Source organism: Lutra lutra, chromosome 4 (assembly GCF_902655055.1).
Source record: "Lutra lutra chromosome 4, mLutLut1.2, whole genome shotgun sequence".
Classification (NCBI taxonomy): Eukaryota; Metazoa; Chordata; class Mammalia; order Carnivora; family Mustelidae; genus Lutra; species Lutra lutra.
Genome location: NC_062281.1, coordinates 46,593,504 through 46,737,682, shown reverse-complemented (window position 1 = coordinate 46,737,682; position 144,179 = coordinate 46,593,504). Strand labels below are relative to the sequence as shown.

General features: G+C 37.1%; 3 protein-coding genes across 8 annotated transcripts; 1 reads left to right on the top strand and 2 right to left on the bottom strand.

Moving 5' to 3' along the window:
• Window positions 1-8,882: 8,882 nt before the first annotated feature.
• NBN (nibrin) lies at window positions 8,883-59,283 on the bottom strand. Of its 3 annotated transcripts, XM_047726611.1 has the most exons (16): window positions 59,128-59,283; window positions 56,993-57,123; window positions 55,479-55,627; window positions 54,874-55,033; window positions 52,434-52,537; window positions 42,006-42,123; window positions 40,820-41,013; window positions 37,062-37,159; window positions 34,090-34,213; window positions 32,231-32,506; window positions 30,051-30,492; window positions 23,710-23,781; window positions 22,376-22,531; window positions 19,261-19,374; window positions 10,334-10,383; window positions 8,883-9,070 (listed from the first exon to the last, which is right to left on the bottom strand). In XM_047726611.1, exons 1-16 carry the CDS (start codon window positions 59,162-59,164, stop codon window positions 9,040-9,042), a joined length of 2,256 nt encoding a protein of 751 aa, XP_047582567.1. In that variant the 5' UTR covers window positions 59,165-59,283; the 3' UTR covers window positions 8,883-9,039. The 3 variants fall into 3 exon arrangements, with proteins under 3 accessions (XP_047582567.1, XP_047582568.1, XP_047582569.1); XM_047726612.1 differs by lacking the exon at window positions 56,993-57,123 and having other exon boundaries at window positions 59,128-59,274; XM_047726613.1 differs by lacking the exons at window positions 54,874-55,033; window positions 55,479-55,627; window positions 56,993-57,123; window positions 59,128-59,283 and adding an exon at window positions 54,202-54,252.
• A 14,210-nt stretch (window positions 59,284-73,493) lies between these two features.
• On the top strand, window positions 73,494-114,678 carry DECR1 (2,4-dienoyl-CoA reductase 1). 4 transcript variants are annotated; one of them, XM_047726240.1, is made up of 10 exons: window positions 73,494-73,621; window positions 89,218-89,420; window positions 91,995-92,052; window positions 92,179-92,265; window positions 93,233-93,380; window positions 108,227-108,326; window positions 110,608-110,680; window positions 112,872-113,018; window positions 113,519-113,581; window positions 113,681-114,678. In XM_047726240.1, the coding sequence occupies exons 1-10, from the start codon at window positions 73,571-73,573 to the stop codon at window positions 113,738-113,740; spliced, it is 990 nt and encodes a 329-aa protein (XP_047582196.1). In that variant the 5' UTR covers window positions 73,494-73,570; the 3' UTR covers window positions 113,741-114,678. The 4 variants fall into 4 exon arrangements, with proteins under 4 accessions (XP_047582196.1, XP_047582199.1, XP_047582198.1 ...); XM_047726243.1 differs by having other exon boundaries at window positions 73,584-73,720; XM_047726242.1 differs by lacking the exon at window positions 73,494-73,621 and adding an exon at window positions 74,460-74,479.
• Window positions 114,679-120,760: 6,082 nt separating this feature from the next.
• On the bottom strand, window positions 120,761-142,814 carry CALB1 (calbindin 1). Its single transcript, XM_047728530.1, has 11 exons — window positions 142,489-142,814; window positions 141,865-141,941; window positions 137,853-137,927; window positions 129,071-129,154; window positions 128,903-128,959; window positions 125,902-125,979; window positions 123,493-123,548; window positions 123,119-123,158; window positions 122,937-122,990; window positions 122,018-122,089; window positions 120,761-121,681 (listed from the first exon to the last, which is right to left on the bottom strand). Exons 1-11 carry the CDS (start codon window positions 142,565-142,567, stop codon window positions 121,568-121,570), a joined length of 786 nt encoding a protein of 261 aa, XP_047584486.1. The 5' UTR covers window positions 142,568-142,814; the 3' UTR covers window positions 120,761-121,567.
• Between the last annotated feature and the right edge of the window lie 1,365 nt (window positions 142,815-144,179).

The following is a 144,179-nucleotide window of genomic DNA, read 5'->3' as shown; positions in this document are numbered from 1 at the left end:
AAAAAAATCCTCAACAAAATATTAGCAAATCAAACTCAACAATACATTAAAAAAAGATCATATACCGGGGCACCTGGGTGGCTCAGTGGGTTAACGCCTCTGTCTTCAGCTCAGGTCATGATCCCAGAGTCCTGGGATCGAGCCCCGCATCAGGCTCTCTGCTCAGCGGGAAGCCTGCTTCCCTTCCTCTCTCTGCCTGCCTCTCTGCCTACTTGTGATCTCTGTCTGTCAAATAAATAAATTAAAATCTTAAAAAAAAAAAATCATATACCATGACCAGGGACCCAAGGATGATTCAACATTTGCAAATAACTCAATGTGACACCCAACTTTAAGAAAATGAAGGTTAAAAATTATACAGTCATCTGAATAGATGCAGAAAACCCATCTGACAAAAGCTGTCATCCATTCATGATAAAAACTCTCAACAAAGTAGGGACATAAGGAACGTACTTCCACATAATAAAGGCCATTCATGACAAGCCCACAGCTAATATCCCACTCAATGGTAACAGGCTGAAAGCTTTCCATCTAAGATCAGGAACAAGATAAGGGTGTCCATTCTTACCACTCTTATACAACATATTAGAAGTCCTAGCTAAAGCAGTCAGGCAAGAAAAAGGAATAAAATATCAGCAGGTGCATGAGTGGCTCAGGTCATGATCCTAGGGTCCAGGGATGAAGCTGTACACTAGGCTTCCTAATCAGTGGGAAGTCTGCTGCTCCCTCTGCCCCTTCCCTTGCTCATATTCTCTCTCTCAAATAAATAAAATCTTAAAAAAAAAAAGCATCAGAATTGGAAAGGAAGAAGTAAAATTGTCTCTATTTGTAGACAACATAATTTTATAAAAAAATACTAAAGACTCAACCAAAAACTGGTTACAAATAATCAATGAATTTGGTAAAACTATAGGATACAAAACAAAATTAACTTATAAAAATCAGTAGCATTTCTACACAGTAGCACCAAATTTTCTGAAAAATAAAGAAGTAGATCCCATTTGAAATGGCACCAAAACCAAAATACCTAGGAACAAATTTAAGGAGGTAAAAGAGCTCTACTCTGAAAACTACAAAACACCAATGACAGAAATAGAAGATACAAATAGAAGAGTATCCTTTGTTTACGGACTAGAAGAATTAATATTGTTAAAATGTCAATACTATTAAAAGGCATCTACAGATTCAATGTAATCCCTATCAAGATTCCAATGGCATCTTTTAGAGAAACAGAAAAAGAATTTCTAAAATTTGTATGGAACCACGAAAGACCTAAAATAGCCCAAAAAATCCTGAGAAAGAACAAGGCAGTAGGAACCCCATTTCCTTATTTCAAGCTTTACTATAAAGCTATAGTCTGGGGGGCGCCTGGGTGGCTCAGTGGGTTAAGCCTTTGCCTTCGGCTCAGGTCATGATCTCAGGGTCCTGGGATCGTGCCCCGCATCGGGCTCTCTGCTTAGCAGGGAGCCCGTTTCCCACTCTCTCTTTCTCTCTGCCTGCCTCTCTGCCTACTTGTGATCTCTGTCTGTCGAATAAATAAATAAAATCTTAAAAAATAACAACAACAACAATAAAGCTATAGTCTGGATCTAGGAGGGGCAAGATGGTGGAGAAGTAGGAGACCCTGTTTCAACCAGTCCCCTAAAGTGAGCTAATTATCTACCAGAACACTCTGAACACCTATGAAATCAGCCTGAGATGTAAGGTTATACACTCCTGGATCTCTACGAGGGTGGAAGACATCAGTGGAGAGGGTGCACCTTGCCTGGATTATGGTTGATATTTCAGCTATACATCCGCTCAACTACCTCTTACCAAAATGACTAGGGGAACACCAGAGAAAAAATTCAGAGACTGTGCCCTCTGCCACAGAACTACTAGATATGGACATAAAGAGTATGTTGGAAAGGGAATTCAGGGTTACAATTATCCAGGCAATGGCCAGGCTGGAGAAGACCATTAGTGACAACATAGAATCTCTAAGGGCAGAAGTGAGAGCAGACCTGGCAGAAGTTAAATATGCTATCAGTGAGATCCAATCTAATCTAAAAACTCTAACAGCTAGGGTAACCAAGGCAGAAGACAGAATTAGTGACCTAGAAGAGAAACTGATAGAAAAGAAGGATCAGGAAGAGGCCTGGAACAAACAGCTTAGAAGCCATGAAAACAGAATTAGGAAATGAAACGTTCCAAAGTCAGAATTATTTGGATCCCTGAGGGAATGGAGAAAGAGAGAAGATATAGTTAAACAAAATCTGGGTGAAAATTTTCCTACTCTGGGAAATGGAACAAGTGTTCGTGTCCTAGGGGCAGAAAGGACACCCCCTAAGATCGAGTCTAGAAAGACATCCAAACACTTAATTGTGAAATTCACGAATCATAATTTCAGACAGGAGGTCCTAAGGGCAGCTACGGGGAAGAGATTCCTTATGTAGAGAGGAAGGACCGTCAGAATAATGTCAGACCTGTCCACAGACACCTGGCAAGCCAGAAAGGGTTGGCAAGACATACTCAGGGCACTAAATGAGAAGAACATGCAGCCAAGAATACTTTATCCAGCAAGGCTGACATTCAAAATAGATGGAGAGCTTCCAAGACTGGCAAGGTTTAAAAGGGTATGTGACCACCAAAGCAGCACTACAAGAAATATTAAGGGGGGGGGGGGTTTCTATAAAGGAAGAAAGAACCCAAGAGTGACATAGAAAAGAAATTTGCAGAGACAATCTATAGAAACAAGGACTTCATAAGCAACATGTCAATAAAAACTTACCTTTCAATAATCACTCTCAATGTGTATGGCCTAAATGCTCCCATAAAACGGCAAAGGGTTGCAGACTGGATAAAACGTCAGGACCCATCCATATGCTATCTACAAGAGACATATCTGGAACCTAAAGATACATCCAGACTGAAAGAGAAGGGATGGAGAAGCATCTTTCATGCCAACGGGCCTCAAAAGAAAGTTGAGGTAGTGATTCTCATATCAGATAAATTAGATTTTAAGCTAAAGACTGTAGTCAGAGAAATAGAAGGACACTACATCATTCTTAAAGGCTCTATCCAACAAGAAGATCTAACAATTTTAAGTATTTATGCCCCAAATATGGGAGAAGCCAACTACATAAGCCAACTGTTAATCAAAATAGTCATGCTGATATGAATACATTAATAGTAGGGGAGCTTAACATGCCACTCTCAGTAATAGCTCATCCAAGCAGAAAATCAATAAAGAAACAAGAGCTTTGAATGACACACTGGACCAGATGGACCTCACAGATACATACAGAACATTTCACCCTAAAACAACAGAATACTCATTCTTCTTGAGTGCACATGGAACTTTCTCCAGTATAGAACACATACTGAGTCACAAATCAGGGCTCAACCGATACCAAAAGACTGAGATTATTCCCTGTATATTCTCAGACCACAATGCTTTGAAACTGGAACTCAAACACAAGAAAAGTTTGGAAGGAATTCAAACAGTTGGAAGCTAAAGACCATCCTGCTCAAGAATGTCTGGATCAACCAGGAAATCAAAGAAGAACTTAAATAATTCATGGAAAACAATGAGAATGAAAACACATCAGTCCAAAACCTATGGGATATGGCAAAGGCGGTCCTAAGGGGGAAATACATAGCCATTCAAATCTCACTCAAAAAAACTGAAAAATCCTGAATACACCAACTCTCTTTACACCTTAAATAACTGGAAAATCAACAACAAATTAAGACAACTCCACGCACAAGAAGGGAAATAACCAAGATTAGAGCAGAGATCAATGAGTTAGAAACTAGAGATACAGTAGAACACATCAACAAAACTAGAAGCTGGTTCTTTGAAAGAATCAATAAGAACCAAACTAATCCAAAAGAAAAGAGAGAGGACCCAAATTAATAAAATTATGAATGAAAGGGGAGAGATCACTACTAATACCAAGGAAATAGAAATAATCATCAGAAATTATTATCAACAGTTATATGCCATTAAGTTAAGCAACCTAGAAGAAATGGAAGCATTCCTGGAAACCTACAAACTTCCAAGACTGAAACAGGAAGAAACTGACAACCTGAATAGACCAATGTCTAGTAACGAGATTGAAGAAGTGATCAAAAACCTCCCAAAAAAACAAGAGCCCAGGACCTGATGGATTCCCTTGGGAATTCCACCAAACATTCAAAGAAATAATACCTATTTCTCCTGAAGCTGTTTTTCAAAAAACAGAAACAGAAGGAAAACTTCCCAACTCTTTCTATGAAGCCAGCAGTACCCTGATCCCCAAACCAGGCAAAGACCCCATCAAAAAGGAGAATTTCAGACCAAGATCCCTGATTAACATGGATGCCAAGATTCTCAACAAGATCCTAGCTAATAGGATCCAACAGTACATTAAAAAGGTTATCCACCATGACCAGGTGGGATTTATCCCTGGGATGCAAGGGTGGTTCCACATTCACAAATCAATCAATGTGATAGAACAAATCAGTAAGAGAGAAGAACCACGTGGTCCTCTCAATTGATCGAGAAAAAGCATTTGACAAAATACGGCATCCTTTCCTGATTAAAATTCTTCAAAGTATATGAATAGAGGGAACATTCTTCAACTTTGTTTAAGATCGATCTATGAAAAACTCACAGTGAATAGCATTCTCAATGGGGAAAGGCTGACAGCCTTCCCGTTGAGATCAGGAACACAAGGATGACCACTCTTGCCACTGTTGTTCAACATAGTACTAGAAGTCTTAGCAACAGCAATCAGACAAACAACAACAACAACAGCAACAACAACAAAAGATATTCAAATTGGCAAATAAGTCAAACTCACTCTCTCCACAGATGACATGATACTTTATGTGGAAAACCCAAAAGATTCCACCCCCAATTTACTATAACTCATACAGAAATTCAGTAATGTGGCAGGATACAAAAACCAATGCACAGAAATCAGTTTTCTTGTACTCTAACAATGAAACTGTAGAAAGAGAAATTAGAGAATCGTTTCCATTTACAATAGCACCAAAAGCCATAAGATACCTTGGGATAAACCTAATCAAAGAGATAAAGGACCCATACTCTAGAAACTATAGAACCTTCATGAAACAAATTAAAGAAGACACAAAATGATGGAAAAACATTCATACTCGTGGATTGGAAGAATAAATATTGTTAAAGTGTCTACGCTGCCCAGAGCAATCTACACTTTTAATGTCATCCTGATCAAAACACCAGTGGCATTTTTCAAAGTGCTGGAACCAACAATCCTAAGATTTGTATGGAACCAGAAAAGACCCCGAATTGCTAAGGAAATGTTGAAAAAGAAAAACAAAACTGGGGCATCACACTGCCTGATTTCAAGCTTTATTACAAAGCTGTGGTCACCAAGACAGCATGGTACTGGCACAAAAACAGACACATAGACCAATGGAATAGAGTAGAGAGCCTAGATATGGACCCTAAACTCTATGGTCAAATAATCTTCAACAAATCAGGAAAAAATATCCAGTGGAAAAAAGATGGTCTCTTCAATAAATGGTGCTAGGAAAATTGGACAGCTATGTGTAGAAGAACGAAGCTCAACCATTCTCTTACACCATAACAAAGATAAACTCTAAATGCATGAAAGACCTCAATGTGAGACAGGAATCCCATCAAAAAATCCTAGAGGAGAACATAGACAGTAATCTCTTCGTCATTAGCCACAGCAACTTCTTTCAAGACATGTCTCCAAAGGCAAAGAACAAAAGCGAAAATGAACTTTTGGGACTGACTTCATCAAGATCAAAAGCTTCTGCACAGCAAACAGTCAAAAAAAAACAAAGAGGCAATCCACGGAATGGGAGAAGATATTCGCAAATGACGCTACAGACAAAGGGCTGATATCCAAGATCTCCTCAAACTCAACACTCAAAAAACAGATAATCACGTCAAAAATGCCAGACAATTCTCCAAAGAAGACATACAAATGGCTAACAAACACATGGAAAAATAGTTCATCATCATTAGCCATCAGGGAGATTCAAATCAAAACCACATTGAGATACCACCTTACACCAGTCAGAATGGCCAAAATTAACAAGAAACAACAAGAGTTGGAGAGGATGTGGAGAAAGGGGAACCCTCTTACACTGTTGGTGAGAATGCAAGTTGGTGCAGCCACTCTGGAAAACAGTGTGGAGATTCCTAACGAAATTAAAAATAGAGCTACCCTATAATCCTGCAATTGTACTACTGAGTTATTTACCCCAAAGATACAGATGTAGTGAACAGAAGGGCCATATGTACCCCAATGTTCACAGCAGCAATGGCCAAAATCGCCAAACTGTGGAAAAAGCCAAGATGCCCTTCAACAGACGAATGGATAAGGAGATATGGTCCATATATACAATGGAGTATTACTGAGCCATCAGAAAGAAAGGATGAATAACCAACTTTTCCATCAACACGGATGGGACTGGAGGAGATTAGGCTGAGTGAAATAAGCAGAGAAAGTCAATTATCATATAGTTTCACTTACTTGTGAAGCATAAGGAATAACATGGAGGACATTAGAAGAAGGAAAGGAAAAGTGAATTGAGGGAAATGGGAGGGGGAGAGGAACGAGAGACTGTAGACCCCTGAGAAACAAATTGAAGGTTTTGGAAGGAAAGGGGTGGGAGCTTGATGATGGGTATTAAGGAGGGCATGTATTGCATGGGACACTGGGTGTGGTGCATAAACAATGAACTTGGAACACTGAAAAAATAAAAAGCAAGCAAGCAAGCAAGCAAGCAAGCAAGCAAGCAAGCTATAGTCCGCAGAACTGGTACTGGCATAAAAACAAGTACACCAAGACAGATACAGAATTGAGAGTCCCAAAATAAAACCAAGTGTATATCGCCAGCCAGTAATTACCAAAGATACTCAATGGAGGAGTCTCTTCAATAAAATGTGTTGGAATAATCGGATATTCACATGTGAAAAAATAAAGCTGGAGCCATTAAGAAAACTCTGAATGACCCAAGCAGTGTTGAGAAAGAACAAAGCTGGAGGCATCATACTTCTTGATTTCACACAGCTATATTAATCCAAACTATTTGGTACTGGCATAAAAAGACACCTAGAGGAACTGAACAGATAAAGAGCCCAGAAATAAAGTCACGTTTATGGTCAATTAATTTTTGACAAAGGATACATGAGTACACAACAGGGAAAAGATAGTCTCTTCATAAATGGTTGCAGGAAAACTGAACAGCCACATGCAGAAGAATGAAACTGGACCACTATCTTGTCCCATACACACACAGAAAAACAACTAAAAATGGATTAAAGACTTAAATGTAAGACCTAAAACTATGAAATTTTTAGAAGAAAACATAGGAGATAAGCTTCTTGACATCAGTCATGACAATGATTTTTTTTTTTTAATTTGGTACCAAAAGCAAAATCAACGAAATAAAAAATAAACAAGTGGAACTACATCAAACTAAAAAGCTTCCATACGTCAAAGGCAGCAATCAACCAAACAAAAAGACAACCTATGGAATGGGAGAAAATATATGCATATTAAATATATCTGATAAAGGGTTAATATTCAAAATATATAAAGAACTCCTATAATTCAACAGCAAAAAAAATAAATAAATAAACCTAATTTTAAAAAAAGGGCAGAGAGGGGCGCCTGGGTGGCTCAGTGGGTTGAGCTGCTGCCTTTGGCTCGGGTCATGATCTCAGGGTCCTGGGATCGAGTCCCACATCGGGCTCTCTGCTCAGCAGGGAGCCTGCTTCCCTCTCTCTCTCTGCCTGCCTCTCTGCCTACTTGTGATCTCTCTCTGTCAAATAAATAAATAAAATCTTAAAAAATAAATAAATAAATAAAAAATAAAAAAAATTTTAAAAGGGCAGAGGAGCTGAAGAGACCTTTTCCCCAAAGATACAAATGGCCAACAAGCACGTGAAAAGGTGTTCAACATCAATAATCTTCTGTGAGGATCTAGCAACAATACATATTAAATTACAATATAAGTCTTCATGCTAGCCTATCTCTAACAACCTAAAATGCTTAGCTCATTAGGGTGGCAGAACCCACATGAGACCATGAATATTTCATGTATAGATTTGAGTACAAAAAGCTTGTTCTACTTCCAGAACTTAATGCATCAGTCCTTAAGAGTTGATAAAAAGTCTACTATAATTCTCATGTACAGGCAAGTTGTCTACATTACAAAATTTGAAAAAAGACATTTTTTTCTTACCATCTTCCTTTAACAAAAACAACAATCTTAATTTCTATTTTTCAGATAGGAAAACCAGAACTAGTTCAAGAGATACACACCCAGCTCAGTAAGACCACCAAATAAGTCTTCCCATTCTAGTAAAATCCAACCACAAGCTTGATGAAGTCTTCCATACTGTCTTTTCTAGTACTAGAATTGATGGGTGACATCTACACCCCTGAAATCCATTTCACTTGGGTTACTTCAGCGTAAGGAAGACTATGGTATAATGCGGGAAAAAATGTATGCTCTGATATGTGTATGATCTTCCAATCGATTCGGCAAAAAGGAGCAAGGTGCAGAATACTGCGTATGTTATGCTATCATTTTTGTAGGAGATTACTGGAAAATAATATGCATACAAATTTTAAGAGGCAGCAAAAATCTCTATAAAGACTCATAAGAAATGAGTATCATGGATTTTACCAGAGGAGGGGAACCACACAGCTAGACCAGTGTTAGAAGGGAGATTTTTTCATTTCTTATCCTTCTAAACTTTTAGAATTTTGAACTGTGACTGTATTAAATATTCAGTAAATAAAAAGCCACATTTAGAAATGAAAAAATTACCATAAAAGAGGAGATGACAAAGACTGAAAACTCAATAATACTGTCACATACAAAAGAAATGGAGTTTTGTGCATTTTATTCAACAAATTTAGGTCATAAAACCTTTGTAATTTAAATCCCCTCTATAGACTTAATGAATGTATCCCAGAGGAAACTTGATGTAAATACTTGATCGGAAATATTTCTCTGTGAGCAGCTCCTTTATGAAATCCTTAATTATCGTCTCTTTTTTACATTAGGATTGTATCTGCAAAGAAAGAAAGAAAGGGCTTTTAAAACATAGTCACACCTTGGCAAACACAATGAGAATGCCAATTTTATCCTTAGGATCCAGTATTAAGCACTGACATTTTTACTTTCATTTACCGTTTTGATTTTGGTTTGGTGAATATTTGGTAAAAATAAAATATCAGCAATAGAAAAAGTCCAGTAAAAGCATCAAAATAATTAATAAAAATGGTTTCAAAATACATGTTTACACCTATCCCAATATAGATTCAAACTCCTTCCACTCCCAACTACAGTATAACATTTGCATAAGATGATCCTAAAATAGACATATTACTTTATAAAATTTTCTCATATAATTAACAAATTTAACTAGCAACCAGATATTCTTAAATACTTATGAAAAATGAGCACCATTTGTCAACATTTTCACCAATGATATACTGTCAATAATGAAATTAAAGAATCAAACTGGCAGCAAAACAGATTAAAAAAGACAGTACTTCTTGGTTCTGCCTTTACATAAACTTGGGAAAATGTTATTCTCTCCTAATCAATACCTACTATAAGTAGATAAATTAATTTTATTTTATACTATTTGTATTTGAGAGCTAATTATTGTAAGGTTTGGGGCCTGCAGGAATGTTGGATATGTGTTAAATCAGAATTAAATTGTAACCGCCCAGTATAACTCCTCTAAACCTCCCACAAAAACCTGGTTTGAAACTCTAATCCAGCCTCTTCTTTTTACTCTTGTGCCAACTAAAACTGAGCAAATGCTTCGGTATTTTATTTGTCTTAACTCAAAACCCATTCATTCATAATTTAACGCAGAACTGGAAATCTCACAAATGTATCAGCTAAATTCACCAGTCCCAAACCTCGAAGATACACGCAGCACACCCCACTGAGAGGTACTCAAGTCGTAAAAAAACAAAACAACAACAAAACAACAGCATTAAAAATAAAATATTCTTTAGGTGAAGAGACTAAGTGTCTATTTTTTTTTAAGATTTTATTTTATTTATTTGAGGGAAAGAGAGAGCTCATATGTGTCACAGGAGGCACAGAGGGAGAAGGACACGCAGCAGACTCCACATTCAGTGCAGAGCCTGATGCAGGGCTCGATCCCACAACCCTGAGATCATGTCCTGAGCTGAAATCAAGAGTCAGCTGCTTAACCAACTGAGCCACCCAGGCATCCTGCTGTGTCTATTTCTAAAGAAAGAAGACATGAATATTTAATCTCTAAGCATAAAAGAAGGATGAAATTAAACTTTACCTGAAGAGATCATCAGCAAGAGACTCTTCTTTCGCATGCTGATTTTGCACCTGTCAAAATTTACATAATTTCAAACACGAGTTCAATGATGAATGTATGGTTAATCAACTGCTATCCTGGGTGGTCAGTCATCTTGGAGATTTCCACATCCAGGAATTCACCAGGTCTATGAGTTCTTGCCTCTACGGTATTCCCATCCTTCACCAAATCCTCTCCATTTTCACTTCATGCCAAGACTACTGCAAAAGTCCTCTAATTAAACACTTTCTTCAGCCAATCCCCTTTCCATCAAAGGTAATCAATATATGTATAAACCGCCAGCTTGTTGAGTTTTTAAATATATTTTCCAGAAGAACGCTTTTACTAAATGAAGTATCATTGTTTTGAGGGAAGGGGCTGAGAGGGCAAATTCTACTACCCCACTTTCAACTACAGCAGCTCTACAGGTGAAGTTGTTCTCTTCTCCAAGGTCCCAAGTCAGGGCTCTGAAGGTGCTGCTTAACGACTGCCCTAACAAAGTAATTTTAAACACAAACCAAACTCTTAATGCATGTCTGAGTGTTAGGACGAGAAAAACTCTATGCTGGGTGCATCCTTCTAAAGTCTAGATCCTATCATGCCATTTAAAACCCTTCAATGATTTTTTTTAACCTACCAAAGAAAACAAAGTCTTCAGTTTGACCTCTAACATGGCAAAGGCTCTTCATAACCTGGCTCCATTCCACCACCTTCTCAATCACTTCTCATGCCCCTCTCCATGAATACTGGATGCCAGTTAAAACTGAATCACCAACCCATCAACCAACCAACCACACACACCTCTTAACAAATACCATTTTCCTCTGCTTGTGTTCACGTTTTTCCCTCTGCCCAGAAAATTACCTTTTTCTCCTTTTCCCATTTTTTTTTTTAAAGATTTTATTTATTTGACAGAGATCACAAGTAGGCAAAGAGGCAGGCAGAGAGAGAGAGAGAGGGAAGCAGGCTCTCCGCTGAGCAGAAAGCCCAACGCGGGGCTCGATCTCAGGACCCTGAGATCATGACCTGAGCTGAAGGCAGAGGCTTTAACCCACTGAGCCACCCAGGCGCCCCTCCTTTTCCCATTTCTGACAATCTTTCAGTGCACCTTCATTTCAATAATAATTTGTGCCTACTATGTGTCCAGCAACATGTTCTTCACCTCTTTACCAATGGTTTTTCAATCCTCTTCATTTAAAAATATAAAAACAGCATCTGCTATGAAGAACTCCCATAAAACTTCAGCTATACAACTCATAGATACATATCGATTTCCCTGTTATAATTCTGTATCTTTGCTAAAAGACCATTAAGTTCCTTGAATGTACATACTATTTATTTTTACTGTTAATAGCTTACATTTGTCTATTTCCAGATATTATCTTAAAACTTCTTCTAAATATATCTCATTTAATCTTCATGTAACTTCATTATTACTATTAGACTATTATGCCAGTTTTAACCACCAAGGAAGCAAAAACTTATGTTAAGTAACTTGCAAAAGATCAAAAGGTTGTCATACAGAAGAACTGGGATTTGACCTGGTCTGAGTAAGAAGACCCCCACCAGGTCTTAACACCTGGTCTTAACCAGGCTATTACAAGGACTTTGAGTCTTTGGAAAGGGCTGAGAAGAACGACTTGCAGGGATTAGTACAGAATGATTTTCTACTCATATGGTGAAGTATCAAAATGACATTTTATCTTTCTACACTGTCTAATAGGTATAGCAGAACATAAATGGGAAGACAATGATTTTCAAAAAGCAGCTGTCAAAAAAGCAGCTGGTATTATTATCGTAATTACTTTGAAATGCTTCCCAGCAGGGGATGCTAATTTTAAAGTTATAATACAGTAAAGAAAAACCAGTAAGGAAAAGTCAGCTTTATTTTATGTGTCTTAGTAAAAAATACTAAGTAAAATAGTTTTAAGAAATAGAAATCCTCATTTTACTGGCATTTTTTAAGGGTTGGGGAGAATTACATATCCAGTCTTTCAAAATTCAAATCAGGTTGGATACTGTCTCAAAGAATTGTGTTTAATGCACAAAATGAAAATACCCTAAATTGAAGAAAACTTCAGGAATGGATTTGGGGATTATCAAAATGAAGACTGGTCTGCAACAGACGTAAAGAAAGAAAAACTGAAAAAGAATGAAAGGCAAAAAAACCTTAAGAGTAGCTGGCATAAGCCTAGGGAAACAGGACATCAAGGCAATAGCAAACTTATATACAGACACTGTGTGCATGAGAAAGTCAACTCTATTTTTTTTTTTTAAGATTTTTACTTATTTATTTGAGACAGACAGAGATCATAAGTAGGCAGAGAGACAGGCAGAGAGAAAGGGGGAAACAGGCTCCCCGCTGAGCAGAGAGCCTGATGTGGGGCTTGATCCCAGGACCCTGAGATCATGACCTGAGCTAAAGGCAGAGGCTTAAACCACTGAGCCACCCAGATGCCTCAGGTCAACTCTATTATCTTAAAGAGTAAATCCTACCTAGTGCACCTAAAATTGCTCTAGCAAAAAGAGAGATTTGGTGGAATAAATCTAGAACCCAGGCTCTCAACTAATTTAATCAAATAAACAAAAGACAGAAAAAAGTCATTAGCGACGCTTGTCATTCTCTCAACTCCTCTCTAGCCAAAAACAAACAAAACCTTACAGCCATGATAATCAAGAAGCCACCTACTCGAGAAAAGTAGCCTGCAGAGAACCAAAAGATTGCTGCAACACTTTCCAAACACTGCCCCAGCCCATTAAACAAACTAAAACCAAACGTGAGAATGCTTAGTAATATTACAAATTTGGAGAAAAGTATCCTGAGCAGAAAAGAGAAAGCATGCTGGTGGACTGCTGGAAAGGGACAAATACACAGGGAAGTGAGTGGGACTGACACTGACCAAAGGCACAGGCTGCGTGCAGCCTTGACAAATGAGGTAAACAACTTAAAATGGCAGGTTGTTGTCTTCTGGGATAAGATACACCCCCGGTACACATTTCATACCAGTTCCAGGAAGGAGCAGCACGCAGCTCCAGCTGAGCCCTTCCTTTCCTGCATTCAAGGTCTAGGGACAACAGAAATTAAATGGGATATGCATATTGCCTCTGATTCAGCACACTGCCATACTAATGATATGGAGCCACCAAGACAATTCTGTTCTCTACCAGAACACGAAGAGCCTGGGTAGTAGTAATTTTGACTACAGTCACTTTCGCCTCACAAACTGCCTTTATTTTTTTTTAATTTTTTATTTAAATTCAACTTAGTTAACATAGTGTATTACTAGTTTCAGAGGTAGAATTTAGAGATTCATCAGTTGCATATAACACCCAGTGCTCATTACATCAAGTGCCCTCCTTAATGCCCGTCATCCAATTACCCCAGTCCCCCCGCCCTCCCCTGTAGCAAGCCTCAGTTTGTGTCCTATAATTAAGAGTCTCTTCTGGTTTCCCTCTCTCTCTGATTCATCTTATTTTATTTTTCCTTCCCTTCCCCTACGTTCATCAGTTTTGTTTCTTAAATTCTACATATGAGTGAAATCATATGGTATGTGTCTTTCTCTGACTGACTTATGTTGCTTAGCATAACACACTCTAGCTCCATCCATGTCATTGCAAATGGCAAGATTTCATTCTTTAATGGCTGAGTAATATTTCATTGTGTATATATACCACATCTTTATCCATTCATCTGGTTTTTAAAAATTTAAATTCAATTAGCCAACATATAGTTCACTAATTTATCAATTGTACAAGTCGTCTTTAGATTGTAATCCCTGCACAAAATAGCATACGATGATTCACAAGCAAACGGTACCTGGACATGGTATTTTACTCTAAACAGCTTCAAGATGAAAGAAAACTGCAAACTATTTCACATACCAGAGGGGGGAAAGAAAAGGCAGCAACTGGAATAGAACACGCAAGACAGATGAAAAACCTAGTCCATAAGAAATAATAACCGAAGGACAGGGGCGCCTGGGTGGCTCAGTGGGTTAAGCCGCTGCCTTCGGCTCAGGTCATGATCCCGGGTCCTGGGTTCAAGCCCCACATCGGGCTGTCTGCTCAGTGGGGAGCCTGCTTCCTCCTCTCTCTCTGCCTGCCTCTCTGCCTACTTGTGATTTCTCTCTGTCAAATAAAAAAAAAAAAATTGTATAAAAAAAAATAATAATAACCGAAGGACAAAAAAATGAAGTTACTGAGGACATGAAAGCAATAAAATAAAAACCAAAAAGTCAGATGACAAAAACCACAATTGACAATGAAAAGGGAACAAATGCTAAGTACACAAACTGAGACTTATAACACCACTTCAGAATCAAATTAGAAATACCTAATAGTGACTGTTTCCACTGTTATAAATGCAGTTTACAAGTAGCATCTTATTTAATCCTCATAAAACTTCTGTGAAATAGAGGTATTATTATTATTATTATTATTCCCATTCTACAGGCATTCTACAAGGAAGAAATACAAGCATAAGAAAGTAATTTGTCCAAGATCACATAGCTGATGAGGTAACAGAACAGACACAAATGAAATCTGAATTTCTGACATAGTGAAAGAGCTCAGGAAAACCACAGTGAATGCAGAAGAAATGGATGTGGAAGGCAAAGGTGATCTAATAAAAGGACAGTTACATCTTAAATGTAGAGAACTGAACAAACATAAAAATGCTTTCAAAGATGTACTGAAGAGTTCCTTGAAATAAAAAGACCTGCATCTGCAAATCGAAATAACATACTGCATTCCAGGAAAAATGAATGGAAAGTTGATCAACACTGAGACATACTCTCAACGTTACTGACTTGCAAGCCTAAGAAGGAACTGGGCAGGCATGCAAGGGAGAAAAGAAAGGACTGCCATAAGATGGTGGCATGTGGAAGGAGGGGGAACAGGGAAGGGAGGAAGTACAAATATTCTATTTACAGCAGGGAGCCAAAAAATTTATCTAAAATCAAAGTAGGCAGTTTGAAACAAATACTGACTCTAACCTGACAGTGGTTTTTGTTTTGGTCTTATTTATCACCGCTTGGTCTTAGAGGGATCTCAGGAAATAAAATACCATGAAAATAAGAAACATGTCCAAAAATTCAGCAATGCTTTCAGCTTTACTTCCTTCTATCAATCTCTCTCCCTCTCTTCCTACTCTGTCCCGGGCTATTACTCCTCTTCAATAAAGAGAAATCTGGAATAATTCCCTTCATGTTTAAATGGGTAATTTCTGGACTTCAGGATTTTAACTTCATCATTCTTTCATGTAGTACCATAATTCTTTGAAATGCACATTTTAAATAGGGCCATTTAGTCTTCCAAAAAAAAAAAAAAGAGGAGGAAAGGATGTGACTTCCATTCTTTCATTTTTTGACACTAAGTATCGTGTGTGACCTTAACAACCCTACTTTTTTTGGTGCCCTTCCTAATAATTTTTTGATTAAAAAGCATTTTTAAACACAAATTGCTGAAGACTACATTAACCCACAATGAGGCAAAGTAAAAGCCCTGAGAAGTGAACAAGTACCACGGCCAGCTTTTGCCTTGCCCTCTGGATTTCTGCAAAGCATAAAAAAACTGGGTTCTGCTTTGATGTCTGTACGGGGGATGAAAATATGAAAGAAAATCAAAGATGGGGAAATCTAAGAAAAGACCCCAGCATTAAAGAGAGAATGAGGAATAAACTGTACAACACAAAAAGAAGGCAGACACTTGCCTGCCTCAACCCCAACACAGGGTGAAGGAAAAATTAAAAAACTCAAGTTTATAGTCACCAGCTGGCCTTCACTCAGGCTTCTGGTCCAAATACATATTAACTACCTAGGTGATCCAAAAAAAAAAAAAAAAATCACAAGTGGAGGCTAAAGTGGTCTCGTATTGGTAGAACAAGACAGGCAGACACAAAAGTATTTTTTCTAGAGGAAAGAAACTTAAACTTAGGACTCAATGAATTCCCACAGATCAAATTCCAAGGGAAATGAGCAGTTCACATTCAACTATGACAGAACATATGCTTGGAAACAAGACTCCGTAAGAGGGGCGCCTGGGTGGCTCAGTGGGTTAAAGCCTCTGCCTTCGGCTCAGGTCATGGTCCCAGTGTCCTGGGATCGAGCCCCACATCGGGCTCTCTGCTCAGCAGGGAACCTGCCTCCTCCTCTCTCTCTGCCTGCCTCTCTGCCTACTTGTGGTCTCTATCTGTCAAATAAATAAATAAAATCTTTAAAAAAAAAAAAAAAAAAAAAAGACTCCGTAAGAGAAGAGTAGCAGAAACTTATCAACACTTTAGGCAAAGAATACAGGAGGAGCTTAAAAATATCAGGGAACAGTAAGACCTAGAGATGAATGAAACAGACAACCAGAACTGAAAAAATACAATAGGATGAATGAAAACTCAGTGGATGGGTGGGAATACCAACCAGAAAGAACAGAAAGGAAAAGTACCAAACTAGAAGATAATCTGGAAAAGTTACCAAAGAATACAATCCAGAGAAAAAAAGGGATAAAATGTATAGAAAATAAGATAGAGAAGAAAGTGAAATTTGACTTCTGTCAAACCAGAGTTCAAGAAAGAGGTAAGACCCCTAACTGCCCATTACTGAACAGTTCTACTTCCAATAGCCTGCTGAGAGGACCTATCTAAAGCCCACCTCTGGGTTCTAGGAGCACTGGATAATCACACAACACAAAGGCTAAGAAGAAAACTTACTAATCTTGGACAAGACCTTGGTTATCTCTCAATTCAACTGTCATATTAAATCTTAACTTTCATGCAGTAACTTCCTCTACAGAAAAAAGGTGACACTTTACTGAATTTTATTAAATTCTCCAGTTAAAAGTAAGTAAGGGGTAGAAAGAATTATGAATCAGGTAGATGGCTGTTTTGCATAATAATGACTAAGACTCAAAACACCCAAGAAGAAAGTAAAAAAAGAGAAGCATATTTGTATAATCTTCCCTGGGAATTTTCATTACAGAGTAGATGAATATATTTAGCTGATATATGTAAGTAATGTATTCTTAAAAATCACATTCTAACATGGAGAGCTATAAAGCAGTTCGTATCTTCCCAGAACAATGTTATAACTGAGATCTGGTTTCCTGAGACTTAGGCAACATATTACTTATAGATATGATTAAAGACATGCCATAAAGCAAGTAAACAAAATTATAAAACTCTAAAGCAATCTCAAGTGTCAAAATTATGTTGCCGGTCCTAGTCTAGGATTTAAATCAACATGAACTGATTATGTAAGTATCCTACTATAAAAGTACACAGAAAAGCACACTCTGACATAATACATACTTGATCAGAAATCTGTTTATATGTTTGATATATAAATATAAATGAAATGATAAAATGACTAGAATTTGCTTTAAAATACTCCAGAAAGAAAAAAAGTGGGAAAGGAGAACAGAAAGCAAGATGTGCAAATGCTAATATTTGTTGAAGCTGTGTTTTGGGTTTGTTTCACTACTCTATTTTGTGTATGTTTGGAAAGTTTTCATAATAAAAAGGTTAAGAATTTGAATTAAATAGAAATAGTTACTACTTAATAATTTAGCAACATTATTTAATAATTTCTCTTACTTTCTTAAAACTTAGAAAGACTCTGGGGAAAAATGAGATAGATCAGTAACTGCCCATGGGAGGAGGCATTATGGCAAGTTTCCCACAGCAAGCAGTTGTCAATAGTGTAACTGACTTCAGACTCCACCCCCCCGTTTGAGATGGTGTGCTCATGAATCATTAAACCAAAGTGTAAAAGTATACCACAGAGAATGAAGTCAAACTCTAGCCTTATAACACCTATGGAAATTAACTCAAAATCAATTCAAGATCTAAATATAAGAGCTAAAACTATAAAACTCTTAGAAGAAAAAAGGAAAAACTTTCTGACACTGGCTCTGGCAATGATATTTTGGGTAGGATGCCAAAAGCACTGGTATCAACAACAAAACTGATAAACTGAACTACACCAAAATTTAAAGTTTCTGTGCATCTGTAAAATACACAAACAACAGAGTGACAGGCAACCCAGAAAAAGAGAGAAAACATCTGCAAATTATACATCTGATACGGGACTATTATCCAGACTACATAAATAACACCTCTAATTCAACAACAAAAAATAAACAATCTGAATAATAATGGGAAGAAATTTTTGAATGGGTATGTCTCCAAAAAAGATACACAAATGGCCAACAAGTGTATGAGAAGATGCATGACCTCACTAATCATTAGGAAAGTGCAAATCAAAACCACAATAAAGTTCACACCAGTTAGATGCCCCTATTACAAACAACAGAATAACAAGTGCTGGAGAGCATATGGAGAAGTTGGAACCCTTGCGCACTATTAGTGTGAATGTAAAATGGTGCAGTTACTTTGGATAACAGTATGTCAGTTGTTTAAAAAATTAAACATAGGAAAAAAAAAGATGCAAGAGAACAGGAGAAAGGTAATAACTCAATAAAATAATGACTGAGAAATTCTCAGGACCACTGAAAGATAATTTCCAGATCTGGAAAGCCCAGTACATTCATATACTATGTAACTGATATTATTTGCAATAACCCCCATATGTCTGTACAAACATCTTTTGATTGTTATCCTTTAGCTTTCTTTTACATTTTTGTAGGTTGTCTCTTTTCTCCCCTTTATATTAGGATACAAACTTAATTCATTTTTTTAAACAAATTTAAAAGCCTCTTTAATAACTTTAATAAGCTTAAAAGCCTCTTAAGCGTTACAGAAAGGTACAAATTAATCTTAATTCTCTGTAACTTAGGATTCTTCCTGAATGAATGACCTTAGGTCAATTATCTTAAAATCTGGTTTTAAGGATTTGCTCTAAGGAAACCATGAGGGACAAAATGTAAACCAAGCAAATTACCAGCCCTCAGTACCTACTAACCTCCATCTCCTGCCTTAACCATTCTTCTAATTCAGTATTCTTCCGAGAATGATGAGCTATTAGATCTGATCCTCCAATGATGTGTGGAAGTTTTCCTGCTCCAAGAAATGTGACCTGTTATATAGTAAAAATAGTAAGGTTAAATGCATTAACAAATTAAGACCATCTCATTTTTTTTAAAAAGAGAGAATGTGAACATGGGGGCTGGGGCGCAGAGGGAGAGGAAGAGAGAGAATCTTAAGCAGACTTGCCACGAAGGCAGAATCCGACATGAGGTTCAATCTCATGACCCTGAGATTATGGCCTGAGCTGAAATCAAGAGTCAGATGCCTAACCAACTGAGCCAACCAGGTACCCTCAAAACCATCATTTTCTTAAAAAGCTTAATAAAAAAGCACAATATAAATCATGTATTACATAAGTGCCAAAGATGTTTATTCCCACAAATGGAAGTGAGAGAGTAGTAACTATGCTAGGCCCATGTTTCTGCCCTATTTATTTTTGGCTGTTGCTATACCCAGATTTAGATGTCACTGTACCAAGAATTTATTTGAGATTTTTAATTGGGAGTTTTTATTAAAAAATGGCCTTACCTCATCAGTTAGCAGTTAAAGCAACTTAAGGTAAATATAGAGACTGTAAAGTATCATATTTTGTTCTAAAGATTTCAAAGTTTAAGTCTTGTCTAGTACTCATGAAAATTTATGTCCTCAAAACTTTCTAATTTATAGATCTCTAACAATATTGGAGATAGCAATAGTTTATGTTTTTAATTAAAATTTTAATGGGTTAGGGCGCCTGGGTGGCTCAGTGGGTTAAGCTGCTGCCTTTAGCTCAGGTCATGATCCCAGGGTCCTGGGATCGAGTCCCGCATCGGGCTCTCTGCTCAGCAGGGAGCCTGCTTCCCTTCCTCTCTCTCTGCCTGCCTCTCTGCCTACTTGTGATCTCTGTCAAATAAATAAATAAAATCTTAAAAAAAAAAAATTTTAATGGGTTATAGGGGCGCCTGGGTGGCTCAGTCATTGGGCGTCTGCCTTTGGCTCAGGTCATGGTCCCAGGGCCCTGGACTGAGGCCCGCATCGGCCTCCCTGCTCAGCAGGAAGCCTGTTCTCCTCCTTCCACTCCCCGCTGCTTGTGTTCCCTCTCTCGCTGTGTTTCCCTCTGTCAAACAAATAAATCTTTTTAAAAAATAAATAAATAATAAAATTTTAATGGCTTATAAATAAAGAGGTGCTAAAAATATTGTGAAAATGCAAATCAAGCCACTGTTAATATTGTATTTAGGAAATAATAAACCCTTAACATCTATGGGACATACATTTAAAATGTCAATATATGAAGTGGAAAGGGAATTTTAAGACTTTTAAATTAATTTATGAGAGAGAGAGAGAGAGGAGAGAGAGAGAGAGAGTGAGCACGCACGAGCAGGGGGAGGGGCAGAGGGAGACGCAGACTCCCTGCTCAGGGATGTGAGCCAATTACCCTCGTAATCATGACCTCAAAATCATGACCCTAGCTGAAAGCAGACACTTAACACACTGAACCACCCAGGTGCCCTGGAAAGGGAATTTTAAAATAGTTTTCATCGTTGAATACAATTTTAAAAGCACAAATAGAGCCATGTCATTAGATCTGGGCATATAAAGAAAAACACAAATTCTTTAATTAGAGCCAATTTAGTTAAATCATTCTGCCACATAAATTTTGGTTTTAATTTCTTTTACAGTCTCAAATAAAATTCCTTAATCAAAGATATTAATATTTTTAAGAATTTTAAATTTTTTCAAGTTACTTTCCAGAAGTTTGTATAACTCTATGCTCCTTCACCATGCCTGGGTCAACATGAGTATTACCACTTTATCTTTGGTAACTTCATTAATAACAAAAAATACTATGTCTTTTGAATTTTGATTTAACAATGAGACTCAGTAACATGATCCTCAACATGAAGTAACCATATGGTTAAGAATGACCCTGTGGTATTCATGAGCCACACCTTTCAGATGGAAAAGAGAAAGTGGGTGCCATCTAAGTGGGAGATATCTCCATCTTTCACTCCAAGTACAAGAGATGGGGTTTAGAACCTTTTACACATTGTCACAGTATGCAAAAAATTAACTGATAAATGTTAATAGTAACTCACATTAGAGAGAAAAACTACAACACCTCACAGTATAGCAAGAATCATACAGATTATACTCTAGTGAAAAGCAGTCTACCACAGAAATCACCTTGGACAAAATTACTGTATTCTGATTAAATGCTTAAGCAAAAGGCAGCAGTCAGTAATAAAAATGGGATAAGAAGCAAATATTCCAGAAAAGACAACAAAAGAATACAGAGTAGATCAGAAATATTCTTTCAACCATACTGATAAATTAAACATCTTCCCAGTTCCTAGAGAAGAACAAACTCAGGTCTGATGATAATACTCAGGGTACATATTTATATTTTTTATATATACATGTAATAGTAAAATGCCTACTTTTCATTATTTAATGTGCTCAGCTATTTTCAACAAATCTCTTATCTTCATAAAGCCTTGAGTTAAGGAACTCCTTCAGGTAGACATAGATGATTATTAGAAATAGAAGACCCTATCAGTATAACCCAAAGCCTGATGTTTAAGGTGGTGAAGGCCAGGTAAACAGCACCCTTTAAGGAATTGTCTTTTTTTTTTTTCTTTTTTAAAGATTTTATTTATTTATTTGCCAGAGAGAGAGAAATCACAAGTAGGCAGAAGAGCAGGCAGAGCGGGAGGGAGAAGCAGGCTCCCTGCTGAGCAGAGAGCCCAATGCAGGGCTAGATCCCAGAACGCTGGGATCATGACCTGAGCTGAAGGCAGAGGCTTTAACCCACTGAGCCACCCAGGTGTCCCAGGAATTCAGTCTTAATGAAGTTTGCTTCCAAGTATTCATTATATATTCATCATACATTTACTCACATATTCACTACTTGTCAATTCATGCCCTTCCTAGAGTAATTTTAACTGTTTTAAGCAGAAGAAATAAGAGTTTTCAATATGAACTGCTTTTACTATTTAGCATCAGTGGTATTTCTAAAAACATTTCAAACACTGCCCTCTTGTGATATTTTAGTTAAAGGAATACCATACCTTTTTGAATTTCTTGAAATTCTTCAGTTGACCATAATCATTATTTACACTGGATGCATTTCTGGAGGGAGAGTTACTAACCACCAGTGATCTAAATTCAGTTAATAACACCTTCCTTGGAAGCATATCACTGTCATCCTGAAGTTCATCTTTGATCTTAAATAGGGTTAAGATGGATACATAAGCAGAAAAAAATAAGGAAAAAGAAAATTACTTGTCATTTGTGAGGCTACAAACAAAAGTTCAAATACATGAAAAAAATAGTAAAAAGGGTTTATTTCTGGCACCTGAATTTTGTATTTGGAATCAAATCATATCTATGCCAAATAAGAAAATTACTCAAATACTAACTTTAGAAACATTTATAACTTCTTGCTAGACAGACTAAAAGCATATAGCATTTTAATTTAGTAGTTTATTCTAATACATATCATCTCAATATATAATTTATCTTCTTGCATATATTTTCTTAGCAAAAAATCTCAGTATTCTTTACTTTTCATTAAAACCATAAACTAACATTATTACAACAATCTATTTTTTAAGTTCTCATCCAATATATTTAACTTTCTTGGATTTTCAGTAATTTGTGTTTTATTATTTTTGACACCTCCAAAAAATTATTAATTCTGGATACACTACATCATTAACCGAAAGCCACTTTTTAATCAGATTAATAGTTATTAAATCAGCCTCAAGATTCCTTCTTGTTGCTGGGTAAGTTTCTTTATGTCATTCACTACTAACTGGTTAGTTACATATCAACATTGCTACAGCTGCTCAAAGCTGACCATCTTAGTTTTTTAAACTCTTTTACTATATATTAAATGGCAAGTGGCAACAGGACTAAAATGAAGATGGAAACAAAGGAAAAAAGTGAAAAGTCAAAAGACAGGGTTCATCTACCAGTGAAAACGTAATTAGGAACTCTTAGTTAGTTAACAACAACCTAATGCTTTTGTATTGTGTTTTATCCGTTCCAAATATTTTACACTCATTACTCTATTTGATATAAACAGCTACTCTGCTGGAACAATGTCAACTTGATTTCATAAAGACTTGAGGTTCAGAAATGTGAAAGTGACTTGTTCAGGATCACACATCTATGCAGTGGAAGGCAGGAAATTACACTTAGGCTTTTTTCCATACTTTTTGTTATATCATGGTTTTTTTTTTTATTATATCATGGGTTTGATTTACCCATTTCCAGAGGAGGCATAATTATGAAACAGATAAAGATTACAGACAGGGAAATAATCCCAAGAATGTAAACTGACAGAAATTGATGAGATGTTAGTTAAGTCAAATCTTTATAAAAATTAAAATTTCCTCACAGATAGTTCTTCTTTAGTTGACCATAGTGAATCTTTCTTGAGTTCACTTTTCTTCCCAATTTCATTTTCTTGCTAAAGAAATAAAAAGACTTTGTTCATAGAAATTATGAAATGGTACCTTTAAAGATATTTATGTTCTTGACCCCGTTAATTGATTTTCAAGTATCTTTCCTAGAGAAGCTATGAGATGAGAATAGAAATATACAGAGAAAAAGACATTGTAGTATGCGATACAAAAATAAAGATTTGGAAACAACCTAAGTTCACGTACGTAATTTTACAATATGAGAAATAATCATAAGCGAATATAAAATAGTACAGAATAGCATTAACAGTTGATTCTAAGTTTGCAAAATAAGATTTAAAAAAGAAAATACCAAAATATTAATTATGGTTATCCACAGACTGTAGGATTATCAACAAATTGTTAAGTTGTCTTCTATATTTCTACACAATTATGTATTACTATATTTTTTAAGATTTTATTTGACAGAGAGAGAGAGATCACAAGTAGGCAGAAAGATAGGCAGAGAGACAGGCAGAGAGAGATGGGGAAGCAAGATCCCTGCTGGGCAGAGAACCTGATGCAGGGCTTGATCCCAGGATGCTTAGATCATGACCTGAGCCAAAGGCAGAGAGGCTCAATCCACTGAGCCACCCAGGCACCCCAATGTATTACTTCTATAGTCCAAAATAAAAAATTGTTAAAAGATTCTACCTAAACTTATGTTCAGTATTTAATTTTGAATCACCCTTAATCCAGGAAAAAGGAAACAGGGTTACTTTAATTGCTCAAGATATTTTTCTGGGTAAAATGGAAACTGCTTTGTATATAGTCATACTATCCCTCACATTCATATATCCAGACCAGGTTCCAGGTGAAAGCATAGTACATAGATAGCTTTCTGATACTTTCAGTAAAAAATACAATCCCTAGGGATACAGTAGGTAAGCTTATTGTTTTACATCAAATTTTCAATGATTCAGTAAGAAAAACTGTAGTAAGAAAATTAGAAAGAAAAGGGCAGAAAAATAAATGTAAATACTTTGTGTTTGCCTAGGGACTAAAGAGAATGAATGTTTTCCTTTTTCAACAGTAAGATTAGGAGAAGAATAAATGAAACAAGATGGGAGTGGGAGGGAGACAAACCATAAGTGACTCTTAATTTCACAAAACAAACTGAGGATTGCTCGGGGGAGGGGGGTTGGGAGAGGGAGGTAGGGTTATGGACATTGGGGAGGGTATGTGCTATGGTGAGTGCTGTGAAGTGCCTAAACCTGGCGATTCACAGACCTGTACCCCTGGGAATAAAAATATGTTATATGTTGGGGCTGCCTGGGTGGCTCAGTGGGTTAAGCCTCTGCCTTCAGCTCAGGTCCTGGTCTCAGGGTTCTGGGATCGAGTCCCACATCGGGCTCTCTGCTAGGCAGGGAGCCTGCTTCCTCCTCTCTCTCTCTCTCTCTGCTTGTGATCTCTCTCTCTGTCAAATAAATAAAATCTAAAAAAAAAAAAAAAATGTTATATGTTTATAAAAAAAAAAATTTATAGTCCAAGCCTATCATGTGCTCTTTCACTACTTTCATATACATCATCCTACAATCAGAACAGTTTACTCCCCACACCTTGTCCCCAACCTGCCCTACTCCCTCGAACTTGCTCATCCTCTTGAGCAAGTTATTTCCTATCTCAGAGAATCATAACCTACCAGGCCCTCAGACTCTAAACCTGGGAATTATCCTTATACTCTTCCCTCTCTCTTTATTTCTCATGCTGAGCAATCACCAAGTCCTGGAGATTCTACCTTTTAAAGGCCTATCTTACTTACCCTCTCAGACTGCCTTTCATGTCAGCATGCCCACTGCGTAGAGTAACTGAATATATGACGCTCTGAGAAAGCTGACAAAAGGAACAGCCAAAAGAGCAGAGCAGTCCTTTGTTTTCATCCCAGTTCAAAACCCAGCTAAGTAACATTGCCAAGTTACTGAATACCTCCTACTGTCAGTTTCTTTCTTTTTTTTTTTCACTGTCAGTTTCTTAACCGGTTCAATACATACAGTACTGCTGTTTCACTGCAGGGCTGCTGTAAAGAGAATGATGGTATCCAGTTAAGTGGTAGGTATTACTACTAGGCTTTGGAAGATGCTATAGTTAAGAGAGAGGAGGAAACCTTAGAATAGAAGGGTGTAGAATGAGGTGAAGAAAAGATGCTCTGTGGACAGTGGGTGCATTTAAGAAGAGGAATATAAACAAAGATGATGAGTCAGGTTTACATTTTATGGAGACTAGGAAATTTTAAGGCCAAGATTCAGGCACAGGGGTCATATTTTTTAGAAATCTATATATATATTATTTATAACATTTAATTTATATGTATAATTATATTATATACAGATATATATCATTTTTAATATATTTAATATATATATATGGATTTATATATACCTAGCAGGAGTATCTAGCAAAGAACTTTCAATTTCAGCTTACAGGGGTGCCTGGGTGGCACAGTAGGTTAAGTGTCTGATTCTTGGTTTCAGCTCAGGTCATGATGTCAGGGTTCTGAGATCAAGCCTCATGATGAGCTCCATGCTCAGAGCAGGGAGTCTGCTTGTGATTCTCTCCCTCTTCCTCTGCCCTCTAGCCCCCACTCTCTCTAAAATAAATAAATCTTTAAAAAAAAAGAAAAAATTTACAGATGTGCTAAAATCTATATTAAATCCCAAAATAGAAAAAGAGTAGTTCTACCATCAACATATTTTAGAAATTACTTTTCTGAAATATATGTAAGGAATCCAATGTTAAAGGTAAGTATCACATTTTTGCCTTAAAATTGCAAAAAGCTTTTTAAATAAAAGGACTGAGAATTTTTTTCTGATCACTTACAAAGCTAGAAAAATTAAGTACAATTTCTTTAATTCATGAACATCTAGAAGGACTTTCCAACAAAATGATAAAAATGAATTAGAAATAATCTCCCAGGGATGCCTGGGTGGCTCAGTGGGTTAAGCTGCTGCCTTTGGCTCAGGTCATGATCCCAGGGTCCTGGGATCGAGTCCCGCACTGGGTTCCTTGCTCAGCAGGGAGCCTGCCTCTCTTTCCACCTCTGCCTGCCTCTCTGCCTGCTTGTGGGCTTGCTCTCTCTCTCTTTCTGACAAATAAATAAATAAATAAATAAAATCTTTAAAAATAATAATAATAATAATCTCCCATTGTTTGAGTAAGATTGATGAACTGCAACAAGGTCAATTTCCTGGCTGTGATACTGTACTGTGCTTACATAAGATGTTATAATTAGGGCAAACAAAATGAAAGGTATATTGGATCTCGCTATATAATTTCTCACAACTGCATGTGAATCAACAATTATCTCAAAATACAAAGGTGTCGAAAATTATCTTACACTGAAAGCAAAAATACTTTTGTAACAGGTTCTTACTAAAAATGTACGGTGCTAGAACAGTGATTTAACTTTTAGCATACCCAAAGTGTATCACAATCAAATCACTATTCACTCTCCAGTCTTCTGCAACACTATTTTTATTCAGAATGTTTTAATTCTAAAATTGTAAAATAAGGACAAAGGAAATTTATGCTTCAGAACCAGAGACCAAAATAAAATGGCTGTATTCCCTGATATCATTACAAAGCATGTAAACCTTGGCTATTATGAAAGGTCTTTTTAAAGATTTTATTTATTTATTTGACAGACAGAGATCACAAGTAGGCAGAGAGGCAGGCAGAGAGAGAGATTGGAGGATGCAGGCTCCCCACCGAGCAGAGAGCCCAATGCGGGGCTCAATCCCAGGATCCTGGGATCACGACCCGAGCCGAAGGCAGAGGCTTTAACCCACTGAGCCACCCAGGTGCCCCTGAAAGGTCTTTTTAGATGACAAAAGACTGTTTAATGGTTTCTGTATCACTGGTGTATAACACTCACTTCCTGGCTCTTCCACTCTGGGATCTAATGCCCAGTTGCTTGGGTGACCATGAGCCCTGGGAAAATGTATAATCAATGTAGAGTATTCAGGAAGATTAATCAGCAGTCATACAGGAGGTATCAAAAAGTTCTGTTATTAAAGTCACAATCATTTCCAGACAGAGCTGTAGCCACTGTGCACAGGGGACCAATCTGGGATAGAACTTAAAAAAAAAAAAAAAAAAAAGGCTATTAAAAGTTAAAGCAGGTAGGGGCGCCGGGGTGGCTCAGTGGGTTAAGCCTCTGCCTTCGGCTCAGGTCATGATCCCAGGGTCCTGGGATCGAGCCCCGCGTCGGGCTCTCTGCTCAGCAGGCAGCCTGCTTCCTCCTCTCTCTCTCTGCCTGCCTCTTTGCCTGCTTGTGATCTCTGTCTGTCAAATAAATAAATAAAATCTTTAAAAAAAAAAAAAAGTTAAAGCAGGTAGTAGGACAAGAAAACTAGAGAAAGAAAAGAAGAACATGTCAGAAAAAACTAGAATTAAGTACAGGGAGAAGAACACGGCAGGGAAATGCATTTCCAAAGGTGTAAGCAAAATAATATAAATAGAGTCTAACTCTCTGAAGATTAAATGCTTGTAACATTAAGTGGTCTCAACACAGATTCTGGAATAGTCTGGACCTAAAATAACACCGTCAAGTTGTAATACAAGCAGAGTAAACACAACTTTAAAAAGAGATAAATAAATTTATTAAATTTATTAAATAAATAAATAAATAAATTTACTAAACATAGGAAATCAACCCTTGGATTTCACTAAATCTCACATTAACTTCCACTATAGTAGAAACCACTAAACTTATAGGATAGTAACTTGTAAGATATATAAACCCACTTAACTCCGTTTACCTCTTCTGTAAAGTGCCAGCTAATCTTTGATAATAAAGAATACTTCTTTCTCTGAAGTTCTCAATTGACTGAAAGATATCTCAGTATCCGATCTTTCTTACTTATCTAATGCTTAGCTTGCTACAGACAGCAATGTGCCAAGCCTGAAACATTTCCCATACTCTCTTGTAGACTGAGGGTTAGGAATGGGGAGCGGTGCAGGCCAGGACTAAATTCTGGCCAACGAGCGAAGTTATAAAGTGGGGTTTCTGACAGAGCTCCTTACAAAGTGAGGAGGAACTCAGTGGAAAGGTCTTTACCCTGTCCCCTCTCCACCGTTTTCCTCCCTGTAAAGCTGACAGGATGGCTAGCAATGTAACCTTGTAGAGAGAAAAAGAGATGCCTAAGAAACTTATACCACAGAACTTCCAAGCAGCTTTGGTTACCTACTTCCGGACTTCTTTTATAGGAACAAAATAATCCTATCTTCTTTAAGCCACTGATTTTAGAATTTTTAAAGACAGCAAAACGAATTATTAACCCAGAAAATGAAGAAACTTTTTCTGGGAAAAAAAACTGGATGTATTACATCAGGATCTTCTGGGGTTTTGGTCTAGGTATCTCTATTTTTAGATAAGCTCACCAGCTGATTCTGACACAGGTGGTCCACAAAAGGGCACTTAGGATTCACTCAAAAGAAATAATGAGGATTCTCTCCTTCACACAAAGATGCCAATATTTTGGCTAAACAGGACATATACTTTGTTTTTTCAACAGTAGTTATAGATTTATAGTGCTTGATACATACTCAATTCTCAACAAATACCTACTGAATCACTGTACTTTCCAATCACTTAATCCTTATCCTTCTACTTAGTCCTATCCTTATGCAGTAGCCATTTATAGGAGGGGATGACCACAACCATGAATGAGAGGGAAGCTAACGGACCTATATGAAAGATCGGAATATTACCTTTTAACTTCATGTGGTCAGTGCTCTCACCTAATGACCTAACTATTCTACAGAGAGTAGGCAACTTACTTACACATAAAATAGAAAATAATCTGAAATGGTAAGACAAATTATCAACATTCAGGAAAACAGGATACTATATATCAAAATGAAAATAAAAATTCCAGTGATATTATACCTATTTCATGCTAAAAATTTATTTGGTAGTTTGTTTTCCTAATTTTCTTCATTTTTCTGTGTTTGTTTTCCTCTATTAAGGCATCTCCTATACTTACCATCAAGGCCAAAGGTCTGATATAGTAGTACAATAATAGTACAGCCTGGAAATCTATTAAAACAATCCTGAATAATAATAAGCATGAATTTATTTTTTGTTGCTTATTATATACTCTAGAAGAAACACTGTATTTTTAACATTTACCTTATCAACCAACAAATTCTTATACTTAATACTGGATATTGAAGATACTAATTTTTTCCTCAAGGAAATAGAATGAATGCTTATACAGTCACAAATTTCTTTTTAACATTCTATTTGTAGTACTTCTCATTAAAAAATGTTACTTACAGATATTCTGTTATTTTCTGATACTGCTTCATTAAAAGTGCCATTTGTTTCTATATCCAATCTTGGCTTTTTTCTAATATTGACAACTTCCTCTTGTTTTTCAACTTTCACTCCAATTTCTAACTCTGATTTTGTGTTCTTGAATAACTGATCTAACACTTCATCTTCTATGGCTAAATCATCAATTTCTTTTCTTTTTTCTGATCTTAGTTTTTCTGTAGAAAGAGATTTATTGGCAAAATTTTTCACAGTGGATTTTAAATCTCCTTCTGTAAGTAAATTATCTGGTTTCTTTTCCATAGGCTTATTCTGAGATAGATGCTGCTCCTTATTTTTCCATACTGAGGGTGCAGAAGGTTGTGTTTGTTCTAAAAGAGAACAAGACATTTCTATTCTTGCTGATTTGGGTGAAGAAATTTCTTGATTTTCTTCATCTCTTTCCCTTAGATTTAAAAAAGGAGAGAAGAAAGCAAAAACAGAAAACACAGCTAAGTAATTTTTTGGTTTGACAATATTCACGCCCCACTGAATTCACAACATTCTTAATTTAATTCATTAGTATCACTGGAAATTAAAAAATGGGACATCTGAAAAAAAAGCAATCTGTAGGGACACTAATGTTTTTGTAGGACTGTCAAACCAATGGCTAAACAATAAGGAGAGGTCTATCTTCTCTGCCAAGAGAGCAGTAGCTGGTAAATCAATGCAGAGGAAAAGGTAGAAAGATATAAAAATACAAAGCACTTGTTGCCAGGAAACAATAGCTTACTTTACAATGTAGGGAACTTGTAGGCAGGGAAAAACTACCTTGGGAATAAAACCTGATGGATTAATGAGAGCTAGATTCAAGATAGTAAGTCAGAGGGGCTAAATCCAGAATACAGCACAGACTATGTATTGCAAGTAATATATGAATATATGACTAAGAATTTTCTGTACAATATTGTTTCATTCATTAAGTACTGAAAAAGTACTTTACTCATTTAAATTGTACTAAGGTCCAAAGAGAACATCTCTGCTTCCAAGAAGTTAACCAAATTCATGTTAAAATGGAATAGTCAAGGTGGTATTTTAATAATACTAATCTACTATCAGTGTGCTGGACAGACTGATTAAGAAGATTCTGTAATAATTCAGGTGGTCAGAATGAGTCAGAGGTCTGGCAAAACAAACAGATGAAAAGGGAAGAATTTATAAAACAATGAAAATAAGAATCACAGTGCTGTTTTGGGGAGGTAAAAGAGAAAGAGTCCAAGATTTTGACAAAATGAACTCCTAACAAAAATAATACGTATTCAATGACAGAGGGGAAAAGGGTTAGGACTATTATCTGGGAAAACAGCAGAAAATTCCTGTAAAAAAGTAGAAGTGACATTTAAGAGGTAAGTTAGGACCAAATATATTGATCATCTGTAATAAAGTCATGAAACTCTAAAGGTACAGTATACAGCATATAAAAAGTAGTGGTAGAAAAAGGGAAAGTCCCCAGAGGGGGCAAAGGGGAAAGTGAGAGAGGCAAAACAACCAGAAGAGGCCCACACTACAAAAACTGAGAAGACACATACAGAGAAGAAAGGTTTGAAAGAACTGAACAGCACCGAAAGGCCACTAGAATTGTCAACTATGTCAATGGCTACTTCAAGGACATCATGTCAAGGCGAAATATTTCTGGTTAAGAAATATTTCATACAGAAATGGAAGCAGTAACAATAATCTTCTTTTCTGAGAAGTTTAACAATGATTGTGAAGAACGAGAGGCAATAGCTAGAGTTAAGAACCAAGTCAAGAGAAGGTTTTAAAAAATAAAAGTGAGATCGAGCTTCTGAATAGAGAAGGACCTAGAGTAATTAAAAGTGCTAGAAAAAGAGAGAAAAATTGAGGGAGCATGGTCCTAGAGGAAGTGAGAGAAGTTCAAAGAACTGAGGTGTGGGAAAGCTCTTCTTCAAAAGGAGTACAGCAAAGTGAAACAACAGAGAAGCTTAAGGTAACACAGGAAAAAAGGGATGAGGGAGATTCTATCCATAATGACCTTGGTGAAGAAGGAGATACGGATGTTTCTGAGAGGGAATGAGGTCAAAGGGTCTGTTTTCTACAGAAAGCGTATCCAAGGAGAACACAGACTAAATGTCATTCTATTAATATTTTTCAGAGACACAGAGAGGTTTTATTTTAAAATATACCTTTTTTTGGTAGAAGGCTGAAAGTAGTTTTTGATGGAGTTGGTCTGCAGCCGCTGAAAAGGTTGTTCTCTACTTTTATTGACACCTGAGAATTTAGTTGGTGAAAGCTGACAAGTTGGGATTTTCATCCTTTCCAGAGTATCTGATACTGCATTATTATCATCAGAGCTTATTTTGGGGGGTTCCTTCATAGTGGATGTTTCTTGTGAAGGCATTCTGAATTTCTGTTCCACTCTGGAGATTTTGATTTCTTTAGGTCTTTCACTAAAATCCATACTGTAACAAAAGAAGAATGCAATGTAAAAAATCAGATTAATAGCAATTTTTATCAAGAAAAAAAGTCTTCTGAATAGTACTAATGAGATACAGCTTTAGAACATAATTATCTTTAGACTATAATTAAGGGGAATATATTTCACTATACCAAAAAAGTCCCTCCTTTTTCATCAAAGCTCCGTAAAGACAAATGATAACTTTTTCTTCTTCATTCCCTATAGCATCCAATGTCTGGCATCCTCTGCTATAAGAAACTGTCATACATTTATGGTGTTCAACCTAGTATTCTATAATAAATTAAACCGAGTGATAATCTTAGATAATTTTGCTTTGTTTAAAATTTTACAATTTTCATGCAAAAAATTAATAAAAAAAGGAAAATCAAAAAAGAACAATCTCCTATAATTCCAGCATCATACATAATGAGATATTTAGATCCCATTTAGATCTCAATGAGATGATTTTAGATTCAGATGAATTGATATGGTTATATTCCAGCCAGATGGCAGGAATATAGATGAACTGATATGGTTACATTTCAGCCAGATGGCAGTCTCTAGAATAGAACATAACTCTCTACTACCAGAAAAATATTTAAAATAAACACACACATACACACACACACATACACACACACAGTTCCACAATGTATGGTTACATAAACTGCCCTTAATATTCTTCATTTCACAAAAAAACAAGTAAACTGGTGATATACATGACTCTCAAAACATTAATAGTTTCTCTTTAAAAACTTACATCTGAAAAAAAAAAAAAACTTACATCTGGCCTCAATATAAAAAAAACAATGTATTAAAAATTTAAATATGACCTAAAAGTGATATCACAAGTATTTTTCAATATGAGTAGCTCATTAATGTATTACTTAAAAATACAATACGCTCTCTTAAATGAAAAATACCATAGAATACAAATGACCTACCCCTGCTCCATGAAACCCTCAAAGAACAACAACAAAAAACCTCTTCGAACAGTGAACCACTAGAAAACTATCTTTATGAACAAATATTAGTTATTTAGATAGCCAGGTAGACACATAGAAAGTATCTCCAAAGTTATACTCAGATAAAGGCAATATTATAGTACAAATTTATTTCAAACGTGCTTCAACAATCACAAATAAAGTACTATAATTCTTTACAGTCTTCTATGTACATTTGTAAGGAACAAAAACAAAAAAGCTTTATCATCAGACAGGGGTTAGCAAACTATGGCTCACAGGCCAAATCTCGCTTGCCACTTGTTTTCATAAATTAAGTTTTATAGGAACACAGCCACACACGTTCACTTACATATTGTCTAAGGCAGCTTTCATGCTACAAAGGCAAAGCTGAGTAGCTGTAACACAGATCACTCACTCACAAAGCCAAAAAGATTTACTGTCCGAATTTTCACATACAGTTTACTAATCCTTGACCTACTGTATTATTTTCCCTGGCACCCCATTCTCCCATGCTTTATCTCCTAAGAGCTGATCTGAAAAAGACAATGACTTGACTTCTTGAGTGTACTATTAATTTACTGATATTATGAATAACAATAGTTTGTTAACAATAAAGCTTTACCATGTATCTGCTTGTGATTCCGTGTCTGCTACGTATGTTGTGGTATTCAGTGGGGCACTTGGCACCAGGTTTTCATTGACTGACAAGCCTTGGGAAAGGCTTGGTCCTGGAGTCATCTTCAATGCTGTAAATCACACAAGTGAAAGGAAGAATCAAAACTGCTAGACACAAGATGGACATTCTGTCACTAAAAATGGCTAGACTGTGTCATGCTGAGGGAATTAAGTAGGCAAGACAGAACACAGCGACCTTCACTCAGTGGAACGAACAAATATTTAATGAAATGGTCCTATAAAAGCAGCCTGTTGGCATCTGTAATCATTTAAATCAAATCATTAGCTACATCAAATCCTTTGTGAAGTATTACCAACTTAAAAATAAAATCAACTTGTGTTATAATTCAAATTATGATTTGAGTTAGAAGACAAAAACTGCATTTCTTCCCCACAGAAAGAGTATCAATTCTACTGTTGACACAAATAAAAATTAATGTGAGTTTCACTTTCTGAAGGAATACTATTTGAAAAGAAGATATAAATAGTTTTAGGTATAAATTCCGTGGCCACTCCAGAAAACCATTAATGATTACTTCATCTTTTAATTTACTAGAATAGCAAGTCAGGTGATACTCTCCTGGCATACTTTCCTTGAACCTTCCACACTGAAACAGATATCCTTCATTTCAGCTTCCATACTACCCTTTACATCACTCTGCTAACTTTTAACACACTAATCATCAACTGCTTGCATTAAGTTATTTAACCTCTCCATACCTTAGCTTCCTCATCAGGACCATCTCGTTCTGAGGACAAAATGAACTGATACATGGACAGCACTTAAAAAAATGCTTGGAACACAGTTAAGTACAATGCAAGTATTAGCTGTTATCATCATCATCACTTTATACTACACTTGTTTACTTGTTCCTTTCCATTATTAGACTTGGAATCTCCTTGAGAATAGGACCTGGTTCTTGTTCATTTCTAAATCTGCAGTCCCTGAGCAAAGTTTGGGACAGGAGAGATATAAATAAGTTAATGGAATTAAATCATTAAATGAAAAATTTAAAATTTGACATCTACTAAGTATCTAAGTTAAATCATCACTGGTTAGGTCCTCATGACATAGGTTGTGCTTAGTAAATGTTTATTACTGATTCCAAATTCTGCCACTTTCCGTATGTGATCTCATTAGAAGCTCATTGTCATTTCCTTAAACACACATATCCCTAGAATTCATTTCAGCTTACACAGAAGTCTGTAAAAAAAATAGTAATTACAAATGCTTATATTGTCACTAAAAGAAACTGTAAGTTGGATCTAATGATCCCAGAATAAGGGATCTTTGTCAACAAAAGATTTACAATGTTCTCCTTGCTAAAAATACTACAGAGGCAGGGCTTTGATTTGCTCACCTCTTTATCCCAAGTATTTAAAATAATTACAGGTATGTAACAGATGTTCAATAAATGCTTGCTGAATTCATAAACAAACATAGACGGAAGAAAATAAGGAGGGGAGAAAGGGAGGGAGAGACACATGCATTTATCCTATTCCCGCCCAATGGGTTGTATTCTAAAACTGTTTATAAGTCACATGTCTAGGACTTAGAGCCTACACAGATCCATCTATAAGTATGTGCAAGAAGTAATACTACTAATTAAAATGTTAATTTTCACTCCTTATGACTCTGTTTCTATCTGAAATGATACAAGAGAAAAGGTACTGGTCTAAATGTTCAGAAAACTCACATTTTAGGATTGGGTTGGCCATGAATCATTTACGGAATCTTAACTGTTCTCAGCCTTACGAGCTTGCTTACCTTTTAATAGAAAGACAGATAAGATGATCTCTAAGATCTCTTTTGGCCATGAACACATTTCCAACAGTGGATGATAAAACTTTGTTGCTCCACACTGGCAAAGATAATCCTGTGTGCCAATAATTTAGTTCAATTAAGCAAATATTCACACCCTGTACAAAAAAGTACTGTGCTTGGTGGTGCTGTCAGGGGATCCAAAATTAATTAGAGCTTATAACTCATTTAGTGGCTAAAAAGGCATGGAACCAACCGCTTATATTTCAAAGTAGGAAGAAAGTCTAGCTAGAATGCAAAAACGTTATTGGGGTATAGAAAGTAATTCTGACTTGGAGAAGAATTATGGGAGAGAAAACAACTTAGAAAAACTTCACGAAAGAGGTGAGCATCTGCCAAATGAGTCAAATTTTGAAGAGCAGTGTTAGCATTCTAGAACAGGGACCAGGATGAACAAGATTGAGGGGTGTGGAAATTTTAAATAATATGGCACATATAAACTGTAGGGAGATGTATTTTTAAAAAATAAAGACAGGAGGAGAAAGGCGAAACTGCTGAGGACTCAGAACTCTAGACGAAGGGCCTAGGGTTTTATTTCATAAATAATGAGCTAGTAAAAGGTTTTAAGAAAAAGTGGATCCTACTGGCAAAGTGAAACATTAACTATAGAGATGAGTATGGAGGCTGGACCATTACTGCCTGCAACTCTAACAGCCCTCAGGAAAGGAAGACAATGTAAAGTTCAAGTGCGGCAGTGGCTGTGAGAACGGATCGTGGCAGACCTCTTGAGCAGAAGCTATACAGGGAGAATTTCAGGTCTTGTTTTAGCTTTTCCTTGGTGGCTGGCTTTAACTGAACCTATCAGCTGTGTCTGCCTATTAATTGCTTGAAGCCTGACTTTTAGAATATAAAGTTCACAGTAACAGATATCTTGTTTTATTCACCACTGTATCTTCAGCACTTCTTTAGAAACAGTGCCCAGTAGTACATGGCAGCCACAAATGTTTATCAAGTAAATAAAATGGTAAACAGATGAGTTTCAAAAGGTGGTGAAAATCGTTATCCCTAAACAAGTACACAGTAATGTGCACAGAGCTTATCACCAAGTTACAATTAAAGCTGTTAAAAAAAAATCAATAAAATATTGTTTTCATTACCTGTATTGGGCTGGCCTTGAGGATCACAGTAATTCTCTGTAGTCATGAAAATGACTGCCAATCCAATTTCTGCTTCAGGAATAGGTCTAAGTCCCTGCCTATGAGAATAAAATAGTTTAAGCATGATAATATATTAAAACTTAACAACCTCTATTAACATGATGTCAAGTGAAATCTTTTTACTCCTTCCCCAAAGAGATAACACAATTTAATGGTAATGGAGAGAATTTCAAATACACAGAGTACTGGCCTACTCAACTGGGGAAATATTATATTGGGCACTACCTTTAGCAAGTCAGTCATCTCATCTGTAAAATAAAGGCCTAGAGTAAAGGAGATAGAGCCTTCCATGTCCGAAATTCTTTCACTTTCAGAAAAAGAAAACAGTAAGACCAGATGAAGCAATAAAATAAGTTTTTATCAGCACATCTATTACTAGGATCCAAAGATAAAACTTAAAAGACAGAAGAGGGCAGAAAGGGACAGAGGCAGAAAAGTTCAAAGAAATATCATAAGCTGTATCTCTACACGTTTTGTAATTTTAAGTTTAGTAAATAAAATCATTTTACCAAACTTACGTGTATTAAGGAATCTTCTTAAAGGAAATCTTATAGTGAACCTACCTTCTGTTTTCTTTTTTTTTTTAATATTTTATTTATTTATTTGACCGACAGAGATCACAAGCAGGCAGAGAGGCAGGCAGAGAGAGAGGAGGAAGCAGGCTTCCCGCTGAGCAGAGAGCCCGATACGGGGCTCGATCCCAAACCCTGGGACCATGACCTGAGCCGAAGGCAGAGGCCTTAACCCACTGAGCCACCCAGGCGCCCCCCTTCTGTTTTCTATTATGTGAATGAGACAAAGACAATTTAGTAACACTGCTATATAAAACTATACCTCAGAGTTTAAGAACTACAAAACTTTTTTTTTTTTAATAAAGATTTTATTCATTTACTTGAGAGAAGGAGTGAGTGACAGAGAGGACAAGCTGGGGAAGGCACAGGGGAAGAGGGAGGAACAGGCTCCCTGCTTAGCAGGGTACCTGATGCTGGGCTCCATCCCAGTACCCTGGGATGATGACCTGAGCTGAAGGCAGATGTTTAACCGACTCAGCCAACCAGGTGCCCCAAAACTACTTTAAATATTTATTGCAAAGATGCTTTAAGTGGTTGCAGTAGTTTAAAAGGTATTTTTCAAATGCCTACTGTTTGTTTTTTGTATGTCCTGGGTTAATCTAACAGAACTCAACTATATGTGCAATTATAATATGAAAATATATTTTTAAAGTATTATAATAAAGTAATCACATATATATACTTACAGTTCAGGCAATTCAAAATTGGTGTTTTATCACCTTACTTTTTTAAACAATAAATATATTACGTAAATCAGAAAGATTGGCTCCATAAAATAAAAACATTTTAAATATATAATTAATAATAATGTTATACAGATAATTACATTATTCTAAATGGGGAAACATCCTAAATGGAGAAACACAACCTTTTAAAATCAATAGCGAGATAAATGTGGCTCCTAAGACTACCTCTATATAACAATGCTCTAAACGTCCTGGTAGGTACAAAACAGAGAAAAAGGAGAAGCATCAGAAGTATTTGGCTTAAAAAAAAAGGATAGAAACATTATAGATAATATGATTTTTACAAAAAAAAAAGGACTACAGATACATTAGAAATAAAAGGGGAGTCTAACAAGGTGGCAGGATATGATTAATATCTAAATGTCTATTGAATTTATATACACTAGCAATAAACAACTAGAAAATATGATTAAAGGGATTAATATTATCTCTTTATATTCTACCTACCAGATACATAATATCTACCACAGAGTATGTAATACCTTGGAATAAATCTAATAAAAGATACTCAAGATCTTTACAGGGAAATTATAAAAAATTGTTTAATTCTCACCAAATTGATTTGTGAATTCAATGGAATTCCTAATAAAAATCCCAACAGGAACTTTGAAAAGATGTTCTAAAATGTATATGCAAAAATAGAGAGCCAAGAATGATGCTTCTAAAGAAGACCAGCGACATTTGCCATACCAGATATGAGGACTCACTTGAAGTCACAGTAATTAAGACAATGTGGTAAATGTGGTGTTGGTATAAGGACGTATTGACCAATGGAACAGAGAAAAGCCAAAAACATTCCTATGTATGTATGGGACATTGGTATAAAGTAGAATCAATTCCAAATAGATTAAAAGCAAATTTCAAAAAGAAAGCATCAAAACACTAGCAACAAATTAGTAAAAAATTAGGTGACTATCCTTTTGATCTATGAATAGAGATTTTTTAAAATACAAAAAGTGCTAAGAAAGAAAAGGTTGTTAATTTTTAGTATATTAAGAACTTTCATGTATCACACAGTAAAACATTATGAAATGGTAAAAATTGTGCAGCATATACGAGTGAAAAAAAGATTAATATTGAGAAATAGAAAGAACTTCTACAAATAAAAAAGAATACACAAATATATAATTAACATATGATCCAAAAACTGCACTCTAGGGCATTTATTCCAAAGAAATGAAAACTTACATTCACAAAGAAACTTGTACATGTATGTTTACAGAGGTTTTATTTGTAACAAAAATTGGAAAAAATGTAAGAATGACTCAAAAACTAGTATATACACATCTATATATACTCAATACTACTCATCAATTAAAAAGGATGAATGATACAAACAACTTAGATGATCTCCAAAAAACTTTGCTGAATGAGAAAAACCAGTCCTAAAGTGTATATAATATGATTTCATTTATATAACACTTTTTTAAAAGACAAAATTTTAGAAATGGAGAATGAATTAGTGGTTTTCCAGGATTTGGGGACATGGAGTGAGAGACGGGACGGGAGGGAGGGAAGTGAGTATGGTTATAAAAGAATAAGACGGATCCTTGTGGGGATGGAACGGTTCTTTATCTTGACTAAGGTGGTGATATATGTACCAACAAGTGATAAAACTGGACAGAACTAAAACACATACATATACACACACGCAAACAGGGAAATCTGTATAAAAAAACTACAATTAGAAAACTGGGTAAAAAACATGACAAGAGGGGCGCCTGGGTGACTCAGCGGGTTAAGCCTCTGCCTTGGGCTCGGGTCATGATCTCAGGGTCCTGGGATCAAGCCCCACACTGGGCTCTCTGCTCAGTGGGGAGCCTGCTTCCCCCTCTCTCTGCCTGCCTCTCTGCCTACTTGTGATCTCTGTCAAATAAACAAACCAAAATCTAAAAAACAAACAAAAACATGAGCAGATATTTCAGAATAGGAAAAACAGACATCTATTAAATATCAGAAAAAATGTTAAGCATCACTGGTGATGACAAAAACAGAAACAAAAAATCACAGGATATGATTATATATCCATTTAATTAGCAAACACTGTAAAGTCTAACAATACCAAGTGTGGAAAACAATGTATATCTACTTGATCTCTTACATACTGTGGGCGGAAGTATAAAGCGGAAAACAAGTTTGAAACTCCAGAGGTTGAGTATTCACATAACCTGTGACCCAGAGGTTCTAACCCTAAGAATATTCTCCAAAGAATATCCTGCAGAAGCACGACCATGAAATGTACAAAAATTATCTCAGTAGCAGTTTTTACACAATAAAATGTAATTCTTGTATATCCTTCTACACTGTTAATTCAGTACAATAAAAAAGTTACAGATAAAAGGGTCTTTATTTTTTTTTATTAATAAAGATAATTCTGTACCTCTGGAGCTGATCCATAATTGAGTGAATCCATTTTTTCTGAGAGTCAGGAATTAGAGTCTGTGAACTTGTTATTCCTACATCAACGACACAAATTCCAGGAGCTGAAAAGAAACTATCTTTTTCTTCATTTTCTTCTGTTATCAATCTGGCATTTCCTCCTCCAAAAACAATTGCTGAACTTAACTTTTTATGCTAAAAATAGAAACAGAAAAAATATAATCAACTAGCCACATTCAATTCCTTGAATACATTTGTTTAAATTTATTTTAATTCCAGTGCAGTTAACAGTGTTATATTAGTTTCAGGTATACAATATAGTAATTCTACCTTTCCATATCACCCAGTGCTCATCACAAGTACACATCACAGTCCCCATCACCTATTTCACCCATCCCCCCACCTCCTCCCCTCTGATAACCATCAGTTTGTTGTCTATGGTTAAGAATCTGTTCCTTGGTTTGCCTCTCTTTTTCTTCTATTTGCTAGTTTGTTTTGTTTCTTAAATTCCACACATGAATGAAATCATGTGGTATTTGTCTTTCTCTGAATGACTTATTTAGCTTAGCATTATACTCTAGCTCCATCCCCATCATTGCAAATGGCAAGTTTCATTATTTTGTATGGCTGAGTAATATTCCATTGTATATATACATCTTTATCCATTCATTTATATTAGAGAAGTAAAATAAAAGTAGAACTGAAATAGAATTGGTTCTACTTTTTGAGAAGACAATCCCAGCTTCCACTCAGAAAATCCCCAGTTCACCAGATACCTCTGCAGCCTTGGAATTGTTACATTCTTTGCATTTCCTTATCATACTTAATTCACAGGACTCTGTAGGCTTGCTTACATTTTCCACCTACAACATAAACTCTTTGAATCCCCATTTCAGCACACTGAAGACATTCAAGAGCTATTTACTAACTGACCAAGTAAGGACTTAAATTAGTTTTCTATCCCTACCCTCTCACTTATATATTTATATAAACTTAATTAATTGGCCAATTAACATATGTCAAAAAAAAAATCTCCTATACATGAATACCGGGCAAGTTCTGTTGCTTAGACAGTTTCATTTCACACTTCCATATAAAATTTCAAAAGAAAAAAAAATTATTGATAACAGTAATAATTTATCTAGTTGATAATGTTTTCTTCAGCAAAATTTAGCTCATAAGATTACCTGTTTGGCATTCAAAAATACAAATGTTTTCCCTTTGAAGATTTGCTTTCTTTCTTGTCGTCCTGACAGATCAATGTTTTTATTTCCAATAGCTGGTTCATCAATAGGTGGGTAAAAGCTGTAAAAAAAAAAAAAAAATTTACAGTACATTTTAAATATATATTATTCTCTATGTATACTGTAATACTGAACAGAGTGGCTATCTAGACACCAGGAAGGTTTAATTTTCATAATATCATTAATTCATCATTAAACTATTATTTTTTTAAAGTAAGGGTTTTATCCGGGACAAAATGGTGACAGGGGACAGATGCCAAACAGAACAGCATAACTGTTCCTTATTTTTGAAAAAAATATAATCCAAGGGTAGACAATCCTAAAGTACAGTTTAATATACAAGACTCGGACACGTTTTGTGAATTACAAAAGGTTGAAAGAGACACTGTCCACAAAGATCAAATTCTATTCGCATCTTGTGTTTCCCGGGAACCAACGTGTGTTAACAATGTTCACATCCAATTCTATGAACTACTATTTTAAGTGTTTTATTAGAGATCCCTTTACAGAAGCTCAGGAAATTATAAAACTTAAAATATTTGTCCATTTAAATAAAATTTCCAAAGTGAGATTAGAAAACACAATCTTTGGGGGCACCTGGGTGGCTCAGTTCATTAAGCATCTGACTCTTGATTTGAGCTCAGGTCATCATCTTGAGGTTGTGGGAGCAACACACTGGGTATGCAGCCTGCTTAGGATTCTCTCTCCCTCCTACACCCCCCACCAAAAGCACACTTTTAGCTCTTTAACATAATGCTATAAGATAAGAACATCTTAATCATCCATGACAATGAGGGAAAAGAAAATACTAAAATCAGCAGGTAATTCTTTTTTTTTTTTTTCAGCAGGTAATTCTTAAGCCTCACATCAGTTCAGTTTCAACTTTCTGTATAATCAAACCTTCTGCTACAGCAATTTATAATTGATCAGTCCTTCAGCTTAACTCTCTACCTTCAGGTAAAAATTACTAGTTACTAATGCTCATGGATAAGAAAATCCAGTATTGTCAAGATGTCAGTTCTTCCCAACTTGATCTATAGATTAAATGTAACCCCAGTAAATCCCCAGCAAGTTATTTTGTGGGTACTCACAAACGGATTCTGAAGTTTACATAGAAGCAAAAGACCTAGAATAGCCAACATAATATTAAGAACAAAGTTGGAGTACTAATATGACCCAAATTCAAGACTTAACATAAAGCTACAGCAATCAAGAGAGTCTGGTATTATGAAAAAAATAAAAGAGAATAGAGAGCCAAGAAATATACTGACATAAATTAGTCAACTGATCTTTAACAAAGGAACAAAGGCCGTTCAATGGAGCTCAGATAGTGTTTTCAACAAATGATGATGATACTGGGATGTTTCACATAAAAAAAAAAAGAATCTAGATGCAGACCTTACAGTGTTCACAAAAATTAACTCAAAATGGATCACAGACCTAAAGTAAAATGCTAAACTATAAAACTCCTAGAAGATAACATAAATAATAGAAGAAAATCCAGATGACCTTTGTTATGGCAGTGACTTTTCAGATACACCAGTCATGATCTATGAATGAAGTAATTATAAGCTAGACTCACTAAAATTTAAAACTTCTAAAAAAATTTTTGAACTTCTGCTCCATGAGAGACGTCAATAAAATGAGATGTACAAGAAAGTGCAAGAAAATACTTGCAAAACTCACATCTGATAAAGGTCTGTTACCCAAAATATACAAAGAACTCTCAAAATTCAACAGTAAGAAAACAAACAATCTGATTAAAAAATGGGACAAATCTTATAGCAACTTCTTGCTAGACATGTCTCCAGAGGCAAAGGAAACAAAAGCAAAAATGAACTACTGGGACTTCATCAGGATAAAAAGCTTTTGCACAGCAAAGAAAACAACAAAATCAAAAGGCAACCTAGGGAATGGAAGAAGATATTTGCAAATGTCTTATCAGGTAAAGGGCTAGCATCCAAAATCTATAAAGAACGTATCAAACTCAACAGCCCAAAAAACAAAAAATCCAATCAAGAAATGGGGAGCGCCTGGGTGGCTCAGTGGGTTAACCCACTGCCTTCGGCTCAGGTCATGATCTCAGGGTCCTGCGATCGAGTCCCGCATTGGGCTCTCTGCTCAGCGGGGAGCCCGCTTCCTCCCTTTCTCTCTCTCTCTCTCTCTCTCTCTCTCTGCCTACTTGTGATCTCTCTCTGTCAAATGAATAAAATCTTAAAAAAAAAAAAAAAAGAAATGGGCAGTAGACATGAACAAACATTTCTCCAAAGAAGACATACAAATGGCTAACAGACACATGAAAAAATGCTCAACATCACTCCTCATCAGGAAAACACAAATCAAAACAAAAACAGCATCATCTCACACTAGTCAGAATGGCTAAAATTAACAACTCAGGAAACACCAGACATTGGCAAGGATGCAGAAAAAGGGGAACCCTCTTATACTCTTGGTGGAAATACAAATTGACGCAGTCACTCTGGAAAACAGCATGGAGGTTTCTCAAAAGTTAAAAACAGAACTACCCCACAACCCACAACTGCACTACTGGGTACTTATCCAAAGGACACAAACAAAATGATTCAAAGGGGCACAGGCACCCCAATGTTTACAGTAGCAATGTCCATAATAGCTAAAATATGAAAAGAGCCCAGATGTCCACTGACAGATAAATGGATAAAGATGTGATACACACACACACACACACACACACACACACATATACACGATGGGAGTATTACTCAGTCATCCAAAAGAATGAAATCTTGCCATTTGCAATAACATGGATGGAACTAGAGAGTATTATGCTAAGTGACCTAAGTCAGTCAGAGAAAGACAAATACCATAGGATCTCACTCATATATGGAATTTAAGAAATAAAATAGATGAACATAGGGGAAGGGAAGGAAAAACAGAGGGGAAGGCAAACCATAAGAGACTCTTAGCTACAGGAAACAAACTAAGGGTTGCTGGAAGAAAGGAGGGTACCTAAGGGGATAAGGAAATTGGGTGATGGGCATTAAGGAGGGCACTTGATGTAATGAGCACTGGGTGTTATATGCAAGTGATGAGTCACTAAATTCTAACCCTAAAACTAATAAGACACTATATGTTAACTAAATTGAATTTAAGAATTTTTCTTTTGAAAGGACCATAATCTTAACAGCTATGTGACCAAAGAAATATACTGATAACAAATAAGCACAAGATGCTCAACACATCATGTTATCAGGAAAATGGAAATTAGAATGAGACACTATTACACATATATTAGAATGGCCAAAATCCAGAACATAAATAACACCAAACGCTTGTGAGAATGTGGAGTGCCAGGAACTTTCATTCACTGCTGGTGAGAATGCAAAATCGTAAAGCCACTTTGGAAAACAATTTGGTACTTTCTCACAAAACTAAACACATTCTTACTGTATGATGCAGCAACTGCACTCCCTGGTATTTATCCAAAAGAGCTGAAAAAATTAAGTCCATACTAAAACCTGCACAGATGTGAATAGCAGCTTTATTCTTAACTGCCATAACTTGGAAGTAACCAAGATACCCTTCAGTAGGTGAACAGATAAACCATAGTATATTCAAACACTGCAATTATTACTCAGCACTAAAAAGAAATGAGCTACCAAGCCATGAAGACATGGAGAAAGTTTAAATGCATTTTACTAAGTGAAAAAAGCCATTCCGAAAAGGCTACCTACTATATTATTCCAACTATATGACATTCTGGAAAAGGCAAACTATGGAAACGGCAGAAGTTCACTGGTTGCTGGGAGTTGGGGGAGTGGCAACAATGAATAGGTAGGGTACAGAGGGTTTTCAGGGTAGTGAAAATACTCAGTATGATACTATAATGATTGCTCTATGTCATATTTATCCAAAACCACAGAATGTACAATACCAAGAGTAAATCCTAATGTAAACTACGGAATTTGGGTGATTATGACGTCAATGCAGGCTCATGCTACTTTGATGGAGGTACCCCTATTGAGGGAGGCAATACATGTGTGGAAACAGGAAGTACTTGGGGAGCCTCTGTACCTTCCTCTCAATTTTGAAATGAACCTAAAACGGCTCTAAAAAGAAAATCTTAAATTAAAAAAGTTACTAACATATCATGGTGATGATAAGGAAGCAATGTAGGATAGGGAAAATACACAACCTGGACAATTAGTCACTAAACAATCTAGACTCAGCCATCTGCAGAGAGCAACAGCTAATATGGTAAAAATATTTAGGCCATGAGGATCACTCTCCCACATTTTAGAACTAATTTCCTTACATTTTTTCCCCTCAGATTTCTCCTTGGCAACATACGTATTTCACAAAGTTAACTAGGTCATGATTAAACAACTACATTAATTTTTAATTCTTATAACTGATCAAACCACAAAATGTATGTGTTTTAACCTGCTACAATGGATACTGTACATTTATTCTAAGACAGTGATTCCTAGAACCTGCAATCTCAAATAAATGAGTTATCTGCAGGCAACAGCTGACCTAGCCAACAGAGGGAAATGCAACCTACTGCATTATTCTGATTTCTAAACACCTGACTTTACAATTCTATTTATTTACTTTTAAAGACACAGAAAATAGTGAAAACTATTTTAACCCTTTAAGTTATATCTACAGTAAGAAAAGTTAGTACTAGAAAATTAGTAAATATTCAGGGCGCCTGGATGGCTCAGTGGGTTAAAGCCTCTGCCTTCATTCAGTTCAGGTCATGATCCCAGGTTCCTGGAATCGAGCCCCGCATCGGGCTCTCTGTTCAGCAGGGAGTCTGCTTCCTCCTCTCTCTCTCTGCCTGCCTCCCTGCCTACTTGTGATCTCTGTCAAATAAATAAATAAAATCTTAAAAAAAAAAAAAAGATAATTTTTACTATCTCTTTGAATGCCTTTTATCCTCTCCCTTTTAGTAAGAATTCTCCCATATTTCACACTTCTTTCAGTGTGAAAGGCAACTATCACTTCACTTACACACAAATGGCTTGTTCACGAATTAGTGTACATAGTACTGTAACATCAGATGATGGAGCCAGTCCTAGGTAAAAATGGTGTGTAAATGTTTAGCACATACATAGAGCTGAGTAGATGTGAGTTTACTGCCTTCCAATGACAATGAAATATGATTTTTAAATTACCTACACCACTGTTAATCACACTGTCATTCTTAATTTTATCCCAACTAATAGTTTACTATACCCAGAAAATAGTTAATTATAGTTTAGTTCAATGAAGACTGAACATTTGTTAAACCCTGAATCACGTTCCTAAAGATAGGAGCATCATATACCTTTAGTTTTTCTTGATGGCACTATCAGAGTTCTAACTTCAATGTGTGTCATTTTTAGTATTTGGCTCTTCTACCAAGTGCCATGAGGGCAGAAACTGCAATGCTTTTTGGCTCATCACTATATCCTCAGGTCTATATTGCCTAATTCACGATAGGCATTAAGAAATATTTGGTAGTAAACTGATAGTACAAAATATAAATTAAAAGTAGACCAAAAAAATGTAAACATCCCTTACCTGCCCCTATATGTAGATTTGAGCACTAAAATTCTGGGACTAAAAAAATATGTTTTTGTTTTCTTTCTTTTTTCTAAAGATTTTATTTGACAGAGATCACAAGTAGGCAGAGAAGCAGGCAGACAGAGGTGGGGGTAAGCAGGCTCCCTGCTGAGCAGAGAGCCCAATGCGGGGCTTGATCCCAGGACCCTGAGATCATGACCTGAGCCAAAAGCAGAGGCTTAGCCCACTGAGCCACCCAGGCGCCCCTTGATTTTCTTTTAAAAACAGTGGTAAAGGGGCGCCTGGGTGGCTCAGTGGGTTAAAGCCTCTGCCTTCAGCTCAGGTCATGATCCCAGGGTCCTGGGATCGAGCCCCACATCGGGCTCTCTGCTCAGCAGGAGGCCTGCTTCTCTTCCTCTCTCTCTCTCTCTCTGCCTACTTGTGATCTCTGTCTGTCAAATAAATGAATAAAATCTTTAAAAAAAAAAAAAACAGTGGTAAATTCGAGCCACTCAGTAAGACTGATCTTGCAAAAAAATACATCACTATATTGTGAAGAATCTAACCAAACATTGGGGTCAAGTACACATGTGTATATGTACATACATAATACACACATGTATGTATGTATATACATATATGCATATATATAATACATAAAATTATTGATAATACAGCAAATACACTAAGCTCTGAACTTTATATACCTAGACAAGCCTTCTTCTCTTTACTAATGTAACGATGAGAACAAGAAAAGAAACTAATAATAAATGTGAGGAAAACATCATTAAAAATCAGTATTTCTAAAGCAGTATGTTCTAGATGCTCAGAAATCTCAGAAAGCATTTCTGAGGCTCCAGTGATTTGACAGTTAGTAAAAAAAATTTGGAAAAGAGTAAATTAACGTGGCAGAGACCAAGGTTAGAGGCACACGGCCTAAATAATTTCTGTAATTTATATAGAAACTTTGAGAGCTACAAATAATGTCTTATTATCTAGTAACTATTACATATAATTCACAAATTCTAGAAAATATTAATCTAGAAATACTGACTTTTTCCTATGTACATTATGGCTTTTAAATTCCTTAAATCATCTTCAATAAATTTCATTTAATCCAAAGAACATCTTAATATCTGTCCATAAATTTCATCTAATTCAAAGTACATCATCTTAATTTCTGTCCCCAAATTTCTCAAATACAGAATTTTTCTCAATTTATGTAAATTTTGGTCATGGAAACTGTATTTCAAGCCACAACATTCATTTGCCCAACATCTGGACAGCTGTTTATTTCATTAGTCAGTCCTATAGCCCCATGTTCATAATTTGTACAAGAACTTATTATACCGCTTCCTTTTGGTGATCTCTGAAAGGCCCAAATTACAGTGACATTCAAACTTGTAAAAATATAAGGTTATATTGTCAGGAAAAAATTTGTGCTACATGTTAGATTTCTTTGCCTTGAATTTTGATTGATTATATACACTCAACTCCATAAACTAAGACTGTTTAAGACTAATGTGTCTCTTGGGTCTGATATTTGACTAAAAGCCAGTTAGTTAGCCTGTTATTTTGTGGATGTGGGCAGAAGACACAAGACTCCTGGATCAGAGACAATGTGAGCAGGAAGCCTCAGCATATCTATGGTAGATCTCCTCCCTGACCAAGTCCTGTGGGGATGATATAAAAGGCACATACAATAGGTTGTATTACAGGAGAGAGGAACAATGAACTTCAGAATCCATGAGTTTCACAGCAAATTATAAGCAGGCCTGTTCTCTGTCCCAAAAGGGACACTACCTCTTCCCTTAAGGCTTCTCACTGCAAACGGTAAGAAATGGCCTGGGTATATTGGGCAATCAGGGCCTTGCACTTTTGGCACATTTGACAAGTTGTATTACATGAATGCAAAGATTAACTTTCTCCCAACAGTGTTTTCCTGAAAACAATGCCTGTTATTTGAAATACAGTAATTGAGAGAGCACTCCACAGTATGAAACTGTAAAAATTCAAACAAAAGTAACTCCTTCTCTTTTTTTTTTTTTTTTAAGATTTTATTTATTTATTTGACAGAGAGAGATCACAAGTAGATGGAGAGGCAGGCAGAGAGAGAGGGAAGCAGGCTCCCTGCTGAGCAGAGAGCCCGATGCGGGCCTCGATCCCAGGACCCTGAGATCATGACCTGAGCCGAAGGCAGCGGCTTAACCCACTGAGCCACCCAGGCGCCCACTCCTTCTCTTTTTTAAGGAATCATTTCTTTACGTTCAGAAAATATACAATATTTTAATGAGCTTCCTTTAATAAAGTACTGATTATCAAAATAAATATTTTGAATGACATCTTCTAAAAATGACTTCATCTACATTGGTATTTTGATGACAGTTTAGACAAATGAGATATCACAAATCATGTCAGGTACATAAAGCTTAAACTCTGTCTTACCCTGTCTCTTGCTAATAGTGCAAGAGATGATGACACAACTGTACTAAATAGAACTAGACTTTTTGTTAGGTTAAAAATATCCCTTTGATTTCAAATACAGTGATAATGCTTTTCAGAACTAGAAGAAGAGACTGTTACATTTTATTACAGAGCCATCACATTTTTTCATAAACCTTTTGTAACCCATCCTACTATTTAATATTTAAATCAAATCCTTTTTCTATTTCATAGTTGAGTACATAGTCAAAAAAAGACTTCAACATGGATATTAAAATGGGTCCCAGTAAGACGAAGGCAAAAACTAATTTTTCAATGTAATATAAAATGTGATCGATCATCAGTTGCCATTATCAAACACAGGCTAATGTAAATGCTTTTCATGGTTAAGACTGAATGAGAGGTTATTAATCTTACAGCAAAGATGTTTTAATACAGTCATCTAAGTTAATACAGTCATAAATTGAAGCTAGAAAAAATTATGTTGAACCTAAAGTCAAAAACAGATCCTGGTTACACATACCGGGGACTCTAAACAGTAAATGGAAATCATTGACTAATTCGAAAACTTTCAAGACCATAAAACACATTATCATCATTAGTAGAAACCTATCAGACCCTCCACTTCCAAGTAATGTAGGATTAATAATCATTTATTTTCTGTAGCAAGGATCATTATTTATGGTATTTATTGGCTTCCATAGGGAGGATCATGAATAGGCTTCAGAGAAAGATGTGCTTCTCCTGAAATACTATGCAAGTTGGTAGCATGAAAGTTAAGTTTCTGGAGGAAAGACTAGTGTTTTAATGTTCTCACAGGAGTCTAGCACTCAAAATTAAGTTTACAATCATCTATTTTAAAAATCTGAGGACCTCTTTCCAGAGTCTCAAAATACTACATTATACATTAGCCTGAATATAAAATATAAGAAACCTCCCAAATGAAAAAAATAAAAAGAAGAAAAATCTGACTTTCAGTTACTTTTAAAAACAGACACATATTAGGCATAAATAGTACCCTCCCCCCCCCGAAAAAAAACCCAGCAATGGGCAAGACAGTTTATAACAGCTAATGATAATTTGAACTACTAACAGAATTCTTAACTTGCATGACATTCAAGATTTTTAAAGCCTCAAATATTCAAAGTTGTCCTACAGACCTTAAGATGAGCTTATAAATACACAATCTACCTATTAGGCCATATAGACTATAATCTATTAACATATTTTAGGCAAGCATGTTCTTGTGCAAAGTTGACTAAAAACACCCACCATTTTATAGTCACCAGCAATTTAACCATGCAATCCAAAAATAAAAATCCAAACATATTCCTCTTCAACCATAGCTCATATTACTTCAAAGCATCACAAATACTATACAGTAGATGGATCCCTTAGTCTGGTGGTTCACAAATTTAGTGAAGTATCTAAAATCATCATCACCATCATCATAAAGCTATTGTGAATCTTATTCCATACTTACTGCAATCAGCAGCACTTCTTTTATAATAAGCACCTACTATAGTGCCAGGCAAAATGCTCAGACTTTGTATACTCTATTACTTAAAATAACTAATACTATTAAATACTTAAATATAGGACAGGTATTAGTCTCATTTTTCAAAGGAGGTAACTGATGCTCAAAAGAAGTAAGCTCCATTCCCAAAGCCACAGTGCTGTTAATATTCTGACCCAGGACTACATGACTGCAGAACAGTGTTGCTGCACCAATTGCAGGACCAACAATTTCAGGGGTCCTGCCTGTATGATGCATGGCATTGGAACATGTGGCCTTTTGATTATACCTCTGTGCCATTTGCTGTCCTTTTTTTTGTATAAATATTGGCACAAATGGGGGCACTGGGTGGCTCAGTTGGTTAAGCATCTGCCTTCAGCTCAGGTAATGATCTCGTGGTCCTGGGATCAAGCTCCTCGTCAGACTCCCCATTCAGTAGGGAGTCTGCTTCTCCCTCTTCTTCTAACCCCCATTTTGTGCTAATAAATAAATAAAATCTTTAAAAAAAAATATATTGGCACATATGTAACATTTCACTGAGATAAGGAACACCAACAAACCCTTTTACATACTAACAACAACAAAAAAATTTCGTTAAACTGAACACTACATCCTGAAACAGTCATTAAAGAGGAAATCAACCTAAATAAAATTAGTGTTATTGCATTCTGCATGTCGTATTTTATCTAAAATACACGATGCAGAACTTCCGGGTTGGTGAACACATGGAGGTGCGGGGAGAGGGGTGTGCCTGGAGTGAGCATGAAGCTCCATGCCCCTTCCCCATACCTTGCCTTATGTATCTCTCCATCAGGCTGTTGGTGAGCATCCTTTATCGTATCCTTTAATAAACTGGTATAGGTTAAAAAAAATACAGGATATACCTTTCAATTTGTGGAGGCTGTTTATTGGACTTAACCGCTTTAAGAAATTCAGCAAAATATTCTGGCTTTACAATCGGACGTCCACAAATGAGTGCACATATTGTCTGGAAAGAAGAAAACACATGTGAACACAAATAATCACGCGCTAGCTTTTCTTTAAAGGAAAGTTTTAGGTTAGAGACTACGAAGGGGCTGTTCTGTTTATTAGGTTTTTCCTTTCACTTCTCTAAATTTATAAAGGAGCCACAATCTACAAAACTAAAGTATTTGGTCACTGTTTAATTTTGGTATACAAATCTCTGTATCATCACTTAATTTTAAGGAGCCACATATTACAATATTAATTTAATAATAGCTTTAGGGAGGGCAGAACAATGTAACATAAAATAAGTGAATTTTAAAATGTATTCCAATTTAAAAGTTCTTACAATGTTAAAAAGTAGACCTGAGAATTAAGAAAATGTAACAACTACCCTAGAGAAGACAAGATCAAGAGATACACATGAGCTATAAGATCTTTTCTGCCTAAATGCCCTTTGAACAGATTGTAACTATGGAATAAAGTATTTTCAAGAAAGTAAATAAAGGAATAACTGTTTGGGGTGGCATAAAAGCTCAAAATAAATACATGGAGATTGGGGTTAGATAAGGGTGGAGAAACTTCAACTAGCAAGTGAACTAAGCTATAAACATCAAATAAAAAGGTACCACAAAATCTGAAAAAGATTAGAAACCACCACCACTGGAGATGAAAATAAGGATTCAGCATAATTTTAGGAAATAATCCAACTGAAGAATTTCTAAGTATGCTTCCGATAACATAGGGTATTACTTAAATATGAGCAAGCAATGTAGGGTGTCTCTCAAAACTGGAATCTGAATACAACAACCGCAAATGTTGAGTGAAATAACTGGCCTCTGGCAGAGGGCAGGCTCCAATACATGTGATTCTGGGCAAAGGATTTAAGTCCTCCATGCCTCAGTTTCCTCTTCAGAAAATAAAAATTTAACTGAATGTTCCGTAAGCTTCCTTTGGTTCTAACATTTAATGATTTTAAAAATATAAGGTAACCTGTACTTTTGGAAAATTTACCGAAACAAATAATATAGTAAGTAGGTTTTCTTTTTTGGCACATGGCTGATCAAAAATACTGAAAAAGGATTACTCTGCACGTTCGTTGCTGGTGTATATACAGTGACATTCAAATACCAGTGCTGTTAGTATCTCAGTTGCTGGAATAGTGTGTACTTTGGTGAATGGATGCTAGCTCCAAGTCTGTCATGGACTCAGTAAAGTATCTCTCAAGACCGTTTAACTGCCTTTGCTCTTATTTCATAACCACCAAGCAAGTGGATGATTATCTAAATTTCACTTCTCAGGTACCTTAGTACCTTTAAGGGGATTGTGTTGAAGTCTAGACATAAATACATAGTCACTATGAGGTTGCATCCCTACTATAAACTAATAAATGGAAGTTTTGATTTATTAGCATAAATTAGTACTCAGGAGGCCAATCACTCTGCTGAATTTATAACCTTCATAAGCTTGCGAACGATCCTTGATCAGTGATAACCCCACCAACATACAAGTTTAACTTGAGGTTCAATTGAGCAGCAAGTCTTTCTCTCTGACACTTGTTCAGCTGTAATATACATATTCTAATTATGTATTAAAAGATTTTTGTACCATCTAATAAGGGAATCTAAATATTTGTTGCTTTTTACTATAGATATTAACCTAAAACAATCTCACATATCTAGAGTCAACCTGTTTAAAAGGAGACGAATCACCTCCCAATGTCATTCTTCAATTAGCTTTGGATATAACCAAATCTGATGAAGACGTAAAATCTGAAAACATACCAAAATATATCACTGTTTTAATGAGAGTTGGCATCCTCTAATGGTACATATCTACATATCTCTAGATGGTGAAGATACAGTACGGTAATAATAAACTATAAACTTAAAAGTCTTTTAAGGGCATTATACCAAATAAAAACTTAGTAAAGAGAGGATGAGACCATGAGTTGAGCTGGAGAGAGACAACCTGACAGAAGGGACTAGAGATGCTAACTCTGGAGACTGGCAGTGGACTTCCAGTCTCTAAAAGCTAACTTTTAGACTAGAGATATACCAACTACACATTGTAATAAACTTATTGGTGAAAATATAACATAAATCATTTTTAAAATGCTAAATTTTTTAAATGCTAAATATAATTTTATATGCTTTTGCTTGTCTCAAATAATAAACAGGTTATCTTAAACATTATAGCCTAAATGGTACATGAAGGCACGGACTGACACTATATAAACCCACAACTAACAGTTCTGATAGTTTTAAAATAAATGGCTTTAAAAATGTCTTGTGTATAGTTGGTGAGTAAGCTTAAATTCACAGAACTTATTTTAATATAATATCATGGCATTCAACCTACTTTAATGGTAACTTTGACTGATAACATGACAAGATGAGTACATTCTTCTGTCCAATTGTTTACAGTAAGTCCTCCAAGTTGCAATATAGCTTGATTTAAAGCAGTTTTCCCAGAAACATCTAAACAAGAAGAGCATGCAACCAAAGGCTCATATTCTACTCTGCAAATGAGAATAAGTTACATAAAGTTATATTATCATAGCTCCAGAGATGGCAACTTATAGTACTTTAAGCTCACATCACATGCTACCATTTTAATTTTTATGTATTTTTTAACTTTCTAATTTATGAAATTATCACTTCCTAAGTCTTGAGTTGCACTTAAGAAAAAACAATGATCTAAGTTAACATTATACTTTAACTTATGTGGAATCAAACAAATGTAGCTCCCAACAAGGATCTCTGAGACCATTCCAACTCTTAACTACTCTTGGCACTGACTGAAAAAATGCACTAACCACATGCGATGCAAAGTGCACTAATGTAATAAGCAGGAACCAAATTAAATGGTTTTAAATTCATTATCCATAAATATCATGTCCTTTAAAATTTGATCAGTGCAAAACAAAGCCATCCATTTTTAATACCAATTAAAAAAAATCTTACCTGAATTTACTTTCAAACACTCCAAAAGTAACTCTATCCCCTGTCTTCAAACCTTGGGAAAGGCCATTCTGCATTTTTTCCTCATTAACAAAGGTGCCATACTTAGAATTATCTTTTATTGTCAATAGAGGAGTCTCACCAGTTTGACTCTGAAGCAAATGAACAAAAAAATCAATACAATTAAAGTCTTTTACCACTCAGTAAATACAATTCCCAGGGGGGAAAGGTTTCAAAACAAAAAGCGGATAACTTTTTGAATAGGTAACTGAATAGATGGCCAACCTCCCAACATAGAAGGCAACAGTTACTGTTTCAGTTGCAGGCACAGAACTTGAAATTAATGGCAAATGTCTGAATTCCAGCATCACTCCTCTTAGAACATGCATTTTCTTTATTTTTGTAAGTCAGTGCAGAGTTTTCTAACCCCTTAATTTCACACATTTGAGAATTTCTTTGCTTTTGTGTGGTCTGTTTCATGCATGACAGCTTCATCCCTAGGGTTTTTTGTTTTTTTTTTTATTAACTAAATAACACAGTTAAAAAAAAAAAAAGTCCAATGAGAAAAGGCTAGAATGTCTGACTTAAAGTAATAATTTTATTTTTCCTTTAGGAATTTCAATAATAGTCTTCTCTTATACCTAAAAGAATACAGACACCAAAGCTAAATATTACTGAACAGATCCCGCATTTGTTGGTATGCAGTCTTTGCTCAAAATAATGGCTTTTATTATCACCAGTATTATCAAGAGCACAGCCATTTATATACACTAGTATTTTTACCACCCACTGTTGTGATTAAAACAACTAACCAACCAAAACAAACTCAAAGCCATTCAAAGAACTGTGAGACATAAGCAACAGGTGTTTTTCCTACTAAAACGAACCAATTCCCACTGTGAAAACCTACAGTACATGGGAAATACCTGTGTTCACATGGCTATAAGAACTCTTTAAAGCAGGGGGCGCCTGGGTGGCTCAGTGGGTTAAAGCCGCTGCCTTCAGCTCAGGTCATGATCCCAGGGTCCTGGGATCGAGCCCCACATCGGGCTCTCTGCTCAGCGGGGAGCCTGCTTCCCTTCCTTTCTCTCTGCCTGCCTCTCTGCCTACTTGTGATCTGTCTGTCAAATAAATAAATAAAATCTTTAAAAAAAAAAAAAAAAAAAGAACTCTTTAAAGCAGGAATGGGACTTGGGTCTGTTCACTGCTCTATTGCCAGGGTTGGCACAATGATGGATACAGAGTAAGCACTTAATGTTCATTCAGTAAGTATAAATGTATTCTACTTCCTTTGAGTTTCTAAATCACTACAAAAGAATAAGACACTGGAACAGAAACTTCAAATATCAAAACAAACACCACTGTTACAACCACCAAAATTAGTATTTAATTTTAACATAAAAAAACTAACATCTTTATGGAATTAAAAATCCTACAAACTCCCTCATACACACCAAAGTAACCTTGTAATTTCAACCCCCTCACTTTAAACTAGTGAAATAAAATTAGTGACATACCTGGTTGGTTACAGAAAAGTTAGCAGTTAACACAGCATGATTTCGACTGATTGACTGATCACCTTCAATTAGAATGCCACAGTTTTTCCTTCCAACAACGTATTCAACACCAGTCAAAAGTCTGAATGGTTCTAAGAATTAAAAAAAAAAAAAAAAAAGTAAATGTATAAACACACATATTTGCTGTACATAGGTACAGCAAATATTTACATAAAATATTTTTATTTTGCTTTTAAACTTTAATAATCAACTTCAGATAAATCAAAACTCGTAATTTCTATAAAGCCTCACTGAAAAATGCAAAAGATTAGATGGAAAGCTCTAGCATTTTCTAAAGAGAAAACAGTACTGAAAAGTGTTGGCAGTAACTGGCTCAGTCCGTTAAGCCTCTGACCTTTGGTTTCAGCTCAGATCAGGATCTCAGGGTCATGAGACTGAACCCCATACTGGGCTCCGTGCTCAGTGCAGGGTCCTTCGAATTCTCTCCCCTCCCCGGCCTCCACCTCCTACGCATGTGTCCGCTGGCTCTCACACACGCTCTCACCCTCTTTCAAATAAATAAAACTTAAAAAGTCTTGCCCAGATCAACATACATAAATATACATTACCAAACAAATCACAATACTATGTTTGGAATCTGATTCAAGGATCCATTGGGAAAAATATAATTTTAAAAAACTGTAAAGAAAAATTTAAAACTTACAAGAACTTTCCCTACCAGATGGTAAACTATGCCCTAATGCTACAGTAACTAAAACATATGGTACTGAATCCAGAGTAAACAACATAGGTCAATGCAAGAAACGTTCAGACCTGATTTAAGTGTGCATTTTGGGGAATTCTGGTTTTTTTTTGTTAAAGGTACCATTTCAAGTACATGTTTAGTTTCTAAAAAAAAATGTTGAAAATCACAAATTGTTAGGTAATAGCACATTTCTTGGAGACTAGCAGTTTAGTATGGGAGCCTGGGACTCCATCTTCCGAGTGGTAGGGTAACTAGGGCAGATAAACTAGAGAAGTAGAAAGCCAAGCCACGTTCGGATATTTTGTTATTCAAAAACTCTTAGCCTAGAGTGGGCTGTTTTGAAGAAAAAACATGGTGCCTTGGTTTACTTATATTTTTTCCTAGAGGAGTGGGCCCATAATGTCTGTTAGATTCTGAAAAGAGGTCACAATCTCCTAGAAGTAAAAAATGCTGGCCACTGATGATGGATGCATTTTTCTACTGTTACTGCCTCTCTCTCTGTAGGAACCCAGAGCCAGCCACAGACAACTGCTCCTGGAAAGGAACTAAGTCCTGCTTCCCAGCAACAGCTTCTGTTCTACCTCAGCACTGCTCCAAGTCCATAGGGATGCCTTGATCTTTAGTCTTCTTACTATTTATTTTCCTAACTTCACGCGCCGTTTGTAAATTTAGCTCTTTTGCCTATCAGAATAAACTTCCTGGGGGCAGGACCTAATCGTACGCTACCATCTGCTTATCAACTAAAAAGGACTTTGACCAGGCAACCAATTAACAGGAGATAACCATCTGCCGCTGCTGAAAAGTGCAGAACAGAAACAACAACAAAACAACAAAACCCTACTTTTTCAGTTGTTCGGATGACCAAAAAAAGGCTCTAAAACAAAACTGAAATCACGCCTCTCCTGTGGCTGCCATTTACCCAATTCATCAATGTGGCTTTTCACAAAAGTAAACAATGTGCTCAAAACAAAGTCATCTGCTGCCATCGTGCGCCTAGCCTGGGATAACTTATTCTAGGTGTTTGGCCAAAAGCTTAAAACGCTAAAGGAGAGAGCAGGTGGCCGGCCAAGACTCAATTCCGCGCGGCCTGTAAGCCGGGTCAAAGCGGCCAGAGGAGCTGGTCCCAACTACCGAGAACCTGGCGGTAGGCTGGGTAAGGGATGCCACCGCCAAGGACCGGCCGGGCGCTGCCCGGGAAGACAGCGCGGTCCCCACCGCAGTCGTACGGTGCGCGCATCCCCTTCCCGCCGCCTCCCGGGGCGGGGACGACGGCAGCGCCGGAAGGTGGAGAGAGGAACGGGAACCGACCGGAAGCATCACTCCTTAGACCCCTGCCCAACGCAGCTGCTCCCTGGAACACGGTGCCGGGGCCTCTCCCCTCCGCCCTTACCTCGGGCCGGGCCCGCGACGGGGAGCAGCTTCCACATGGGCCTGGGTCCCCCGACTCTCGGCCAACTCGCGGAGGCGTAACCGCGGCTGAGCGACGTGCGCGGCCGCAGCTGCCTCAAGCGGCGTGGACTCCGGAACGTGCGCGCTCCCGGGAGCTGGGCCGCCTAGGAAGAGGAGGGATAAGCAGGAGTGAGACGTGGGCTCCTCGTCGCCACCTGGTGGTTAAGGAGAGGAACAGTGCGATCTGTATTGAAATGTATTGGGTTATGAAGTGTGGATCCCATTGAAAGGTGTTCAATGAATATACATACTTTGAATTACGTTTTCTGGTCGTGAATAGAAATAATTTTTAAAATCAGCTACAAAGCAACGTAAGATTTTCTAATTAAAGACATTAACATACTAGCCAAGTTTGTAATTCCATGCATTTGTGATTTCTAAAAAAATTGCAGTTACTCCTTTGTATGCACCCTACTGGTGGTGACAGGATGAAGATAAAGATTGTACAAGTCAATCTTCATTCATCATTTGGCTCCCTTATACCTCTACCCTACTTGGGGATCATAATAATACTCAGAGTTCCTAGGTATCAGTAATGACTGTGTCCAACAATATTAAAAATGTTTAGGCATTCTCTTTTCTAAAGTGTATGGTTTTCCAAGGGGATGGCCATAGGTCCCTTTGGGGAAGATTTGGAGGTGGGGTTGGTGTAGGAGAAGCTATTACCATATATTCTCATTACTGTGTTTCAGAGTCCTCCCTCCCGGCATTCCCGCCTCTCCTTTAGCCACTGGGTTATGGACTGATGAACTGGCACAAGTCAGGAAACTGGGGAAGAGACTGAAACTTTTTTTTTTTTTTAAGATTTTATTTGTTTATTTGACCGAGAGAGATCACACGTAGACAAAGAGGCAGGCAGAGAGAGAGAGAGGGAGCAGGCTCCCTGGGGGGCAGAGAGCCCGATGCGGGACTCGATCCCAGGACCCCGAGATCATGACCCGAGATGAAGGCAGCGGCTTAACCCACTGAGCCACCCAGGCGCCCGAGACTGAAACTTTTTACTGAGGGTGCTGCTCTCAGCCTTGGGTTCATCCATCCTTCATTTTTTTTTTTTTTTTTCATCGAGCACGCTCTTATTGGCTAGCTTTTATCTTTTCTCCTAGGGGTGCCATTTTCTATTAATCATCTCCATAGCTCTATAGCTCTATCTAGGTCAAGATCATTGACGGCCACTACAATCTTGCCACTCAGTAGGACCGTTGTACCCTTCTGATGGTTAAGTGCTGCAACCTGGCCTCTATTGTTTTGGGATTCTATTATCCTTGTTGCTGTCTTTGAACCTAGTTTGGTGACAGTATCTCTTATCATCAGCCATAATCCACAGGGAAAAGCCACACCTGAGCTTCTCAGTGATGGGGTACCCCTCTCACCAGAAAATTCCTAGTCACTTTGATAAATGAAGCATCTGAATCAGAACTTTGTCATCTAGTGGAATTCCCAGCTTTCCATAGGATAGCCACTCTAGCATGTCCCCTTCCCTGAGCATTTTGCTCCCCTGCTTCCACTATCTGCCATGACAATTCTATTTCTACTTCTCTTAATGTGGGCCACCACTTTCTTCAAGTTTCTATGAGCCATCACGGAAGTATGATAGTCATATTTTCTGGGATCCTTACCAGGGCATTCATTCTTCTCTTCCGGATGAGTGCTCCCAAATCAATAAACTCTCCCTTATTCAAATTCATTTTCCATGTCCTCTTGTTCAGCATCCTCAGAATACAGTCCCAAAAGTATTCTCCTTGCTCCTGCTGACACATGTTGATGAGCCTGCAGCTCCTTTACTATAAAGTCACATCTTCCCTCATCAGTCCTTCCCCGGCTGGGTTACCGTATCTTAGCCCTTTATTTTTTGGTTGCAAGAAGAGGAAATGGGGCAACATCAAAGTAATAAAGGAATATTTATTTGTTGCTTACCAATAGCATAGGTCTGATAATCAGAGGTTAGAAAATTTTTGAAAGAGGGAGCACAATGCAGATAGAGTGTTAGATTGGTAGCAAGTTGCTTACTATTCCATGCCCCCTGCTTCCTGTAACTTACTGGCGTCTTCTCTCACCTGCTGTTTTGTTGTAAACAAACCCTGCTAGATTGTTTAAGTCTTCATAAAAACTTCCCTCTATGTTTTGCTTTAAATTAAACATGGCTCTCACTCTAGAACAGTTTTTCTCTACTGGTTCTAAGATAGTTGCCCCAATGCCTCTGCCATAGTTACTGACCAGTAGGATATCCACCATATTTTTTGGTCAGGAGGATTACTCTTTCTCCCTAAACCTATACCTCCACTTTCCGTTTCCTTGTCTTACTCTTCCCAGACTCGCAAAATCTCTCCTAGATAGAACCATTATGTGTGAGTTGCTACCCTTTATGACTCCTGTTCCTGCTGCCTATTGCAGATAAATCCATGTTACTTATCCATATTCATTGAGAACATTGCCACCTGTGTGAGAGCTTTCTTCTCCATCCCAACTCCTGCCATTATTCTCAAGCAACTGTAAGACACAAGTGGAAAACTTGTTTTACCCATTAGGCTCACATTTTTTTTATTTTCTCAACTCCTGTGATTTTCACCTCTACTACACATGCACAACCTCTTTGATGGCCACCCTTTAGAATTTTCTATCACCAGAAACTTCCCCATCTTTAATATCCTACTTTCTGACTGGAACTGCCTAGCCCTCTACGTTTCTTATATACTCATTCCATAATACCTGCTTTTTAGCTTTATCCAGGTCTCTTACCACTTGATCCCTCCACTTTACGTAGGTGATCAGTCTCCTCTCCTTCAAGATATTCAGGCTGCATACCAGGATTGGAGCTTGAACGACTATTACAGCTCTGCTTTCAGTACTTGGGGCAGCTCTCAGAACTACTTTTAGTCTCAGAGCTCTCACTGCTATAGCTAACTTGTCTATAAGCCCTAAGAAACCCCAACTATGAGCCAATTAATTATACAACCACCTTCTGTACTAAAGCTTCTGCATTAAACTGCCTATCTTTGAAAATGTGGAATCAATGAAAATTCATAACCTCTAATATTAGTTGAACTATAGAACATGACTCATCAGCCCCACTTCCTGCTTTAAAAAAGAAAAAAAAAAAAGTATTTTTTTTTCTGGGGCGCCTGGATGGCTCAGTTGGTTATGCAGCTGCCTTCGGCTCAGGTCATGATCCCAGGATCCTGGAATCCAGCCCTGCATTGGGTTCCTAGCTCAGTGTAGAATCTGCTTCTCCCTCTCCCTCTGCCTCCGCCTGCTGCTCCCCTTGCTTGTGCTCTCTCTCTCTGTCAAGTAAATAGATAAAATCTTAACAAAACAAAACTCATTCTCTGAAGTCCTGAAGAGCTATCCCATACCTTTGCTAATATCTACTCAAATCTGGTCATCTCCTGGCCTCCTTCAAAGAATATGGTACTGTATGTTACTGAGGAAATTCCTGTAAGGACTTCTTTATAATTTCTATCCTACTCTGTCCTTCTCCCCATCATAAAAGGAACTTCTTTTCTTTTAAAATCTACACCTACACCTCATCCTTACCTTTTTCTCTCTGGTTTCAGGGTATAATTTGACCCTTCAATTTGGGACCAACTCCTCCACTTGCGCTCAATTTAAATCCATTCCTTCTCCTCATCTGTCTCAAGGCCTTGTTTTATCAGTTACCTCCTTCTCCTACATATTTTCCATTTTTCTCTTTGATTCCTTCACCTTATCTTAAAACTATTAAAAGGTCAAGTTGCAGATAAAACAATGGAACAGAATCGATAGAAAACCCAGAAATGAACACACAATGATGTGGTCAACTAATCTTTGACAAAGTAGGACAGAACATACAACAGAGAGTCTCTCCAAAGTGTTTGAAGAACTGAACAGCAACATGCAAAAGAATGAAACTGGACCACTTTCTTATACCATACACAAAAATAAGTTCAAAATGGATGAAAGACCTAAATGTAAGACAGGAAACCATTAAATCCTAGAGCAGAACACAGGCAGTAACCTCTTTGATATTGGCCATAGCAACTTCTTATTATATAGGTCTGCTAAAGGAAGGCAAACAAAAGCAAAAATAAACTATTGGAATTTCATCAGAATAAAAAGCTTCTGCATAGTGAAGAAGAAATCAATAAAACTAAAAGGCAACCTATAGGATGGGAGAAGATATTTGCAAATGACATATCTGATATACGGTTAGTATCCAAAAATATATAAAGAACTTATCAAACTCAACACCCAAAAAACAAATAATCCAGTTAAAAAAATGGATAGAAGACATGAATAGACATTTTCCCAAAGAAGACATCCAGATGGCAATAGATACATGAAAAACTGTTCAACATCACTTGTCATCAGGGACATACAAATCAGAACTACAATGAGATATCACCTCACACCTGTCAGAATGGCTAAAATGAACATAGGAGATAACAGGTGTTGGCAAGGATTTGGAGTAAGAACTCTCCTACACTGTTGGTGGGAATGCAAACTGGCACAAACACTCTGGAAAACAGTATGGAGTTTCCTCAAAAAGTCAAAAATAGAAATAACCTATGATGTTTACCCAGAAAATATAAGAACGCTAAGTCAGCAGGAGATACCCAGCCCTATGTTTATTTACAACAGCCTTATTTAGTTTTTTTTTTAATATTTTATTTATTTATTTGATAGAGAGAGCTCACAAGTAGGCAGAGAGGCAGGCAGAGAGAGAGGGAAGAAGCAGGCTCCCTGCCGAGCAGAGAGCCCGATGCGGGGCTCGATCCCATGACCCTGAGATCATGACCTGAGCTGAAGGCCGAGGCTTTAACCCACTGAGCCACCCAGGCGCCCCTACAACAGCCTTATTTACAACAGCCAAATTATGGAAGCAACACAAGTGTCCATCAATAGATGACTAAATAAGGAAGTGATATATATGTATGGAATATCATAGAATATAATGGAATATTATATGTGGTATATATATACCTGCACATACATGTGTGTGTGTGTATATATATATATATATGGAATATCAAGGAATATTAGTCATAAAAAGAATGAAATCTTGCTATTTGCAACAACAGGGAAAGAGCTAGAGACTATCATGCTAAGCAAAATCAAAGAAAGACAAATACCATATGGTTGTTTCATTCATATGTAGAATTTAAGAGACAAAACAAATGAGTATTGGGGCGGGGGGGGGGGTAAAAAGGAAAACCAAGAAACAGATGCTTAACTTTAGAGCACAAACTAATGGTTACCAGAGAGGGGGTGAGCATGGGAATGGGTTAAATGGATGATGGGGATTAAGGAGTACACTTGTTGTGATGAGCACTAGAGATTTTATGTAAGTGTTGAATCACTAAATTCTACACCTGAAACTAATATTACACTGTGTGTTAACTAACTGGAATTTAAGTAAAAACTTGGAAAAAAAAGATAAAAGATTATCTTGTTTTCCCTCCAATTTCATTAATTTGACCATTAATTTCTAACTAATGTTATGCTAAAATATAGTCTTAAAAGAGTTAGGATTTTTTTGTTTCAGGGTCACACACAGGTAACAACAAAGGGAGCTCAGTCTCCTTTTATAAGTGGGCTTAAATTATATCTACTTTGCAGTATTATTGTTACCATTAATTGAGACACTACACCATACATCATGGATTTAAACAAATATTGGTTTCCTTTCCTTTCCTTCTAGGTCCTTAAGGGTAGGGGCTGTGGCTAAATCATTTTTGGGTGCCTACTGTCTAAATCACTTTTATAGCTCTAATATTTACCATAATGATGAACACCTGATGCAACTGTTTATTAATTTAACTACTCATTGAAACACTTTTGCACCTGTGTTAGTACTTATGCTGAACTGTGAAAGTTGGTGTGGTTTGGAGAAATGAGAAGCATGTGGAGAACCAGTGATGACTCAGCGTGCATCTTTTTGAGTCTAAAGATTATCAGGTAGTAAAGAACAAATGAGTTCTATTTTTGTAGCTCAACCCTAAGTCTATTTTACTAGGATTATTTTTACTGTAGTAATTCTATTTTATATTTTACTAGAATAAAAAAATTAACTTCTATGTGTCTTATTTTATCTTGATATAGGAATAAAACCGTATATATCAAATTAATCTGTAAATTATTAGTAGAGTTACCTGAAACATCAGTGGGTTACTGGAATCAAATTGGCCGCTTAAGTATATTTTTTAATTGAAAAATAAATGTATGTAAGGTCCCAAATTGCCAAGTTTAAGACTTGCCTTTATAGAACGAGAAAAGAAAAGTCTTTTTTTGGGATCATGGGTAAGCCTCCCTTCCAGAAGTCATTCAAGAAGCTTATTAATGATTGTAAAGCACTTTGAAAATATGAAGCCTAATATTCACCTAAAATGTGTAAAATTAGATGAGGTACTCAAACACCAGAAATACACAAGAGCTAATATTCTAAATAAAGAATATTATCCATCAGTTTTTTTTTTTTTAATCTTAAGAGCATTTTACAATGACCTTCTTAGGACCACACCAGGTGGCCTATAATTACTCTGCCAAATCTAATGTATTTGTAATCACAGATTTTTAGAACAAGTGATTTTAGAGAGAATTTACACCAACACCTCGTTTTATGATGAGGAAAATAAAGGTGATAGAAGTTTACTTGCCCAGTAGCAGAAAGCCAGTCTGTAGCGGAGTCATGACAAGCACGTCTTCTGCTTGTCAGTGCAGAATCTCTGTGGATCCCTTCAGCAGCAGCCTGGACCAAGTCCTCTGAGCACTAACCGTGCACTCAAACTGCACTAGGTGAATGATGTCAGCCTCCTGTGACCATTTCAAGTGAGCTCCCGGAGAAACCAAAAACAAGAAGAATCAGAAAATCAGTCAAGTGGAGGCACGTGGGCTATATTTTTATCAGATATTATAGAAACATAATAAATATATTAAGATGACCTATGGGTCTCCCATGTGTTGATATGGAAATCAATAAACCTTAATTTTTACAACTGAACAAATTATACCCTGTGATGTGCAGACCTTGGAGAACTGCTTGCAAGCATATCTACCCTTTACTTTTTTTAAAATATATAATCCCCTATAAACTGACAAGCTTATATAATAACAATAATAATAATAACAATCTTTCTGCTGGGTTATATCCTCAGTAAGAGGATGAACAGAGCATTTACTAACCTACTTTGAGGTTGGCTTTTCTTTCCAGCTGATACCACCGTTTAACAATCCCCCTCAAGTTGTGCAGCCAGGAATGAATGCTGGATCGAAAACCAGAGGTGGGAACATTATCAACTGTTGTTCCCTTTTCTCAGACTCAGACTTGTAACTTTAAGAATGTTACTGGTCCCACAGCCGGTACCGCCCTCCTAATGAGATCATGAGGTCTCCTTTTAGGCGAGCCTTCTTCCTATTCTTAGTAGTGAAACAGAAACCAGTCAAAGGACTTCTCATGCCCTCTTATCTAAGACAATGCTAAACAACTCTTTGGCCTTTCCTGGAAAAAGTGGTTATTTATTTCCCTGGCAGTCAGGCCTGAGTTGATGTATATTACGTGACTTTAGACCTGGGCATTAAGGAGTTTGCTGCAGTTTGAAGGTCATTGCTATTGGGAAAACTTAATTAAAACAAAATCTTATGCTATCCCAACATAGAAGAGAAAGGAAACTGTTTTATTATTGAATAAGCATAAAGCAGAATCCCACGCAATCTGCTAAAGAGATTGGTAAGAGAAATATCGCCCTTTTAAACAGGCAAGGAGAGAAAACTCATTCCCTACATGTTCTCAAGGTAAGCAACAGCTAGTCCTTGAGTAGTTCATCCTAAATTCACTTGGCAATTGGAGTGACCGTTGTGTTAGCTAACTGCCTTTAACCAAAGGACAGATAACGTCTCAAATCTTTATGACAGGAGGTAGTTTTGCAGTTTGAACTAGGAAACTATCTTCCTTGATGGTTACATTTCAAGGAGATGCCCCTAGGTCCTTGAGAAATACATTGCTGGGTTGTAAAGGTGGCAGAGCTTTAAAAAAGGATTTACACACATTTCAAGAAAGACTTTATAATGACAAGTTTTTAAAAGTAATGTTCTAAAAAAAGGGGGCCTTTTCCCTTATTTTCAATGGGGAGAATTGTCTTTTACTTCAGTATTCCCAATCGTTAGGGAATGTGACCAAAAACAATGTGACTACCAATTGACCCGTGAGCTGGACCAGGGCACTTTGAAGAATTTTTACCCCCTCCCCTGCCCTTGGAGTGTGGGTTTGACTTGCCTTTCCTGCTCTCAGAGGCTGCTCTGAGGACATAGCCTTGAGATGCAAGGTGCTGTTGAAAAGGTCTACAAGGTATACACGACTGAGCCCAATTAGGGTCTCTTTATAAGCTCTTAAAGATTTGGAGGACAGGTGCAGGGATCCATCTGTGTTGCTGTTCATTCATCTAAGACAAACCCCTTATGTAAGTTCCCCTTGCTATTGTTAAAATTGCTACCTACCAACATGGAGTGCCCTCTTCAGTCTCACCCTGCCTCTATGACAGGGGGCTGGTATCTGATCCACCATTCAACTCCCTCAAGTGTTGGGAAGCTACACCGCTTAGATTACCATGCTGACTGCAACTCACCATCCTCCTCCTCAGCCTCCTCCCTTGGGGCTTAATTTCATTGAAACACAACTTTATGAACTTATTTTAGACTCTTCCTATTAGATGTCTGTAGAACTCTCTAAGAAAAATATGAAATAGCACTGAGTGTAATTTCTAGACAATGCTTGAGCAAGGCACTTTGTAAGTCTTTCCTTTTTTTTTCTTCCATGGGTCGTTTATCTTCTGGGTAATAATCTTGTTGAACTTGGGGCACTCTGGGTGGCTCAGTTGGTTAAGCGTCTGATTTCAGCTCAGGTCATGATCCCAGGATCCTGGGATTAAGCCCCCCATCTGCCTCCCTGCTCAGCGGGGAGTCTGCTTCTCCCTCTCCCTCTGCTTCTTCCCCTGCTCATGCTCTCTCTCTCTCAAATAAATAAATAAAACCTTAAAAAAAAAATCCTGTTGAATTTGCTTAATAGTTATGGCCTGTGGTTCCATTGGAAAAAACAAACAAACAAACAAACATTATATAGTGATATCAGGGATTCCCCTTAACTCTGGGTTACCTACTGCTCAGTCTCTAAGTGCAGGACCATAGCAAGCATTTTCTGCTGGTTTGTACATGCCAGACCCTGTTGCAAGTGCTTTATTATTTTTTTTTAAAGATTTTATTTATTTATTTGACAGAGATCACAAGTAGGCCGAGAGGCAGGCAGAGAGAGAAGAAGGGAGCTGAGCAGAGAGCCTGATGCGGGGCTCGATCCCAGGACCCTGAGATCATGACCTGAGCTGAAGGCAGAGGCTTTAACTCACTGAGCCACCCAGGCACCCCGCAAGTGCTTTAAATATATTATTTCATTTAAACCTGAGAAAAACCTTTTGAGGTTAGCACTCTTCATACCTTCACTTCACAGATAAGGAAATGAAAGAAAAAGTTCTTTTTTTTTTTTTTTAAGATTTTATTTATTTATTTGACAGAGAGATCACAAGCAGGCAGAGAGGCAGGCAGAGAGAGAGGAGGAAGCAGGCTCCCTGCTGAGCAGAGAGCCCGATGCGGGGCTCAATCCCAGGACTCTGAGATCATGACCCGAGCCGAAGGCAGTGGCTTAACCCACTGAGCCACCCAGGCACCCGAGAAAAAGTTCTTAATTGGCTACCCATGACACATCTCTGAGGCACGGCAGTCTGACTCCCATGTCTATGTCCCCCTGACACAGAGAACAATGCAATGGCTGAGAGCTCCAGCCCCAGAGCCAGCCTGGGCTGCCTCCGACTGCAGCACTGTTAGCTATTAGCTCTGCAGTTTGCCTAATTGTTTTGTGCCTCAGTTTCTAAATGCGAATAATCATAGTACAAACCACAAATGCCTGTGAGGACTAGGACACATGTAGGGTGCGGAGCACTGCCTGACACACAGAACAAGGTGAAAAATATTAGCTTTCAGGAGTAATATATCCTCAGGCATTGAATTCGAACCCCATGGCTCCTGCCTCGTTGAAATAACTCCTCACATTTGGAGTGGCCTCTTTTTTTCATGCCCCCCGTCTGTTCTTTAGTCGTGCCTAAGAATGCTACAAGTTCTCTAAATTATATTTATGGTACCATCTCTAGAAAATGGCAACAGCAATTTATTTTTTAGTAAAATTTGCAAAAGCAAGATATCGTACCATTAGTGGTAAAAATACTGTTTTCATTCCTACCACTTTCCTTCATCTTTGTGCCCTGCACCCTCCTTCCCTCTCGGAATCATGAGAAGGGCCCCAGGTTTTACCAGGCCTTTGGGGAGACCTCTCGGGTTATTCCTTTCCCTTGTTGGCTTGTTCTCTTGAAGTTCAACCCTTTGCCAAGATGTACCAAGCTTAGTGCATAAACAGTTAAGCTGAGTGCCCAGTGTCTAGCCTGCCTGAGTGTGTTTTATGGCTCGTCTCCTCTGACTGGTTGTAAAGTGTGGGTCTACCTCAAATGGGACCAATCGCCTTTTCTTCCCATGTCTAGTGTAGTGGTTGTGGTGGGAAGAATTTTAAGAGGTTCCCATAACCCCTGCCTCCTGGTATTCATACCAGATATAATCCCCTACCCTTGAATATGGATGGGACCTGTGACTTGATTCTAGCCTACAGAATATGGCAAAGGTGAAGGGATTTTGCAGATATAAGTAAGGTCCTAAATCAGCTGATTTTTAGTTTATCAAAGGAGATTACGATTATCCTGGGTGAGCCTCACTTAATCAGGTGATTATCCTGAAAAGAGGGACTGGATCCTCTCTGAGATGAAAAATTCTCCTCGCAAGCTTGATAAAATAAGCAGTTATACTGAGGAAGTTCATATAGAAAAGAATTATACGTGATGTCTAGAAGCTGAGGATGGCCTCCAGCCAACAGTCAGCAAAAGCTGGGGACCTCAGTCATATGGGTACAAGGAAATGAATTCTGCCAACAACCTGAATGAGCTTGGAAGCAGATTCTTCTCCATTTGAGTCTCCAGAGGAAAACATGGCCTAGTGGACAACTTGATTGCAGTATTTTGAGAGCCTAGCATACTTGGATAGTCCTAGAGTCCGCCTAGGACTGTCTAGGACCATATCTAGATTTCTGACCCATAGAAAAATGTGACATAATGAATATGCATCATTTTAAGACACTAGTGTTATAATATCTCTGTGGAAACCAGTTGGATTCCCACCCCACGTTTAGTTTGGATGTCAAGACTGATGATGCCATACACACACACACACACACACACACACACACACACACGGACACATGAATATAAAAATGTTTATTATTTATGCAGTGAGACTGTTTGGAAGGACAGAGCAGGCCTCCAGAGCTGATTTAAATGGTTTGAGGGAGAAAGTATTATGGGCTAAATTGTGCCCCCTTCAAATTCATATGTTGAAGTCCTAACCCCCAATACCTTAGAATTTGAGCAATAGATCAAATCATCTGTTTTAGAGATAAGGCTTTAAAGAGATAATAAAGTTAAAATGAGCTCATTACGGTATCCCCTAATCTGATAGGACTGGTGTCCTTATAAGAAGGGGAACTTTAAACACAGAAATGTAAAGAAAGAAGACCATGTGGAGACAGTGGAAGAAGGCACCATCTATGAGTCAAGGAGAGAGGCCTCGGAAGAAACCAATCCCACCAACATCTTGATACCAGATTTCTATCTTCCAGGTTGTGAAAAAAATAAATTTTCTGTTGTTTAAGTCACTTAGTCTATGCTGCTTTACTAAAACAGGCCTTGAAAATTAATACAGTAAGGAAGAAAAGAGTGGCTTGGGATTTTTTTTTTTATCACTTTTGGGTGTTGTTTATGGGTTAGAGTGAGGATATCCATGTGTGAGAAGGGGCTTGGCTGCAGTGCCAAAGGAGAGAGTATCTGGGCTTTCCTGTCCACTTGCCTAGCTGACCCAAGACACAAGAGAAAGGAATGGGTGAGGCTTAAAAGCTACCAGCAGTTAAACATCAACAAATGAAGACAGAGTTTTGTTACTTGGTGGTAATTTGTTACATTCTAACAGGAAAAAAAAATACAGTGGTAAAGAGCACAGGCTCTAGGGCTAGACTGTTGGAATCACATCCCAGCCCTACCACTTAAAGCCTGTGGATCTTGCGGCAAATTCCTCACCTACTTTGGTATATGCCTCCGGGAATAAGGGAAAAGAATAATAAAAATGTTACAGGATTGCGAGAATTAAATGACGGTGGTTGATTGGTTGGTAACGGAGCATCCCGCTCTTAGATCCCGTGTGCCTTACCACTTAAAGGCAGCGCATACACCAACTACAGTGCCTGCATTTCTTTTCTTGAGGTCTTCCACTGAAGCCCTGATGCCAAGCCCACAGGGAAGAAGGGCTGGAGAATCAGTATCTACGCCTAGCAGTGCTCAGCCATTGAAAAAAAAGTAATGTGTAAAATACTCCAGCTCCCTCATTTCTCAGGTGAGAGTTCTCTGAGGCAAGTCTGTTAGTCCGTTCAGGCTGCTATAACAAAACACCATAGACTGGGCGACTCATAGTCAGCAGAAATTTATTGCTCTTAGTTGCAGAAGCGGGAAGTCTGATGCTAGCATAGTCAACTTCTGATGAGAGCTCTCTTCCAGGTTGCAAACTGCTGACTTCTCCTTGCATCCTCACATGTCAGAAGTGACGAGCTAGCTCTCTGGGGCTGCTTTTATAAGAGCACTCATCTAATTTCTTCCCAAAGGCCCAACCTCTTAATACCATCACCTTAATGAGTATTTAGTCCATAGCAGCATGTTTTCTCCATTTTCTCCAGAGTGTCTTCTCTGGCATTACTTCTAGTTGTCTGCAATGTCAGCTAGCTGAATAACTTAACCTGTATTGCCTGCCTCTCTTCCTTACTGGTGATTCCCAAAGTTCCCAAAGGAGTCACTTGCACTGGATCCTTGCTCCCTAATCTGCTTTGGGGGTGCCTAAGGTGAGAAAATGAGTTGACACTGTAAGGGCACTGTCAGTGCCCTACAACCAGAGTCTGCCAGTGACACATCTACGATTGAACCAATTGGGGTTTTTATGTAGCAAGGAAGAACACACACCATGGTAAACCATGGGGTGTCTAAGAAAAAGGGTGTTAGAAAGAACCTGTTATAGGATTTGGACTTTGGTTGGATGATTAGAGAGATGGTCTAAGGAAGTAGGCGGTTCACTCTAGGTTAGATGCTGTCAGAAAGCAGGGGCAAATGTGTGAAGGAAGCTCTCAGTAAATCTTATCTAGAGAGAAGGGATACCAGAATGAGGTAAAAGCTGTAACCGGTAAAGAAATGGTCACTCGTTTTAGCCAGACAGGTTGTTAGGTATAACAACGGTGGTCTTCTCTTGTGCTTAGACAAAATTATAAAGTTGGCTTGTTTTGTCTCACCTTCTGATCTCGGAGTCAAGTTGTGAGGTTGGTGTTCTGTGAAATGGTTTATATTTAAAAGGAGATTAGCATGGACTAACTGTGAATGGTTCTGAATGTCTGCTGTTATTCTTTCTCACCACTTTGTTAACTCTGTCACCTACCATCAGGCTGAGCTTGGAGCTTCACATCCATCTTTCAATTGTCACAATAATGCTGAGTCAGGTATGAAAAGTCACATTTTAGAAGTGAGGAAGAAAATGTGATCTGAGTTTATGCAGCGTGTGAACATACATGACATTAAGAGGCAGAATGACGAACTAAAAGTACCCCTTGGCTTCTAACGTGTGTGTTACTCCCTTCGCGAGAAAAGCAAAGGCGGGACCCCAGGTCAAAGCCCTTCTGCCTCTCGAAGATAGGGGGCGGCGTGTCCTGCGGAAAATCAAAGCCGCCCGGAAGCTCCTGCTTTTGTTAGATTTCAAGCGCTTCGCCCCCGGACAAGGGAGGCTGAGATTTAAATCCAAGATGTTATTACTCTGATGATGTAAGATCCAGCGCCACACCAACTACGAATTGGACAAGGGGTAGGGGGCGCCGGGCGTGGCAGCGCGGAGACCAACCCCGGCTCCCCCATCCTGGCTCCCGCCTCCGCACCCTCCCGGCATCCGCCTCCGCCCCGGCCCTACCCGGCCCCACCTCCTGCCCCACCTCCTGCCCCACCTCCGCCCCGGCCCCGCCTCCAGCTCCCTTTCCGCCCTCCTTCCTGCGCGGGCCCCTGCCTCGGCCCCACCTCCTCCGCCTCCGCCCCCGCCCTCAATCCCCGCCCCGGCCCTGGCTCCCCGCCCAGCTCCAGCTGCGTCCCCCGCCCGCCCCTGCTCCCTTATCCCGGCCCCGCCCCTGCTCCCTATCCCGGCCCCGCCCCCTGACCTCCGCGGGTATCGGGGCTGAGTCGTGGAGGTCCAAAATGGCGCTGCTAGGTCGGGTGTTCCTTGTTGGGTACCACGGTCCTCGGCGGGTAAGGCGACGCTGGAGGGACTGAGGGTCCGGCTCGGCTCCACGAGAGCCCTGCCTGTGCGGGTCTTCGGGACAGCTGCCGGGGGCGCGCACGGCGAAGGTCCGGACCCCGGGGTGCGGGGAGCGAGGACAGGGGATTCCGGGGCGCGGGGACGCGCCGTGGGGTGGAGGTAGGAGCCGGGGGTTAGGGTTAAGAAGGAGCAAAATCACATTTTGCTGTCAGAGAAAGTGTGGTTCTGAGAGTTTGCATGTCCCTGGAAGCTTCAAAGCTAATACAAACATATTCACTTAAAAACTTCTATAAGAAGTTGGGGCGCCTGGGTGGCTCAGTGGGTTGAGCCGCTGCCTTCGGCTCAGGTCATGATCCCAGGTCCTGGGTTCGAGCCCCGCATCGGGCTTTCTGCTCAGCGGGGAGCCTGCTTCCTCCTCTCTCTCTGCCTGCCTCTCTGCTTACTTGTGATTTCTCTCTGTCAAATAAATAAATAAAATCTTTAAAAAAAAAAAAACAAAACTTCTATAAGAATAAAAAACCCCAAACCCAGCTATCTAGACTCCCCTTCCTAGAGCTAAACTGGGAGAGGTGTATCTGGGGCTGGGGGCAACCTCTATCTCCCCCATGCTTTGGGTGAGACAACTTTTTGTTTGTTTTGTCAACTTATGTATGTCCGCCTGACCCAGAGTTCAAATAAAAAATGCAGGTGAAGACAGCTGGAGAGGATAAGAAAAAGAAGGCAGATGTAGAAAAAAGCACAGTGCCTTCTCCCAAGCACGTTTTTTTAGTCCAGTAGAATGGGCAGCCATGATCTTTTTTGAGAAACGGAGACCGTAGTTCCAAATGTGAGCATGAGGAAATAGTATGGTAAGTCTCTCAAGTAAGAGAACTTTCTTTTTAAAAAGTGGTATTTGTTCAACACGAAGATTTTTTTGATACGGTTTTCCTCTAAAGATTTTGGTCATTGCGAAAGAAGCCTGGGTTTTCTGACCTCTTCTGGAACTTGCTCTGTGTACAACAGCTCTGTGAGGTAGAAGAGTCTTCAAAGGTTGTTCCCAGCCCCCCAACAAATCATTAGGACTATAGTAATAAGGTCACACAGACCATATCCCAACTCTTCTGACACTATTAGACAATACAGTATGAGACGGAGAAAATGAACTCATTTAAAAATTAATTGTAATCTGACAATTTTGAAATTGTTTTGCTTCAGAAAAATAGAAGTTTTGAGGATCAGGGTGAAGAGCCAACAGAGACCTCTTTTGGTGTGTTTTGTTTTTCTGGCATATGCAGCTTTGGGTTTGAACACCTCTGAGAATCTTCACGTCTGTGAAGTGGGAGGTTGTTCCAAGAAACAACATGTTTTTGTTGGCAAATACTAGTTATTACAATTGAATCTCCAAATTTTTGTTACCGAAAGAAATGCTTCATTTGTTCAACAGTCGTACTTATGAAGTGTTATATTAAAATTGTGCTGTTTATGGGTGCCTGGGTGGCTCAGTGGGTTAAGCCTCTGCCTTCGGCTCAGGTCATGATCTCAGGGTCCTGGGATCGAGTCCCGCATGGGACTCTCTGCTCAGTGGGGAGCCTGCTTCCTCCTGTCTCTCTGCTTGCCTTTCTGCCTACCTGTGATCTCTGTCTGTCAAATAAATAAATAAAATCTTTAAAAAAAAATTGTGCTGTTTAGCTAGTAGGCCTCAACTCAGTGCAACAAACATTTATTTTGATCACCACAAAGTTCATTATAAAACAGTTTGCAGAACTGGCTGTGTGCCCAGCCTTGGGGTTGCAAAGGTGAAAAAAAATGACCTTTGTTCTCAAGTTGCTCTCAGGAAAATGTGCAGGCATTCAGTTGCTTATCAGGAAATGCTAAATAATGCTAAATATTAACTGTTGGGCATTCTTTGGAGATACTTAGTTGAAAAGGCATCTTTACTATCGTTAAGTCATATATGTAATTTTTTTCTTTTCTTCTTTTTTAGGATTTTATTTATTTATTTGACAGAGAGAGAGAGAGACAGATTGCGCATGCACGGGAGTGTGCACAAGCAGGGGGAACAGCAGAGGGACCAGGAGAAGCAGGGCTCCCCGCTGAGCAGAGAGGCCCATGTGGGGCTAGATCCCAGGACCCTGGGATCATGACCTGAGTGGAAGTCAGACACTTAATGACTGAGCCACCCAAGTACCTCAAGCCTCATATATATTTTTCAAGCTATAGATAATCATGAGTGAACATGGAAATCAATTCTGTGGAGCAAAATGAGTTTAAGAAAAATAAAATAGAATAGAATATGAAATACCAGAGTTCATCTTAAGTTTACTTTGTGAACTTTTTTTTTACTTTACCATTCTTCCTTTTGTGGATTAATTAATTATTACATGTCTGCGATGCACACTGCCATACTTCTTTTCGTTTTGTTTTTATCAAGAATAATACTTTAGGATTTTTATAAAAATGATACCTAACTAATATGAATTCGGGTAATATATTTTAAAAAAGTAGCACAAGACCCTAAACTGGCCACCCAGAAATAACCAGGCTTTAAAATTTGGTGAACATCATTCCAGGTGTCTGTACTGGTAAAAAGGATGGCTGCTTAGGCATACTTTTGCTTGGATGTATTATGTTTATTTTCCCCTTAGAACTGAGTTAACATTGTTTTCATTGTCTTCTAACACTGAATATTGTCAGGGAAAAATGGAAGGCCAGTGGATTTTTTTTTTTTACTTGTGTGTTTTGAGTTTTCTTTCCTTCTAAGCTTTCCTATTTGGAAAGCTTAAGAAATCTTTTTGTACCCAACCGAAATTCCAGAATAGAAGCTTCTTGGAGGCAAGGATTTATATCTTGTTTGTTCACTGCTGTATTTCTATACTTATAATAGTGCGTAGCATGGAGTAAACAGGTAATAAATATCTGTTAGATGAATGAATGTGTGTACTGTGTTGCAATATGAAGTGTATTTCTTGCTGTGCTTTATAGAACATATAAATGTTAGAAAAAAACATATAAATGTCTGGAAAATGGTAGTCTAGTAGGTCACACAGGATATGAGTAGACTGAAAATGCAGAGGTACGTTACAATGGTTATGTAAACAAAATGGTGTGTGCCTGGAGGAGGTTTCATGGAGGAGGTGGCTCCCAGGGCTGACTTTTAAAGGCAGAGTTGGACTATATGGGGCTTCAAATGTGATGATACCTAAGGAATAGCATATATCAAGAAATGAGGGAACATAGCCTATTTCTTAAAAAAAAAAAAAAAAAAGAAAGAAAAGAAAATGTGGGTTAGTATTGTGGAGTTTAAAATACAGGGTCAGAGAAAGAAAAGTACAGTGAAGATGAGACTGGAGAGGTTGCCGGGGTCAGGGCATGGTGGGCTTCACTCACTTATGTGACAGATTGGGCATTTACTATATGCTAGGCAGTGTGCTGGAGATACAAGGATGAGAAAGAGCTGATTTCTTCTCTTTGGAAGCTTATAATCGAATGACATGGTCTAATGTGGTAAGTATTATGATGAGTGTTCTTGATCTCAGAAGAGGTCCAGAAATAAAGCATCTCTTTTCTCCAGTTTGAAAAACAAGAGTAAAGACAGAGGCCAAAGTATCACTTACTACCATTCCACCTGAGAGCCAGCTGGCCCCGCTAACTGGACTTCCTGAATTAGGCAAACTTGCTGCCTCAAGGACAGTAGAATTGTTCTCTGAAGGCAGCTAAATCTCAGGAGGAAGGCTTAAGAACTACTCAGGCCCAACTATTCTGTCAAAGTCTATCGGTCAGATAAACTATCTCCGGAGACCAGGAAACTAAGGGTGTGGGAAGAAGCCTAGAGTTACACTAACTGAGCTCCCCTGATGTGAAGGACTCATCGGGATTGGGGAAGAAGCATTTCCCACTCCCAAAGGGAGGGGTGTACAGTTTTATGGAATATATTTTGGGGTACGTATCTAGACTGAGACCTGAAGGATGAATTGGGAGTTAACCAAGGGGAGGAATATGAGTAAGAAGGTTTTACATGGGAGAGTGGTCTGTGTGAAAAGCCAGGCTAAAGTGTATAGGTAGAGAATAGGGAGACAGGTGGGGAGACTAAAGAGCAGAAGCCACTGAGCAGCCAGTGGGCCACATTGAAGAGTGAGAGCTTTGGCCTGACAGCATGGGAGTGAAGGTAAAAATAGAGGCATGTAGTCAAATCTGGGTACTCCTCTCTCTGTGGTGGCCTCCCATAGGGAATGGCTGTGGATGCAAAGAAACTCAAAGTCAAGTGATACTTAAGAGGTAAATTGAGAGGCCTTGGTGATTGGTTGGTGGTGGGGTGAGGAAGGAAGATTGGGCCATATTGAGGGGCTATAATACCATCACAATTGTGAGCAGGGAAGTAGTAATCAGGTAAGACTTGACATAGGGAGACTACAAGTCCAAACAAAAATGATAAGGAGTCTGTACTAAGGGCAGCATTAGAGCTATTTAGGATAAAACAAACTGGACTTTGTGGTTTGGATGTGCGGTATGAGATGAAGCCCAGATTTCTGTCTTTGGCCCTTGAGCTAAGGGCCATGCCATTGAGAGAGGGCACTTACCAGGGGGAACTGGTTACAGGAATGGAGATGAGAACGTTAGTTCTGTCTGGGAGCATTAGGAAAGGCCGAAGAACTCTTAGAACTACCTTTGAATGATGAATGTTGAGTGATGTGGGGATTGAATTGGTAGGATAAGGAGGTAGGAAACAATTTATGTTTGGAGAACCCTGAGTATTTTGTTTTCTTGAGTGCAGATTTCAAGGGAGTAAAGCAGAGGGAAAAGAGGCTGGAGAGATGGATAAGAGCCAAGTCACAAGGAATTGACATGCTGCGTGAAGCAAAGGAATCTGGAATTTATGCAGCTACCAGGGAGCCATAGATCAGTCTTAAGGTGAAAAGTATCATGAGCAGGTTTGCAGTATTCTGGAGGGCAGCATCATAGAGAAGTTGGAGAGAGGAGACACTGGAGGCCAGAGACAAGAGATGACATAAAGTAGGACCTCTGTATTTGTGGGTGACCTTGGAAGACCTTGGAAGTCAAGCAGTGGATGGAGAGGAAAGATACTCTCTGGGAGGTTAAAAACGTGGGACTGGAGATGGGTTGGATCTCTCAGGTGAAGAGAAAGAGGCCTTGAAGGGAGTCACTGGAAGGAATCCCATGGATCAATGGTGGTGTCAGAGCTCAAATATGCATGTGAAGAAATTTCAAAACAAACTTCCTCCCAAAACTATAAAGCTAATTTTAGATATTAAAAAAATACATAGATATCCACAAAAATCACTATAAAAACACATTGAAAGAGGAGGGAATTTCTAAAGTTAGGTTTGCCCACAGCCCATAATAGAAGGCATTCCAACAAGGTTTGGCAACCCTTGGTTTTTAAAGAAAATTCCAGGTAGAAAATGATTCACTGTCTCAGCTCTCCTATGCTGTTCTCTTCCTGAGGTGATGATTCACTTTGGAATCAGAAATGCCTGGGTAACTATAAGTAAGTTAAGTAAGGGGACAACTCTACTTTGGTCTCTTCCTGTATGGGGAAACTCCCACACTGCATTTCATCAGTGGTAGAACTGCAGGCTTTCAAAATTCTTGAATAATGTTGCCATTTACATTTAGCCATGAATTACTTTCTGGGCTCCAAAACTGTATTTCCAACCACAGGTTAGGTATCTTCACCCGAATGTCCCACAGGTGTTGCAGGTATGGCGTTTCTAATATGGAACTCATTGTTTTCAATCCTCCAACTTGGGTCTTCCCATGTCAGTCCTATCATTTATAGCAGCTCCCAACATAGCCATGTAAACTAGAGAACTCGCTCATCTTCAGCTCTCCCTTTCTTGCTCACCACTTCCAGCTGGTTGGCTTCTGAATTCAGGCTAGACTATGTGTTAAATATGTGTGGAAAGTGGTGTCTTTATTTCTGCTGCCCTTGTTACTTCTCCCCTAGACCAACACCTTCTGTCTGACTGATCTCCATTTCCTTCTAGCTCAGAGTTAGATCTTACTTTCTAAAACACAAAGGCAATGCAAAGAGTAATAGAATACTGAGGTAAAGGGGAGAGAGATGGAGAAGGCTCTCAGCTGAATAGGTTTGATCTTTTCAGGAAAGTAGGGGGCCTCTTATCGGCCTTTAGTGAAATAGACCAACATATGCTGAGGTTGGGCTTTGGGGCAAGAAGTAATTGGACCAGATGATATTAAGTACAGTGATAACTTACTACACCCTTATTTTCTGGACCCTTCCTACGAGCAGATAATTTCATTTGCTAACTTCCTGCCCCTTCTGATGATGGCACCCAGGTCTAAGCCATCATCACTTCTTGCCTGGCCAGCTACAGAAGCATCATCCCTGCTTCCAACCTTGCCTCCTACATTGCTTCTCAACATAGGGCAGAACAGGATAGAGCAGGTCTCTAAACACCTTTCCCCACAGAGAGTAGTAGCTTTTAATATACTATGTAAGTATATGTATTATTTATTTATTCCCCTCCCCTTAAAAATAATCTCTCAAGGTAGAAGACTGTATCTGTTTTGCTCAGTGCTAGATGGCCATTTCCTAGAACAGTGCCTACGGCATAGGAGATGCTCCTTAAAAAATTTGTTAAAAATAGATAAATGAGTTAACTCCATACTAAATCATACTGTGTTTATCTCTAATATTTTTTCATATATATGCAGATTCCCAAATCAAAACCTTTCCAAGAACAGGGGTTCTATTTTTTGGTTCAAAAACAATAGTCATATTAGTTATGACTAGTGTGATGGGCATCAATGAGGTTACTCAAATGAGAGGTAAGCAGAAGTGAAGACCCCACTTCAAGATTTCAAACTGCCTGCTAATTTGTCTCCTTGATTTCATCTCCTCATCTCCGTGGGGGAAGCATCTGTTTGGTCCACATCTAACTGCAGACAGTAAGAACTGTAATAAAAATGGGAAGTATACCATGAAGCTCAGAGCAACTACTTTTTCAGACTCATGTTCATTGCTATAAGGTGTATCATGACTTAAAAATGTAATTTCTGTGTTGCTCCTGGCAACAACTGCATAATTCATCGTAGCCACTGCAGCTTGGGGTCCAGCTCACTTTCTTTTATATTTGCTCAGCCTTACCTTCAAGTTGCTGTGGCAACAAGATCCGTGTTCTGCAGAAGCTCAGAATATCAGTGGCCTCTGTTCAGTGCCCTGCTTTAAGTGAAGGAGAGGGTAGAGATACTCAGGCAATCCACGCAGGCACACAGCTTGAGTGCAACAGGGCCTGTGGCAGAATTTGGGCTCTTAAGTTTTTTTTACAGTGTGTAGGATTTCTATTGGTATTCGTGGGTGGGGCAGTCCTTCATTCTGCCGCACTGTTTCTGTGCTGGAGCATCAAGTCGAGCATCCTGCCCAGCTCCCGCTTGTAACTTCGAGATGCTTCTGGGTAAGAGACACCTCCACTATGCTGAAGTGGCTGTGGTCTAGGCGTTGGAAAGTGCATGCAACTGGACAAAATACATTGAGAAGTAATTTACTAGAGGCTTATTGTGTGCACGGACTATTGAGTTGCATTGGGAGTGCAAAAATACACATTTCCCAAAGATATCCTTTGAAAAACAAGTTTGTCAGGTCTTTCCCAAGCTGACATTTTTATATGACAGTCAAGGCCCAGTCTGCAAAGCTCTTATTCTGTGAATTTGAGTCAGGATAAATTTGCTCTTAAAAAAATAGTCATGTTAACCTAAACCAATAGGTACTTAGAACCCCCCCAAAATAAATAGATATGGTCATGTTTCATTTTCCTTTTAAGTATAGCTCACACTTATGTGTGGAATAAATAGTACTTACACTTTAAGTAACATCCTCAGAACACTGATCATATGCTAGTATTCTTGCTGTAACTTTTCCTTTATACCCTTTTTAGATCATGTGCTTGCAAATATGATTTGGTTTTGTGTTAACTATTTTTAAAAAAGATTTATTTACTTATTTTAGAGAGAGTGCACAAGCCGGGGTTGGGGGGCAAAGGGAGAGGCAAAGGGGAAGCAGACTCCCTCTGAGTGGGGAGCCTTATGCTGGGCTCTTTATCCCACAACCCCAAGATCATGACCTGAACTGAGAATAAGAGTCAGACATTCAACTGACTGAGACATGCAGGTGCCCCTATGCTAACTATTTTTAGTAAAATTAATTTATGAACGTAGCTAACACTCAACAGTACAAAATGATCTGCAGTGACTGTATAGGAAGTCCCTCTCCTAAGGGATTAGTGCTATGAATAGTTTCTTGTAGATCATTCCAATAATTTTTGTTCATATATCAACATATGTATGAAGATATTTTCATTAAAAAACACCACATAGATGGGAGTATTTTATACATATTTCCCTACTGTAGATTTTTCCTTTAACATGTGATGCCTTGTATTCTTGGTATCCAACAAATATTTGTTGAGTGATTGAATAACCACATATTGTTATTAGAATAGAATATATTCTATTAAAAGATACACAGTATCTTGTTGAATGGATGTGCCCTAACTGGTTGGGTATATCCCCTATTGAAATGCTGATAGATTGTTTTCTAGTCTTTTTGATTACAAACAATCTTTCATATACTATATGTTTGACTATTCTGTATCCCTTGCATTTCTGAGTCTCTAAAAGTGAACTTTGAGATATGCTCATCAACTTATGCAAAAACCCAGGTGGGATTTTGATAGGAATTACATTGAATCTGTAGATCAGTTTGGGGGGTATTGCCATTTTAGCAAAATTAAGTTTTCCAATCCGTGAACACAGGATGTCTTTTTATTTATTTAGGGCCTCTTTAATCTCTTATGGTGTTGTATAGTTTTTAATTTATAAGTCTTATACTTTTATTAAATTTATTAGTAAGCATTTTATTCCTGTTGATGTGATTGTGAAGAGAATTGTTAATTTCATTTTCATCTTAGTGCATATCTTTGAACATAGCTTCTCCCTCCATACCCAAACGAGTGAGTATATCTATTGGATTAATTCCTCAATGTAGAATTGCTGGGTCAAAGGGTGTGTATAGTTTAGATAATATTTTGATATATTTTACCAAATTGGCCTCCAAAGAAGTTGCCCCAACTCATATCCCCGGATTTTAGGAGTGACTTTAATAAGCTATTTTTTTGTATTATGTATTATGAGATTTTGAACCTTACCAATCTTGTGAGAGACAAATGATATCTTCTTTGTTTAATTACATTCACTCGGTTATAACAATGGTTGTATTTTTTGCATGTGGACTATCTTTTTAAAGCCTTTGCCCAGTTTTTCTATTTGCAAATAACTTAATATTCATGTATCAATAGGTTTTTTGGGTTAAACTAATTTTGGGGGTTAAACTACTTTTTGAGATGACATAATTTAGAATCATGGGAAATGACTGTTTCACCTTGATGAAATAAGTGACAGAGAGCTGGGTTTGTATCCATAGCTCCATTAAGACTCTACTTGTCCTCACTCGTACACTTTTGATGGCATTGGAGCCTGGCCAGTAAGGGTTATGATCAATGAAACAAGCATTTACTGAATGTTTAACTGGTGTTAGAAACCTAATTATAGTAATGAATGGCGACCGTTTTGTCTTCCTGGGTGCTCACAGTCTGGTGCCAAAAATGGGAGATCCTGTTGGAGGGAGGGATTTGTTTGGCCCATTTGTAACAAAGGCACATGTTCAAAAGTGTCAACAATTTTTGACACTTTGACTTGGTTTTGAAGGCTGGTTCTGCTAGGTTGACAAATAAAGTGGGTAGTTCAGGAAAATAAGAAATCAGGAGCAAGGCCAGAAGGAGAAAGTTATCGGCAGGTTTCAGGAATGTTAAGGGGTTGGTGAGCATAGAGTATACCTCTAAGTGGTAGAACTGGTTAGAAATAGGGCCAGGAAGGTAGGTTGAGGCCATGTTGTCCAGCTTGAGTGTTATGCTAAAGAGTTTAATTTTTACATTTTTGACTCTGGAGGACATCAGTGGTTTGTTGTTGTTGTTGTTGTTGTTTGTTTGTTTTAAAGATTTTATTTATTTATTTATTTGAGAGAAAGAGAGAACCAGAGTGGGGAGGAGGGACAGAGGGAGAGGGAGAAATAGACTCCCTGCTGAGCATGGAACCCGAGGTCGAGCTCAATCCCAGGATCCAGAGCTCATGACCCGAGCTGAAAGCAGATGCTTAACTGACTGAGCCACCCAGGCACTGCATGGACATCAGTGTTTTTGAGGTATGGTATTGTAATGTGGAGGCCCAGTCAATTAGTAATGGTGACAATGATGGTAAGATCTCTAAGAGTTATTTAAATATTACATTCCTTAGCTCCATGAATTCTGTGTGAAGGTCTGTTAATAATGATTTTTACAGATTTGAAACTCAATTTTCTTTATAGTATACCTAGAACATTAAACAATTGTTTTTATATTGGTATTAAAAAAAAGAAAAAAATCATTTCTGCTTTCTAATTTATATTGGATTCTTGGGTTTCATTTAGATAAAGGGTCATGCACTCAAATGCCTCAAGTTCTGGATGGTCCTAGAAATGACAGTGGTAGCCCAGTGAAAAGGATTCACTTTACCTGTGTGTGTGGGGACTGGACAGAGCTCAGGCCTTGTCTCAAGGAGACATTAACTCAGCCTTATTAGAAACTGGACCTAAGTGTTGTTAGAGCTTCTGGTTTTTATCTGAATTCTCTCGGTATCCAAATACTGGCTCAAAAATTTTCAAACATTGGGCAGGCCTAACAAAACATGTGGTGTGGGTCACCAGTCTGCCTTTGTTGTAGGTATTTATTATAGCATTTGAGACCAGCCAAAATACTTAGGTAATTTAAGATTAACTCTCAATGGTGTATAGTTTTCATTCTCTAGGAAGGAGACAGTCAAGACTCTTAAAAGAATTGCCATTCTGAGGGATTAGAAGTATGATCACTTTTCATTAGTTTAGATGCTATCATTTAGGACCACATGAAGGAAGAAAATATTGTTTATATGATGTGGGAGAGTCATATGGAGGGGAAGGCAGATGATAGCTGATTTTTTGGGGGGAGCGGAGATTTTAGAACTTCTAATAAGTAAATTTGTTTGCCAAAATAGAAGATGTTAGAGAGTTTTAAGAATTTTAGATTTTAAAGCTGTCCAGAGAAAGACAAATACTGTATGATTTCCCTCATATATGGAATTTAAGAAACAAAACAGATGAACATAGGGGAGGGGAAGAAAAAATAAGATAAAAACAGAGAGAGAGGCAAACCATAAGAGACTCAGCTATAGCGAACAAACTGAGAGTTGCTGGAGAGGAGGGGGTTGTAGGGAATGGGGTAACTGGGTGATGGGCATTAAGGAGGACACTTGATGTAATGAGCACGGGGTGTTACATGTGACTGATGAGTCACTAAGTTCTACCCCTGAAACTAATAATATACTACATGTTAACTAACTTGAATCTAAATAAAAAAATTAAAAAAAAATGTCCTGAGAAATCAATCTTGATATGAAAGGTGTTATATCCATTTTCAGAAGACAACTTATTTCTAGAAAAAACACAAAGCAAGATTTGAAAATTTTAAAGTCTATTTTGTATTCACTTTTTATGACTCAAAAAGAAATGGCCAAAATGCTATCTCAGGTTATTCAAGATCCTCCTTTTTAGAAATAGGAGACTGAATACAACATGATTCTGTGAGATCTGGTCATCGCTATGGGTCTTAATATTGAAATGAAAAACTTGCTTTTAGGCAAACGGATGGTTTGAATTTAATATTCAATAGCATATATGCAATGAATTATCAGAAGGTAATATGATTTAAAATAGCAGATCAATTTCTTCACTTCTGGTTTGGAGGGAAAAATCAGTATTGATTAGGTCAAATAAAATACAACAGATAAGCCGGTGCTATGTAGTAACCTGATACCTTATAGACACTTAGTAGGAATTATTATCAAAGTGATTGATTATTTGGGAGGTTGGAAAATGTCTTAAGATAAATTAAAAGAAGTTTGTATATACAAATATTTTATTTAGTTACTTAATTTGCCTTTCATAAAGCACCACATCGTATTCCTTATACAAATCAACACTAAATAAATAAAAATTCATTTTAGAGCCTTTGAAAAATTAGAATACATTGTTTTCATTATTAATGGGAAATGACTAACTCACCAGCCTACTTGTGCAAATTTCCTGATTCATCATCTTAATGTAATAGTCCTGGAGGCGGTGGCAACCTTAAGTTAAAACTGCCATTTATGTAGAGAAAGATTATTATTGTAGGTCACTTGGATTATTATGCTCTGGCAAAGGGATACAAAAGGAAAATGCTTTGTCAACATAAAGTTAAAGGAAATACAATGACCAGCAAGCATGGAACATAATCAGATTTACAGATTTATCTTCACCAATTACTTTATACATGTTTTCAAATTTTTGTCTTTCAGTGGTTTTTCCTGATTATAAAAGCAAATCATACTTCTGAAAAGATCTTGAAAATACGAAACACCAACCAAACAAAAAGCAAAAATAATCATCCATAATCTCATCATCTAGAGATAATAACCGTGTAAGGAAGGTAATGGAGGGACTCTGAAGTCAGACACATCTTGGATTTGAGTCGACTCCTTTCAACTGGTTATTTGTCTTTAAAAGTTACTTGACCTTTCTATGTTTCAGCTTTTTCTTCTATAATTTGGGGATAATGATAGAATTTACCTTATAGGATTGTTGTGAGGTAATGCTTTAAAAGTCTTTAGTAGACCTTGGCACATGGTAATGACTTTATTTATTTACTTGAGAGAGAGAGAGCATGAGAGGAGAGAGAGATCAGCGGGAGAAGCAGACTCCCTGCCAAGCAGGGAGTCCGATGTGGGACTCTATCCCAGGACTCCAGGATCATGACCTGAGCCAAAGGCAGTTGCTTAACCAACTGAGCCACTCAGGCGCCCCGACCTTGGCACATGGTAAATATTGAATCTACTACTTACTGTTGTTATTTTGTAGTCTTTTTTTTTTTTAAGATTTTATTTTTTTTATTTGACAGAGAGAGATCACAAGAAGGAAGAGAGGTAGACAGAGAGAGAGAGAGAGGGAAACAGGCTCCCTGCTGAGCAGAGAGCCTGATGCGGGACTCGATTCCAGGACCCTGAGATCACGACCTGAGCCAAAGGCAGCGGCTCAACCCACTGAGCCACCCAGGTACCCCTGGAGCCTTTTTTCTAAGCATATATTTTTATTTATAGTTCAGAACATATTGCGTACCTTTTTATTCACTTAACATCATATCATACGCATTTTCTTGTGTACTTCCTGTTGATAAACAGCCTTCTCTTAAATCATTAACTACACTGCCAGTTGTTTCTTTAGTATACATTTCTAGATATCCTAGACCAACTGATGGAAGCCCACTTAGCATACAGGAATATTCTATCAGGAAATGATAAGATTCTGGAGTTTTAATTTCCAGCCATGACCTGGGGAATATCATGTGCCTCTTTGGTGTGATCATTAAGCTCTGTAGAAGTTCAGTGAGTAGTGAGGAAATACACAAGGTGATGATGAGGGAGGGCTCTGGAGTATCAGACCACATTGGAATCTTGGTTCTATGACTTGGGCGATATAATTAACTTCTCTGGGTCCTTCCTGTACAGTGGGGTAAAAATGGTATCTATTTCATAGAGTGGTGAAGATGAACTGGTTTGATATATGAAGCCTGACACATGGTAAGCATTTAATGAAATTAACTCTTTATTGTTTGTTATGTTCAACACTTAAAAGTCTGTTTTTAGAATGAGATGTGAGAGAATGGCAGTATTTTTCACAAGTAATGTGAGAATGTGAATTGTAAGACTTATAAGATAGGGCAATACAATTATTTTTAGTGTAAAATATTATTTTCCCCCTATTTCAAATATAACAAGTAGTTATCTATTCTAAATTTACTCTCAGGAAGACAACATAGGAAGAGACATTTGATTTAATAAGCCTTATGAGGAAGTTTGAATAATTTTTTCCAGTGATTCAAAAATGGAATGTGATTTTTATCCAAATTATTCTTGTTAAAAGATGAATGTGCTTTATGTTCTTTCTTTTTTTTTGCAACTTTTATTAGAATGCATCTTTCAAGTAGGATCATTTTTTATTTTTTTTATTAGTTTCAGTGGTAGAATTTAGTGATTTATCAGTTGCATATAATACCCAGTGCTCATTACATCACGTACCCTTCTTAATGCCCATCACCCAGTTATTCCTTCCCTCCACCCACCTCCCCTCCAGCAACCCTCTGTTTCCTAGATTTCAGTGTCTCTTATGGTTTGCTTCCCTCTTAATTTTCATCTTATTTTTCCTTCCCTTCCCCTGTGTTCATCTATTTTGTTTCTTAAGTTACACATATGAGTGAAATCATATGGCATTTGTCTTTCTCTGACTGACTTATTTCACTTAGCATAATATCCTCTACTTCCATCCATGTCATTGCAAATGATAAGAATTCATTCTTTTTGATGGCCGAGTAATATTCCATTATGTATATATATATATACTACTTCTTCTTCATCCATTCATCTGACGATGGACATCTGGGTTCTTTCCATATTTTGGCTATGGTGAACATTGCTGCTATAAACATTGGGATACATGTGTCTCTTTGAATCACTATTTTTTTATTCTTTGGATAAATACATAGTAGTGCAATTGCTGGGTCTTAGGGTAGCTCTATTTTTAACCTCCATACTGTTTTGCAGAGTGGCCGAATCAGTTTGCATTCCTACCAACAGTGTAAGAGGGTTACCCTTTCTCCGCATCCTCGCCAACATCTGTTGTTTCTGGAGTTGTTAATTTTAGGCGGTGTGAGGTGGTATCTCATTGTGGTTTTGATTTGTATTTTCTTGACGTGGAGTGATGTTGAGCACTTTTTCACGTGTCTGTTAGCCATTTGTTTGTCTTCTTTGGAGAAATACCTATTCATGTCTTCTACCCATTTCTTGATTTTTTATTTTTTTGGGTGTTGAATTTCATAAGTTTTTCATAGATTTTGGATTTTTTGCATACTAGCCTGTTATCTCATAAGACATTTGCAGATATCTTCTTCTGTTACATAGGCTGCCTTTTAGTTTTATTGACTGTTTCCTTGCTATGTTAGTGCTTTTTAAAGTTAAATTTAAGCAGAACCCCTGTAAATAATAATACTAGCATTTATAAAGTGCTTGGTATAAACTAAACAATGGTCTTGGTATTTTACTTATATTTACTCATGTGATGCTTACAATATCCTTTGAGTTAGGTTCTGTTATTGTCTCCATTTATAGAAGAAACTGAGGCACAGAGAGGTTGAATCCCTTGCTGAAGGTTATGCGACTAATGGGAAAATTCTGTCCTTTGTAGTCTTGCTTCAAAGCCCATGCTTTTAACCATTCCACTACGTTGCTTAACATTTCAGTAGAAAAAGAATCATAATTGATTAAATACAATACCGATATGTTTACAGTGGGTTTGTTAACCCAAGAATTTGATTAATAGTAAATTCAAGAGTAAGTTTTTTGAAAATCATCTATTTTGTGGAAATGCATTTTTGAAAATTTCAATTAATCTTTTTTTTTTCCCTTTCAGTTTTTCAGTTATGGAACAAAAATACTGTATCAAAACAATGAAGCTTTTCAGTCTAAATTCTTCCAACCCCTTCAAAAAGCCATGCTACCACCTAATAGTTTTCAAGGAAAAGTGGCGTTTCTTACTGGGGGAGGTACTGGCCTTGGTAAAGGAATGACCACTCTTCTGTCCAGCCTGGGAGCTCAGTGTGTGATAGCCAGCCGGTAAGTCATGTTCAGCGAGTTGCCTGGCAAGAGCCTATTATAGAACAGTTCTGTACCATGATATTGAGAACACTATTTGTCAGAGTTTTGTTTTTTGTCTTAATTTTCTATGGCATATCCTTTAGATTGTTTAAAAAAATCTCCTTGGAAAAACCAATTATAATTTGTAATGATAGAAATACAGATGGACCATGATTTCCATTGATTCAGTTTAGGATTTTTCGACTTCACAATGGTGTGGAAGTGATACACATTCAGTAGAAACTGTACTTGAAATTTTGAATTTGGAACCGTTCCCAGGCTGATAATATGCAGTAAGATGCTCTTTCTTGACGCCGGCAGTGAAGTGCAACTTCCAGTCAGCCGCTCAGTTGTGAGAGTGAACAACCAAGAACACAGTCATTTTGTACTCATACATCCCTTCTGTTTTTCACTTTCAGTACGGTATTCAATAAGTTTACATGAGAGATTCAACACTTTATTATAAAACAGGCTTTGTGTCAGATGATTTTGCCCAACTGCAGGCTAATTTAAGGTAGGCCAGATGAAGCCATGATGTTGAGTAGCTTAGGTATAATTAAATACATTTTCACATTATGGTATTTTCAAATTACAATGGGTTTACCAGGGATGTAACCCCATTGTACGATTGAGGAAGATCAGTAATGATTGATTATGGAACTCATGGTATATATATTTCCCAAATTCAGTGTTAGAATTTTTTTTCTTGTACCTGAAGCTTAAGTTAAAAAGCACTGTATTGAGGCTGCTTTCAGTAGGAGTGATTATAGTTACTGCTTCAAGGGATAATTAATGTTGTATTAGGATAATAGATATAATCCTTCCATTTTCTATAAGACGGGCAGATGTTTCAAAACATCTATTGTGGTAATGTAGGAAGGATAAGGCCATGTGGATGGAATTTCTTATTTAGGCCTATCCTGGGATCCTGTAACTGTGTAAGTCTAGAGCTTCAGAGACTGAACTTTAGAGACCAGAGACTGGTCCAGAAAATCTCCACCTTCTTCCTATTTTGAACAGTGTCAGATTTTTAGATAGGCTGAATAAGAATCTGAATGACAAGTCATTATGTAAATTACAAAGGGCCAAAGGAATTTCTTTCAGATATTTCCTTTAATGCAAATTGGCAAGAACATTTTTAAAAAATATTATGTTTTTACAAATATTAAAATATTCTTTTCTTTTTTTTTTTTTAAGATTTTATTTATTTATTTGACAGACAGATATCACAAGCAGGCAGAGAGAGGAGGAAGCAGGCTCCCCTTGGAGCGGAGACCCCGATGTGGGGCTTGATCCCAGGACCCTGGGATCATGACCTGAGCCGAAGACAGAGGCTTTAACCCACTGAGCCACCCAGGCACCCCTAACATATTATTTTCTTTGTAATACTACATAATATATGTTTATGGTTTATTTTTCATGTTTCTTTCAAGAGTATGAAATAATACATATGATGCTTTTATATTCTTAAATTCGGTCTAAAATCTAACATAAATTTTATACATAACAGATTTTATATAGTAGAAGTTTACATTATATCATGAATGTGTTTTCTTTCTAAAGCAGGCTTGAGCAAGGGAACAGAAATTATTATAATTAGTGAAATAATTTTATTTATTTTTGTCATGTTTCAAGTTTCATTTAAATTCTAGTAGCTAACATATAGCGTAATATTAGTTTGTGGAGTAAAATTTAGTGATCCATCACTTATGTATAACACCCAGTGCTCATCACAAGTGCCCTCCTTACTACCCATCACCCATCTAGCCCATTCCCCAACCACTTCCCCTCCAGTGACCCTCAGTTTGTTCTCTGTAGTTAAGGGTCTCTTATGATTTGCCTCCCTCTCTCTTTTTTTTCCCTCCCCTATATTCATCTGTTTTGTTGCTTAAATTCAACATGAATGAAATCATATGGTATTTGTCTTTCTTTGACTGACGTATTTCCCTTAGCATAATACTTTCTAGCTCCATCCACACTGCTGCAAATGGTAAGATTTCATTCTTTTTTGATGGCTGAATAATATTCCATCAAGACACTCCTTTATCCATTCATATACGTATATAGATATCTGTCTATCTATCTATCTATCTATCTATATCCATTCTTTATCCACATAAATGTGTGTGTGTGTGTGTATACACACACTGCATTTTCTTTATCCATCATTAGTTGATGGACATTTGGGCTCTTTCCATAATTTGGCTATTGTTGATAATGCTGCTATAAACATCAGGGTGCATGTACCCCATTGAATCAGTATTTTTGTACTACAGAAATAAGTTTAAATATGTGTGTAGATATAAAACAACTAGTTTAAAAGTAAATAATTCAGTAATTGAGTATTAGATATATAAAAATTGTACTAATTTAACTTGTAGAAAGTGAATTCATTCAAACTGATTTGTTTGTAGATACAGCTTTTGTATTTTGTCAGGATTGCCGCTGTTTAAGCTATAGATACTCTTTGTTTTTTAATTTATGGAATTAAAAAGAAAAAATAATATGAAGTCATTTCAGAACTCATGCGAAGTACCATGTGTTTATTTCTAGGAAGATTGATGTTTTAAAAGAGACTGCAGAACAAATTTCTTCTCAAACTGGAAATAAGGTATATTAAAAAGAGTTATTTAATTTAGATTTAAGGAATTAAAACATGCTTATGTAACTTATTCATGTTTTTGGTTTAAGAAGTCTAAAAAATTGAGGATTCCTTTTTCTCTCTGATATTTTTCAGGTTCATGCGCTTCAGTGTGATGTGAGGAATCCTGAAATGGTGCAAAACACTGTGTCAGAATTGATCAGAGTTGCAGGACATCCTGATGTAAGTGTAATGGTGATGAGGCCAAAGTATGGGGTCTTTGACATTGATGACACCCACCAAGATGTGCTGAGGATGCACTAAGGAAATAAAATACTGATGTGAGCAAATGCTGTGTTGAGAAGCACCTATTTTCTGTCCCTAGGAAAGATCCAGCTCTGGTCAGAGTAGGGAACAGATTAGGTGAACTGCTACACCATTGCCTTTCGGAAATACTTTAAAAATGCATTTGCAGTCGAACTTGATTTCATTTTCTTTAATAAGATCATGAAATAAGAAGAGCAGTTATCCAAGAGCACAATATCTAGTTTAAATGATTCATGCTCTTTGCCTTTCCTAATAACTTTTGATTATCTCTATCAGTAGAGGAGAATGATTCAAGTAAAGAAATCTACAAGATACTCCAAATTTTTCTTTTTAAGACTTGAGATGTGCATGGGTATTTTGCTGTTTTTTGGTTCATGTATCAGAAAGAAGTCATTTCCTCTGGTAGTCTCAGAGCACTGTTCTAAGTTAAAGGTATTTTCAGACAGACCAATAATATTGAATCTGCTAATAGAACTAGGTAGAATCTTTTTTGATAGTGAAGAAACGTGTTATCAACCAAGAACTTCATTGGGTAAATTAAGCCAAAATATCACCAGAAATTGAACGACATTTTGAGAATCCTCGAAATATAGTAGAGACAGATGGTAGATATGCTTAATCTGTATTTGTTTTCGTAATGATAGATTCTACCCTACTATTGACAGGGATTAGGATTCTGAAATTTGGTAAATAACACAGGAGATTTTCACAGGCTCAAAACAAGTAAAACCAAACCAAATCTGATGGTATTATTTTATAGCAGACTATCAGCTTTAGCTTTATTGTATTGTTTGGAATAATAAGTTTCAGAAGTAAAAACTCTTCAGGGAAAATGTTATTCCTTATCTAAAAATTTCTGTAACTTGCCTTATTCATTTATTAGATTGTGATAAACAATGCGGCAGGGAATTTTATTTCTCCCACCGAAAGACTCTCTCCTAATGCTTGGAAGACCATAACTGACATAGTTCTAAATGGTACTGCCTATGTGACACTAGAAATTGGAAAGCAACTAATTAAAGCACAGAAAGGTATGTTTATTGATTTTTCATGTATTTATCAGGTTCCTACTACATACAGGTTCTGTGTGATAAGTCCTGGGATATTTTCAAACATCAATAAGGCAGTGTCAATAGCTGTACAGCTCATGGTCTAATGGAGAAGAAAGATACTTAAATAATTACCACATGCTATGATATGAGCTATAATAAATACTTATTTCATGTATATTGGAAACCCAGAGACAGGAATGACTAACTCTCCCTAAGGATGAGTATGAGGTTGAGGAACAAGATGTAATTTGAGCTGAGTCTTCCCATATCTAGATGTGGAGAAGTCGGGGTGGAAGGAGGGTGGGGAGTAAATGGAAATGTCCATGGAAAGAGGCCTGATGGAAGAGAAAAATGAGGGTTTAGGGATTGTTGACAAATTTGATGTGGTTAAAGATGCAGAGGGAAAACAGTAGGAAATGACTATTGGTAGGTGGGTTGGGTGTAATTGGGAACGTTCCCAACACCAAAGTAGAAAGTTGGATTTTAATTCTGAAGGAAATGGGGAGTTATTTCCTTATGGATTTCTCTTGAAGGTGTTTCATGAAGAATGTGACTTGATTGGAAAGGATACTGGCAACAATGTGGGGGATAGAAAAGAGTAGGGAGACCATTCCAACTTTTCTTTTGCCATGTAGCTGCATGATGTGAGGGATAAATTAGGAGACACTTAGGAGATAAAATCAACAGGCCTTTCTGATTAGATGAGAGAGTTTATGCTGAGTGAATAGTTTGGATGATGATGACATCAGTGTGATTGAGAACACTGCTGAGAGTAGATCTAGAGGGAAATTACTAGAACATTTTTGTTTAGTACTGTGTACAAACCTTATAAAAGTTCATGCAATATAAGCAGTAAATATACATATATATATGTTTGTGTGTAAATATATATGTTTGTGTGTATATACTTATATGTGTAGAATCAGTGTATATTTGTTCATTTAAGGGACACTTACTGATAACTTTTGTGTAGCAGGTCCTGTGCTGTATGCCCAAATAATAGAGGTGAATGAAACTCCGTCCCTGAACAAGTGGGATGGGTTCAGACTTGGAAGATGCGGGTATTTCTCAGGTTGGAGAGTATTCTGAGCAAGGAAAAGAAGGAAGAGTCCTTGTTTTCCTTGAAGGATGTCCTTTGGGTTTTGAGGGGAGAAGAGAAGGCATGGAACTGGCCAGTTTCCGTCCTCTGGTTCAGAAGTTTTTGCCTCATTAGATTCAATTTCTTCTTTTTTAAAAAATTTTTTAAAAAGATTTTATTTACTTATTAGAAAGAGAGCACAAGCAAGGGGAGCAGCAGACAGAGGGAGAGGGAGAAACAGACTTTCCACTGAGCTGGGAGCCCAATGCAGGACCTGATCCTAGGACCCTGAGATCATGACCTGAGCTGAAGGCAGAGGCTTAACTGAGTGAGCTACCCAGGCGCCCTATCAATTTCTTCTTCTTTACTGTGTGGATAATTCTCAAGCCAGCTGGAGAAAGGATATAGAACAGGCAGAAGGCTATTAGAGAGGTGCTAGATGTTTCTGTGTCTGTATAACCTCTATCCTTTCTCCATGTACTCATTGAAATCGAAATCCCAGGTCACTCATTCCCACTACAGCAAAGTGAATATTAATTCCATTTGGAGTTTCCATGATTTGTTTGTTTGTAATTTTGTGGGTTTTTGCTTGTTTGTGGTTGGTTTTTGTTGTTGTTGTTGTTGTTGTTTTCCAAAAGAGATAGATGATTGGGAAGAGAGAGAAGAATGGGCTCTTCTCTCTTCCTTTTTGTCCAAGGATCCTTGACTCTGTTTTTCTTCTCTCTCTGCCTGTCACTGTCTGATTTTCTCTATCCTTCTCTGTTACTTATTTCTCTATTTCTTTCTCTGTCTCTCTCTGTCAGCTCTTCACTCTTGATTCCCTATTTTGCTTGGTCCTTCTCCTCTTAGTGTTTCTCTGCCTCATTCTCTTTCTATTCCTTCTGCTGACTCTTGATTTCTGTCTGACTCTCTCTTTTCTCATTATTGTCTTTCATTTTAACAGAATATGATCTATTTTTATTCATCACATTGGATTAAAATTCTATGGGCTTCATTAAAAATATATTAGCTAAGACTTTTTAAAAAATGGAAGCCAGTTTTTATTCTTCCAAGATTCCTGTCAGTTATTGATGCCATAACCTGACAGAGTTTGAAGGACTTATACCACTGGGCTCTGGAGAGTGTAGTGCACAGGGTCTGTTCTAGTATTAGAGCAAGAGTTAAGAAATTCAGGTGCTAATGATCTCTGAAGTAGGTCAAAGAAGTCAGTTCAGGGGGCAGGCAATCTGTGGTAATATGTGGTCAGAGGTATGTTTGGTGGTCTGGAGTTTAAGAAATCAGTCAAGGTAAGATATCCAGGGAAGTTAGACTACAGAAGATAAGGGTGCCCGCAACCGAAAGATAGACATTTGCTTGCAGGAATTGTTGATGACATATACTCAGAGAGGGGATAGCAGATGGCTGAGGATGAAGAGAACAGTGGCTGGCCATAGCTAGGAAAGCTAAGAATTAGAAGGACATTATTAAACTATGTTTTAAGTAGCATTGATAAAAATTAGTAATTATGAACAAATAAAAGATTTAGGAAACTCTTAAAGACATTAGCCCAATGTGCTCTTATAACCACAAAAGTCAATAAATACGTGGCTGATCCTTATTGGGAAGGATATTGAAAATATTATGCAGAGGTCTGTTCATCTCTAGGATGTCTTGTATCAATGTAAAAGTTAGTGAACAGTATGAAAAAGAAGACCTAATTTTATTGAAGAATCAGAGAACTTGCATTGAGAAGAGATCAAAAGAGAGACTAATACGGGTTTTATTTAAATCTAGCCACAAAGGATAGGATAAATACTATATTTTTCCATCAAACCCTAGATCACTAGAAACAAGAGATACCTCTTAAAACTCTTAAGAGGTGATTTTAGGACATGTAAGTTTTTTTTTTTTTTTAAGATTTATTTATTTATTATTTTAGAGAAAGAGAGAGAGAGCATGGGTGGGGAGGGGAGGAGGAAGAAGAAGGGAGAGAATGTCAAGCAGACTCCCTATGGAGCATGGAACATGACTTGTGGGTCAATCCCAGGATCACGGTCCAAGCTGAAATCAAGAGTCAGATGCCTAATTGACTGAGGCATCCAGGTGCCCCAGGACATATAAGAAATACTTTATCAGACAAATATCATATGATCTCCCTGATATGAGGAATTTGAGAGACAGAGTGGGGGTTTTGAGGGGTAGGGAAGGAAAAAATGAAACAAGATGGGATTGGGAGGGAGACAAACCATAAGAGACTCTTAACCTCACAAAACAAACTGAGGGTCACTGGGGAGAGGGGGGTTATGGTGAAGGTGGTTGGGTTATGGGCATTGGGGAGGGTATGTGATATGGTGAGTGCTTTGAAGTGTGTAAGCCTGACGATTCACAGACCTGTACCCCTGGGGAAAATAATACATTATATGTTAATAAAAATACTTTATTGAGGTAGCACTAATAATACTTTATACCACTATGGTACTTTTTAATTTAAAAAGTACTTTCATATACCAGGATGCAAATAGTATGAAATCAAGATTATTTTAAGGTTCTTAAAGAAAAGAGTAAATCAATGTATAACATAACTTGAATGTATTAATTTTAGTTTGCTAAAATTGAGATAAAATTTTTATATAGTGAGATTCACAGATTTTATATGTTCAGATTGAAGTTTTGCTAAACTTACACATTTAGGTAACCATTGCCCCAACCAAGACATAGAACATTTCCACTGCCACCAAAGGTTCCCTCTTGCTATCTTCTACTTACTCTTCACTATATATACATCTACATGTATATATTTTTATAAATATATAATAATAACAATAACTATTACTATTTTTTGAGAGAGAGAAAGCATGAGAAAGGGGCAGGGTGAGGCAGAAGGAGAGAGAATCTTAAGCAGACTCCATGCTGAGTGTGGAGCCAACAAGGGGCTCAATCTCATGACCCTGAGACCATGACCTGAGGCAAAATCAAGAGTTGGATGCTTGGGGCGCCTGGGTGGCTCAGTGGGTTAAAGCCTCTGCCTTCGGCTCGGGTTGTGATCCCAGGGTCCTGGGATAGAGCCCCACATCGGGCTCTCTGCTCAGCGGGGAGCCTGCTTCCTCCTCTCTCTCTCTGCCTGCCTCTCTGCCTACTTGTGATCTCTGTCAAATAAATAAATAAAATCTTTAAAAAAAAAGATTTTATTTATTTATTTGACAGAGAGAGATCTTTAAAAAAAAAAAGATTTTATTCATTTATTTGATAGAGAGAGATCACAAGTGGGCAGAGAGGCAGGCAGAGAGAGAGGGGGAAGCAGGCTCCCCGCTGAGCAGAGAGCCCGATGTGGGGCTCGATCCCAGGACCCTGGGATCACGACCCGAGCCGAAGGCAGAGGCTTTAACCCCCTGAGCCACCCAGGCACCCCTAAATAAATAAAATCTTAAAAAAAAAAAAAAAGAGTTGGATGCTTAACCAACTGAGTTACTCAGGCATCCCCACTATCTTAGTTTTTAATCCGTTTTTATCTGGTTGTTTTTCTTTTTTATTACTGATTTTTAGAAATTATTTGTTTAGTCTGGACTGTATATTTTGTCAGATATAGTATGTATTTAGAATATTTTCTCCCAATCTGCTGCTTGTCTTTTCATTTCCTTATCACTGTCTTTTAGTGAGTAGAAGAAACTACATTTTGACAAACCTACCCAACTGTTTTCCAAATTGGCTCTACCAGTTTGCATTCCCAACAGCAATTTATAACATGCATTTGTGCCACATTCTAGCCCACACTGGATTGGTTCGATTACATTTTAGCCTTCTTCAGTTTGTGTAGTGGTCCCTCATTTGTAATATCCCCTTATATTTCCCTAGTGATTAATGAAGTTGAGCATCTTTTCATGTGATTATTCATCAGTTGTATAAATTCTTTGAAGTGTCTGTTCTAATCTTTTGTCCATTTTCTTGTTAGGTTGTTTGTCTTCTTGGTATTGGATCGAAAAGTTATTTTCCATATTCTGAATATAAATCTTTTATCAGATACATGTTTTGCAAATATCTTTTCTCAGTCTATGATTTGTCTTTCATGTTCTTAACAATGTCTTTTGAAGATGAAACATTTTTAATTTTGATGTTGTTCAACTTAATGAAATTATTCTTTTATGACTCATGCTTTTTGAGTCCTAAGAGATCTTTCCTTAACCCAAGGTAATAATTAATTTCTCTGTTGTTTTCTTCTGGAACTTTTATAGTTTTCATTGTTACATTTAGGTTATCCATTTGGATTTAATGTTTGCATTTGGTATGAGATATCAGTCAAAGTGATTTTTTGCCTCCAACTGCCCATCCTTTCCTCAGTGAAATACTTTGGTCCTTTCATGGAAAATCAGTTGGTGATAGAAACGTAGGTCAATTTCTGAGTTCTCTATTCTGTTCAACTGATACCTCTATCATTATTTGATGACCTAGCTTTATAATACTTACATATATCCTATATAGCTTACTTTAGCTTTATGTTAGCTTGACATTAGGTATTGTGAGTCACGACCTGAGCTGAAGGAAGATGCTTAATGACTGAGCCACCCAGGCACCCCTGTTTATAGCATTTTCATTATAAATTTAGAATTCAATAATTTTTACAAGAGAGTCTACTGAAATTTTGAAGAGGGTTGTGGTATATCTATAGATTATATTGGGGAGAAGTCACATTTTGACAATATCATCTTTCAGTCCTTCAGCATGCAGTGTCTTTCCATTTGTTTAGGTCTTTAACTTCTGTCAGCAATGTTTTGCTATTTTCAGTGTGTAAGGTCTTATATAAATTTTGTTAAATTTCTGCCAAATAATTTTATATTTTTGGTGCTATTTTAAATGATATTTTAATTTTTTTAATTTTTTACTTCTAGTATTTAGAAACACATGGGTTTGTTTTTGTATATTAGCCTTTTTTGTGTGAGCTTGCTAAAATTACTTAATAGTTCTTATACCTTTTTCAGTAGACTCCTTAGGATTTTCTATATTCGATAATTGTTTGTGAAAAAAGACAATTTTTATGTCTTCCTTTTCTAATCTGTATTTCCTTTTCTTGCCTTAAGTTACCATCTGGGACCTCCAATGTTAAATAGGACAATGTTGAATAGGAGTGGTGAAAGCAAATGTTTCCTCTTGATAGCAGAAGCAAAGCACTCATATAGTCATCATTAATTAAGAGTTTACCTGTAGGTTTCCATAAATGCTCTTTATCAGTTGAGGAAATTTGCTTCTGTATCTCGTTTACTGACAATTTAAAAAAAATTATGAATAGGCATTAAATTGGTCAAATCTTCTATCTTTATTGAGATGCCGATTTTTAAAAACCTGGTAGTATGGTAAATTCCACTGATTAATTTTTGAATTTTCAAACCAACATTGCATTATGAATAAAAATCTTGCTTAGTTATGATATGTTGTCTATTTGTATATTGCTAGATTTTGTTTTGCTAAAATTTTCGTAAGGCTCACTTTTTCAGCTTCCAGATATTACTTTTAATTGCGTTTCTTAGAGCTGTGACAGTGCTGGTTCAGTTTGGGGATGAGCCAGATATTTGAGGTGAATTTATATGCAGATGTTGCTTCCTCTTCCTTATCTGCTCTGGCATTCTCAGCTCTGTTTTTTGTGAACAGATGATATGATGTGCTGGCTACAGCCCTGCCTTTTGAAATTGATATCATGTTTAACCTACACCTGAAACTGTCTCTTAGGCCTCTGTCGAAAACATATTAGAAGAGCGTTCAACACGGCATGATATACGTCCTATTTTGTGTTTATCAGAATCTTAAATGACTTGACATTCAAGTGAAAATATTGGCCACCTATCCATGGTTGTCTTTAAAAAACATGTTTGTATTCTATCTCAATAAAACAAATTTTTATTAAATTTTATTATAGGATAGACTACCCAGATATTATACTTGATTTGGGACTAACTTAGGTAACACGTGGATTACTTCATACCAAGAAGCGAGAATTCCTCCCACATGAGATCATATGAGTATTCTGTAGTCATTACTGCAACTTCTAATTATTTATTAAATAAACCTATCTAATTAATTATTAATTAGTAATAATTAATTAAAAATAAACCTGTCTATTAATTATTAATTATCTAACTAATTAATTATTAAATAAAGATAGATGACCCAGGGGCGCCTGGGTGGCTCAGTGGGTTAAAGCCTCTGCCTTCGGCTCAGGTCATGATCCCAGGGTCCTGGAATCGAGCCCCGCATCGGGCTCTCTGCTCAGTGGGGAGCCTGCTTCCTCCTCTCTCTCTGCCTGCCTCTCTGCCTACTTGTGATCTCTGTCTGTCAAATAAATAAATAAAATCTTAAAAAAAAAAAAAAGATAGATGACCCAACAGGTGTTAGAATACTGAACAAGCAAAAAACAAAACATTATTTATAAGGAAATGTTTTAATTTTCTTCCTCTCTCTTTCCCCCCACCTTTCCTCCTTCCATCTTTCCTTCCTTTTTTTTTTTTTTTTTTTATTTGACAGAGAGATCACAAGCAGGCAGAGAGGCAGGCAGAGAGAGAGGAGGAAGCAGGCTCCCCAAGAGAGCAGAGAGCCCGATGCGGGGCTCGATCCCAGGACTCCGAGATCATGACCTGAGCCGAAGGCAGCGGCTCAACCCACTGAGCCACCCAGGCGCCCCTCCTTCCTTTTTTTAAACACCAAACATTTATTGAGTGCTTATTCTGTGTCGGGTTTTGTTCTAAATGCTAAGGATTTATCAACTCACTTAATGTTTGCAATTACTCTAAGATATGACTTACCTTATTCCTGTATAGTTACAGGTGGCTCAGAGTTAGTCTTTTTTTAATATATGAGGTAGATGTTTTAAATTCTCAGTTCTACAGTTAAGAAACTGTGGTTTGTTAAATACCTAATAAGCATCAACTATCATTGTCAAAATTGACAATTGACTTTTTTTTTTTTTAAAGAGATAGCGCACACAAGCTGTGGGGGGTGGGGAAGGGCAGGTGGAAGGAAAGGGAGAGAGAGAATCATGCTCAGCTGGGAGCCCTACATAGGGCTCAGTCTCAGGAACCTGAGGTAATGACCCGAGCCAACATTGAGAGTCAGATGCTTAACTGACTGAGTCACCCAGGTGCCCCTACAATTGACATATTTTTAAAGTCTACTGAGAAAAAAGAAGAACTGTAGTTCAGTTTAAGTCATAGTCATCTAGTTTACTCTGATACTTGGACACTTAGGGAGTTATGATATTTTTTTTTTCTTAAAGATTTTATTTATTTATTTGAGAGAGAGACAGTGAGAGAGAGCATGAGCTAGGAGAAGGTCAGAGGGAGAAGCAGACTCCCCGTGGAGCTGGGAGCCTGATGTGGGACTCGATCCCGGGATTCCGGGATCATGACCTGAGCCGAAGGCAGTTGTCCAACCAACTGAGCCACCCAGGCGTCCCGGGAGTTATGATATTTTTACCTTTATTCAGCTTTCTCATCTGTAAAACAGATTGCATAATTAATTACTTCTCCAAGGTTTAGTAATAAAACAAACTGATAGCTACAGAAGCTTCATGAAAAATATAAATTGCCTTGCAAATGCGCATGTGCTTCTTCATGCATGTGAATAAACATATGGTAGCCTAGATAATATGAAGAATTTGGTGGGTGTCTAAGCGTTGGGAATAGTCAGAAGCAGTCCAGGACAGCTTGAACCATGTGAAGCCTTTATGGGGGAAAAGGAGGGAGTGAAAGGTCACTGTTTAGGCAGATTAATCATATAAAATGATGGGAAAGAGGAAAGTAACTAAGAAATGTGTCCAAAGGAAATTGTGGTTAGATGGATGTCATTGGAAGTATTCCTGAGGTAATTCCTGGTAAGCAGCCTTGTGTAGAGGAAGAATAAATTGAACCAATTCACTAACTGAAGAAAGAATAAGAAAAGAGAGCATCCTTTTGGTCAATAGATAGGAGGAATAGTAGAATACGTTGAACTAGGTAAAATACTTTTTGCCTTTCATATGCTAAGTTTTAATAAATGGTCAGAAAACCCAAGGTTTTTAATGATCTTGCTGTCCTAGACTAGTGTGTGAACTGTAAACACAGAAATAAATTTTAAAATATTTTTATTTCTAAGCCATTGATACTGTCCTTGGCCAGTTCCTTTTCCTTCCCTCTCCATCATCCAGTGCCCTCAGCCTGTCCAATCTCATCCCTTCCATAACCACCCCGTTTGGCTGTTTATCTCCAAGCCACACGGAATCTTCATGCCCAGTTGTAGTTCCACAACTCAATGAAAGAAGCCCTTTCAAAGGCCATTACAGACACCTTAGCATTTCAAAATACACATGCTACATGTTGTTATTACTCCCTGTTGTAACTCTTCTTGTCCAATCCATCAAGATTGGAAATGCTTTTACCGAACAAGATACACGACTCATATCCCATGTGCAAACCCTTTCAGCCCTGTCTCCAGTCCTCTCTCCACGAATTCCTAAGTCATTACTAAACAGAAAGGGGATGTTTTGTTTATGAAATGAAACATTTTTGAGACCCACAAAAACAAGAGGAGTTGAGGGCATATTTAACACTTTTCAGTTATGTCTGTCAGCCTCACTACTAGAAGAGACGATGACCAGTCATTTTGACAAAATCAAGTAGTATGGAAGCAGTGCTCCTTGCTTGACAAGCAAGGAATCGTAGAGCAGGAGTAGAATATGGCTTTCTTATCTTTCAGTAGGATGAGTGCAAGTTAAATGCTGTTTAGATTTTAAAGTATAGTAGGACCATATGAGTATCTTTCTGTGTATTGTGTCCATGCCTTCCTTAGACTAGTGGGGACATTTAAAGAATGTTTAAAAACATTTCTGGTCATCAGTTGGACTTTATTAGGGTAATGTTAATATCCTTTTTAAAATTACTGTTTGCTAGAGTTATCTTGCTAGTTTGATGGAACATTTAAACTTCATTTGTTAAAATTTCTTGTAGCAACCATATATATCTTACTTTGATGTATTATGAAGATAACATAAAGACGGAAGGGGCAGAAAAATCAGTTGGAGAAAAAAAGACTGAAAATTTTCCATATTTGGCAAAGACTACAATCTATAAATCCAGGGTGCTAAACAAATCCTAAGCAGGATAAATACAAAGAAAACCATATCAGGGCATATCATAATCAGTCACTCAAAACCAATGATAAATAGAGAAAATTTCTTTTTTCAACAACGTGTTATTTTAAGTAATCTCTACACCCAAAGTGGGGCTTGAAATTATAAGCCTGAGATCAAGAATCACCTGTTCTACCAACTGAGCTAGCCAGGCACCCAAAAGAGAAAATCTTAATAGCAATCAGAGGAAACAGAGAACAACGTAAATAAGGGAAACAGTTAATAAAAATATTCACTGACATCGTCAGAAAACAATGTTAGTTAGAGAACAGTAAAATAGCATCTTGAAGGTGCTGAAAGAGGAAAAAAACAAAAACCTATTAGCCCTGAGTTCAGTACACAGCAAAATATTCTCAAAAATAAAAGCAGTATTTTCTGACAAACAAAAGCTGCAAGAATTCAATGGCAGCAGATGTGTCTACAAGAAATATTGAAAAATGTTCTAAATAGAACTACATAGAAACTCAAATATTCAGATGGAATGATGGCTGTCAGAAACAGTAAATGTATCAGTAAATATTTAAATTTTTTGTTTTCTAAGCTGCTTTTGAAAATAACTCACTGTATAAAGCTATATTAAAAAAGACACCAAACTTACAATAATCAACAATGCTTGGGACATAATAAGTTCTCAGTAAATTGAATGAATAAATGAAAGTTTAAAATAATAATCTTTAGCTGCCAAGAAATCAGTAATTTTCTATTTCTTATTTAGCTCCTACATTAAAAAATATTATAAGTTTAATATTTGCAAAAGGATGAAACTATATATTTTATAAAGCAGTACATACTTTAAGAAATTTTAAGGATACAAGTTTGAAAGATAATAAAAATAATTTGAAGAATATTCAGAGACATTTTATTCCTCCTCCAAAAATATTTAGTCTCTCTTCCCCTCTGCATTTTCCAAAGTAGTAACAAAACTCAGCATATCCTGGCCAACATGAGGGGTAAAAAAGGGGGGCAGGAGTGCCATTCTGAGAGTATGAGAAATAAGAATGGTTAATCATTATGGTAACTCCTTTTGTATATCAAACTCTTCCTCTTTCAGAGTTCTGAAAATACTTTGCTTCCAAAACACTCTGTGGAAAAGGAGGGATATAGAACAACCATATACACAATTACAGAACATTGACAGCAGATGCTAACTGCGTCACCCTTAGAGCAAAACCATAAAAGCTACTTTAAAAAGTGATATTTACTTACATAAAGCAAATGCTGCCGTAGAAAGTGCTCTAACTTCTGATTCAGATTTAACAAATTTTATTCAGGTGTGGGAGAGGAAGAATTAAATCATTTTAGATAATTGAGAAACTGGAGATGAAAGATACTGTCCTCTTCTTTCTCCCTTTAGGTTTTATTTTCGCAGCCTTGAAGAGCTGGGTTGCCCACTGCTTAGAATGAGACAGCACTGCCCTTAAGTGTAAGGAGGTGGTAAAATTCTACTGTACTATCCTAATTGGGTTAATGCTGCAGAGTAGAACAATACAGCTGGACTTTAAAGAATGAACAGTGGTGGAGTGCCTGGGTGTCTCAACTGGTTAACTCTCTGACTCTTGATTTTGGCTCAGGTCATGATCCTGGGACAAATCCCCATGTCGGGCTCCATGCTCAGTGTGGAGTTTGCTTGAGCATTTCTCTCTCTCTGCTTCTGCCCCTACCCCACTCATGCACACTCTCTAAAATAAATGAGTAATTCTTAAAAAAAAAAAAAAAAAATTAACAGTGGTGCTAAAAACTCGAAAATAAAAAATTCTCAGATTCCCAGGGTTAGTTATTAATATATTTTTCTTTTTGCAGAAAGGCCAATTCTTTAATTTTTAATGTTTTTATTTTTTAAAGATTTTATTTATTTGTCAGAGAGAAAGAAAGAGCACAAGCAGGGGGAGTAGCAGGCAGAGGGAGAAGAGGGCTCCCCACTAAGCAAGGAGCCTGATGCAGGATTTGATCCCAGGACCTTGGGATCATGACCTGAGCCGCAGGCAGACGCTTAACTGACTGAGCCACCCAGGTATCCCAAGGCCAACTCTTTAAATTAGAATACCTTCTTATAGAAGAGGTTTGGAAATGACAAATTTCTAACATCCCAATGCAGACAAGCAGAAATGAATCTGTTATTTATTGAGGTCAAGTAAATGAAGAAAGGGACCAATAGCTTGTCATTTTTTTGTTGTTGTTAGAAAATGGTTTATCAATTCCATTTTTGTATAAAACACACAGAGAAACCTAGCAAATTGACACTAAGTGCTGCCACATGGAAAGGTACTTTATCAAACTTTGAGCCTAAGAATGTACAAGTGTCTCTTAAATGCCCACACTAATTGTCTATGCTTTTCTGTCTGCCTCTTACAAAAATTCCACAATCCCCATTATTTCTTCTGTCCCAGTTACAGTGCAATGACAGGGAGGAAGGGGATTGGTTAAAACAATGCTCTAAGGGTCTCTGCTGCCCCTTTCCAATCAGAGAGACTTGTGGATGTGTGGGATCATACCACCCCCAGTGATGGGGCCTTTGTAAGAGAAACAAACTCTGTCATCACAGATTGCAAGCTGCAAGTGGCTTCATTACTTCAAAACAGGAAAAAATAATAACAAGGAAACACTAAAAGTCACAGTCTAGAGGCAGAGTCGGTGGAGCATGTGACTCTTGATGTCCCCTTTAAGTTCAAGCACCATGCTGGGTGTAGAGATTACCTAAAAATAAAATCTTCTTCTAAAAAAATCACATTGTCATTAAAAATAATAGAATATAAGATTATGTCCAGTTTCAAAAGACTCAAATGTTCTAAAATCTAGTTTCAATCCAAGTTATGAAAACTAAAATAATAAACAATTTTAGTTCCCATAACCAACAGAGGTAGAATAGTATAAAGATATCTGGGCCTGAATATCGAGTCTACTATTTACTAGTTGTATAGCTGCTGACCTTGACCAAGTCACTTTCCTGCTCTGGGTTGAGGATTAAACATCTGTAAAATAGGAAAATAGGGTGTCTAGCAAAAGTCATTAGATCAACTCGAGCATTTCAGTGTTCATTTTTAGCTTTATTTGGGTACATCTAGAGTAGCCTTTATTTTTTAGCTAATTTAGCTCTCCTAATAAGGCATGGCCTTTCTGAATTCTCCACTGAAAATCCTGGATGTTCAGTGAAGCTGCCTAGAACTCACTTATCTCCCCTCCCATGTGAGCTCTAGGAATTGCATAGAGCTCCCTGACGATTCTTTGCCTGGTCTAATGAACTCTCTCCCTAAACATGTATAGCTTGATTTTGGCCAAAACTTGAGGAGATACTATGCAGATTTATGGAACTCTGTCTCTGTGTCCTTCCCTCCTTGGGAGAACTCTCCTCACAAATTTCAACTTCCTCAGTCTCCCCAAACTCTGAAATCTGTTTCCTCAACTCAGTGAGAATGCCATGTTTTACTTGTATTTCTCCTCCTTATTTCATAGTCTGTTTAGTGTACAGTTCATGTGTGTGTGTGTGTGTGTGTGTGTGTGTGTGTGTGTGTGTGTGTGTATAATGTGAATATTTGTAATATACACCATAGTATATTGTATAGTATATACATATATATAGTATATACATATAATACAGTGTGTGTGTGTATATATATATATATATATATATATATATGTATATATATATACCTTTAGGCAAAAATCTGGGGTGACCTTAGGGCTCATTCCATTTGTCTTCTCTCAGGAGTCATTGTCTTTCCCTGCTTGCTATACAGTACTGAAAATAGTTGTATCATATAATTATGTATCTTATACAGTTTTCTTTTTTCTTTTCTTTTTTTTTAAGATTTTTTATTTATTTATTTGACAGACAGAGATCATAAGTAGGCAGAAAGGCAGGCAGAGAGAGAGGGGGAAGCAGGCTCCCTGCCAAGGAGAGAGCCCGATGCAGGGCTCGATCCCAGGACCCCGAGATCATGACCCGAGCCAAAGGCAGTGGCCCAACCCACTGAGCCACCCAGGCGCCCCCAGTTTTCTTGCTATTTACAGGGAGAGGGCATGTCCATCATGACTGGAAGTCAAGTCCTTGCTAATATAGTTTTGATTCTATTTGTTCTTATTTTTAAAAAAGATTTTTATTTATTTATTTGTCAGAGAGAGTGAGTGAACACAAGTGAGGGGAGCAACAGAGGGAGAGGAAGAAGCATGCTTTCTGCTGAACAGGGAGCCTGACATGGGGCTCAATCCCAGGACCCTGGGATCATGACCTGAGCTCAAGGCAGATGTTTAACAACTGAGCCAACCAAGTGTCCCTGATTTATTCTTATTTAAGTGGGTGCTTAGTTAATGGAAATCCCATCCAGCTGATTATGCAGGGGGCTATATGGCCATGCCTCTGAGTTTTGGGTCACCGTCTGACTCACCTGCCATAGAATTTCAAGTAAGCACAGACTGGGTCATCTTGCATGACAGCACGATTACTAGCAAGATGTAGCAATTCCATTAGATTACTCTCTCATTAAGTTAGGGCTACTGAAGTTTAAAAGATGCTACATTTTTGTTATGTCCTCTTGAATCAGATCCCATTCTTTTAAATCATGTTTTCCTGATGTGAAATGACTTAGCTGTATTGTTAATTACTATATCCTTTTCAAATTTCAGGAGCAGTATTTCTTTCTATTACAACCATCTATGCTGAAAGTGGGTCAGGTTTTGTAGTACCAAGTGCTTCTGCCAAAGCAGGAGTGGAAGCCATGAGCAAGTGAGTACTACTATGTTAATCCAATCAGCTCGTAATTCTGTTAAGACTTGAAGTTGCTACTTTCTTAGCAAGTGCAGTACAAGTACATGCCAAGGGGAGGTATGGTCATGAATTCTGTCAAAAGCATCACTCAGAAGCAGTTTTGATGTATGAGTTGCCTGAAAGAGGTGCAGTCCACCCATTCTCTAAAATGCACTCGTGGACTAAGATAGATTAGCAGATTGTAGTTGGAGCACTTGCCCCCTATCCTGTCGAGTGTGAATGAGTTTTGCTGAATTGGCCTTTGAAGTGATCTTGTCAGAATGTATTAATTGATATCTTATAGTTTCATAAGACTTATCTCTTTGTATCTATTGCAAGGACACAGTATTGTGTTGCTATATTACACATTTTTCATTTTAGAAGTCTTCTTGAAAGAAATGCTTTTCTGATTTTTTTTTTTTTAATCAAGAACAATTGTGCTTTTCCTGAGAAATTAACTTGCCTTTCCCTTATGGGCTCTGCAAAGTGTGTAATTGATTAGGGCTTCTCAGAAAGTGTGGATGCAAATTTGTGACCAACCTATTGTGATTGTATAGAATGCCACAAAACATTTAGGTATTAGCTCCTTTCTTGTTTTGTTTTGCTTTTTTTTTTATCTTTCCTTATCCATTTTTTGATTCCTTTCTCCTTCCTTGGTTCCTTCTTTTTTCTGTCCCTCTTTCCTTTCAATGATTTTATCTTCCTCATTTGCATTGTATTTTTTAAAAGTCATTACCTTAAGTCATTTTTTTTTAAGATTTTATTTATTTATTTGACAGAGAGAAATCACAAGTAGGTAGAGAGGCAGGCAGAGAGAGAGGAGGAAGCAGGCTCCCTGCCGAGCAGAAAGCCCGATGTGGGGCTCGAACCCAGGACCTGGGATCATGACCTGAGCCGAAGGCAGCGGCTCAACCCACTGAGCCACCCAGGCGCCCCACCTTAAGTCATTTTTTAAAGCTAGACTCTGGGGCACCTGGGTGGCTCAGTGGGTTAAAGCCTCTGCCTTCGGCTCAGGTCATGATCCCAGGGTCCTGGGATCGAGCCCTGCATCAGGCTCTCTCCTCAGCGGGGAGTCTGCTTCCCCCTCTCTCTGCCTGCCTCTCTGCCTACTTGTGATCTCTCTCTGTCAAATGAATAAATAAAATCTTTCAAAAAATAAAATAAAAAAAATAAAGCTAGATTCAGTATATATACACAGAGATGTACATATAACTATAAAGTCGTAGAATGAGTTTAGAAAGTAGAAGTTAGACCTATCAAGTAGGCTTTTAAAACAGATTGCTTCAAGTTTCCATGTTTGCTATTATTATGTTTTGCTTCATGACATTTAGTAAGATTTTGTTAGATTCCTATTTCCCTTTGAGTGCAGTGCAGCAATTGTATTAAAGCCTCATTAAGAGATTATGCTGAGTGAAATAAGTCAAGCAGAGAGAGTCAATTATCATATGGTTTCACTTATTTGTGGAGCATAACAAATAGCATGGAGGACAAGGGGAGATGGAGAGGAGAAGGGAGTTGAGGGAAATTGGAAGGGGAGGTGAACCATGAGAGACTATGGACTCTGAAAAACGATCTGAGAATTTTGAAGGGGTGGGGGGTGGGAGGTTGGGGGCACCAGGTGGTGGGTATTGTAGAGGGCACGGATTGCATGGAGCACTGGGTGTGGTGCAAAAATAATGAATACTGTTATGCTGAAAAAATAAAAAATTAAAAAAAAAAAGCCTCATTAAACATGGATGTGGTTAATATTTTATAACTATGTAATCCATGTCTTCCTTAAAAGGACTCATGATGTTGCAAACATTATAATTCAATGTACTATATATAGGTAGTACATGTTGCACTGAACTTCAGAAAGTGTGGTGGAGGGTCATGATTCTCTCACCTCTTTATGCTGAATTATGATACTTACTCTAATAATGTATTTTGATATTGGACTTAGTTCTAAATATAAGGAGTAGGTAGTACAGCATTGTGATTAAGAACACTAAAATGCAAATGGTAGATATTATAGTGGAGTGATTAAAGGCACAAACCTGGAGGTAGACCACTTGAGGTTTTCACTAGCAATATGACTCAGAGCAAGTGATTTAATCTCTCTGTGCCTCAGTTTCCTTGTCTGTAACATGAGGAATGATAATAGTACCTACTTGTTGGGGTTGTGGTCTCTGGCATATAGTAAACCATGCAGTGAGTCTGGATTATTATTTTTAATATGTAGTATGATATTTTAGAATATTAAAATATTTTTAATTTTTAGGTCTCTTGCAGCTGAATGGGGTAAATATGGACTGAGATTTAATGTGATTCAACCAGGGCCTATAAAAACAAAAGTAAGTTTTAGTTTGCCTATTCTCTCCTGTATGATTAAGGAATGAAACATTGATAGGAATATTCTGACTGTTGTGTGCAGGACTTGTCAGAGATGCCTGACTTTGGAGCCCTGGTGGTAGGGAAGAGGGGTTTGCCATCATCCAATATAAATGAGGAGGTGGGCAGGAATACAACAGCTGTGTAACTTCTTGATAAGAACTATTTCAACATCTTAATCTGGGATCTTTTGTGCCATCCATTTTGCTATTTCGTCTGATTTGCTTCAGTAATCTGATATTAACCTATATTTCTTAATCCTCACCATATTTTATGGACTCTTAACTTTGATTGACATCTCTTTTTTAGTTCATGGAAATGTAAGTATATTTTTATTTTAAGAGATGTTCTGGAAAGTTATCATAGAGGCTTGGTCTTTCTATAAGTAGCATTTTCTTTGACTCATTTCTGTGCCTTTCATTTGTAAACACTCCATTATGTATGTCATATAACTCCCATGTCTCTCTGATTACAAATCTTTCTGATGGCAGGCATTTCTCCTATAATAAAAAATGCTTACAAGGGGGGGTGGTGGGGTTATGGACATTGGGGAGGGTATGTGCTATGGTGAGTGCTGTGAAGTCTGTAAACCTGGCGATTCACAAACCTGTACCCCTGGGGATAAAAATATATTATATGTTTATAAAAAATAAAATTTAAAAAAAAATGCTTACAGATACTCACTGCGACTCACAATGACCACTAATGCAGTTACAGCCAGAAGGCCCACAGGTTCTGTGTTCTCTCCCATTGCCCCAGATAACTTCACTTTCACTCTTTGTTTCTGTGTAAAGCAAGAATTTACAATCCCAACTGACCTGTAGCTCCAAAGGCCTACGTGAAGTATGATAGCTTGTTCTGATTGTATAAATACATTAGAGAACAGTGCTAAGGAGCATTTTGGATTTTAGGTAGTTCTGGGTACTAAATGTCAATATGGACATGGCTGCATAGTTTATTTAGTTATTCAAAGGGTAGAAAATAGAAAGAAGAACTAGTTGAGTGGATGAAACTTGATTATCATGTTTGACACTCTAGTAATAAAGCATCTAATACAATTAATGGAAAAATAACTCAAAAGCATACATTAAAACACATAATTCTGGGCAGCCCTGTGCTGAACACTCTTTGAAGAGAAACCTGGAGTCACAGAAGCTTCTTTTTAGGACCTCAATCCCTAGGAAAGGTCACCTGCATTTTATTTATTTATTTAAAATATATTTGAGTGACTACTATGTGCAAAGGTACTGAGCAAGATACCAAACATTTGTGACAGAGTATTTGCCATCAAGGAGTTTACAGTGTAGCAGTAGAAGTATCAGTTGTACACAAGGAATAAGTATGTAGCTTTAAAGAGATGAAAAGAAAACAAAGTATAGAAACTCCACAGCAATCCCTACAGAGCCAGAATTGGGACCTGTTGCTGCCCTTTGTCTCTGCTGGGTTATACCTGCCCAGGGATGGCAAAAAGGCTAGAGGGCTTACAAGGAGCCTCCTGAGAGCAACCTTGCTCTGTCACTGGTTTTATTGAAGAAAACTGTCACCTAGACTTCCAGGCACTGATACAGAGAAATTCAATCTTCTTCTTTTTTAAAAAAATCAGTGCCCATGCATAGTTCATCTTGGTCTGCACCTTTGCATCATTAGTAGAAGGCAGACATTGGTTGGCAAATTTAGTTACAGGCGTTTTTTTTTTCCCTCTAGGAGCTACTTCGGTTTAATATTCCTACATACTTGTTTTCTTCCTTTCCAGTTATTTTGAGAAGAAAGAAGAAAAGGAATTTCCTTTTAAAGGTTTCCCACTTGAGTCACTCTTCTGTGATTATTCACTCAAACATAGTACCATGGCATCCCCCACACTAAGCTTGTACAGATTTCAGAGTACTTTCATATACATTTTCTCATTTGATGCTTACAACAGTTTTTCTCCTCACTTTATAGATGGGGGTAAAAAGATTATATTTTCTGGTGATTTTTTTTAGGTCAGTATTAGGTAAAATGACCTGTTTTGAGCTGAAGTGACTTTGGAAGAATTTGACAAAATTCTTTGTTGTTTACAAGGCCTGAGGTATAAACAGGCTGCCATAGTAATATTCCATTTTGTGCAAACTAGTTTCTTAAATTCTTTTTAATGCAATTTTCTCAATTTCTAAGGGTGCCTTTAGTCGTCTTGACCCAATGGGAACATTTGAGAAGGAAATGATTGCTAGAATTCCTTGTGGCCGGCTAGGAACTGTGGAAGAACTTGCAAATCTTGCTGCTTACCTTTGCAGTGATTATGCTTCTTGGATTAATGGGGCAGTAAGTATTGTTTTCTCTTGACTTTTTGGGGTGGTGGATTTGGGGTGGGAGGGCATATTGTGGAACCATTTCTGACAATATTGAATATAAATATGACTTAAAAACAGTGAATCTTGGAACACTGAAAAAATAAAATTAAGTTAAAAAGAAAATATTTATTTAGCTGTAAATAATGTTAAAATATTAATATAGATGTTTAGCCTATGGAGTTTGTTCATTGATAAATTAATTTTATTAAATGCCAGTTACTCTGGTAGACATGCCTTTAAGGTGATCTTTAATATTGGGTAGAATTTGAAATTGTTGAGATGGGGGAAAGAGGTTCTAAAATTAGTAAATCAGATTGGGTTTAATCATGACTTTTGTCTTCAGACTTTGGGTTTTGATTGAAAGCGCCAAGGAGATGTTACATCCAGTTAAGATGGGAAAATGGCTAACTCAGAAACTTTCAAAAGGAGTTAGTTTCAGAGTTTTTGTTATTATTTTTTTTTTTTTTTCAGGTCATTAGATTTGATGGTGGAGAGGAAGTATTTATTTCAGGGGAATTCAACAGTCTGAGAAAGGTAATGCCATTTTGTGAATATAATATATTAGCAGCTAAGATACCAAGCTTTAAAAATATGCAAGAATCACATAAAATTGCCTTTTTCTGTTTGTGTTAGGTTACCAACGAGGAGTGGGACACAATAGAAGGACTCATCAGGAAGACAAAAGGCTCCTAAGACCACTCTTGCCTTCATCTCGGTTATGAGGGAAATGCTATAGTTTATATTTTGAATTATTTTTAAGTCTAATAAATTGTGAATCAACAAATCAGGACTGAGTGTATATCATGTGCCAGGCCAGTGGTAGGTAGATATTGTACATTAACAGATATGTAAGATGGGATATTTTCCCTTCAGAATTTTTTTTAATAATTAAAAAAAAGACAAGTAAGAGAAGGCTATGGTAGAGGTAAAATGCTTGGAAGTGCAGTGAAAGAAACAGATATTATAGCCTGGAAAAATCAGGAGAATCTTAATGGTTGAAGTAGCATTTGAGTTATGCATTAAACAATGCCTGTGATGATGGGGCCTTAAAAAAAGAAAGTGATGGTATACAGTAAATTTAATGGACTCTGATATATTGGACTCTGCCTTTCCATTAGATTTCCTTTTCACTGGACTTGTGAATTATCTTCTTTAGATAGCTCAATATTAATTCAAACAAACTTTTTCCAGGACCTGTCTTATAGTCCGCCATTTTATTTGGTACTGAGGGTACAACATGAACCATCTACAGCCTTTGCCTTCTTGAAACATTATCTAGAAGGGTATAGAGACCTATAAATAATTATTTGTGGATGCAATGTGATAAATATTATTCCAGCAGTGTAAAAGTATGGAGGAGGAAGTAATTCATTCTGTCTCCAAAATGCAGAGAAAATGACACCTAGGAGATAGCATTCCATCTCAGCTTTAAAAGACAACTAGATTTTGCTAGGTAGAAACGATGAACAAGCTTATAAAATATTTTTGTGTGTCATTTCATTTCATTTCATTTCATAAGTGGTTTGACTAATTTGTCATCCTGTGAATCAAATGATAAACCCACAGTCTCAAATGTATATAGCTGTAATTTTGAGCTTATAATAAAAAAAGTCTATTTTGCTTTCAAAGGATTTACTCGTAAACATGATCTCTATAAACTGACTGTCTCCATTGCTCAAATTACCAAGAGAAGGAACTAACTTCCATCTTAGCTACTCTGAATCGATCGGCCAAGGAATCTAGTTTTCCTGTTTGAATATATATGCTCTAAGTCCCACATAGAAACACTTACCACAATTCACAGTTAATTGTGTACACAATTTATATTAAATTGTGTACATAAATGGGTAACATTGTAGATTTGGAATAAGTGGCCTTGACATTCTCAATCATACTGAGCTTTTTTCTTCACACTCTCACAGTGCAGGCACATTCTGCATTTTATCCTTAATACTAACCCTCATTTTCTTCTTGTCTGCCTACATCTTCTTTTTCAAATTATTAATACCTCTTATAGTGTAGGGGAAAAAAAGATGCCAGTAAGTATATAAATGCGCTTGTATAAGTTTCATTGCTTTTTAATTTTCCTCCTTATAAAATTCAGGATTTTAATATCTGCTTCCTGGGGTTCTCATGAGGAATAAGGGAGGTGAAAAAGTGAAAACACTGTAAAATGTAAAATGCACAAATGAAAGGTGGGCCTTTCTGTCATTCTATCCCTTCACTTTAAGACTTGGTTATTATAGAAAACTTGAGAATTGAGTAGAAAACATTTAAGACTAACTTCCTAAAGATGTTTCTGTTAATACTTTGGTATATTTATTTTCAGTCTTTGGCTTTTTTATTTAATTTTATACTTTATGAAGGTAATTTGTTTATATAATTTGCACAGAAAGAGCATCACCTTAATTCTCTGAGCTCACTTTCCATATAGTAGGCTTTTCAGCTTTTTTGAGTTCATTTCTGTTTTTTTTGTTCCCCAGAATATACTCTTTCCCTCTACTAAATCTACCCATAAAACCATATCCTTAATTTTGGTTCAATTAATATTCAATGTTTATATTTTTTATAACTTTATATTTTTCCCAGTGTTTTTTCAACTTTCCTCTTTTTTAAAACAGTTTAGATTGTATGACAAATCAGATACTGTGTTTTTCATCAATATTTTTTTGTATTTCATGGTTTACATATATCATACTTTACTTAATTATTCTCAGAATTAGGTTTTTATTTTCAGTATAATATATTAAAAAACTGTGATGAACATCTTTGGGTGTGAAACCTTTTAGAATTTGGAATTTTCTCCTTGTGACAGATTTCTGGAAGTAATATTATTAATCAAAGGTTATGAAGCTTTTAAAGACCCCTGAAACAGAGTTTCAAATTGTTATTCCTAAGATTTGTATGGGTTTAGAACACCCTAAGCTGTGTGTGATTGTGTCAGTTTCAACAAATAGCTACCAGCATGGAGTATTCTCATTTTCAAACTATTTACTAATTTCATAAGTAAAAAATGATAGCTTCTCTTCAAGCATGTGTTTATTTACTGGGGCTCTAGAATACTTTTCTATACTTGTGAACTTCCTGTTTGCTTTTTTTACCTATTGGTGTCTTAATTGGGTCTTGTAAAAAAATTTGTCTAAGTTTTTAAACACATTTTTCTTCTATTATTAGAGTTTGCATCATTATTTTTATATATAATATAGATAATACATATTATATACGATAATATATAATTTTGTGCATATATATATGTCTATGTATATATATATATTTAAAGCTTTATTTTTTTTAAGAGAGAGAGTGCAAGGGTGAGGGGCAGAGACAGAGGGAGGGAAAGAGAGAGAAACTTTAGCAGACTTCTGTGCTGAGCGTGGAGGTGGATGCAGGACTAGATCCTAGGGCCCTGTGATCAGGACCTGAGCTGAAACCAACAGTGGAATGCTTAACCAACTGCACGACCCAGGTGCCCCTCATTGTTTTTGTTTTTAAGATTTTATTTATTTGAGAGAGAGAGAGAGAAAGCATGAGAAGTGGAGGGTCAGGGTGAGAAGCAGACTCCCTGCTGAGCAGGGAGCCCAATTGAGCAGGGGATCGAGCAGGGACTCGATCCTGGGACTCGAGGATCATGACCTGAGCCAAAGGCTGTCGCCCAACCAACTGAGCTACTGAGGGGCCCCATCATTATTATCGTCTATTACCAATGTTGAATGAGGAAGAAAAGATTGTAAACATGGAAGAGAAGGCCAGAAAAGAGAAATTATGGGAATATCAATTAATTGAAATTTTTAGGAAGTCTGAAAGAGACATTATTGATGAATAGTTACTATATATAATGACCTACCACCTTGGGGCTGTAACCATATCAGTGTTTCACCTTAAGAATTATCACTTTGCCATTCCATTTAGTGCCATTTTGAAGGGTCTTGCTTCCAATACTGGCAAAGTTAATATTCAGTAAGTTAAAGGGAGGGCTATTGGTAGCAATATCACCAACCTTACAATCCATATATGAAAACCCCTTCAGGAAATGTTTCAAGTATGGAGTAACAGCTGTTGTTACATTGTTCTTGTGGCAAAAACTAAAGCAGCAAGAATTTAAGTGACTTTGAATAATGGAATTTTGGAGCTGGGAAATCTTAGAAGATATGTCTTAACCCCTTCATTTTATAATCGAGGACACTGAGAGTTCAGGGAAGTTATGAACTTGCCTTAGGTCACTCAATTAGTCAAGGTCATTTCCTTCCCAATTTGACTATTTATTGGGATCATAATTTAAAGCCAAGAGGCAGTAACAGGATGTCGATGAGATATAGTTCTCTTCCAAAGGCTTTTGAGGGGAAAAGCTTATTTTCTTTTGTTCTTGATCAATTTTGTTATTTTGTTTATTGGACATAAAACTATTAGGCTTTCCTAACTTCATTCTCAACTTGAATCTCTTTAATTTGAATTTCTTCTGACATCTTAAATTTCTTGACTGTGAGGTAAAATAATCCTTATGTTTGAAGACAGAATAAATGGCACTTAATTATAAAATCTCAATTTACCTTGGCAGTGGAGGAGCTGCCTGCTCTGCCTCAAACACACTCTCCCCTGAACCCACTCTCTGCCGCAGCAGCTTTCTTTCCATTCCTTGGGGTTGTTTGACCTAGAACCCTTTGCACTAGGTGCTTATTTGTCCTAGGAATGTGCTTTTCCTGATTTTGGGGGGCTGGCTTCTTCAAAGAGGCCTCCCTAAATTCCTGCTCACACACCATTGTTTTTTTAAACCTTTTATTTGATGTAGGATTTCTTAATGCACACAAATCATGAATTATCACAAAATGGATACACTTGTGTAACCACTACCTGGGTAAAAAACAAAACATCACCAGGAATCCAGAAGCCGGACTTTCCTTTTATGAAACTCGTCACTATCTTGACTTCTAACAAAAGAGCTAAGCTACTTTTGTTTATCTATGTAGAATCACACACTAAGTATTCTTCCGTTTCTGGTTTTTACCTGTGTGACAATTGTTGATGTATTCTCCTTGCTATATAACATTCCATTGCATGAATATACAACAGTTTATATATTAGTTTGGCTCTTGGAGGACATTTGGGTTTCTAGTTTGCAGCTATGCCAAATATGATGCTAGATGCAACTGTAAACCTTCTTTTGGTGACTATACAGACCTTTCTCTGTCGGGTTGATAAAACCTAAAAGTGAAATTGCTGGGTTATAAGGTGTCTGTATATATTCAAATTTGGTAGATACTGCCAAAGACCTTTCCAGAATTATCTCGATTTAACTTTCTACCCAGCAGTAAGAATTTCCACTGTGCTACAACCTCACCAATACTTAGCATTCAAAATCTCTTGAACTTTTCTGATGAGTGCATAGCAGTATCCCATTTGTTTTAATTTGTATTTCTCCTGAGTACTAATAAAGTTGATTGCTTTTATTTATTTTGGCTATTTAGAGGTCTTTTTTTTATTTGTAAAATGTCTGTTTAAATTTCTCACACATCTTTTGGGTTATGCTTTTTAAGATTTATTTTTAGAGTAATGTTTATATATTTCTGGATATGTACCTTTGTCAATTATGTGTTACAAATTGATGCGGGAGGTCATCAAGAGGACATGACCACTGGTTGACCCAAGAGCTGCACCTGCAATCAGAGGTTTCTCACCCATCCCGTCCTTGGAATGTTGGTTCCACGTGTCCTCCTCGGTTTCAGGCTGGAGCGGTTTTCAAGGACGCAGCCTGGAGAAGGCAATGCCTTGTTGAAACCACCTGGACCACATACTACATGACTGAAGCTGGTTAAGGCCTCTGTATAAGCTTTAAGATTCGGGTGGATGGTGTGGGCATTTACTGGTTGTGGAGCTGCCCAGGACCAACCTCCTAAGTAAGTTTCCTTGCTTATTAATCTGGTACCTGTAATTTGGAGTGGCCTGGTTCTTCAGTCTCTCATTGCCCTCTAGCTATGGTGAAAAATTTCAGATTTCACCTGGAAAACTCCCAAGATTTTGAGCCAACCCAAATATCTTCTCACACTCTCATGTTTGATTTTTTCACGTTCTTAGTAGTGACTTTTTTGGGAGTAGAGTTCTTAAGTTTTTCCAATCTGTTTTTTTCAAAATTAGTTGTTAAGGAATCCAATTTTTCAATGTTTTTTTCATTATTGGTTGTTAAGGAATCCTCCTATGCATGAGGAGTGGAAGATACCCTAAGAGGTTGTTGTCTGTGTACCTTTTGCATTTGGATTGATAAAACACCTGGAATGAATTTTGTCTGTGATATGAGATAGATGCGTATGAGCTATCTTACATTTGTCCTGTCAGAGTCGTTTTCCACTCTTCTGTTTTCTGCTCCAGGAGGCAGGCCTGTCACTTACAGGTAAGGGTGACTGATTTAGCTGAGTTATAAGAATTTCTTTCCCTGACAGTGCTCAGGTGTTAAAGTTCACCATAACAGGCTGGGTGCTGGATTCATGACTATTATTATTGTTATTAGCTTTCTAGGGAGTCCCCCCAGATTATACTCCTATCAGACTTCCTGTGGCTGTTGTTTTTCTTTCTTTCTCGGTGCTACTTATTTTGGTGTACCTGCTCTTTATTTTGGTGTACACTTCATAATGAATAGCCATTTCATCTGTAATGAACAGATGACTGTAGGAAATCTGTATATCCCTCCTATTTCTGTCAAGGAAATCTTTCACCAAGAACTATTTGATCATGTCAGTTGGGCAAAGGACTCCCAAATACTTGGATTTTTTGAGATTTCTTTGTAAATCTTGATGTCAGAGGCTCCTTTAAGGCATCCAGTAATCCACTGAATCAGGCAGACTGACATTTATTTCGATTTCTTAGGCCATAATAACTTGAGCATCCTACATTTTCACCTGGATTGATTACCAATTACATGTCAACTGACTTTTTTGAGGTAGAAACAAAAATACAAGAGATTAAAGTTATTTTCCTCTTTATTTATTCTTAGTTGTTAAATTCAACCTAAGGTCAGTGCTTCCATGTACACACTAGAAGCAAAGCCAATCTAACACATCATTTGTTAAATTTTATTTTTTGGCAAGTTTCTTTTCTGTTCATCCTTGGGGGAAAGAGATACTTCACTTTTATTTTGTTTGTGATTTCTATGAATTGAGAAAAGTAGCGCTGAATTTATAGAGTTGGGGACATTTAAACTGACCCACAGCCATTAACTCTTTGGCAGTAACTTTATAAATTTCATACAGACACGTGTCTCTTAGCTCTTTGCTTCACAATCAAAGCGTCAAATTACCACCCATTACATGTCAAGTGTAACCAGTAACAGGATGTTCTAGCTACAGATCTATGAAACTGACTTGGATGTAGGTCCAAAGACCATAGAATCTCCCTTGCTAAATAGGTTAAATGATTACATTAGTATTTCTCCTCAGATGTTATTTTTAACTCATTTGAAACTATTTGCGGATAGAAATGGAGCTATCTTGAATGCTGATCACAATACGAAATATATAGAATTCACAGAATACACAAAGTTATTGATGATATAACATTCAACAATCAGGGTGCTATGAATTTTACATTAAAATTTAATTATGTAGTAAAAAATAGAGTTGTTATAGCTAGAAAAAAATATTTTTAGAGGCAGCAGATACCCTTGGTGGAAATGGACAGTCCTACATAGGAAGAAAATCCAGGAAGTATGCAAAGTAGACACCAGGATACTAGGCATATATAATTTAATCAGAGATCACACAATATGACATAAAAACAGCAGTTGACTAGGATAATTATAATCTGCAACACGTGAAAACAGTTTAGAAAATGGATTAAGGTCATACTCTCTGACAGTAGGCTTCTTGGAAATACAGATGTAGAATCAGACAGATTTGTGTCATCTGTGCTACCTTTCCTTGTCATCAGATTAACTTGAACCAATAGCTTGGTATGGATTCAAGCAGTAGACGTGTTGTTGATTAATTAAGTCTTGTCTAGTGAGACTGTTAACCTCATAGAGCCACGAATAACTAACTATTGATTGATATTTTGGTATTTTAGATGCAAAAGCACATTCTTCCTAATAACTGGAAATACAGCTTAAGACTATTTTGTGGGACAGACCTGTGATTGTCTGAAATGGTAACTTGTTAGGTATAATTCTCCTAATTAGTGACAAATGTGCATTTACACATCAGAGACTAGAATTTTAGAGATTAATCCTAGTGGAATTTTCAGGGAAATCTTGTCTAACTATATTTATGAAAGCAAGAATATGTTCAGTTTTTTTTTTTTTTTTTCAGTTGGGTCTATTGACTGGCTTAAGCCGAGACTTTCTCCTTTTTCAGTCATGTAGTTACAAAAACTGTACATTACAAACAGTGTAGAAACAAGCTGAAAAGAATGTGCCACACATCCTGGGTAATCATCTAAATGCAGTTAAATACAAAAGAAAATACAGCCTACTCCCTTATAGTGCACAGTTATTGTTAGATACAATGTATCGCTAGTAAATGGTCATGGTCACCAACTCTAGTTGTCTCCAGCAGAGAGAATGAGAGCAAGATCCGTTCGGTAGAGCTTCCCCCCATCTGATAAAGCCATTATGCTTTTCTTGTATGTTGGAATATTATTAATATCCAGATCCTGTATAGAATATAGATAGCATTGTTATCCAGCTAAATATGGAAGTTAATTAACCACTGTCAAGTTATAAAATGTAGGATGAAAACTTCTTGTTACATCAATCCATTAAGAGGTAGATTAAATTCTTCCACAAATATGAATAATCGCAAGGTTGTTTAAAAATCTATTTATCACAGTTACACAGTTTTAGGCCAGTACCAAATCAGGTTAAGAATTGAATTCTACTTCTGCTACTCTATAAATCTTTAAAGTAGATTTCCAAAAACGGATGTGTGGTGCTTCTAGATCGATCCTTATAGTCTGCTTAAAAAGTGAGTGGCATTGTAACTAGATTACCTGTTTATTCTTCTCACACAGATCCTTCAGTAAAGCATCCAATTCGTTTTCATCTATGTATCCATTGCCATCCTGAGGGAGCAGAAATAAACCAGTTTACAACCCACTGCACAATAAGAGGGAGTGTAAGAAAAACGGAAATAACCGATTCTTCACAAAGTCTTCCTACTGCATACTTGGCAGATATTCCAACATCTTAATGTCAGACCCTCCAAATTCTTAATTGCTCCAAAGGTCCAAAATACATGTGAATTGCCTCTCATGCAACACCTTACATTTAAAAAACACTTTGAACTTTTTGAAGTACTTTTACATATAACGTCTCACTTTATGTTAACAGTATCCCTTCCTGTTGAAGTAATTAGGTTGTCGTTAAGTATGTTCACGTGAATATGGACCCGAAAGCCTGGGGAAGCTGTGTGACTAGGCTGATGTCACACCAGGTAGTGGCAGAGCTGTATCAGAGCCCACAGAGGAGTGATTTGATCCAGGAGTAGGGAAATTAGGAAAAAATAAGGGATGGTAACTACTGACATCACAAACAGCCTTTCCTCATATACATGATGTTACCATCTATTATACGGGGAGGATTCTCCTGGATATTTTCAACTAACTTAATCTTCCCACCCTGGAAAGTGGATATGATCTCCTGTTTACAAAAGAGGAAACCAAGGGTTAGAGGAGTTTGGTATCTTATTCAAAGCCTCAAAATAGATCAACTGTAGCATGGGCCTTGAATCAAAAAGCATCTAATTGGGAATACCAAATGACAAGATACGATGACAAGAGTAAATTGGCTGAGTAATTTTAATAGCTCATGTTTCTTGTAATATGGACCTTGAGTTTTAGGGTTTCTTCCTTGTGAGCATTTTCCAAATTCTTCTAAATAACCAAATTATAGATAAGAAAGAACTTTTACCTGATCATATAACTCAAAAGCTTTATTGAACTCTTTCCCACACATTTTGACTCCCTGGATGATAGAGAAGAGAGCAAAGGTTAAAGTGTTACTATTCTATTTCATTGTGTTTCCCTTGGCAAATCTCCCACAGTCTAACTTTTCAAGGAAAATATTGTTTATGGTAGGGAAAAGAGAAATACCTGAAATTTAAGAAGAAAATTCTCCTGTACAGGTAGTAACCTTTTGAGAGAGAAATAATAATAGATTAGATTTTTTGGGTAAGGATCAATTTATTACAATACCTGTGTACTTTTTTTTTCTTTTTAAAAAATATTTTATTTATTTATTTGACAGAGAGAGATCACAAGTAGGCAGAGAGGCAGGCAGAGTGAGAGGGAGGAAGCAGGCTTCCCGCCGAGCAGAGAGCCTGATGTGGGGCTCAATCCCAGGACCCTGAGTCCACGACCCGAGCTGAAGGCAGAGGCTTAACCCACTGAGCCACCCAGGTGCCCCACCTGTGTACTTCTTTTTTTTTTTTTTTTTTTTTTTCCACCTGTGTACTTCTTAAACTCACCTGGCCATCTCAGTTAATTCCAGCTTCCCATCATTATTTGAATCAAATAACTTCAGCTGAAAAACAGAAGGTTATTATTGTAACCACTGAAGAATGATTTATTGTAGGAAGGAGAAGAAAATTCAAAGTAAAGTATTTGGAGTTATCAATTACTCATATAGACTGTAAAATTCTAGAAACTAGCTTTTATTAAACTTCTAGTGCAAATTTTCAGTTCTATAAGTTGGGTCAATTGCCAAAGTTTATCAGGATAATATAGAATAGTCCAGGTAATAAAGATCTTAGCTAGATTATGGAATACCGTAATTTATTTTTCTTGCAACTATGTGTATGTGTCAAGATATGGGAGAGTTGGTGTCTGGCAGTGTAAAGTATATTCTAAAATTTTCCAAACAATAATATGAAAATAAATATTGGTCTCCCTCTTTTATAGCATAAATCACAAAGAGAAGCAATAGGCAGATTGTATGAATAAATTCTTAAGAGAACAGAATTTTTGACTAATTTTCAATTATTTTCCTTGGATAGTAGATACCTCCTCACCATACTTAGATTCACATCATACACCAAGACCCATCCAGATATAAATACACTCATACTCTTATTCAGGAAGCATGAATGTTTTTAGAAAGTAGCAGCTATTATTGTACATGGAGGGCCTATAGATGAGACATATTAAAATATATAAAGTTTGCATGCTACATATGTGAAAAGGCAACATTATTTTTGTGTTTTCAAAAAATGTGATCAGGTCATAATGGTTATAGGTTTAGTGAAGTCTCTTTAAGGGGAAAAAAGAACAGTCTCTGGTTTGAAATGTTCTAAGAATGCTTTGTAGGGGGCAGATTTTTTCAGAGTCTGACACTGACACATTTTATAAATTGTTGACCATAAGTTCTGATATCACCAAACTGTCTACCAAGACACTGGACACCTGAGCACACAATTGTGTGTCCATAGGGGACTATTTCCCTACATATATATTTAAATCTTAATTAGTACTTGATTAATTTGCCTCTCAGATTTGAACTGGTTTATGACATTGAATCAGATATGCCAGGCCAGTCCAACAGGGGGAAAACTCCCATCTGAGTAGTTTTTAAAAGACTGCTTCAAATTTCTACCTGAAAGGAGTTCTTACTTTAAATAGACATCCCATAAGGCTGGCACAAAACAGAAAATTGATAAATGTAGGTTATTGTCCATTTCCCATAAACTATTCAGAGCTTAGGTGTGCCCACTGTGACACATTTGTATGCTAGTGCTATGGATTAAAGAAGATGCTTTCTTGCAATGAAAAATTTTTAATTTTGAAATTAAAGATTAGTCCCGCTTTATAATATCATTCTATAGCGAATACGACAATAGTAAAGTTCTAGTGGTTTTTTTTCCCCCTCTGCATAAAAGTAGGCTCACAGTTTGAAATTAAGCCTCATAACTGAGGTTTATAACCAAGCCTTGTATAAGATGACTTCCCAGGGTAACTAAAAAGCCTAATTCCTTTATCAATCTAATAGAACATAATTTTTATAATATGCACTATGGTGGGGGTATTTATGTAAATCTGTAAGGTAAGAATTCACTGTACCTTTACAGTACTTAAAGCATGTATAAATATATGTACTGATTTGGACAATTTAAAAAATTTTGCCTGAATTTCAAAAATTATAATGTTGCCAAAATACTGACCCATAACTGAATCAGTTTGGCAAAGACTTTTCTTCATAGTTCTAATGCTATGCGTCAAATGAGGAAACTACCTACTTGAAATTGATGAACTTCATGGGTATTGGATTATTCTATCTAGAACTTCATAAATTTGTTCATTCCTAAAACATTAAGGGTCTATGTGTAAAGCAGTTTCCTTAGCTCATTATCAACATTCTATAAGATATCTTGGTTACTATTTATCATAGCATCAGGCTCAGGGTACATTTGGAACTCCTCATGCAAGCACCAAGACAGTATTCTAAAATGCCCATTTTTTTTTTAGTCACTCAATGAATAAAGTAGTTGTAAGTTCTGTTTAAACTCTTACAAAATTAATGATTTTGTGAGTCATGATAAAAACAAATTCAGAACCTTCAAAAAATGTTTTTAGTTATCTAATTTATGTATCTACAATGTAACTTACATGTGTATAAATTATATAATTACACTGGCTTTGTAAGAAAAATGATCTTTTGATAGATATAAATTACCTCCACAAGAAAAGAAATGCTCATGTGTTGAACCTTAAACCAATGATGACAGCACTCACTTGGCCTTACTTTTCAAGTGAAATGATACCTAAACGCATGTAATACCCACATGGTTTATTTATCTCATCCTCCACAGCCTTGAGAATTAACAAGAACACAGTAATATTTCATAGGTTCTTGGCTACTATCTCTCCAAGATCAGTCTTACCATTAGGTCTGTATATTCAGCTAGTTTTGTATCATCGACAGTCTTGTTTGCTTTTTCCAGCAGGTCCTTTAGAAAGTTCTGTTAAGAAAAAGAACACTCAGGTAAGTGTCATAAGTAACCTATAATCTATTTCCATTTCAGCCTGCCTTGAAATGGAATGTCCCGAGAATGCAAAGAAAGCCTCCTTTGGAGGACAGAGCTGGGTGAGGAGAGGACCTCAGAAGGGAGATTATGCCACTTGGTTCACTTGGCATTCCAGCCACGATGCTGCCTCTGACAGGTAAGATATCTGCCTTTTACTGAGACCTGATCTGTTGTGGTCTATGTTGCACTGCTTTTATGACTTCAATTAAATGTGTATCTGGATTGTACACTCTGTAGGAATCTGAGTACAAGCTTGTATACCAGCCAGTCCAATGGGTGCATTTCTACATAATGATATCTTCATAAAAGCTCATATGGCTTTCCCATAAGAAACACAAGGGCCCCTCTCTCTGCCATTGTAACAAGAGTGAAAATTATTAGCAAGCCAGATGGAGAGCTACCTATCATCTGAAGTGCATTTTCCGTGCTCACGAACTGTGAGGTTTATAGACTGTAGGAAGCTCGTTTCTCTGAAGGGCCAGTCCCATAGCTTTTGGGCTGAATGCAGTCCCAAACACCTTGGTTAGAAAGCTTCAGCTGGCTGTTCAGACTAAGACAGTTGGCCACAGATGATGTTCTCTAATCCTTGAAGGGTATGTGAATCATATTAAAATAGAGATTATTGTGGGAAGGATGAAAAAAGATCATTATTAATTTGACAGTTGGAGTTTAGGAGGGAGTTAAGTTTTTTAAAACAGAAATAAATCAAAAGTTTTCCAAAAACCACATAAATGACAGTGTTAACACTTAGGCATATAATATTCATTTTGTCTGGAGCTGTTCATTTGTGACTCCTTTATTTTTTTCCAAAAATCAATTAATGCAGTTATGGAAAACTAAGCAGATACTGTGTTTGGATATATTGAAGGATTGGGTTTCTTTGGTTCTGCAGTGGTTTATCTTCTTCCCAAATGTATGAATTCTGCTGGGCTGGTTTAACTTTATTCTTTTTGAGGAAGGAGACCTTTTTCTTGGTTTGATTAAATGCATTTTCATTTCAAGCATTCCATTTCAAATCCAAAGTGAAGCATGGAAAATTCAAAGTTATGTATTGGGGGTGAATTTTATTTTTGAGCCTTATGAGTCTTTTGTCAGAGATTAATTGGGTTAAAAATCTTCATCAGAGACTAAAATGGTGGTCACAAAAATAGCCTGGGAGAAACCTAGGGCCGCTGAGATTCAAAGTCGTGTCTGAGAGCAAGTGATGTTTTACTCTATTATGGATCTTAAAATTAGCTTTCTTGAAAGATCCATTAAAAAAGAATACCAACTTATCTTCAAAATTCCCCAGAGAGGAAGACTTCTATTTAGAATCTCTTTCTGAGAATAAAATGTAGAACAAAGAAGGTCAGTATTAGAAATGAGCTAAGGTTTTCATGATGAACTTGAAATGATTTTTAAAAGATTGGTTTTTTTGTCCTATAGAATAAAGACACAATAGCTTAGCTGTTACCTCATGAGCTCTAGGTTGTTGTGCTGCAAGTCTGTATAAAATATATTGTTTTCACGTTAGAAATGTTTATATTTCCAAGAGGCTGCTGTTGACTGTGTTTGAGCAATTTTACAGTGGTGCAAATGTCCTAGTTCCATCTCTAAAATTGTCTGTGACTCAAGCCATGTTAAACCATGACAAGGAAACTGAAGTTGATATTCCTATTTCCATACTTGACAAGAATCATTATCAGATAGTCTAGATTCTTTCATGAGCAGCTAGGTAAATTTGAAAAATCGAATCTCTCTAAATTTCTGTTTCTCTGTATAATGGAAATGATAATACATGTCTTGCAGGTTTTCTGAGAGGATTAAATCTTAAAATACATTTCAAGCACCTAATACTATACCTGCCACATAAGTATATTAATTTGCCTTCTGTTTAGTTACTCTCTCTCCTGGAGATTGACAAAATAGGGTCTCTGGACTGAGAAATCTTGGGGTCAGTTTAAGGAAATGACAGAAAGAATGTTGCCATACTTCTGAAAGACTACTAAATTATTGAGTTAATGAGTAATACAATGTATTGTGCCATGTGTATTTCACAAAATCTTTCATATACAGAATTTCACTCGAGCTTCACAGTAAATCGGAGTGAAAGGTATTATTATCCCCATTTAAAAGAAGAAAAAAGCAGATGCAATAACTTGATTTTAGATCTGTTTGGCTTCTCCTTCATATATTTTCCTCCCCCACCAGCTCTTCTGTACATCTGGGAGAGATGAATTGACAAATTCATTTTCAAAGTTACAATTTTTCAGAAGTTTGATTATAGTAGGACTTTGTTGTTGTTCTTGTTGAGAGGCAGGAGGTCTTACGGAATGGGTAGGGGACCTGGAGGCAGAGGATTTTGGGTTTAAACACGGCAAACCCAGCATCGTCTTTCTGTGTGGCCTCACTGTATCACTAAACTCTTAATCTTTTTCCTCATGAAGGTAGTAGTGATTTCCGAACTCACATGAAGATTAGATAAAATAATGTGCATACATATTGTAGGTGTCCAACAATTGTTTCTTTGTCTTTCTCTTGGGAGAGAAATCTGTTTATATTCGTTTAATTTATAAAATAAAATGCCAAATTTCAATGAAAAGGAGCATCTTATTTGGCTTAGAATATTATTGTTCTATCTATCTAGTATAACAACTTGTTTATATAACAGAAAATGCTAATTTTTTTTGCATTCCTGAATAGATTTTGAAGAAGTACTTGATGTCTCTTTTTTAATCTGGTACTTCATTAACGATGTGGAAGAGTGGGTGAAAATGTGCCATTGCTCAATGTAAGTTTCTTTTGTGGGAAGTTTTTTTAAAAAGTTAGAGTTCATAATTCTATTCAAGAGGAAAAAAACAGGTTTTTATTTGCTTACCTTAAGTTCCTCAGTTTCTATGAAGCCACTGTGATCAGTATCATATTTTCTCCATGTCTGTAAGTAATTTTGGATAAGGAAAACCAAATAGATTAAAAAATACACAACAATTTTCCTACACTAAGTAACTTTCTGAAGACCTCACTCATGGACAGAGCTCTATTTTACCTTCATGAATTCCTCACAGGACTTAAGCTGCTGGCATCGGAAGAGCAGCAGGAAGTTCTCTTCTGTGGGTAATACATGAGCCAACTGAAAAAGATTTAAAAAGTTGTAAGGGAAGCAACCCTTATCATTACTTCCTGCTTGGTTTTCTTGAATATATTAGAAGAAGTTTTATTGCCTAGAAAACCAGGAGAGGAAAAACGTTAGGACTGACCTTCCCTTTCTAATACTTTGTTCCCACAGAGAAGCATTGTCTTTTCTAATGCGTGGGTGCCCCTGAGTGACGGGGCTGCCTGGTCAGTGAGGTGGCTGTAGCAGGTGTGTTCAGAAAGCTCAGATAACACAGGTCTGACCACTCCTTATCTGCTGGACATCCAAGTAGATTCATCCCGGTGGCTTGAACCTTCATCTCTTCCGTGCCACAGAGCACTGCTGCTCTTCTCAGGGTGCACAGAATGTGGTATGTGTAGAGATATACATGACACGGAGAAGCAAAGAAAGTATGAAAAATGCAAATGGAGGGTAAAGGAAGGAAGGAAAAAAATGCATCCCCAGATCTGAGGAGAAAGCCTAAGAGATGCAGGGAAGATAAACTGAAGACAGGGGTGCCTGGGTGACTCAGCTGGTTAAAAGTCTACCTTCAGCTCAGGTCATGATCCCAGAGTCCTGGGATCACACCAGTGTCAGGTTCCCTGTTCAGTGGGGAGTCCGTTTCTCCCTCTTCCTTTCCCTCTGCCACCCCCCCCCAAATAAATAAATATATATTTTTTAAAGGATAAACTGAAGACTATTATAAGGCAGTGGAAAGAGAGGTGGAAAAGACAATTCATGATGAAGAGTGAAAAAGGAACAGTAATAGGAAGAAATAGTTCTCAAATTGTTGGTTTTAGCTAAGAGGATGTTCCACTTCAGATCCAGGGCTTGGGTTTAAGACCCTATTTATGACCCTCTGACCTGTCTCCTTAGATCTCATTTTATAACTTTAGAACCCTCCTCCTCCTCCTCTTTTTTTTTTTTAAAGGGCTCTAGATCCCATTTTAAGATGACTGTAATCTGTTATGTGTAGGAGGGAGGGAGCTGGATTGATGGCCTCACTGCAGGCATGGGTTCTATTCCTGGCTCAGCTGCTAATTAGCTGTGGTCCCCAGCAACTCCCTCAGCTACTTCTGGAACTTAGTACCTTCATCACTAAAATAAGGAGTTATGAAGTAGAAACCAATGTCTCTTAAATGGATTCAAAATGACTTTGAGACTCTGTTAGAATCACTACATCTTCACCATTAAAGAATGAAACTACACATACAATGTTTCACCTAATTTCCTTGAAGTTCAGGCATGGACGACCCTCATCCCTGGACTTTAGACTAAGCACCTTTGGTATGGATCAATCTCAAGTTCAGTATCCGTTCCAAAATTTCTACCAAATTATAGGAAAATCTATCTCCCCATGTCCCCTGAAAAAAAATTTCATCCATTTAGGTATATTAAAGCTTTTTAATATAAAATGTATCTTTTCAAATTTATGTGTTTTTATGTCTTTAAAATAATACCTCAAATTAGATCCATTCAGCTTATAGACATTACATATGGAAGTGAAACTAAGAAACGAAGCCATATATCTTGTTAGAATGTTAATATGACTCCTCAGAAGACCTTTTCTTATTTTGAAACAAAGGTCACTAGCATAGTTGTGCATTTACATAAGCATTCATTTGGGAAACAGGAAATAGCTAATGCCAATTCTTTTAGTTATCGGTATGTAACTTGTCAGATACCACTTTGTCAGCTGTTGTTGGCCCATCCATTTCTGGAGAGCAGGGACCATGCTTTGTCTGAATCTCCTATATGCCTAGGGTGGTCCTCAGTGCATTATATGCCTGACCTAAATGCTGGGGATTGGTTGATAATTTACTTCATTAAAAATACCTACTTAACATGATTTGTAGTATTTGTTTTTACTATCTTCATTGCAATTTTCTATATTGCTTGAATTTTAATAGCTGTATTTTCAACGAAATGTAACTTTTCTTTTTTTTTTTTTTTAAGATTTTATTTATTTGACAGACAGAGATCACAAGTAAGCAGAGAGGCAGGCAGAGAAAGGGGGAGGAGCAGGCTCACCGCTGAGCAGAGAGCCCCATGCGGGGCTCCATCCCAGGACCCTGGGATCATGACCTGAGCCGAAGGCAGAGGCTTTAACCCACTGAGCCACCCAGGCGCCCAGAAATGTAACTTTTCTTAAAAAAAATTACACACAGAAAAAAAATAAAAGAATGAACTAGTAAGTAATTACTAATGTAAAATAAGGGAAAATTTAACCATCTTTGTCTCAAAAATTAAAGTTCGTATGACTGGCATAAAATTTAGAGGTCTCTAGAATGTCAAATATAGAGATGGTAAAATTGTTCTGCATATATAGTAAAAATGTGTATTTTTTTTCCCATGTCATTTGGTCCTCCTCAGTTTCATTTATTTTAAAACATTACAGACTATATCTACATGCACATTGTGAATCTATTAGTTTGAGCTGTAATGTTAAACTGAATATACAGCCATCCTATTTTAATCATTAGAAAAGCATCTCAAACATGTAAAAGATTATAATGAAACAAGCTAACCATTAAAAGAGAAACAATGAATATGTGTGGATAGGATGTAACTATAGTGAACATAAATCATCTTTTTAAAGGGTTGTTTCACCTTTGGTCCTTCTGTTGATGCTTCCATCAATACATCAATGTTCAAATTTCAGAGCTGGGTGCAGTAACTCTCCAGCACTAGTGTCTTAGAGCATTTCTACAAAGTAGGAGAGGTCTTTTATTGAAGGTGTCAAGTAAGGTGGCTTTATTCTCAGATTTGTTAAGTCCCTGCTGTTCATGGAAATATTCAGTATTGTCTGATCCAAGGTTACTGGTAATTTCTTAATCCTTGGGCTGCCTGGCTGTTCTTTTATGAACTCACAAAACTTTGTTATGGTTTGGAAAAGAGGGAAGAATATCAAGGCAATAATTAGAAGGCAGATGATTGTAACCAGAATTCCTCAGAGCTTCAGGTGTGAGAACTGGTACCTGTCACTGAGAGTGGGGAAGTAAAAGTTGCCTGTCTCTCCTAGATATATAAAAACTACACACATCTTGAGGATAGGGTCTCTGTCTTATTACTGTTTCTTTGCCCAACACCTGCAAAAATGTCAGTAAATACCTTACTGAATTTATGAATGAAGGCAATGGAGCGTGGCCTAGGGTCAGCATAAGCTCTAACTAAAGTTCCTTTGGAGATAATTCAAGTAACTTATTACTGAATTGTGGATAGATTTTGGGTGGATATTGTGATCCTCTACCCAGAGGTTTCTTTAAAAGGTGCTGGGAGTGTTACTTTGGGAGAGCCTCTGGGGTGCCTTTGGGAGATTATCTAGGCTGAAGAGAGCTGCCTTCCCAAGGATACTATGTCCTATGACTCATCCATGTGAAGAGAAAAAGGCACAGCCCTGTCACTCAATTTGGGACTTCTGTGAGAGGCCGTTGCAGCTTTCAAGTCTGCTGTAGGGTCAACCGAAGCCTCTACTATATAGTCCGAGACTATATCACGGACCACTGTCTCCCTCTGGCCAGTCCTGCTCTCTTTATTTCCCCTCAACAGATATTGGTTCTAAGAGTACCTCCTAATAAATTTACTTACTGCTCATTTTCGACTTAGATCCACTTCCCAGGGAACTGAACATGTCACAGGGTTTTTACACTTTTGTTCTATTCCTAGGCATAATGTAGAACCCTCTTCTTATGTCTTGGAGCAGGCTGAAATTCTTTGCTGTAGCTCATACAGCTATGATTCAGAACCTACTAGGCACTGTGCTGATACTGGGGATTCATAGTCACTGTGGGTAAGAACCTCAGAGGGAAGCAGATAATTTCAAACATTATTCCCACGATTTCAAAAAAGGAGATGTAGTGATAAATTTCAAGTATTAGTTACAAAGAGAGCACACACAATGGGCAATTTTACTAAAAACATAAGTGACCGAGCTATGTAAGTCAAAGCACACATGAAGCATAATTCTTGAAGACATTGGTGGTGCATGTTAACCTCTGTCAACAAATATTAACAGAGCATTCACTTCTTTCATTTGGAAACCAGAGCAGTATTCTTCCTAGGCAATTAAGTGATTCCAAGAAATTTGGAAAGCAAATAATCTTACGTAAATTTAAGGCCAGTTGAGTTTAATAATTTCAATATGAAAAATTATATAAGAAATTGTTACAAGTCTTTGTCTTCAGAAGAATGGTGTCGATGTTCAGTTTTTTTAAAAAATAATGATAGCAACTACTACAGTGTGCCAGATTGATGTATTTGTTTGATCTGCTTTCTCACATTTGATGTTGGTACTTATATACCGTCCCTCTTTACAAAGAAACAGGCAGAGAGGATAAATGAATTGCCGTCATTTAGTGTGAACCAGATTTGAAAAATCCGACCATCTGACTTTCTTGACTTTTGAAGCCTTTGTCTTTAACCATCATGCTCCATTAAAATCTCCAATCAAAAACCTTTTCCTAATCATTGAAAATTATTTATCTGGAGAGAAGTTTTTAATCTGATTTTACTGTTCATCATTTCCCCAAATTCTGAGGTGAAAAAGTAGTCTGCTATGAAAAATTACATTCACTATAGCTAAAGTTACATGCTCAAATCCTACTGTGGAAGAAAAGAGGGAAAATAGTGTGTGCCTCCCTGGGAGAGATGTTACAGTTTTAGGATTAAAATAGCTTTTAGATCTTTTTTTTTTTTCAGTGTATGCACTGACCTGGACAAATACCAAAAAAAAAAAAAAAAAATTGAAGATGATGGTAGTTTCCAACACGTTGCCCAAGGGATTAGGTGAAAAACTTAGAGTTGATATCCTACTAAGGGAGATATTTGTACTTACTAGAAATTTCTTCTCTGGCACTTATATTATCTGCTGAATCATTCAGTCTTCCTTTCTAATTATTTTAACCAGCCTTCCCCACAATAAAGCTATTAGCCTGAATAAATTTAGAACATTTTTTGACTGTCATGGTGTTTGTTAAAGTATCTCAAAATTTCAGTGCTCTTGTTTTGAATTCATATTAACAATCTCTTTATAAATTGTATTTGTGTGAATTTTAAAATCTAAAGACATGAAATTTTAAAAGTTCAGAAGAACGACATCTATATACTACCCTTCATTTTATGTATTTCTGGATAGCAAAAGCATGTTGTTTGCAAGGTCAGTCCATTTCAGGATAGAACTCTGAAAATTAATCACTATATTTTCTGATCTTTTGAACAACACATTTCAATTAAAGTCAAATCACTTTAGCTCATTTCCAATAGGAAAGCAGACTACCACATGAATATCATTTGGTTTGCCTTAATTAGATTTTTGAGGATCCCATCTGTATGCCTATTAAATATATAGGAACAACTAACTTCTTTTCCCTTTGAGCAATAAAGCGACATTATCTTGATGTGACTAGGTAGATTATCATAAATTTTGGAAAACATGGGGTTTCCCATTCCATCATGGCTGGCTAGAGTGTGTGTATTTGTGTCCCATGTTATATATAGGATTTCTTAGCAAGTGGGGAAAAAAAAGATAAACTTTATTTTATTCAACTTCCTAGTGGACACGCCAGGATGTGTTATAAATTTGGACATTCCCACTCTTCCTCTCCTTGTTTATGACTCATAATCTCTAACTTTCAATTTCTTCTTTCCAATGATTTTCAGAACCTCTCTTTACTCTCTTCACTCCTACTTCCCCACTCTAGACCTAATCAGCATGCCTATGAACTCCTGCAGTGATCATTCTTTCTGCTCTCCGATTCTAATGCTCTTCTCTCCAGCTAATCCCCATTCCACCCCTCCTCTTGCGTGTGGCTGATAACTCAGATTAATGAATAGAATTATGGAATCATGATCAGATCTAGGCTTGCATACACCTGTTGTTACTCCCTGCCACTGGGGCCGTGGATACAGCATTTAAGCTTTCTGGGTTTCAGTTTCTTCATCCTTAAAATGAGGAGTTTTGGCTAGTTTTCCCCAGGAGTCCCATCAGGCAAAAAATTCTGTGTCCTGGGGCACCTGGGTGGCTCAGTGTTAGGTTAAAGCCTCTGCTTTCAGCTCAGGTCATGATCCCAGGGTCCTGGGATCAAGCCCCGCATCGGGCTCTCTGTTCAGTGGGGAGCCTGCTTTCCCCTCTCTCTCTCTGCCTCCCTCTCTGCCTACTTATGATCTCTGTCTGTCAAATAAATTAAAAAAAAAAAAAATTCTGTGTCCTGGGATAGTTAGTTAAGTGAGACACATAAGAATTTATTCAAAAGTTTTTCTCCCTTTAAACTCTGTCTTCTTCAGCTGTTCTGTAAGCTTTGCCCAAATCATGTTTCAAATGCTTTGGCTAGATAACTCCTCTATGTTTCATGCATCCTGTTCAACCAAGCTAAACATAAAGCCTTTCCCAAAGTAATCAACCAACTGAAGCTTGGAACGATTTTCTTTCAATGCAGAAGATGCACAGATTATTTATTATTTTAAAAAAGTAGAATAGGGGCGCCTGAGTGGCTCAGTTGGTTAAGTGACTGCCTTCAGCTCAGGTCATGATCCTGGAGTCCTGGGATCGAGTCCCACATCAGGCTCCCAGCTCCACGGGGAGTCTGCTTCTCCCTCTGACCTTCTCCTCGCTCATGCTCTCTCTCACTGTCTCTCTCTCTCTCTCTCTCAAATAAATAAATAAATAAAATTTAAAAAAAACAAAAAATAAAAAAGTAGAATAGTTTAGAGGAACACGACTGGGTTCTGGCTGTTCCACCATTTATTTCTTATTTTTTCTTTGGTCAAATTCTATTGAAGCCACAGATTCCCCAGCTATAAAATAGGTCTTTACACTATAAGTTAGGCTTCCTTTATTTTGTCACAAGGATCAAATGAGAGAATGCATTTTAGAAATTGTATATTGTCATACTAATGTACTAATGTAAATTTTCTTACTGTGATTACTATAAAATTTCTCAATTCTTCATTTTAGCCTCCATTACCTTCCTTATCCTCGTCTATTACCAATTTTTTCTCACACATAAAACTTTTCTATAATAGTTTATTATCTCAAACTTCTAGAGAAATTTCTTTCCTCAAACTTCTAGGACAATGCATCTGCTAGTAGTGGCCCCCAGGCTCTCATTCAAATATGGCTTCAAATTGTAATTCGTAAGTGGTGATACTCTACCATGTTTAGTAAAACCTGGACTCAGAACGGATTCATCGAGTCCTTTTAAAAGTGTGAAATGCATGTGAATTGGATCACGATTTTTTTTATACTATTGTTTAATTTACTTTCAAAGAAATTAAGTAAAATAAATAGCTGAGACCACTGGAGTCCTTTAAGGTGAAGTATGTTAAATATTAGATGATGGTCCTTCCTCTACTGGAATTATAAAATATTATAAAATATGTCAAGCTTTGAAATGACCACATCTATAATTTCACTGATTTTAGATTTTCCAATTCATTTTGAATAGATTTACCTCATCTCATTTATGGTCTTTTAAAGGTTATTTTCTTTTCCTTAATGATTTTGTATCTTGATGAGTTTACATCTATGTCAATCTGTAAGTTCCAGTACCATTAATTTATCTATGTATATTGTAATGAGTTATACAAAGGCAAAGGGGAAAGTATATACTCCAGGGAAATGTTTTAATTACAAAGGTAATAATAGTATGTCCTTTCTTAACTCCTTTTGTAGGTAGCTGCTTAAAAATAAGCATTTCACATTGAATGGCAGATGTCCTGTAAGATCAATTAATTGAAAGCCAAGTTAATTCTCTGAATCGAAGGTAAATTATGACTACATGTTGTTGATGGCCAGACTACATCACAACCTAATACACTAAGAATATTATAATAACATAATTATACTTTTGATTTGGCATATTTTAAAATATCACCTATTAATTTTTCTGGACAAAGCAGTCCACTCAATTTCTCTAATAGGTTGCAGAGATCAAGTAGCTGCGACACCAGAGCTTCAGAAAGTACAAGTAAGGAAAACAACAGCTCCTGCACAAATCTGAGAATGCTGAAGAGCTGATGCATAGTCCAAGTCTGGCTTCCTTGACTCATAAACAAAATTCGTCCTCCACAGGAATAGTCCTCATCAGAAGATAGGATTTGACACCCACAATTTTATCTTTTAGAGACTCAGAAGAAATCCTTACCTATAACACATCATAAAATATTCATTAACTTTAGTTCTTTGTTTTTACTAAGGTCAACTGCCAATCTAAAATAGAATTTCAGGAACCAGGATGCAGCTTTCTGCCATCGTCATAGTGATTACAAATATACAGAAAACTGTATGCTGTTAAGTAAGAAATATCAGTGAACCATGTACTTGGTTGGTGTTTTATCCAAGTGAGGCAGGGTAATGTAATGGCAGAGGTACTTGTCTAGGTGTCTGGGACCTGGGCTTCTAACTGTACTGATGCCAGCAAATAGGCACATAACCAAAGGAAAATCATTTCACCTTTCCACATTTTGGTTTCATAATGTATTCTATTTAGGCTCTGTATTAGGCAAACTCTAAGGTCTCTTTCTTAGCATTTTGATTTTATAATTTTGAATAGAAGATAACATTTTACTTAGGCAAAATAAGCCTCTCCAAATCAAATCAAATCAAATATGATCTTGTCATATCCTGTCTGAGTTGGATTCAAGTACAAAATAAAGCTCATTTCTTAAAAATATATCAGAAAAATACTAAGTTCCTTACCTCTACAATTCCTATTTTTCCATCATCTCTCTGCCCATACTGATCCACGAAGGTTTTCATCTCTGGTGATAACTCCTAAAATTATATCAAAAGGTAAGAAGTTTATTTTAAAAAAACTACCAATTGTGCTTCTGATATGTTAATAACTTCTGCAAAGAAAAACTGGAATTGAAACCATTTAGAATTATGCACACTGATAAACTATTCTCATGAAAACTGAAGATATAACTGATACACAGTATTTACTGGTTTCAAATGAAAGGGTTACTATTATAATTTCTGAATCAATTACTGATTTATCTTCTTTAGTTTTGAGAATATGCTATCCTTTGAAAATGTAGTCAGAATTACTGAGTTCATAACTGTTAGTGAATTTAAATATAATGTACTTTAAACATTGCTTCCTTCAGGAAATATTCTTGTTCCAACTAATTGCCCTATAACATTTTCCTTATTTTAACACGTTTATCCATGGGAAGTAATAATAGGTGTTTTCAGTTTGGACAAGCAAGAAATGTGAATGTTGGAGTGCCTCACATTGTCACTCTTCAATGTTTCTAGTATCTTCAGGTTCCCAACACAGAAGTGGCATTTGCTGATTAAATACATTGAACAATTAAATTAAAAAAATTTTCAGATAAAAAAATGACTTTACCAATTTGAACTTTCATTAGAGACAATTTTGATGATCTTATTGAAAGCTACTGGTTATATGTTCAGGATCTTTGCCTCCCAGAATAACTTAGAGAGTAATTTTCCAGTGTTTCCATTTTTTCCTGAGATGTTTTCTCTCCCATGTATTTTAGTACAAGAAGATATGTTTAAGAGGGACAAAATGAATGCTTTCATCTCATTTGAATTATTTTGTCCAATCTATTCTATTGCTTACATAATCTCTTCACATATTGACAGATTAGAGGGCTATGAACTGTAAACTAGTGATCTGAATATAGAACTAGTATTCAGGAAGTTGAATTTATACCCTTGGGTCTCCAACATGGCCCATTTTAGATAGCCCTGTTGCATCAACTGAAGCCAATTTAAAATAGGTCAACCTTTACTAATATCCTATTCTATGTCCTTGGGAAAGTGTATTAAGGTCTCAGTTTTTATCATAACAAGATGATGGTATTATCTAGCCCATGAGTTTGCTTTAGGGATAGGTAGGTTAATATAGTTCAAGAGTCATATTGAAGCTGAATATCATTACTACTAGTTATTGCAGAATTCTTTTTGAACCAAAGTAAATATTTTTAGAATTGAAGTAACAAATGGTAATCAAGCAATTTAATTATAAAGTAGTCTTTGTAACAAAACTCTTCTATGGTTTAATTGTAATTTGCATTTATTAAATTTTATTACAGCAGTAAGAGAAGGAAAGAGTTCATCCCTTGGCATTAGTGGAATCTTCAGTTTTGTTTTTTGCACATACCTTAAAGTAAACAAAAACAAATAATTTGATTTTAAATCTCAAAAATCACATGTACTACTAGTTTAACTAGCAGACATGACATTTAGTTTGTGAACATCTTGGGTGGTAATTATGTCAAAATCTAGGTTTTAAACAGTACAAAATGTAATGACAATGATAATAATAAAATCAAGCTTTATAAAATGCAAATTTAAAGGCAAAATCCCATGTTTAGTATAAAAGGGTAGCTTTGAAAATATTTTGGGTTTTTATATTTCATTAATATTATATTCAGTTGGAGTGCCTGGGTGGCTCAGTAGGTTAAGCATTTGCCTTCCACTTAGGTCGTGATCCCAGGGTCCTGAGACGGAGTCCCATGGCTGACTCACAGCTCAAGGGAGCCTGCTTCACCCTCTCCCTCTGCCAGTCCTCCTGTTTGTGCTCTCTCTCTCCCTTTCTTTCAAATAAATAAAATCTTTTAAAAAAGTTATATTCACTTATAATTAGTGAAATTTTTAAAATTTCACAGTAATAATACGACAACCCAAATAGTGCTATAGTGCTTCCATTAATACAATGAAATTTGTTATCTTGTGGCCAGAAATGAAAAGAAACCTGGATTTTAAGATTAGTCTTTATATTCTACAAAAAAAGAAGAAAGGGTTTACTACAATGAGGCCAGTAGTATAGGGATGTGTTTGTCCAGTACATGAACCTCTCAGTCTAGATCTCAATTTAGATTTTAACTATCCAAAGCCTATACACATAACCCAGAAAAATACTCAACAATCAACATATTAAGCAACTTGATTTAATCTCATACCTGTGCTCAAGTCTGCTATTTTTGGATTAATACCTAATAATTAGAATTTCCAATAGCTTAAAATTGGAGCCCGAGCAGTAGAAAAAAACTTTTAAATCTTTAGAACTCTAACATGAAGTTATTTGTTTACAAAACAGTACAAATATTTAAATGGGAAAAGAAAAATCTCAAAAAATATAGTTTCTAAATATCTGAATTTCTAAACTGAAAATAAATCACAATATTAAAATTCTAAAAAAAATAATCATTTAGCTACTAGAAGTGTCTTGCAATGTTTTAATTTGAAACCATATGGCAAGTAAGATTATTCCAAGCAGATATTTTAAATGAAATAAGGAACTGTTTTTGCTTTATTAATAGCAAAGATATATAGAACTATAATATTACATGAATTTATTTATGATAATATATAAGGAGGGGAGGGTGTAGAGAGAGTGTATAAAACATTTCCTATTTTATTTGATCCTTCCAGGTTTATATAATATTAAATCTGGGTAAAACAATCCCCAGAGTGTTATCTGGTTTTAAATCCATTCTGTCCATGATTTTAGCAACTGATAGTTCTGTAATACATTATAATACATTTCAGCGTCCTCTGGTAGTCTTTTGAATATGTTGTACAGAGATGTGTATTACACAATTTAGTTAGAAAAAGAGTAACTCTGTTAGTAACATATTTATAAAATATCTATACATACGTCAGTGCTTAAGGTGATCTGCTAAAGATCACATACATCCATGTTTTCCTCTAAAGACATAAAAGTTATATATAATTTGTAATGTAAAATCTCTAGCCAGTAGTTAAAAGGCCAAAATCATTAACTTCTAACTAGCCCAAATCCAACACAGTCTTCTGAAATGTAGTCTTACATAAACCCCAGTATACTAGTAAAATTCTTGTCCTATTTTCCTCTCTACAATCATCCCATCTATGTTCTAAACCCGGGTATACTTTATTTTTATGCTGAGAACATCTTAACAGGTCAATTTAAGCCCACCGGAAGTTATTCATAATTGGTAAGAATTGTCATTTGTTTAATTACCTAATGGCTTAAATCACAAATATACCTTGATTTCAAGACCCCATTAGTTTTTTCAATCAGAGTATAGCTTTGCTTTTTAAAAAATATATGAAATTCTTAAAATTGTTTTACTTTTTACATCTCTGACTTCTGGGTTTCTCCCTCTTAACAGAAACGAACATCTTTCTTGTTAAGTTCTTGCTCATTATTATGTTACAAACTGTCCAACTTTCCCCCAGTGAGAAAAGTCAAGATAGAACATTTTCTTATCTGTCCAACCACATCAAACCTCAAAATAAGTAGCAATAAAACAAGAGATGCACAATCTGCAGCTCTGTTTCCTGACCACCAAGGGGCAGAAATGTATTTCTCCGCCCCCCCCCCGCCCCCACTTCTCACGCAGTTAAAGAGAAGTTAAAAATTACCTTGTAGAACTCGATCGAAGACGAGGTGATCTGCTAAAAGATCTCATGCACCCACACTTTTAAGCATTATTAAAGCAAGCACAAGTACAGAATCTATATTTTAAAAGCTCTGATTTCATAGTGTAAGGTTTCTCCCGTTAGGGGCTCTCTTTCCCCTTTTCATCCCCCCCTCCCCCACAGTTCGGAAAGGTGCTTTTCCTCTCCTTTCTCAAGTCAATAAATCTGCATTCCCTGGAAACCACTTGATCGCCGATGGCTCATTATGAAAACTTCAGAATATATATGTTTTAAGGTTGAAGGTCTTTTTCCTTGGTTGCAAACTTAAACCTACCAATCCAGCTTTCTTCCGTGCTTGCTGGAGTTCCTGAATCAAGTTCTGCAGCTCCTTTCCTTCCAGGTAGCCACTTCCTGAAAAGACAAAGAGGCACCCAGGTATCAGACATCTCATTCTGAGTTTCTTCCCCTTTCAATTTCCATAACAGCTATAGTTCTGGCCACCTGCAAAGCTCTCTCCCCCGTACATTGATTAACTCTGAAAGGATGCGGAAAGGGTAGCGGAAAGGGTAGCGCAGCCCTCTCCCCCGTGTCAAAGTTTGGACCCCCTAAGGGAAAAGAAGGATGGTACCGATGTTAAGAATAGCCAGAGAAACTTTAGGGTGTGGTGTCCCCTTATCTCTGCTCCTTCTCTCTCACTCTCCTCCTCCCCCGCCTTCCTACTATTAGCATTCTTGGAGAGAAAAAAAAAAGTTGAAGGTTTTGGGCTAACGTAGAAAAACACATAGAAACTTTCAAGTTGATGGTTTGAGAGGAAGCAGGAGAGACAAGATTAGGGAGGTGGGGGAAGAAGTAAAGAAATGAGGGAAAATAGGATTAGGAGGCTCAGGGGAGGGGAAAAGGATAGAGAAGGGCTGGGACATGGGGTCTTCAAACAGTTAAAAAGAGAGGAGATAATCACCGTCTGCGTCGAAATGAAGCCAGATCTCGAAAAACTGTGAGGCTGTGATCAGGGAGGATTGCAGGTGGGATTCTGCCATTGTACAGCCGAGTGTGTGCGTGTATGAGTATGCGTGTGTGTGTCAGTGCGAGTGTGGGGTGAGCAAAAACCTCAGGGTGTGTGTGTGTGTGTGTGTGTGTGGTGTGGTGTGGTGTGTGTGTGTGTGTGCGCGTGTGTGAAAGAGATCTGCGGAGGAAGACAGGGGCGGGCGCTGCCGGGAGCTGTCCTCGGTGCTGCTCTTCTCAGGCGGTCTTCCCGAGTTCTCTCCACACCCCGCACCCAGTTCTCAGTATTTATCCTGACAGCGGAGCTGGGCCACGCCTCCTCCTGCCTCCCATTCCTCATTCCCGCCTCTAGCTCGCATCAACCTTTTTCCCCTCCCAGTTTTCTCCTCTCCTCGCAGGAAAGCTTGCTGGAGCAGGAGTTTTAGAGTGTAGGAGCAGCAGGTGGTGGGAGATCCTTAGCTCAGAGACTGAAGCCTGAAAACAGACACTCTTTCCCCCACATTCTCCTAATCTATAAACTATCTTCGTTCTTGAATATTATAGTGAAATAACATAAAGAGGTTTTGATTTTCAGATGCAAGGGGAAAGCTGATAAACAATACCACCATACAAATGGGGTGTGTGTGTGTGAGAGAGAGAGAGAGAGACAGAGAGAGAGAAGAAAGGAGACTTCTCTGAGACATTTTGGTATTTGTTTGAACAAAGTCAGGTGAAAGCTTGGCAAGTATTAGGTTACTTTGATTAATGTGTACAATTAATTTATTGCTATCAACCACTCTATTTTGTACTGGAGCGTCATCCTAGGAATGTTTCTTAAGATGGTTTAAATGAACAAGACCTGCCAACATTATGAAGTAGGATTATGTGGTTTTTTTTTTTTTCCAACTTGAAGTAAACTTATAACTGGAAAGTGATAAAATTATAAAATCTTAAAATGTTAGAGAAAGAAGTGATCTTAGAACTATTATGGTTTACTTCCTATGAGCTTAGAAAGAACAAGCCCAAGCTAAAAGAAACCAAGATTCTGGTCTAAGTTTATACCTAGGTGAGTTACTGACCCAGCTAACACCCTATTCAGAGGCCTTAACACATATATCTCTTCTTTCCATGCCAAGCAGTATTTGTTGAAGATTTTTTCGGGAACTGGAAGTGACCATCGGAGTTCGAAAAAAGAAAAACATACCTAACTGAATACATGTTACATTTTTAATATGTAATAAGTATAAATAATTTATTAAATAAATACTTCTAAAATGTTTGGTTTTGAATCTTTTGAGATCTTGAGGTCCTCTAAAGGACCTTAAGTATCTGATTTACAATGGTACAAAAGCAAAGTGGAGGAACAAGAGAAAATCCAAATGCAGCCAATGTAGACTTAAAGTGAATTAAAGTGAATTTACCAAGCTTTATTTTTTTAACCTTCTGAATTAACTATGAGAACCCTCAAATTTGTGTTTCTTGGACTACAACTCTACCCAGTAGTGGATTCATGGAATATTTTATGTGGATCCTTTTCAGAGACCCATTATTTGAAAGTTGATCTCTTTCAATAAACTTCTCAGTGGAATTCTCTCTTCTATAATACTTGGCAGTACACAAATTATTTTCATTTTAGTTACTTTATCTGATTCTCACTTTTAGTGACTG

Bases quoted from the DNA above. Each gene is read 5' to 3' on its own strand.
- NBN (XM_047726611.1), bottom strand. From the start codon at position 59,164: ATGTGGAAGCTGCTCCCCGTCGCGGGCCCGGCCCGAG. The intron at 55,034-55,478 runs GTAAGATTTTTT...TCTCATTTGCAG, and splicing joins GTGTTTGAAAGTAAATTCAG to AGTAGAATATGAGCCTTTGG. The intron at 52,538-54,873 runs GTAGGTTGAATG...TCTTCTTTCCAG, and splicing joins CAGTCAAAGTTACCATTAAA to ACAATATGTGCACTCATTTG.
- DECR1 (XM_047726240.1), top strand. From the start codon at position 73,571: ATGGCGCTGCTAGGTCGGGTGTTCCTTGTTGGGTACCACGGTCCTCGG. The intron at 92,266-93,232 runs GTAAGTGTAATG...TTCATTTATTAG, and splicing joins GAGTTGCAGGACATCCTGAT to ATTGTGATAAACAATGCGGC. The intron at 113,019-113,518 runs GTAAGTATTGTT...TTTTTTTTTCAG, and splicing joins CTTCTTGGATTAATGGGGCA to GTCATTAGATTTGATGGTGG.
- CALB1 (XM_047728530.1), bottom strand. From the start codon at position 142,567: ATGGCAGAATCCCACCTGCAATCCTCCCTGATCACAGCCTCACAGTTT. The intron at 123,159-123,492 runs GTGAGTTTAAGA...CTCTCTCAAAAG, and splicing joins GAATTAACTGAGATGGCCAG to GTTACTACCTGTACAGGAGA. The intron at 122,991-123,118 runs GTATTTCTCTTT...TCTATCATCCAG, and splicing joins ATTTTCTTCTTAAATTTCAG to GGAGTCAAAATGTGTGGGAA.